This window comes from Poecilia reticulata, chromosome 13, assembly GCF_904066995.2.
Source record: "Poecilia reticulata chromosome 13, P_reticulata-male-v2, whole genome shotgun sequence".
Lineage (NCBI taxonomy): Eukaryota > Metazoa > Chordata > Actinopteri > Cyprinodontiformes > Poeciliidae > Poecilia > Poecilia reticulata.
The window spans coordinates 11,252,589-11,396,206 of record NC_088842.1 but is presented as its reverse complement, the minus strand read 5'-3'; the positions used below and the strand labels follow the sequence as shown (position 1 = coordinate 11,396,206).

General features: G+C 40.3%; 7 protein-coding genes, 1 long non-coding RNA gene and 1 other non-coding gene across 15 annotated transcripts in view; 7 read left to right on the top strand and 2 right to left on the bottom strand.

Moving 5' to 3' along the window:
- Positions 1–4,106, top strand: part of gemin7 (gem (nuclear organelle) associated protein 7) — a 5,522-nt gene extending 1,416 nt beyond the window's left edge. The window contains exon 2 of the mRNA XM_008425752.3: positions 184–4,106. Coding sequence (XP_008423974.1) covers positions 193–579 — 387 coding nt within the window. The 5' untranslated portion in view covers positions 184–192 and the 3' untranslated portion in view covers positions 580–4,106. The remainder of the gene's footprint in view (positions 1–183) is intronic.
- A 19,671-nt stretch (positions 4,107–23,777) lies between these two features.
- bmp16 (bone morphogenetic protein 16) lies at positions 23,778–40,244 on the top strand. 3 transcript variants are annotated; one of them, XM_081614718.1, is made up of 5 exons: positions 23,778–24,034; positions 24,738–24,821; positions 30,530–30,588; positions 34,269–34,639; positions 36,511–40,244. In XM_081614718.1, the coding sequence occupies exons 2-5, from the start codon at positions 24,789–24,791 to the stop codon at positions 37,578–37,580; spliced, it is 1,533 nt and encodes a 510-aa protein (XP_081470844.1). In that variant the 5' UTR covers positions 23,778–24,034; positions 24,738–24,788; the 3' UTR covers positions 37,581–40,244. The 3 variants fall into 3 exon arrangements, with proteins under 3 accessions (XP_081470844.1, XP_008423977.1, XP_081470843.1); XM_008425755.3 differs by lacking the exon at positions 30,530–30,588 and having other exon boundaries at positions 23,781–24,034; XM_081614717.1 differs by lacking the exon at positions 23,778–24,034 and having other exon boundaries at positions 24,045–24,821.
- A 6,932-nt stretch (positions 40,245–47,176) lies between these two features.
- Positions 47,177–57,865, bottom strand: LOC103474639 (uncharacterized). Its single transcript, XR_014090735.1, has 3 exons — positions 54,755–57,865; positions 53,951–54,021; positions 47,177–47,660 (listed from the first exon to the last, which is right to left on the bottom strand). It is a non-coding gene; the product is annotated as an uncharacterized LOC103474639 (long non-coding RNA).
- Positions 57,866–61,653: 3,788 nt separating this feature from the next.
- On the top strand, positions 61,654–62,391 carry LOC103474640 (histone H2A-like). Its single transcript, XM_008425756.2, has 2 exons — positions 61,654–61,766; positions 61,878–62,391. Exon 2 carries the CDS (start codon positions 61,885–61,887, stop codon positions 62,299–62,301), a length of 417 nt encoding a protein of 138 aa, XP_008423978.1. The 5' UTR covers positions 61,654–61,766; positions 61,878–61,884; the 3' UTR covers positions 62,302–62,391.
- A 2,134-nt stretch (positions 62,392–64,525) lies between these two features.
- ppp1r37 (protein phosphatase 1, regulatory subunit 37) lies at positions 64,526–103,967 on the top strand. The gene is made up of 13 exons (XM_008425757.3): positions 64,526–66,282; positions 81,994–82,091; positions 89,221–89,266; positions 91,146–91,246; positions 95,695–95,814; positions 96,520–96,670; positions 96,820–96,975; positions 97,609–97,721; positions 98,540–98,681; positions 98,779–98,945; positions 99,853–101,230; positions 101,313–101,393; positions 102,187–103,967. The coding sequence occupies exons 1-12, from the start codon at positions 65,529–65,531 to the stop codon at positions 101,387–101,389; spliced, it is 3,303 nt and encodes a 1,100-aa protein (XP_008423979.2). The 5' UTR covers positions 64,526–65,528; the 3' UTR covers positions 101,390–101,393; positions 102,187–103,967.
- Positions 103,968–108,138: 4,171 nt separating this feature from the next.
- On the top strand, positions 108,139–115,225 carry LOC103461039 (uncharacterized). Its single transcript, XM_081614374.1, has 6 exons — positions 108,139–108,480; positions 109,726–110,376; positions 112,167–112,412; positions 112,504–112,763; positions 113,507–113,694; positions 114,711–115,225. Exons 2-6 carry the CDS (start codon positions 109,734–109,736, stop codon positions 115,024–115,026), a joined length of 1,653 nt encoding a protein of 550 aa, XP_081470500.1. The 5' UTR covers positions 108,139–108,480; positions 109,726–109,733; the 3' UTR covers positions 115,027–115,225.
- Positions 115,226–121,215: 5,990 nt separating this feature from the next.
- Positions 121,216–131,850, top strand: mrpl28 (mitochondrial ribosomal protein L28). Of its 2 annotated transcripts, none has more exons than XM_081614785.1 (6): positions 121,216–122,387; positions 129,701–130,014; positions 130,086–130,238; positions 130,332–130,466; positions 130,580–130,666; positions 131,483–131,850. In XM_081614785.1, exons 1-6 carry the CDS (start codon positions 122,240–122,242, stop codon positions 131,576–131,578), a joined length of 933 nt encoding a protein of 310 aa, XP_081470911.1. In that variant the 5' UTR covers positions 121,216–122,239; the 3' UTR covers positions 131,579–131,850. The 2 variants fall into 2 exon arrangements, with proteins under 2 accessions (XP_081470911.1, XP_008423981.1); XM_008425759.2 differs by lacking the exon at positions 121,216–122,387 and adding an exon at positions 129,066–129,220.
- trnastop-uca (transfer RNA opal suppressor (anticodon UCA)) lies at positions 128,209–128,295 on the top strand. The gene has a single exon. It is a non-coding gene; the product is annotated as a tRNA-Sec (tRNA).
- A 5,043-nt stretch (positions 131,851–136,893) lies between the features above and the next one.
- Positions 136,894–143,618, bottom strand: part of relb (RELA proto-oncogene, NF-kB subunit b) — a 14,886-nt gene continuing 8,161 nt past the window's right edge. For all 4 annotated transcript variants that reach the window (XM_008425760.3, XM_081614554.1, XM_008425761.3 and 1 more), the window contains 7 exons: positions 143,176–143,342; positions 142,969–143,060; positions 142,744–142,875; positions 142,555–142,659; positions 141,455–141,670; positions 141,289–141,345; positions 136,894–137,944 (listed from right to left, as the gene is read on the bottom strand). In XM_008425760.3, coding sequence (XP_008423982.1) covers positions 137,562–137,944; positions 141,289–141,345; positions 141,455–141,670; positions 142,555–142,659; positions 142,744–142,875; positions 142,969–143,060; positions 143,176–143,342 — 1,152 coding nt within the window. In that variant the 3' untranslated portion in view covers positions 136,894–137,561. The remainder of the gene's footprint in view (positions 137,945–141,288; positions 141,346–141,454; positions 141,671–142,554; positions 142,660–142,743; positions 142,876–142,968; positions 143,061–143,175; positions 143,343–143,618) is intronic.

The window sequence follows — 143,618 nt, the reverse complement described above, 5'->3', positions numbered from 1 at the left end:
TGTTTGTGTGGCTTTGCCTACCACACTTTTCCCTTCCACTCAACTTTCCATCAATATATTTAGAAAAGCAAACGTGCCGTGAGCATTCTTGTGGAGGAAAAATCACCTTTAAGCAATAACCAAATGAGCAAAATGAAAAACATTCTTGCAGAATCGATTAAATAATTTTTTTTTTTTAAACAGAATCTCAACATGGCCACACCAGTTCCTGTGCTTCGCCTACCGAAAGGTCCGGACCCGAACAGCCGAGGGTTCGACCCAAACTCTCCTCGCTTTATCGCTCTGTGCCGCACGTCCATCCCCACGTCAGCCGCGGCGGAGTCGGACCCCCAGCAGCTGCAGGAGGAGCAGCATGCGCGCTCGGTGCTGAGAGAGAGCTTCCTGCGCTGTCTGCTCGCCATGTCCAACAAGAAGGTTCGGTTCCACATGCACGAGAAGGTGAATGTCGAGGCCACGTTTGGGGCGTCGGACATCGACGTGCTGAACTTTCAGGTGTCTGACCTGCACACTCCCATCGGGGTGCAGAAAGAGGCCCTCATCAGAAGTCAGGATGTCATTTCATTTACATTTGACGTATGACACTTTTCTATGTTTTGATCTAAGCAACGGTCTTCTCACTTCAGGATGATATTGTTGTACAGTATCTTTACAAAAGTGTAAGATTCATATTCAGATCTTGCATCCACAAACTGTTTAAGTGCCACCACAAGAGGGAGCCATTTGTTCGTCATGGACAAAGTGTTTGGCATTTTTTACACCTTTTGATCAGAAACCAAGCTGAACCTGATGCTGCCTGCTGGGAGTTTGATAGTATTGCAGTTTTATTCAGTTTGATTCTCAGTCCTTCAGTTGCCATCTGCTTCCTGACATGTTGCCTGATATTAACAGTATGCGCTGTTAATATCAGGCATACTGATATGTATTCCTGATATACGTATCAGGCATACATATGATATGTATGTATGAGCCTCCCATTTAAGAGGGAGGCTCCATTTAAGAGCCTCCCTCTTAAATGGAGCCTCCCTCCATTTAAGAGTTAGGTGACATGTATATCAACATGTCACTTAAATGGAGACATTTCCATCGTCTTCTGATGTGCAACAAGTGTTTTTTGTTGTTGTTTATATTTCTCATTCTTTCTACATTCATGTTTTTGTATTTACCCATTTTTGTATTTTGTTTAAAAATAGTTTTGTTCAAATATGATTTTGAATACTTTTCATTTTGACAAAAGGGAAATAAAAAAACTGCGTACAAACAAGACTTCAGCTAATATTTTTTTGAAACAGAAAGCTTATTGTTGGTTGTTTAATAAAAATGTGTTTCTCTGTCATACAAGCAACTTTAAACTTCTTAGACCACATTATGACATCTGTATGTGGTATCAACAACCTGTTATAGAAAATATAGAGATACTTTATTCACATTAGTTATTCTACACCGAGCTGACATGCAAACTGATATATTTTATTATTTACACTTAAATAAAAAGTACTCACTCTAACCTCAATAACAAACTTGAATGCAAAGCAGATCAACTATGTGAAAGCTTTAAGTACAGCCTGGTAGTTCCTGTTGGAGGTAAAGCAGCACAACTTCTAGTTAAATGATTATCAGCAGATACGGGCACATCTGTTGTGAAACCAGTAAAAGGTGGGAAGAGATGAGCAACGGCTTTTGAGAAGTAATTATAACACTATCAGTGTGGGAAAGATCATTAGGCAACTTCTGAACTATTTAAATTCTTTCCATTTACGGTGTTAATAATACAGTTTGTCAAAATATTTAAGCCGGTTGTCGATTTTCCCAGGAGTAGACGTGTCAGCAAAGCGAAACCGTGCAACGTCCCGAGAAATGACAAAACCTAGAGTTGAGCCTCAGGCTCCATTTGCCTCAGATTGTTTAATATTTAGTGGATAGCTCATTTTATCTCTTAAACATTTATAGTTTTCAAATGTTTGGCTGAAAGAAGCATAGAAATCCTGTAGAGATGTTATTTGAAAAGATCAGATCAAAGTGGATCAGGATCTGATGTTCAGCTCAATGATTGGCAAAAAACCAACAAGTGCAAGCAGTGGAGGGTTGATGATCAAAGTTTGTTTTTGCAGGTGCAGAACCTGAGTGTTTTAGAGACAACTTGTTGACCATGAAGTCCTCTCTGCGAAATTATCCTAGGCATGAATGAGGCCACACTTCTTAAGATTCGATCATGCCAAAGTGACAAAATAATGTTTTTTGGTGAGTCAAAGTGCATAATGTGTGATGCGGAAAATGACCTCTCCGAGTTATTGTTGCCAAACTTTCTCCTACAAGCAAATAAAACCTGATTTATTTGCTTGACATGCAGCTTTTGCATTTTGCTTGACGAAAAATGATGGCCGTTTCAGTTGAGTCACTTTGTGGTAATTTTGTGCTGGTATCAAAAGTGTTTGCGATTTTGGCAGCCATGTTCAACAGTCCAAGCATTAAAGCAGGGCATGCGGTAACCGAGGCGGTAAGGCACAGACCGGAGGCTTTTTGCAGAGTGGGACATTAATTCAAGTCAAGGATAAACAGCTCTTAAATGGATCAGATCGTTTTTGTTAAATGTCGCACAGGGACCACTTTGTGACAGCAGAGAAGATATCAATTATTTAAATCCCCGCTCATGAATTCATTTTAGAACAACTGGATTCATCATTGTTTCTCACCAGTCCCTTTTCAAGGGGGCAGCAGCAGAGGAGGTGGGGGGGGGCAGCTAAGAGGGGTGGCATCTACTGTTTAATCTTCTTAAAAGGTGTATTTTGCGAGTTCCCAATAAGTCATTTTATTTGAGTACCATTAGGCGGTCGTGTTGTGTCTGTGTCTCTTTTTGTACCTGAATTATCTGACCACTCAGTGGAGAGAGTCATCAGTAAAGCAGTGACTCATTCGCTCGAATACCCCACCCCCCCTCTCCCCGCACCATCATCATCATCATCATCTCGTTCTCCCTCTTACCCTCCCTAATCCCAAATATGACTTAAACCTATGATGACGTCATTGAGCCCATGTGATTCAATCAGGAAGCCCTCAAGGACAAACAATGTTAATTTTAAATACGGAGCAGGCGTGCAGCTTTGTGATCAGCTGCCCTGAACCCCTCCGGTTCTTACTCTGATCTCCACTTTGTCCTCAGAAACGTGAACATTTATACTCGGCACGTGCGGGACAGACTGTAGTGTCATTTGTATTCACCGAGTCGAGCTTCATTTTAATCTTTGAACAACTATTGATCAAAAAACCTTTCTTCTTAAGTAATCTAATGTTACTTTGAAACCCCCAGGTACTGGGGGGAGCTTTTAATTAACCCCAGCCCCTGGTAATTTTCAGAGCATGTTTTGTGTGTGACTCAAAACCACTTTACTCTGACCTATGAATCATTTCAGCATAAACCAAGTCCTAAATCCGCACTGACAAAAACAAACTGTTGGTGTGCAACCAATAAAACTGATGCAACAGTTTACATCCATTTAATGTGGGTAGAAAACATGCATGTTAGACTGCACTGAACAGGTTAAATCCAGATTAATAAGATGGTTTTACTGGTTTGGTTTGTCCTCCCACCACAAGAAAACTTTGTCAATAATGCGTTGTGTTGTTACTGAAATTGGAGCCCTGGATTTCTTGCTGTCTCTTGAACACATGACTTTCCGATGCCATTCGTTTGCTTATAGAGATTGTCTAAGTTTTCACACCCCTTCAGATGTCTTCATATTTTCCACAGACTCCACAAAAGGCTGGAAATTAGTGAGAGGGAGAGAGAGAAAAAACGCCATTTCATTATGAAAAAATGAGCAAAATTTAGAAAGCCTGAAGAATTATTAATCAAGTCTACTTAAGGGTTTTAGAATAAATTCAACCTCACTGGAAGCAAAGTGCTTCTAGATGCATCTCCAAACTTTTCTGATAAAATAGAAACATTCGTTTTACATTCTAGATCCACATATTTAGCTAAAACGTGAAGCATTGACGGAAAATTTGCCAATGGCTCTTAAGGTATATACATTTGTTCTCAAGCCCATTTGTGTCAGCAGTGCTTATAAATGTAAGCATAAAACTGTTAAACCACAATAAAACATTACATTTATCTATTTGATTGTGGATTATTTTTATAAAACTTTAATTGGAAAGTTTCTGTTTTATTTTGTACTTCGTGGTCTGACACGTGTCCCTGCACCACATTTATTTCAGACCAGTAATAGATCATTTACGTTGTTGTCTGATTTCTGTTTTCCTCCTGCCTCACACAACCAAAGACAAAGCAGGAGAAATAAGCAGCTCAGTAGGAACAAGTTTAGAGTTCCTACTAAAGCTGAAAGTTTTGCTCCCTCATTTGCAGACTTGCACATGGACACACTGTCTCAATTCAATGTTATCTTCTCTTACTGTTTGCCTTTCCTGACAGTCTGCTTCTCCCTGATTTCGGTGGAAAAACATTCCTGCCTCCTTCTATGCATGTGTGTTTATACTTGTGTGTGTGCATGTGTGTGTGTGTGTGTCTTCGCAGTGTTGTATCAGTGCGTCAGTCATGATGGTACATGGAATCTGCCCTGTAGAGAACCACCGGCCAACAGGAAGCACATTCCTCTGCTTCCTGTTTGTGACCCTCTCTCACTTCCTGGCAAGTGTCTGATAACTCACAAAAAAAAAACACTTAATCACCCATTTGCCCCGCACTGGTGCCAGCAGACAAAAATAATAAGCCAGTGACTTCATGAGTGGGTATTTTTAGCGTTTTTCATTACCGAAGAGAAAGGAGAAGTTAATTCACTCGATAACGTTTGTTGATTTATCGGAACGAGCATTATTTAAGGTCGCCGTGTAGAATCTGTCTTACACAAAGTGGAACAGATAAACAAATATCCTGGGACTTCTGGAGAACAAAAGGCCCTTCATAAATTTATGAACATGAGAATTCGCAGCGGGGAATCGACGCGGTCAGCAGATAAATCTGCAGATCCGCGTCTTGTTCCTGAAGGTTGGTTTAATGACAGTCTTTTAAAAACGACAATGTTTTACATTCATTCCTTATTTGCAGCTGATCCTTGCAGCTGTACGGCAACATCGGCGTTGTTGTCATAAATGAGATATACAGATGGATAAATGTCACATGGATTACAGTGCAGTTGTTTCTCTAACTTCTTTTCCAGTCACGGGTGAGTTGGTAAAGCATACAAAAATATTACTGAGGAGTAATACTTCTATTGCGTCTCCACATGATAGAATGATACCAGAAAAACTGTATTGTCTCCTCTACCATCACAAACGTAAATATGTGAACTCCTGGTGCTGTATGTGGAATTACATTTTCTGCAATAAACACTCCAGGTTGGTTTGACATAAAATAAAGAATTAAAACACCACATGCACTCTGGTCCAGAGTGCATGTGGAACTGTTTAAAAAAATTTAAATATAAAGGTCTTTGACATGAAACTGAAATGGGGTCATATTGTATCTCTTAATATGACATATTGTAAACTGGTATGGAGCACCAAAGCTGAGATAATTAAAAATAAAAGCTAGTCAAGTTAGAAATAGTTTCACAGACACAAAAGGAAGCTTCTAGTTCCACCTCCATCTCAGTCGCCAGACGTAAAACCTATGAAACCTTTGGGTTGTGCTGAGAGGTTTTGCAAAAAAGAATGATCAAAGATTCCTCTTCCTGCATGGTTTAAACTCAAGGCTTCTGAAAATCAGCCAAGATTTCTTGCTTCTTATAACTTAGACATTATGAGTGACCATCATTACATTACATAATTGTTGGGATGATCCATCGTCTTTGTCCTCAAAGGGGAATTAATGGAGTTGGAGTGATGAGGTAACACCTTCAGCTTTATCGCAGAACCTTCATTTGTTTCCAGTTCTGTCTGCTACTGAGTGAACCGACGTGAACCGGGCCGATCTTAAACATTAGCATGAGCATTAGCACTTCAAGGGCTGGAGAGGGGAGACTCCTGTAGATAAGAACAAAGTTGAACTTTATGTGTGGGTTGAAAACGTACACTTAAACCACCCCACCTTAAAACATTGCAGCAGTGGCGTGAGGCTGTGGGAGTGCTTAGAAGAAAGAAAATATATCAGAGACTGCAAAAAATAAAAATAAAAAATAGAGACTAAGGTGGAAGTTTGACAGAAACCCATGCAGCCAATGATACAACGGAAAGGTCTAGATCAAAGTTTGTTTGTGTTAGAACGGTCCTGTTAAAGTTCAGACCTAAATTAGTTTAAGGATCAGCGGCTGGATGTAAAAAATGCTGCGATGCTCTCCGGTCAGTCTGAATGAGCTTGACAAATGGGCAAAAGTATCAGTCTGTAGGAAGCTAAAGCGCACAGAAGTGTGTGGTTGTAATGTAAAACATAAAAAAACAAAGGTCAAGAGACGCTAATACTTTTTCAAGGCACTCAAGACGAGCTGAGTCATTTAATTGGACACTGATGTTATTTATTTAGGAAGACAATTTCTCTCCACTGCTGTTCAGCTACTCCAGCAATTCACTTCCATGCTGACGTCACATTTGCTGCCCTTAGAAACGTCTGCAGCTTGCGGTGTCTGTAATTGTGATTGCCGTTTCGATTTTCTGAGCTGTCTGATGTTGTTCAGCTGCGGCGAGCCGAGAGCAAACAGAGCAGCTCCGAGAAGAGCCTCGTTTGTCTGATTGTGCAATGTGTGCCCAGCTTATTAAAACAAATTAGAAAACACAAAGAAGTCCTTCTTGTTAGAGTCACCAAACCGATTTCCTCACTAGTTTGCTTTGTAACCGGGCATTTTACTAAGAAATAAATACCGTAACCAGTTAGCATTTAGCGCTAATAATCACCGCAGCTCTGCCTCACAGGGACGCATTTTAATTTCAAATGTATAAATTGTGACCAACCGAGGCGAAGCCCACATTTTGCCTGCTGGAGGGGAAAAAAAAAACAAAAACGTTCCAGTAAGAGAGTTTTACAGAAAATAAAATGATGGATGGAAACTCAGATTGTGAAATGTCAAAATTAAAGGCTTCAGTCTTTCAGACAGCTAGGATTCCCAACAATCCCTCAGTAATCCTTTTATTACGAATGTTCACATTAATCCTCTCGTTTGTCAGCTGCCGACGCTGACATAAACGGTCGAAACATAGCTGCAGAGCGTCGCTTCAAATTAAAACCCACATAGTTTTCCAAATTGTAACTGCAGAAAGCAATGAAATAAACAAACTCTAACTTTTTAACCTTGCAGGGCGTAAAGTAGGGAAGCATATCCGCTGGGTCTGCATTGGATGTGCATCTGCGACATAATAAATCTACAACCTTCAGGACACGTGGGTGAAAGTTTTCTTGGTGAGTGCATGCGTTTTCGTGCTGCGGTCATTCCTCCGGCATTGTTCTCGAGGTGTTGTCCAAGTAGTCAGACATGAGAAGGAATGGCTGAGTCACTCTTTGTCCCCGGATTTGTTTGAGTTGTCTCAGGAGAGGGGGGAATTTCTGGAGGAGCTCCAGTGATTGTGAAAGCCAGGCGTTGTGAGGGCAGGCGGCCTCACTTCCCACACTTAAGTGGTCAGGAGAGATAAAGAGGCCAGCAATGGATCATGCCAGCTGGACCCTGCTGAGGTCCCGACGCTGGAACATTAGTAAATGACATATTTAATTAATTTTATTGGAGTTTTGGGAATATAGTGTAGGCTGTTACTGAATTAAGGTTTCGTTGTTTAAAAGAACTTTATACAGACGCATCTCAGTTAATTACAATATCATCAACAAGGCTGTTTATGTCAGTGCAGGTCACCAGTCCATCACAGGACAAGACAGAGATGTGCAGGACAAACAACTATGCACACACGCAAACACACACCTGAGGACAATTTACAGAAACCCATTACTGTCACGTTTTGGTTTGTGCTAGGACAATGGAGTACCAAGAGAGACATACAGTCACTAATTGAGAAACCAATAACAAACATTACGTTTTATTGAGTGCCATCATGAAATTCATCATTACACATCACATATTGACCAACATGTTATACTGGCCAATATAACATGTTGGTCAATGTTATATTTCTGGATGTTTAGTCTAGATTTAAAGGAACTCAGTGTTTCGGCTCTTTTGCAGTTTTCTGGAGGTTTGTTCAAGATTTGTGTTGCATAGATGTTGAAAGCTGCTTCTCTATGTTTGGTTCTGGTTCTGGGGACGCAGAGCAGAACCAGAACCAGAACTAGAAGACCTGAGAGGTCAGGAGGGTTGATGCAACAACAGCAGAAAGTCTACAGGCGGTGATGTTGCTCCGTCTTCCTGAATTTAGTGAAACCCTGAACGATTTGAACCCACAACCTTTCTTGCTGCTAGGCAACAGTTCTAGAAAGTTAAATTCAAATATTACATAAACACATCACACACAAAGTAAAATATTTCTGTCATTATTGATGATTTTCCTGTGCCTCTCCAGTCTTTCCTGGATTTCCAAATAAAATGTAAAATTTACTTTTAGTCTGTCATGTGGGCTTTTGATCTGCTGAGCCATAGCATCGTCCCGTTTTTCTCTGGGCCAAACCACCATCCAGTCACTTTGATCCCCAGTTCATGAGAGATCACTTAATCAGTCAAGATTGGTTGATTGATTAACGTTATATAACATTAATATTATATAAAACAAACTGTTTATATAAGATAACAGGAGGCAATGAAAAACAGATACATACAAATAAGAAATTAAAATCCAAAGCAATCAAAGTTCATTAATACCCCTGAACTGCTGCACAGTTCCTGCAAAACTAAATTTTATTCCTGTTGTGTCGTGCACAGTTTTTCCCTCCATTCAACTTTCTGTTTTCGGTGGATGCAGCCAGCTTCTTCAGCCATTTCCGTCCTTCCGGCGGGTATTCATAACTTTCTGCTGGAAAACTGTCAATTCAGCAGTCTTTGCCATTACTATGTTTCTCATAACACAACATTTATGTCTTAAAAGCATTTAGCTCTTCTCTTATAGTCATCATTTCTGAGTGAAAGTGAAAATGTGGTTTTGTGAGTAAAGAGCCACGACAATCAGGAACAGAAACTGAAGGTTAAAATTTTTCACTGTGCATGTGACAGACTGACATCACGAGTTTCACTCTTCGAATTTAACTGATGTTAGATAACTTACTTTTAACAAAGACATTGGGCTTTATTGAGACGAGCTGCATGCAGAACAGCAGCTAGTTTTTATCTTCCTCAAATACAGAGTCGGTGATTTAATCCAGCCTCTCCAGACGGACATGAGAGCTGAGGACCTTATCAAGACGATGCCACCGGATCATATATGGGAAGCTGGACACTTGTGTGTCTCTCGTGTCTAGACAGGAAGACATACGAGGAGGCGGGGAAGGGAGGGGAAGTGCTAATTAGGGTGAGATTAAAGTTATCTCCGTTCATCTATAAGTCTGTGGACCTCATCAGGGTCCCCTCCCTTTCCCACTGGAGTAAACACAGGAAGATGCTACTAATTAGTGTCTGTGAGGCCGAGGGACGCCTGACGTCCACACTGGTGGGACAAATGCAACAGCTGCAAGCCATCAGCCAGAGCAAGAGGTGAGCGTCACCGCATTACAGTGGAGTTTATTCATGAGGTAGGTTGGTTAAAAATGAAATGTATAAAACACTTTGAGCATTTTGTGTTACTTCAGGCTGTTATTTGTCTCACATTAAAGTTTATTTGATGATCTGAAATCTTTAAGATAATTTCTTATCATTTCTTGCATATTTCTTCTGCAACAGGGAAATGTTTTTTGGGAGGGGTGTGGGGGGTTTGACAGTGCTGTAACTATGCAGCTTTTATCCACTTCCTGTTATCCAAAACGCTCCAAGAGGCTGATAGAGGAAGTGAAAACGCTGGCAGGCCATGAAAATGTTTGAACGGTGAGATGTTTGAGAGCTGGAGGTGAGATTCAGTTTGTCTCCAACATCTAAACGTCTAAATTTCCATGACATTAATAATTCTAAGCCGTAAGCATTTAAACATGTTATGAGCTCAACAGTTCTTCATTCTCATTTTCTTTTTTCATCATCTTTGAGCCACTTTGGTGTTCAGAAACTAAACCACTCTTTCTAATTATTTCACTTTAAAACCTACCGGCATCCATCGCAGCACCTCGCTGCAGCATGCTGCAATATTTGCCTCTCTTGTTTTCTCCTCCTCCTTCCCCTCCTCTCATTCTTTCATTCTTCCCTCCTAAAAGACATGATTTACTTGTGACAGAGACAAGGACATGGGCCTGTTAGCGAGCGCCTCTGACGTAGGCACTGGCGTCCCTTCTTCCTCATTATCCCCCCTTCATCCATCGTCTTCTCCCGCTCCTCCTCCTCATGCCTTACTCAAATTGGGGTCACCAACCTCCGTCGTGCGGGCCGGTGAATCATCAATGGGACTCTCTCGACGGAGGGAGGAGGGACGCTGCCTGTCCAGGACGCTTCCGTCCTCCTAAATTATCAGGGTAACCCGACTTTGTCTGCTCTCTACTGTCTCTTTTCTTCTAGACCAAAGAAAAGAGAGACAAACTAGAGAGGCGGAGGATGAACGAGAGGCACGACTCTAATGCCTGCGCGGTAATCTCGGAGTTCGCAACCGTTTTGTGCTTCATCAAATAGTCATTGCACTGTTTATGTTAAATCCATCATAATTAATTCACATACCAGATAAGCTAGACGTAATGCACTGGGTAACCCATCGCCTGAGTGGTGCCACTTTCAATTGTGTGTTGAAAAAATGATGCAGGAACGCAACAAAGACCAATAAAATTAACTGTCAAAAGTACCCTTGAACTGGCCGTTTCACTTTTCGAAATGTTGGAGCCAAAAATTTAAAATCTCCAAAATGTATCACACAATATGTCCAAAGTATGAATTTACTGACGAGGTATTGACACGCTGGGTCCAGTACTTTGTAGAACAACCTTTTACTGAAAGTACATGTCTGTCTTTTGGGGCGTGTCTCTACAAGCTATCCACATTCAGTTCAGTTCATTCAATTCAAAAATACTCTATTAATTGACTCCAAAGGGAAACTAAATGTTGTTGTAGCTCATCTAATTAAAGCGTTATTGTAGATGGTGAAGGCCTTGTGCAGCAGCACAAGGCCTTCACCATCTACAGATCTTCTTACCATCTTACAGAACGCCTAAAGAAGCCTCTGACTGAAGACTAATGCTAGTCTCATGGCGACGATCCTCAGGGTTGGCCGAGCTTTTCTTGATTTTACGTTGAATCCTTCTTTGCACGATAATCCCCCCGGTTGTTCCAGAGGTTTCCCCAAAACAGAGCACAAATTTGCACAAATCTTTTCCTCAGTTATTCTTAATGTAATCAACCAACACAACATAGACGTTAGCACAAAACACAAAACAAGCAGCCGTGTTGAATTTTCTCCTGTTGGTAAAATGAACACCAGCACTGAAAGAAGACTTCGTACTCTGGTCAAGAACCATGTTACTTTCTTCACAAGAGCTCAAGCGCAAAACTCCTGGGAAGTCCTAATCTTCCACTGCAACATTTTTATAGCTAATATCTGTCGAACTGTACGGTTCTGCCAAGATTATGTGTCAAGAACAGACCGCTAGAAAGGGGAACTGAGTTATGTCACTTTGTCCTTGCAGGCCTGGAAGAGAGAGCAATCTGTCCTCTTGGAGGATGTATAGACCTTTGCATTACAGACTCTACCTGAATGTTACAACTTAAGGTCATCTGGCAAATGCATGAACTCAAATAAATGACAGTGTGCAAAAGTCCAACAATTTGATAAAAGTATTGGTTCTGAGATCAGTATTTTATTGAATCGGTCACTAACATTAGGGAATTCATTCTAATCTGCATTAAAATTACACCTTGGAATAAAGAGCCGCACTGCTCAGTCCTGAACAGCAATAAAAAATTTATTTTGATGGTTGTCTAGTGTTTGGAGACTAGCTGGGGATCTTTGATGCACAATCTGTGGTTGCGTGTGTTTTGTTTAATATGAGCTGAATGATCTCCATAATTAGAATCTAGAGTTAGTGTTGAAATAAGATATATATATATCACTCAATAACACATTAAAAAACACTATTTTCACAGTTCTTTAAGGTGCAAAATTGCCCATATAACCCAGTTTATGTCAAGGAAGCCTAATTTTTTCATTGTTCCTCATAACACAAGCGATACACAAAACATGAGAAACAGGGATAATGGACTCACACTGCCACAGAGGCTCACAAAACCAAATACAAGTCATGTGTTTATGTTCTTCCATTAAACTCTGGTCTTGTTTTGCTTTGGACACACAAATACTTTGTGTTTATAACTGAGCTGAATGTAGCATACACCCCCCCCCCCCCCACCGGGGGGGTGTATGTGTGTGTGTGCGTGCGTGTGTGTGTGTATGCGTGCGTGCGTGTGTGTGCGTGTGTGTGTGCGTGTGTGAATGTGCGTGCGTGTGTGTGTGCTTTTAGGGAGGCAAAAGGTCAGTTTTGGTCTAAAAGCACGTCGACATGCTCGCAGCTTATTTGCTGATGCTATCTGTGAGAGGAATCTGAGTAAACAGCCAGGCCAGATAACAAGAAGAGCTCTTCTTCCTTCTTCTCACCCAGTACTCCTCCCTGATGACATTTAGACCTGAATCCTCATGAGTTGATACAATCTCACTGTAAAACTCAATTTAAACATGCCAGTCTTTAATTTCTCTGTTTGGTCCTGGTATGAAATTGCATTTTGTCTCACTCAATTTTCTTTTTGGGCAAAATTGTAGGAGATTCTGGCTGCTGTGAGAAAGAAAGAAAAAAAACGTTCTTCAGCTGGGGTGGGGAAGCTGGTTCTCTACAGGGCAGGTGAGATGGACAACATGAAAGTTGGTGCTCTGGTCAGACAACATGGACAGTGAAGTTTTTAGCTTCCTGCAAAGAAAACCTCAAAATACCAATCCCAATGCAGTGCAGCAACCCTAAACATGCAGACAAAGCTGCAATGGAAATGCATTGTGTCAGTGTCCCAGTCAAAGTTCTGAGCAGATCCCATTGAGATTTTGTGGTTAGACATTAAAAGTCAAGTAATTATTTTTGTCTTATCTGACTGAGTGGGAGCTTCTTTGCAACAAAAAAAAGGGAAATATAAATGCATGTTGTAAAATAAATGTATTCTTTACCTTCCACTTTATGATTATGCAATACTTCGCATCGGAATATTACATAAACTATTTTTAATGTAATCACATTTAAATAAGTGGTATGAATATCTGCAAAGTTGTTGTAAATAGTGAGTATATATTAACAATCCTTTTCACGCTGAAAAAAAGAGAATGGAGCTCCAACTAAAAGAAAAACGAATTAACTTGTTATATTCAATTAAATAGTCAAACTTGATTTATTTGCATTTATTTAACATGACAAATTAATACTTTGATTACCTGTAACAAATTAATTTTTTTTATAAGTTGGATCACCTGTTGTGTTTTTTAGTGCAGTAGGCTAGGCATGTGTGGAGAAGGAGTGCAATCACACACACACGCACACACACGCTCTGTCTCTGGGTCTTAGGAGAGTCAAACCTACATGTTCTTACACCTGGACTCCTCTGAATCAGTGAGAACAGCCCGGCTTTGACCCCCACACATCTGGAGCCGACACGCTCAAAGACGCCGAGGAGGAGCATAAATAACACCCTCACACACGTACAGTATGTCACTCACAAGAAATACACAAATGCAGACAGGCATGCACTTCCCGGAGAACAAATATACGGCTCGTCTCCACACATGTGTTTGAACGTAGACACACACACACAGAGGCAGAAAGCTAAAGGGATCCCAGATTGTGCAGCGCGTCCGTCTCACACGTACACACCGGCACACTGAGTCCAGATGCAGATGGTCGGTGTGGTCATCGCATTAATCCTGAGCTTTTACGTTTTTATGTACAAAAAAAAAGACACTTGTGTTTTATCGTGCTGTGTCTGGGAGAAATATGTGCAGGTGCTGCAGCTGCTGGGGGGCATGTTGACCTCCCAGACGAGGGTAAAGTGGTGGGACATCCCAAAGCGAGGCACGGATAAAACGCCGCCTGTGCACGGTTGTTCTTCTTCAACATGTTTCCGGGCGACGAGTTACAATTGAAACCTGAAAAGCTCGTCCATCATGGCTCGAGCTCCGCTTTGCTACGACGCTTCCCCAGAGCCCCGAATACCAGAGCGATGACACGGACGTCAGAGCAGGGCCCGGGACTGTCAGGGTTATCGTTTTACGTCGGTGAGAACAGCCTCCTGGTGCAGCAGGTCAGAGCAGGATGCACCAGGAACATGATTTCTTTATGCGTTAGGCTGTTTTCTGAAAAGTTGGATTCAGATTTTCGTATGTGATTATAGTTAAAAATCTTTTTTTTTGCCAATTTATCTTTTCTTGCTTATAAGAAGAATCACGTGTGAAAATTTGATTCATAAGTCATTCATTTCTTCATAGTTGAGCTGCTTCCAGCAGTTCTTATATGTGTGGCATTGAAAAGTAGCTTGTTTGATGAGCTCAGCACACGTCCACTAGGCGTTTGCTAATTGCTGCTGCTGCTAGTCTGGAGGGGCAGAGTAGAAGAGTCCTGAACGGTTGTCACGGGAGATTCAAAGATTCCTTAAAAATGCATGAAAGAATCAATTCAACACTCCAGGTTTGCTTTTGATCAGGGAACAACATTACAAGATTACAAAAAGCTCAAAAAAATCAGTTTTACATAACACTGCTCCTTTAAATACCCGCTTAATAGCCTTTTTTTCTAAAGTTGTCTTTAACCTAACAACCTCATCTTTAAATTTCTTTAACACGACGACCGTATGTGTCTGTGTATTCTTTATATCTTGACTTTTCCATCCATTAATTTCCTAATCAGTGTATCTTTCTGCAGCCCCCCTTCCCTCTCTGTATTTATCCAACTGTAAACAGTTTGCCTGCAGTGCAGCTGCTTGTCCCAAAGACTGCTGTGCCCCTAAGGGGAGAGGGGGGCCCAGGTGTTCCTGTTTGGGTTTGACGCCGTTTCTTATTTTTGGTCTGACTGAGAACTCTGCTGCTTGTGGACGTGGCGGGTCACTTGCGTGTTTATTTATTTCAAACTGGCCAATCAGCCGGGCAGGTTTGTGTCAACATGAAGGGCCAGCTTCCTGTTATTACTGACCACACGCACACATATACATGCGCATATACAAGTCAGCAATATGCTGTACATATACATACCGCAATCACACGACAGCATCCGCAGATTCTGAAGGACAGACAGACGGCATGAGGACTGTCTCCTCACGTCTAACTCAGATAAGACGTGTTTAAATGGTCTGTTTTATTTAATTTCATTCCGTTTTGAATTGACACAGTTAACCAAACTGGGTTATGATAGGGGAAAAAGTTATATGTGACAGGGGATCGTGAACCCTCCTGATATCGGGACATGATAAACATTGAGAAAACGATCAAACTATAATACTAATACTGGACACGCTCAGCCAGAATGACTTAGGAAAAGCTTGTCTTTCTTCTGATAAAACTAAAGGGAAATGGGCTCAAATCTAAACTGAGATTTTAATTATTTTGACTGAACAGACAAAGCTGAGCCCAGATATTATTTCTCAACATAAATAGCCAGTGGCGATAATAAAAGACTTCATTAAGTTCCTGTCGGGACTGTTTGTGACAGGTTAACACAAAGTAATCCATAAACATGAAATAGTTGGAAAAACAAACTCGGGGTGCCTGTGTGTTCGTCCATCTGGATGAAATCCAGTGCAACCAGTTGACTTCAGTCCCCGAGTTACTGAACCCAGTAAACATGTGCATCTTAATGACTTTATAAATCCAGCTGCTCAGAGGTTTGTTGGAGAAGATCAGTGAACAAACATGTCAGGTCAGGGAGGAAGATGTGGACGGCAGAGTCCGGTGTGTGTGTGTGTGCGTGTGCGTGTGTGTGTGCGTGCGTGCGTGCGCGCGCGTGTGTGTGTGCGTATTTGAGAGAGGGAGAGCGTGTGCTCCGCCTCCCCCTCAGAGTTGAATTACTGAATGAATTTGTGCAGCGGTTGTAGTAGCGTCTAGAGCGAGTAGGCGAGTGTTTGTCCTTGAGCGAGATAATGAATGAATACTAACTTATAGGATGCTGTCTCACACACACGCACGCACGCATACACACACACACACACACACACGCACGCACGCACGCACGCACACACACACGCACACACACACACACACGCGCACACACACACACACACGGGATCCATCTCTGTTTCTGTCTGTGTCCTTGTCTTTAAAAGTCTGTTGGAGAAGGAGTGACTACTGGAGCTCATTCTTTCATAATTTTTATTTTATTCTACAGTATACTTGCAATCACGACTGGCACAATCTGCTTTCTGTTTTCCAAAGCTATTAATGATCAATCCAAATTCTTCTGGTCGTCACAATACCTTTGATAAACTCTTTAATTTATGGCTCCATAAATTCCAGGTTTCCTAGAAAGACTCGTTGATTTAACCCTGATTAATGTTCAGCAGATTTAGGTTGTCAAGATCATTTCCTCCAAAATACAAGAATAGACTTGAAAGAGAAAAGTTGTTGAAGCAATGAAACATTCTTATTTCCTTAGAGAGCAATAAAACAAATTCAGTTCACTCCGAACGTTTTGCCGTTTATTTGTTGCAAGACCGAATAAATCAACTAACAAAAATCTACTCAAAAAGTGTCATTCTTGTTCCTGAATAAGAGACGCTGGCGACTTCGTTATAAAGTTTGAAAAAAAGGAACACGACAAAAATACTTCATAGTGCATTCAGACATTAGGTGGCACTGAGACAACACTGTTTACAATTAAAACGTAGACTTTGGCAGATAAAGGTTTAAAATTATGTTTTATTCAGCCAAGAAGTGTGTTTTCTGAAAGTAAATGTTAAAAGAAAAACACTGAAAAAGGAGCGTAAGTCTTCATGTATGTTTTTATTTTGAAAACAAAAATAACATGCAGACAAGCAGGTGTACCTTTCCTAATAATCAGTGAAAGCATTTTTATTTGTAATTGTTTCTCATAATGACCGACCAGGTTTTCCACGATTATGTTCAGATTTTTTCGTTGGGTACCCAAACACAGAGAGAGGACACCATCAGGACGAGGATGAGAAGTTTAAACGGTGAAATAAAACAAGAAACTTACAAACCTTGGAAGAAGAGAGGGAGCAACAGAAGAATCAAGCAGAGGCCAATCAGCCGGCGAACCTGAATGCTGTGGTGGTGAGATCAATGAAACCAGGGGAGAACAATCTACGAAACGAAATGCAGCAGAGAAAGACCAGAAAGTTTAAACGTGACTCGAATGTGAGGCTGAGGATCAAAATGCACAGAAAGCAGAAAACCAGACGGAAAGAAGAAACTCGACACAAAGGAATAAACTAATAAGGAAAGACCTGAACACCAATGAATAAAACACAAATAGCTTTTGACCTGACGTGCTACTAATGCTGGACTGTAGATTGTGAGTCGCTGTAACTGTGTGACATTGTCTAGTCGGTCTGGATGCTGATTACTTATTATTTCTTGTGACCTACTCTAACATGGAGCAGAACGACGTCTTTGGCCACAACTGCATTCAGCTGAGATTCTAATAAATGTTGCCTCTTGAAATATCTTCAGTTTATTTTGGTTTCTCAAATATAAACTTACCCTTGACAAGTTAATGAAAGGTCAGAGTCATTAAGTCGAGCATAAGATGTTTAGCACAACATAACACACAGTTGACTACAACAAAAAAAAAGCAACTGGGAAATTACTGGTACTGAATGAGAAACCATGTTTGCACGACAGCGTCTCTCTGTAGTTTGGAAATGCTTTTGAGTGTACATGTGTGTGTGTGTGTGTGCGTGTCTTCCGTCATGCGGGGAAGTGTGGGTCCTCTTCAGTGGAGAGGACTCGTTCATAGCAGCAGCTAATGAAATCTCATCTTCGTCTCCCTCTCTTTTTTTTTTGTTCTGCTCGTCTCGCTCTGACATCCATTTGTCCTTCCTCTACTCCCTTTACCCACAAATCATCCTGCCTCTTTTTCCACGGCGTCATTCCTTCTGTAAAACCCTCTCAACATTTACAAATGCGGAACAAACAAAAAAAATTTATTTATTCAAAACATGAACAAGGTGATCCAAAGACATTTTTTTCTTGCTGGAGACTTTCTTTCATACGTATCGCAGGTCTACCCTATAGATTCAAGACCTTATCAGACTTCATCCATTATGTCTGTGGATTCCCCAGGTTGCTCAGTCTTTCTTCCTCATGTGCGATGTGGACCTGTCCAGATTGCACCCTGCCTCTCGCCCGGTGACTTCTGGAGATTAGCTCTAGTCCCTGGGATGGACGAGTGGATGGCTGGGTGGAGTAAAAACCTTTTTACTAAGAGCTGTGCTTGTCCTCTTTTTGTTGAATCAGCAAAATGCCTTTGCATAGCGAGTTGTAGCGTTGATAAGTCAATGAACCAGCAGGATGTTCGGGTTTTGGGCCTCAGCAGCCAGTGTTCCTCTCTCTCTTCAGTTTATTGTGCTGAAAGTTTTAGCACGTATCCCTTTCAGAGGGAAACGGGCTAAAGCAGTGTTATCTTCCACTGTTATCATCCATAACAGTGGAAGATAACAGTGATCTTCCACTGTTAAGGAAGATCACGTTTTTAACGTACAACAGGTTACCTGGAAGGCGACTAACAAATTCCAGGGACTCGGATGGGCTGTATCTGTACTCATCACCGCGCTCAGAGGTCAAAGTTCAGCTGAACCGAACTCAGACAGCAAGTAAATTCACACTGTGAAAATATAGATTTGATATATTTAGATTTGAATATAGAACGATATAAATTTGTTATAAAAGTATTACTGATTGCACTTTAAAAATTAGGTAACTTTATGTTATTAAAGGTAAAGTTTAAACAGTAGTGATTTCTTGGTTAATGTTGTCATAATAAAGACATTTTGAATAATGTCAACTTTGTATTAAAAGTGTCATAATTTACCAAATTACGCTTTATGACAACAGTCATAAATATTCATGAAGGCTTACTCATGTTCATGACAGGCGTTATGTCATGTTTATGAAAGTGTCATGACAGTCTTATTCACCCCCCTTCAAATAAAGTGTTACCAGCTTTTGTTTATGAGTTATCAAATGTACTTTAACTTGTAGCAGAAAGTTTTAGTCTAAGAGTGTTGTGGTTGTTCAGTTTAATTGTAGAGTAAATGTGCAACATCGAGGGAAAACATTAAAAGATTCACTGAGGTTCTATTCTTTGACATTATAAAAGCTGTGACTTTAACAGGGCTTGTGTGCATGTCTAAAAGCATTTGCATTGTTTTTGTTTGTCACTTTAATTTTGGTAATGAACTTTTTTTTTTTACCAAAATTTCTGCAGCTTTATTAATCAATACACTTAACCGAATTGAAACAAACACATGTTAAGTTTGAAGCCATAAATATTTCCAACTAACAAAATGGACCCAATTGATTAAAAGAAAAAGTTCTGTGTTAAAGTTACCCAAAACAACAAGCGTAGACATGTAAACACGTTACATATAAAGTTACATTTTAGGAAAACTCCATATTTGTATAATGCAGACAACATCCTGATGTGGCAGCAGTTGAGCAATGAAAACGTTTCACCCATGACTCAAACCGTTCTGTGTGAAGGAAAATTTGATTTAGGGAAAAGGCAGCAGATGTCCAAGTGATTAAACTCCGCTGTTTCCATAAGTTGCTGCAAACAGCGTATTACCTTAGGCTGAAGTTTATCAGTGTCACCTCGGTGTTTTCATTCAGAACTGCCTGCAGGTAAAAAAGTTAGTTTCCATGGTTTACGGTAAAGGGATTTTTTTTTTCTTTTCTCACCAGGTCTCACGAGAAGTGATTGAAAACTTTAGGTTGATCGTTTGGAGAGATACAAAGGAAAACTACTAAAGCAGGTTTTAACATTTTTTCCTGAAGCATTTGTATCTTCCTAGCAGATTCAAAAACTTACGCATCAAAACTTTTACAAGAATCCAAAACAAAGCACAAGATTTATTTTTGATTTCTAGGGAGGAGAAGAAAAAGATAACAAAATGCTAAAATGACTCGTCCAGACTTTTTTTATTCTTGTTATGCTGCAGAGAACAACTTGACTTTTCTAGAGTTCTTAATGTCAGGGTGATCTAAACATGTACGACTTTATTTTTTTTTTTTAAATGTTGCTAAAATTTTCGAGGAAACCACTTTCCTGTTTCCAAAGTGCCAACATGCTTATCCCATCCTGCAGCTGCATCCAGAGCTCCAGTAAAGACATCCCAATGAAACAATGAAACATGTGTTGGAAGGAGTTGAGTTTTGTTGTTCTAAATCTAAGGATTACATAACATTATGTCATATTTTAAGAGTTAAAACTCTGGAATGTGGAGAAATATTCTAATTTTAAAGCTGAAAATATGGATTGTTGGGGATCTGATTGACGGGATATATGGAGCACGTATTTACCGAACATTACAGCCGTCACTGAAAATTGGTTGCAATTGGGTTTTTCTTTGGTTGCACATTCTGATGCACACCACGCTTTTTCAGATTTTTTATTTGCAAAAAAAGTTTGAGAACCATGTATGATTTTCCTTCCACTTCCCAATTACACACTAATTTGTTTAGACCCCAAATAAAACACACTGAAGCTTGGGTTTGAAACTGACAAAATATGGAAGAAAAAAAATAGCATTGTTACTTCTTTACAGGCACTCTGAGGACAAACCTTATCATTTGAGTGTTTAGAGTTGCTGCTTCTTGTACGGAGATGCCTTGTCACCTCTTTGTCCAGACACTCGCCGCTTCCTCCTCCAGCTGCTGAATGACGGATGAGTTATTATGTGTGACAATTTGTTGAGAGTGGATACGGAGAGAGGTGGTAGAACGGGGGATAAATCCAAATCCCTTCTCCTCCTCTCTTCTGGATGGGGCCGCATTAATTGTTTCCATGGAGGGAAAGAGGAGGTGGGAACGCCGGGATACAGGATGGATGGATGTTAGGGAGGCGGAGAGCTATTTCTTTAAAAGTTTGTCTCCACCTCCGTCGGAAGTAAATTGGAGAGACAGCTGAGAGCTTTTCCAGAAGATGGGAAAGCTGGAGGCTGAAATCACTGCCCACTTCTTCTTTTTTTTTCTTTAACGAAAAAGTGTAGATGTTTTTGATGTGGGGAGGCGGGCAATTTCTTTCTAGGTTAACAGTTTTCAGAGGGAAATTGGAAAAACAACTGTCAGTCAAGCAGTAAGAAACAATAAAATCAGCTGGAGGGACAGATATGGTAAAGATGGGAATGAGAGCAGATGTGATGCTGCTGTCAGCCACCTCTAGCTTTCAAAAAGACATTTTCCAGTGGCTTCCAAGGCATTTTGTGCAAAATTATTGTGAGCAGAAAGAGTTTGTCGGCAGTGAAGTTAGTTCTCTCACTTTAGAGAAGGAAGACTAACCACTCCTCCAAACAATGATCTTCAGAAAAGCAAATAGGTTCCAAATCGAGTCCTGCCAACAAATACGTAACACCGATCTAACTTTTTCAAATGCTGAACATTGTCTGAAATCATCATCTTCAGCTCAGCAGACCTTTAGAGCAGCTATGAGCTGTCAATGTTATTCTTGCTTTGGAAACATTGACTGATCTGAAACACACAGCATCCAAACTTTCCACACTAAATCAGCCATGGCTGGACATGTGGGCGTCATTGTGACACAGTTGTTAGCACCGTTTCCACAGAGCCACAGGGTTTAAACCGGGTCTTTTTATATGGATTAGTACAGATGTTCTCTCCAGGCGTGCATTGGTACTCACTGGGTACTCTGGCTTCCTCCCAAAGTCTAAAAATATACCTGTTATATTGTTGTTAGTTGAGGAGTGTGTGTATAATTTTTTATCCTGTCCATCTCTCTATGAATAGGCCATGATCACTAGAGGTGCACACACACACACACACACACACACACACACACACGCACGCATACACACACACACACACGCACAAGCTACCATCCAGCATGGATTAAAGGGGAAAGACGATGGATGAAGACCTGTGCATCCCTTCTCGACAAAACTTAGCCTTTGTTAACAATTTCATTAAACTACTGTGTTTGGTTTGTTGTCGAAAACATAAAAATAGAAAAAAAATTGCCTTTGAAATAAAAATATATAGGGTTTAACTTGAAACCTTGTCTTTTAGAATTAGACTTTTGATCATTACAGCAACAGAAAATATTCTGTTCTGTTTTAAATGGTCCATGTTGAACTCAGAACTGCACTAAGAGGAAGACCAAGACAATTCGTCAAATGAAGCAAATAGGAGATATGAATGCAACAATAAATATCTGTTTTCAAGTGAAGAATCAGATGTCAGACAATTAAATGATAAAGGAGAAACACTTAGCCACAGTAAAATATTTTTTTCTTTGGCAGTGATGATTGTATCAGATACTTAATTTGTGATTTCCCCTTCTCGCTGGTCCCCACTTTGGCTATGGACACAAACTAAAGGTCTTTACTTTTTGTCGATCATGTGCTTCTGTTCAAGTCATGGATTTCATCATAAACCTAAACACTGAAAAGACAATAGACTTGTCCTTTGTGTCAGGATTTCGTTTCTGTTTGAAGTGGAGCGGTTAAGGCATCCTGGTTTATGAGTGATGCCAGGATAGAACAGGAGACTGATAGTTGGAAAAGACGATTCATCTGCGGTAACGAGACTGCTGCTTCTTCTGCAATGAAACCATGGAGCCGAAGCAGCTCTTGACGTGCCGGTCTGTCTCCCTCATTGATGGGCGAAGGATTTGATTCAACGTGCAAGATTCTGGGTACAAGCAGCCGAAATCAGCTTCTTTCAAAGGATGTCCGAGGTCGGCTTCAGAGATAATGTCAGGAGCTCTGGCATCCGGGAAGAGTTTGGGCAAGACCCACCGTCCACTTCAAACAAAGGATCCCAAGATGACTCCTGCTCTTTGGGTTTTTCAGGGATTTCCCGTTGAGACGCCAGAGAAAACAACGAACTTGCCGGAGTATTTCTTGGTAGAAGGCTGCCTGGGTTTCCCTGTTGCCTCTGCCACCAGATCTCAGGGTGATCAATTCAATGGATGGGTTGCCTTTGAGACTCAATGTTCTGATTGTGTTTGGATGTAAATGTCTCAAGTCTCCAAAATTTCAGCAGCAAACTCAAGATTTGCCATTGCATTGACAAAATCTGGTTTAAACGGGTTAAAGTTCATTATGTCCTAAAGCACTTTGTTGAGAGAATGACAGGTACATTTCCCCTTCCAGTGTTGATGACTGAAGGTCAGCTCAGTAGGTCTGGGTCTTTAATTTTAGGTGTTGACAGCAGCTTACAATCTGCAGGTAATGTAATACATTTCTAAAGTAATGGCATTATTCACTGATTAGTCAAATTTTACAAAAACCTTCAAAAGCCCTGCGTCCGGGTCCGTCTCTCTGTGCCTGTGTCTCACTGCAGTGGGACAATTACTCCATCTGGGGATGAATGAGGTCTGTGGTTGAGTTTGCATGTGCGTGTGTGCGTGTGTGTGTGTGTGTGTGTGTGTTTGTACAAGAGTGGACTGGAAGAGGGAGTGGAGGGGACAAGAGAGGAGGAGCCGAGGGACGTGGGTGAGTGATTCTCCAGATGAGATCTAATATGAGAGACGATGCATCCTAAAGAGACGTTTTCTCATGGGTTTACCTCATGAATACAAATTTACCCCCGCCCGCCCGCCCGCTCCGTTCTGGAAGGACGGATGCACCTTGCTTCAACCCATCATGGAGAAGCCCAGCAGTCCTGCTCTCTTTTTTTTTTTTTTTTTTAAACTTTGATCCAATCACAAATCCCAGATACGGTGACTTCATGGCAGCTCTCATGAGTCATCCATTCATACCTCTGTTCTCTGACTGAGTCTCTTCGCTCTGATTGTCACGAGTATTTATAATGACGGAGGGACCGTCTGCGAGCATGCCGGCTGAAAAAGTCAAACGTTGCCAATGAAACGCAGCAGGTGAGTCTGTTGACGGAGGGGAACAATTGGTCTGCCTGTGCACACCGACCTCCAGGGCTATCTTGACCAGTTCAGGTGGATCAATGTGTTTCGTTTTAAAGCGGCTCCGTGCAATGAGGGGGGACAGGATTTATGTGAAAGAGACTGAGAAATGCCTCAGCATATTTTAAGATCTGACACTCAAGGAAAGTCAGTTAAACTAAGTTTGCCAGCTGTGTGTGTGTGTGAGTGTGGAGGTGTGTGTGTGTGTTGCTGGGAGAGATAGAAAGAGTGGGAGGAAAGGGGGAGGAGATACAAAAGGGAGGAACAGAGTGGAGAGGGAAGGAGTGAGACAGTGAGGAGGTTTAGAAACAAGAGGGAGTTATTGCCGGTGATACAAGTGAAGACACACACGGCTTGTTTTTCTCTCGCGGCCACCAGCTGCGATTTTTATCAGACAGGGCTGGAGGTGCAGGAGAATAAGAGGAGGGTGGCGTTCACCAGCAGAGGTCAGGCAGGCAGAGAGAAGGGAAGCCGGTGGATGGTTTTAAGAGTTTGCTTATCTGACAGTGACAACAGGATGAGAATCTGAGCGAGGAAAGAAAAACATGGAGCGAGCAGAGATACCTATAGAGACCCTGAACACTTAGCCTGGTTGGTCCTAAAGGGGCAGGCAGAGACAGAGACAGGGCAATTAGTTCACTTTGCCTTTTTCTGTCCAAAGGAGCGAAAGAACGAGGCAAGGGATCGTAACACTGGAGCTCAAGGATAAACCATGGACTCTGCATACATCCCACCACACCTGGACGTGAGTACTCCATCCTTACACACACACACACACGCGCACACACACGCACACACACGCACACACACGCACACACACACACACACACACACACACACTCACACACACGCACACACACATCTATCTGTCATGCAACAGGCCACAGGAACAGCGCTGCTGAACCCATTAGCCACTCTGGGGAAAAACACACACATGCAAACGTTCCCCTCAAACTGTTTCTTTTTTTAACTCAATCAAAACCTCATCCCGGTAAGCAACCTGTCTGAGAATAATGCGCCCACTATGAGTTCAAAGAGCATAACTCACCACCGCTTCAACATGCACAGCATGAATTGGCTCTCAGCGTTAACACTCGTCAGATTTAATGCAAAAAGCAGAGCTGTTTTTCTTTTTCCTTTTTCCTTTTTTCTTTCTTTCTATTTTTTTTTTAGTTCTGTGTTTCACATCCGTTTAGCTGTCAGACGCATAACGAGAGCGGTCTCTGAGCTTTCGGCAGCTGCGGGTTGGACATGTCAGTGTTTCCACTGATGCTGGTGAAAGTGTTGCGCGTCAGCATGGGGCCTCCTGCAAACCGCAGAGCGCCACTGTCGCTGGGACCTCCAAGCATCTCCGGCCGTGGAGATAAAGCCGCAGGAGGACGGAGCGCATTAACGTCGCTGTACGACCTGCAGATGAGAGCAAAGCGCTGTGTGTCTCGGTTACCTGACGGAGCAGGTGGAGCAGGGGTTCTCCTCTGATCCCCTAAGTGTCAGCTCTCCACGTCCATTCACGCACACTTTACGGCATCTGTCTGTTTTTACCGCATGTGTGTGTATTTTTCTGCATATCCCATAAGACCCTAACAGTCTGTTATGTTAGCCTTTCTTCTAAAAAAAAAAACACATCACTTCAGCTGTCAAAAATCATGCAGCTATTACATCCACATGTTAAAGTCGTTCAATAAGAACAAGAGCTGCATCTTTGTGAGGCTTTGACCCGATGATACCGACGTCAATTTTTCTTTAAGATCTGATAAAAAAAGGCAGAGAGCAGAATGTGTTTTCCCAGCCTACCTGCAGTGAGCGGTCATGTGGCGAAGTCATGATGTGTGTGACAAACGGTTCCAGAGTTTTCCTTCTGTATGAACAATTACAACCTTGCTTGTACCTACTTCAAGACAATTCAGTTGTCTTCAGTTAAAAAGGCCTTGAGGGTAAAGGTTAGTACCGCACTGCAACCTTGAGACGTGTCTCTGGTCCAACACACCTGAATCAAATGGCTGAATCACCTCAGGTGTGTTGAAGAAGGGACGCATCTAAACATTGCAGGACGCCAAACCTCCAGGATCGGACATGAAGATTCCTGATTTGGACCTTTTACAGTGAGATGTGCAACATTTCCACATCTGATATGCTCCATGGCAGGTGGAGCTTGAAAACTCAAAATGATAAAAAAAAAAAAATAGAGCAGCTTTCTCCAGGTTATTATCCCTTCCTGAAGGCTTGCTATCGCTCGCTCTCTCACAGCCTGAAGAAATGACTAACGTGACATTTTGTACAAAATACAGTGACTCTTCCGTACTTAGCAAGTTTTTAGACTTTGTTAGTGGAGACTTTTGTAGATTAGTGAAAGCAAACATTCAAACTCAGTTGTTTGAATGTTTGTTTGTTTGAATTGTTAGCGTTGGTCCCTCTCCATCATTTTTTTAAAATTTACATTATGTTTTTTTTTTTATATTTCCTTGAAATTAGAAAAAACTAAATATTAATAGTCATTGTGAGTTTGGTATGCAATAATTAACTAGCAGTGACCAAAACAGTTCAGTTCCTGTCAAAATGTCTTTCTGCTTTTATTACATTTTTCTAATGTACTGTAATAAGTTTACAGTAACCCTGTAATGGAATGACAGTAAAACTGTAATAAAATCACAGTAAAATTACAGGGAGGTTACTGTAAAGATTACAGCAATTTGCTGCCAGTAATTTACTGTAGATTTTACACTTATTTATTTACAGTGTGTCCAAACGCAGAGCAGTCCCTCCCAGCCGGGTCTAGACGTCCACCCAACCACCTCCACCCATTTCATGTTTAAACTGTGAAACAAGCAGTCACTGGGTGATGTGCTGATAGCCATGACAGGATATAAATATTGATCACCTTTTGTCTACAGTCATTTATTGCATTTATTTTGCCTCTTGTTGGTCTATTTAGGCTAATAATGTAGAGCCTACTCAAAAATATTTGAATTTAGACATTAACGCTGATCTGTTCCTTTGTGTGACTTGCAAAGAGATAAAGAAACAGACTTAAGGAACCTAAACTAATTAATATTTCTTAATGTAAATTGAATTTATTTTTAGCTCTTAGCAGTTTTAGGATCTTTTTAGAGTCATTGTCATTTCAACAGTGATTTCCTCCACCCTAATGCATTCAGATGGTCAATTATGTCTAATTTAGCGTCGTATATTTGCCTTAATAGCAGACAACGGGTGCATTTGAAGAAGTTAGCAACACTGAAGATGATAATGGAAAAGCTCTGTCCTTATCTATGATGCCTCCTGGTATAGAGTGAAAACACAATGAGCTCACATATAACTCTGACTGCAGTGAATACTTTTCCCACGCTATCCCAAGTGTTAGAGAGATGCTGCTATCTAGAATTCTTCCAGCAGAGGACAATTTCCTTTCTTAAAGCTTATTACATCTCTTTCTTTGCTCCTAATCCTGAAAATAGCAAGTCTGGAATTGTCTTCACTCAGAAACAGCATCCACAATGAAGAGTGTTGTTAAAAATCACCCAATTTCAGCAGCAGGTGAACATGCATTCATAGGAGGACCTCAGTTAAACATGTTAAGCTTTCTTTCTAACACGTCCCATAGCATTTTACTCTTGGAGAAAAGGGCTGATTTGGAGAGAAATCATGAACAAATGCGTGCATGTCACACATTTGGCTCACGAGTTAGAATAACTTAATATTTCCTTAACTATTTGCTCAGAGAGCAAAAACAAACCCTGTGGCTTGTTCGCAGCACGTATCAAGTTCAGAAATAATAGGTCGACTGCGTTGAAAAACTAGGGTCAAGAAGAGGAAAGCGGGATTAAATCAGAGAGTGAAAGAAGGAATTTGGGAAAAGAAACACGGGAAGAACAACAGGAAGGGAAAGTTAAGGAACCAGGCGTAACATGAAGACAGCAGCGGTGGATAAATCAGCCGGCTGCGGTGACACACAGGCCCCCTGGCCTAGCAACAGTCTGCTGCGCTCTTCCGTAAAAACACCATTCACTTAAAACTTTGGGGAGGAAAAAAAAAAAAAGAAAACCTTCATAGCGGGTAAAGGAAGGGGAGCAACTGATAGGGTAACGGGGAGGTGATGCAGAAAAGCGTGGAAACAGATATTTCAAACACAGGATGGCAACAGACAGGAGAAAGGTGGGTAAATATTGAACAGCAGAACATCTGGGGTTAAACGTAAAAAAAATAAAAATACAAAGCATATTTTACCAGCTCTGTAAGACAACATAAAGGACAAAGCTACAGGACAAAGTTCAAGGAATGCAAAGAGGAAGGAGGAAGGGGAAAAGGAGCAGAGTTTGAAATAAACAGATAAAAAGAGAGGCGGACGTCAGAGGTCAGAGGTTTTAATCAGCGAGTTCAGAGAGATACGGGGTCAGGGCAGCAACGACGCTGACCTGCTGCACGCCGGGGTCCCACTACTGTCTGCTTGATCAGGTCAGGCCACGTCTTATACATCCGCAAAAAAACAAGGTGGAAAAACACCAGTGCTGGACTCTTAAACCTGGAAACCTCCACCGTATCTATGACCCTTTAATTACAGAGTACGCCCTCCAAACATTTCATTATTTCAAGTTCAGGCCAGACTCAGGTTGGACAGGAAGAAAAGGATCACTTGTAAAATTCCCCCCAGTTAGGTCCGGATACATTTTACGAAGTTACAAACTATGAAACCACGGCACTCGCTGTTATTCATGGTTACAACGGCTTCATGCTATTAGGAAAACATGTAACTGCTGGATATTGGTTTTGATTGCGACTGACAGGGATACTCTTTCCTTTCTTTCTTCGCAAAGTTCCAACCACTCTTTATGTGCATCACTAAAAATATACATCAAAGGAAGCAGGAGGCAGGGAAAATTTGTCCAACACAGCAAACATATTATTTACAGGCAGAACTTACATGTATGGCACTTAAAAATAATAACTAATAATCTACCAAATCTTGCAACCAAAGCAGTCCTTTGAACACAGTGTTATTTTGATGTGTGATGCAATTTAATATCTTCTGCAGCTCTAAAAGTTATCATACTATTAGAACACATGTGTCAAACTCGAGACCCGTGGGCCAAATCTGGTCCGCCATACCTTTTTATGTGGCCCTCTAGATTCTAGACTAAACACTAAGTGTGCTTAAATGTTATGTTATCAATCAAAGCAATGCAGTTTTCATCTGTTTACTGCCGAGTTAAATCAGTCAGTCCCTCCAGTTTCTTCAGAATTATCGTGGAAATTCACACAAAATCAACAAATCCCCGCACTTTTCTGCTCTTATTGGGAGTTTATTGCCAATTTTTCTCAAAAAATTTCAAAAACTTTCTTACTTGTACTAATCAGCTCCCTCAGCCTTAATTGATGTCAGGTTATATAGTCCATACAAGCTATACAGCGAGTAATAAAAAGTCGCATCTACCGTTGTAAATAAGCGCAAATATTTCCAAATTAGTATCACAAACACTTTGATTTTTATTGGAAAACTCACAAAAAGATTCACAAAATCCTGGAGGGACTGAAAAGACGTTCGAAAAGACGTTCAATAATATTATTTGATTTTAACAACTCATTGATATTTTATCAGCTCGAGAACAAGTTTTATCAGTACGTTCTGGCACAACCGGCCCTTTAAGAGCATTCATGGTCTTGGCCCAAAACGAAAACAAGTTTTGAATTAGAAACTTCATCGGAGCAAAACACCAGGTTTTCAAAATAATCAAAGGTAATTTTAAACAACGATGTATCAACAACATTTATTTATCGTTACTTTAAATATATCTACTAAATTTTGTTGGAAGTTTTCAGGTTCCTATTGTAGACAATGATTTTACTTTTTGGGACTTTGTTCCTTATGTCGTCGTAAAAGTCAAACGAGCTCATACCAGGTTGAACCGGAACATCTGTCCCACATGTCGATCACTAGCTGTAGCTACCAAAATAACACTGATGGTGATTGTTTAATTTCCACAACATAACTGAACTAATTATCAGGAATCAGTTACGCTGTTACGACCAATTTGGCTTTCTTTCGCACGACATAAAAGACTTCTTGCAGCCAGCTGACTGGCAGTGTCACAGGTTAGGTGTTGTTCTACACAATCGAAACTTTTGTTGTCCTAAACGTTTCTTAATTCAAACTAATTTTAAGCCATGAAAACAGTGTGATGGAAAATTATAGCTGTCACACAACGACCAAGGAAGCCCTCCCCCCGTCTTTCTTTTTCTTTTTCGTTTCTCAGCCTCAGACACACCTTGCTGTGTGACAGCCAAACCTTTGAACCTCAGAGTCACTTGGGTGGTTTTTTATTTTTTTGTAGGTGAGGAAAGTACAGAAGAGAGAGGTGGTGTTGTTGTCCTTAATCTCCTTTACAAGCTTCCACAGTATAAGGGAGAGGCCGTCCAGCGGTGTCTAATCTATAATTGTCCTCTGCTACGCTGCCTCAGGTGCAACAGCTCAGGGTGGAGCTGCCAGAGTTTAATGGATACCCAGCAACAATCCCACGGTAGGAGGTGGTTCATTTTCCCATGCCTGCCCTTTGAACCGTGCACCGTTTGAACAACACGCATAAAAAATATACACGCCTTCACACCTGTGACCTCCTTCTTACCTCTGTTCTGACAATATGGCGAGATTAAGAGTCGTTACAGCGTCATTATATGTTTACTCACCCATAAACGCCGCCGTTATCTCGCTGCAGAGGCCCTAATCGATTCTCTGTCCCCTACAGAGATCAGATAAGGAGATAGAGGTGAGAAAACTGGAGATATGGGACTCCTCGTGCAGTGACAAATATTTCATCCGTCCTAAAAGCGATCGCACTGGCAGGAATCTGCCTTAGTGGGATTGACTGGTGAAATTTCCTCTCCAGTGTGTTCAGTAGCTCATGTCGCCTTTTAGCAAGTTTTACCCTTGTCGCTGACCTTTAGGTACCTTAACCTTACTGAGGTCAGCCGAGCTGCTGCCTCGCCGGCTTGTAGTTACCCTTCATTATTAACACCTGCACCACAAAGAGGCCGGGTGTTAACCAGGTCACGGTGGTAATTGTGTGACCCCGTTTTCGAGCCAAGCGGTTCCCGCGCCGACACAGAGAGCGTCACTCACCTGGAAGAGGCAGCCGCCTCCTGCGAGCCGTCAACAGATCCAGATTATCCAATGTTCAAATGTTCAGTTATTTGAACTGATTCGTTTGGTGAAGCGGACGGATGTTGCTGTGATTCAGTAAGAGAAAATAATGCCTACCTCTGAAGATTCAATTTGAGGAGAGCAAAGGTTCAAGAGGAGTTGATGTGCAAAAGCCTTCAAAGAAATCAATCTAGCAGTCAAATATTGAAATTAGCTTGAAGCGCTTTTCTTCAAGTCATTTTAAACTTTACGATTATGTCTCTGGCTGTGGATGTGGAGACGTTTTGGTAAGCAGCTATTTTCTTGGAGCTCATGAAAGACAGAACATGTTCGCCCTGCTTAAATAGCACATTCTCTTGTCTTTCCCATTTTAAATAGAAGCTAAAAGAAATTGTAGTAATACATAGAAATTCTTCAGTTTGACCAATAGTTTTCTCTTTACACAGGATTTTTTCCCCTCCATTTTTACCCTTAAATTAATTGTTGGAGTTTTCTTAAAGTGTTAAATCATTTGTTATTCACGTCTTTGTCAGCAGAGAAAAACCTTTTTACAATAACTTACTTAAAATGTGATTATTAAACACCAATAGCACAAATTTAAAAAACAGAGAAACCTCAAATATTTAAACCTCTTCACAAAAACCATTCAAATCGGTTTCCTTATTTTTCACATTGATCCTACACTGGCAAAAACAACTTCATTGAAACAACACTTTGTGGCCTTAGTAGGAAGAATTAAATTCATTTTCAGAATAAAAAAAAAATCATATATTTATAACAAGAGAACATGTGGATATAAATCAGTATTTTTTATTACTGGTTTCTAATGCTGTTTGCGTTGCCATTATGTGGCCTTGTGTGACTTCATGTTGTAAATCGTTTTCTGTTCTTTTTATTTGCTAAATAAATTGGAAACTACTCGTTTAATGAGTGCAGATGGATAAGGGCGATCCATCTGGAACTGTAAACGTGGCTTTATGTTTTTCTCATGAACGAACAAATCTAAAGAACTATCTATCAGAGCTGTGCGTTTTATTAAGATCTATTATTTGGCTCTTAGGAAATGTTCTTTTCACTCCCTTGCATGCAGTCAAAGTTATGGAAAGCTACCGAATGCTTTAATGCCTTTATTCTCTGGTGATTTGGAGACGTAGAGGGAAAAAAATGCAGGTCATGTGTCATCGTGTCAGGTCTTTACAACTCCATAACGTGCCACCAGAGTCAACTACCTCTGATTAATGCCAGAAATCTTGATGCTCAGCACTCTCAGCGCTCACATGAGGTGATTATGTTCCAGTTGGAGGCTGCCTAATTGCTCCTGTCGAGGTGTCCGCCGAGATAGATGGGCCTTGCGGGTATGGAGCTCCGCCATAAATTAGCGGAAGGAAAATAAAGCGTAGTAGGCAGGAATAACAAGTAAACAGTTTGGTATGGATTCGTGGACTGTAAATTTCTTCAACATATGCCACATGAAGGCTGAAGACTAATGAGAAACTAGTGTGTCCAGGAAGCAAAAGGACATGAGCATGATATACACAGAGCTGGAACACCTTGTAAGGGGCTATCGCTTCTGCAGATTTCTCGACCAGCTCTTTGCGTTGTCATTATGTTATACAATTTATTTGCTTGTTTTTTGGGGGTTTTTTTGCATTGAACAGAAATTGTCCGGAATCAAACAATAAAATACCTCGTAAACGTACTCCTGCTCAGCTTTTTCCCCCATTCTGTCAACGTGAAGCCACAAACTTCCCTGAGTTTAATTTGGATTGTATGTGAAAACATCTAGAACAACGTGCGCATTTTTACGTTCACCTGCTTGACTTTCAAGTCACCGTCCTTTTCTGGGTCATCTTATAAATCCAATTGTTCTGTGAAGGCTGCAGGAGAACATTAGAAAACATGAAGTATCATGACAAATCAAAGATATTAGTAACAACTGCAAATCTACCAAAATTCATCAAGCCAGGTGACCCAAGTGTACGATAAGGAATCAGAAACCAGCCGGAAATCAATGTCTAGTTTGTTGTTTATATTAAATAACAAAAAACATCATAAATGTTAAATAATCTAATTTTTGAGCAATTTCAGAATATTTACAATGAATTTAACTCACAATATAGCAAATAAATGTCATCTAGTCTAACTAACTAAAGCATGTTAATTATAAAAGTAAATCATACGATAAGAGAAGTTTAAGAGACACAAACAAACAATAGCATGGAGACAAAGGCGGACAAGCTCTTCCATGCGTCTGTTTATAGGTTAATATGCATGAAAAAGTAAAGCTAAGCTTAATGTTGCCTCCATGTGACATGGAGGGAAAAAATATGTTTTCAGCAGTTTGCTACATTGATCATTGAACAGAGAAGCAGGCGTCTGCCCCTTGGTGACCTTTGAGGGGCTGCAGAGATTCACACCTCAGGTTTTCACCAGCAGGATAGCGGCGTTCTGGTTGGAGTTGATGGGAAGCTGCACAGAGCCAAATATTGGAAAATCATGGAATAAAAGCTGTTAGAGGCTGAAAAAGGAACAACAACCCTAAACCTACAGCCAGAGAGATGAGGTCAAAACCTGTTCATGAGTTTGAACGGTCCAGTCAATGTCAGGACCCAAATGCAGCTAACAATCCCTGGAAAGACATGACAATTGATTGTTCATAGATATGCTTCCTCCCTTCTGACTGAGTCTGAGCTATTTCGCTAACACAGAAAAGCCAAATTTCAGTCTTGATACACAAACCTGGTGGAGACGTACACTGAAGGACTTTTAGTTGCAACTGCAAAGGAAAGCGATTCCACAAAGCGTCGACTCCGGGAAGCTGAATTCAAATGCATGCCACACTTTCAGATTTTAATTCATCAAATAATATCTGTAAAAAAAAATGTTTTGTTTTTTTTTCACTTCCAAACTATGCACTAGTTTGTGTTAGTGTATCAGATGAAATCCACATGAAACACATAAAGGTTTGTGGCTGTAATGCGACGAAATGTGCAAAACTTTAGGAGAAATAACAATTTTGCAAGGCAGGGTAAACGTAGTAACCGTTTCCTCCTGCTTCAGGTCCACCATGCTCCCTGCTAACCTCCTGCTCCTCATGGTCTTGCTGCTACCTCAAGCCTCGTCTGGCCGCCAGGGTGGAGAATCCAGCGAGACCGACAATGGCAGGGTGCCCCCGACCCCTCCGTCCCCGTCGCCCGCCGCGGCGCTGCCCGCTGATCCCGGTCTGGCTCAGACCATCCAGTCTCTCCTCCTGAGCCGGCTGGGCCTACAGTCTCAGCCGAACCCCAGGCCCGACGTGCCGGTTCCGCAGTACCTCCTCGACCTCTACCGCTTCCACCAGCAGCAGTACCACCTGCTGGAAGACCCGACGTTCAGCTTCCCCAGCCACCACATCCAGCAGGCCAACACTATTCGCAGCTTTCACCACAGTGGTAAGCTTACTGCTGGTTCTGACATGTCTGGATTTGTAAGTTTGAACAGTGACAGTAGGTAAACACAGGGGAACATGGCGCTTATATGAAAAATCGCATTTTCATAGCTGTAATCAAAACACTGATTACAGCTAAAGCAATTCCTTAAGTGTCTTAAAAGTGCAATTTCTCTTTTGATCATCAGTTGTGACTCTTCTTACTTGTTTTGTTACCTCAGTTTATTATACTTGTTCTTGCTCAGTGGATATTCTTAAAGTTGTACATATAAAACTTTGGAAAAAATTAAGAGGCCACTGCAGAGTTATCCATTCTCTAATTTTACTCCTTATAGGTAAATGTTTGAGTAAAATGAACATTGTATTTTTATTCTATGAACTACTGACAACACGTCTCTGAAATTCCAAGCAAAAGTTTAGTATTTATTTGCAGAAAGCGTGAAATGGTCAAAAAATAATGCTAGATACAGAGCTTTCAGACCTCAAATAATGCAAAGAAAACAAATTCACATTCATTTAGAAACAACAAAACTAAAGTTTTAACTCAGGAAGAGTTCAGAGATCAATATTTGGTGGAATAGCCACTTGAGGTTCAGTGCAGTGGTCTCTTCATTTATCCAGAGTTGTACTTTTTAACCAAACAGTACTTGGCTAAAAAGTACTGTTAAAAATTGTACGCGCTTGGTGAAGGTGCGCGTACAATTGAGATTTACAATTACAATTGAGATGCTGTAGCGTGACCCTCGCCTGACCTTCCATGATTGAAACTATCTAGTTTGGCCAAGTTAAAATCCTTCTGCAGAGAAAGAGAGAGTGAGGCTAAATATCTCCAGAGTGGTTCAAAAGATCCATTACCCGTTATCATAAATGCTTGATGGCAGATGTTGCCTGAAACAACCCAGTTATTGAGTTTAGGGAGAAATTGCTTTTTCAAATAATGTCAAGCTGGTTTGAATAACATCTTCCATGCATAAATTAAATCATTTGAAAAGACCATGATGCATTTTCTCAGGTTATCTTTGTCAGAGAAATTAAGTGTGGCCAAAAAGAGCAAAAACACAAGAAATCTGCAAGGGTGAAATATATTTTCCACGCTTTCGTCCTGGTTTGTGTAATATTTGGGCTTTTCGTGTTGCTCCCCTCGTTATGCCTGAGTTGCCCCGTCAGAGATGATGGAGCAAACATTAGTTGGGACCCTCTTGGCTTCTCCAGTCCACCTTTCATGTTGCCATTAATTTCAACACAAGCCCTGAAATTATGGCCTGTGACTGAGGAGCTCATTCTGTTATTGTCTCTACTTAGCGGCGTTTGTTGTGCTATCATCTGCTTGGAAAGCCTGTAATTCTAGGGCCCGTTAGACCAAACCTGAGAAAGTCGGATCTGAACACACCTGGAATCATTTCTAATTCTTAGGGTCAAAGAGAGAACCCCAAACCTCCAGAAAATTGCAATTATTTCAATCTAAAGTGCTAATCGTTGTAGATTTTCAACCAGAAAATCCAAAGCTGACAATAATCAATACAATCGGCAATAAAAGCCATAAAAGAAACAAGGGTTAGTCTAATACTACATGCTAATGTCATTCACACACGCACAAACAGCTGTTAAATACAGAAAATATCATCTAGAAATCAATTTTACTCATCATTATCTGGCGCCTCTATGTGTTGCATGATCACTTCTTGCGCCACCTTAGTTAAATTTAAGAACCACAGGCACTAAGACCTTGTGCTAACTTTCTTTTACAGTTTTGAAGTCAGTGTTGACGACACTAAAGCTGCGTAGACTTTTACAAAAACAATTGTTAGTATTCTTTAGTTGAAGTCTGATCACACTAAGTTTGTTTTCTTCCCTGCTCTTTTTTTTTCCCCTCAGAGCCCTTTGGAGACAACACCACAGTAAGAGATCAGACAAGAGTGCACATTTCCTTCAACATCTCCTCCATACCTCAAGATGAAACGGTTCTCTCTGCTGAGCTTCGCCTGCTCCGCAGCCAGACGGCGTCCCTGGGCCCGGGACCTCACAGGTTAAATCTGTACCTTTCTAAACACCATGGGGATCCTGAGCCCACTTTGCTTGAGACGAGACTACTCACCAGTGGCCTCCATGGCAATAAATCCGGTAGCTTCTGGGAGGCATTTAGCCTAAATGCGGAGCTCCTCCGTAAAACCCAGGGTGGGACTGGCAGTTTGGGCTTCCTCCTGGAGGTCAGACCTGAAAACAGCACTGCCCCACCTGACCAGGGCAACTCCTCTGCTGCAGGTGACAGTCAGACAGAGCAGCGTCAGGAGAGACACCTGAGGGTGTCCAGGTCTGTGGGACAGGACGATCACAGCTGGGCCCAGGAGAGACCTCTCTTGGTGACTTACAGCCATGACGGCCACGGAGAGCCTTTAGTCAAACACGGCAGGAGAACTTCTGGTAACAGCAAGTGGATTAAGGCCAGAAAAGGGTCAAACATGAAGACCAAGAGAAGCGGCAAAGGCCACAATAGAGACCAAGGCTGGGGGAAGACCCGAAAAACGGGTTACTCCATGAAGAGCTGGGGGGACGACAAGGGAGAAGTAAGCTGGAGCGACCGTGGAAGAGTGAAACGAAACGGCAGCCCCGCTAAGCTGAAGCGGCTTTCCCGTGGCAGGTGCCGGCGTCATCCTCTGCACGTAGATTTCAGAGATGTGGGCTGGCACAAGTGGATCATCGCGCCGAGCGGCTACGACGCCTTCTTCTGCCTGGGAGAGTGCCGTTACCCTCTGGCCGACCACATGAACGCCTCCAGTCACGCCGTGGTCCAAACCATGGTGAACTCTGTGAACGGAGCAGTGCCCCGGGCCTGCTGCGTCCCAACCTCCCTCAGCCCCATCGCCTTGCTTTACCTGGACAATCACGACAGAGTCGTGTTAAAGAATTACCAGGACATGGTGGTGGAAAGCTGCGGCTGCTGGTAGAGGAGCCGGCGGGCTCAGACGCAGCGACTCTGACAAGGAAACAAAGAGGAGACCGAAAGAACAGAAGGACGGGAGGAAGAGGCCAGAAAGCTGCAAACAGACAGAGACTGAAAAAAAAACAACAACAAAAACACAGCATACAGAAATATGAGCAGAGAGGAGGGTGATGATGGGATAAAGCAGCTAAGTTATCATTATCAGGAGCAAACAGTGTTGACTGGAAGAGAGAGTTAAAAGTAGAAGAATATTTGAAAGGAATAATGTGCTACATATTGATGACAGAAATAAACTGCCAGGAGTGATGCTCTATTTTCCATTTTGCAATTTTGCAGCCGTTTACATCATTCACTGCCAGTCTACTAGCTCCACTGTGAGAAGCCAATGCTTAAACACCGAATGCTTTGACAACAAAAGGTCTGTGTTAATGACAGCAACCTGTAGGAAAGCACAGGTGAAGGAAGGCAGCCGACCTCCTGAGTAGAAACAGGAGTCGCTGACGGACAGAGATGGAGACTCAAACTGTACACCGAGCTGCAGAAACAGACTTCAGACTTGACACAAACTCTCGCTGTAAAGACTTTAGACCCAGCTCAGACTTGAGGTCTGGTACTTTTTTTTTTTTTGTGCAATCAGAGGTGAAAGTACCCTAGGAAATGTTGTGAGTCTTTCCACATTACCAGAGTGTACACTAATGACTGAACAGTATGTGCCAGTAGAAGGAGCTAACGGTAGCTTTCACGTTCGTTGAGACGTTCGTTTCGTCCTACTAAAGGATGCGGTTGATTTATTAACCATCATGACTCATAGACTGTGGACTGTTAATGGTTCATAACAATCTATTCATGCTAGCTGCAGATTTGTGACAATGGCAGATGAACACACCGCTAAATAAGTAAAACTTATTGTCTCACAAGGTAGTACCTTGTGAGACACAAAAATCACTTCGATTCCTTCAAAACAAAAGCATTTCCTTCATCCATTCATCCATTTTCTTGACATCCTTGTCCCTTAAGTGGGGTCGGGAGGGTTGCTGGTGCCTATCTCCGACTAACGTTCCGGGCGAGAGGCGGGGTTCACCCTGGACAGGTCGCCAGTCTGTCGCAGCAAAAGCATTTCTTGTTATATTTTATTACATTTAACATCTTACTTTTCATTTATTCACCACATGACGTCTCATTTAACATTTTTGATTAGACAATGAAATTGGAACATTTATTGTTAGCTCTAAACAAAGTTTTTAAACGTAGATGTAGCACTTGGCTTCCAATAATCTGGCTCATTTTTAACCTCAAAGAAAGAAGAAAAACCATAACCCAGACTAATCTCTCACAGAGTAAAGAATTAGGCTATTTGATCTGTGGGATTAACAGGTGCTACATATAGCTATGCAAAGAGACGACTTCACAATAAAAGTCGTCTTCTTTTATTGTGAAGGGCAGCACTTTAATGTCACGAACAAGTTTGACATTAAAGTGTTGCCCTATTTCAGCAAGTTTTTGAAATATAAGTCCACATTTAGATTTTTGTTCAGGTATTTTGTGATTAATTTTCAAAGTAATTCACAGTTTTTGGGGGGTTTTTTTACAAGTTAAATCAAAAGTACTAAGGAGTGAGTCATGATTTTACCCACAGAACCTTGCTGTTTCAGGAAGTCTAGACCGCATGAGTCTGCCGTGAAAGATGTAAAACCTGACATGGACTTGAGGCCAAAGACTTGTCAACATCTCTGTCCTCAGGACACATTTAAGCTCCTGTGCATTTCAAGCTATCCTATGTACTTCTGCTTGACTCGACCTGAATAATCAACTGTATTTGAAATAGATATGACGACGGCACCAGCATGTCATTAAAGCCTTTGTGCTACAGTGTCTTATCGGCAGTGTCTGAATGAGAAGAAGGGTCCGTTTGTTTCCACGAAAGCTGACACCAAGAATGACTGTACCATACAAGCAACCACTACGTCACAAGCTATTTAAAACAATCATGCTGAGGAATTACTATGCTATTATTTGAATGTATTACTATCATTATTATTTAAACAGAAAAAGAAAGAAAGAAAGAATTTTGTAAAAGGTTTTTTGCAAAAATTCATGTAATGGTTGTGTCGTGATTTTTACATAAATAAGTGAACTTTAAGTTAAAAGACACATTATGTATTTAAAGAAAGCAGCAGTATGGTGTATTTAATCTAGAAAATATTTAAAATACCTGCACTCATCAGAGCAAACATGAAAGCCTGCCAGCCACACAAAGTACTTAATGGTAGCTTTACGTCCCGACAAATGTTTAGTATATTGAAATTAACAGTATTTGACGCTTCACCTGCCTCTCGGTGTGCAGCACATGATAGCAGACATATGTGGTATTACCTCTAGAAACTGAACTAACACATCAGTGGGAAGCTCTGTGTGTTCTAGCAGCTGAAGTGTGTAACACAGGTGTCTTTGCTATAGTTGTGTTTGCATGTGTGCGATGTGACGGATAGTAAAAACTCGGCCTTTAGTGCCTTTTAAAACAGGGGCTTTCGACGTGTTCTCTGCTGAGCTTTGTGTGTTTTACAGTGATGCATTTTCCTCTATGAACGGAAACATTTCAGCAAGAGCTTGTAAAATGTTTGCCAATATACCTCTAATAAACAGACCAAGCAGAACAACTGGCAAGTGACTTTTCTTTTGTGTCGACCATTTGTCCTTTCTTTACAGCTTTTTTTGTTGTTGTCATTGTTGGCCAGAGGAAAAGTCTTGGTATCACGTTCGGATGGATAAAAGAGAATGTAAATATATAGTAAAATATTCAAAGTCTAAAATGTAGCTTCACATTCTTATCCTGTAACAGCTGCGGGTTTTGGAGAGAAGTTTAAATTTCCTCCTGCTAAAGCCATTCTATGGTGTTACACAACATCATTACTTAATACCAAATCTGAAAGTAGAGATAGTCAATGAACAATAATAAACGTGAACCTATGTACTGAAGTTATATCTGTGGTGAACAGAAGAAAAATCAGGAGAAAAGTTTTCCACAAGCCAGTAGCTTGGAGAGCAAACAAGGCATTCAAAGGGGTTTTCCAGGCACATAGTGCTATTTTATAGTGTAATCAAGTGACTAAGTTTTCTCTAGTTGTTATGAAAATGATGTATATTTCAAACATGACTTAACAAAAAAAAAAAAAGATTTGACTTTGTAATTGTATGTTGCAAACATCAAGTGCAAGATCAGCTGCTGTGTTGGAGTTAAAATGTTTTAGAACGACATGGTTTAATGTTAACAAAAAGAAAAGAGAAAAAAAAAGCTCATGCTGAGCACTGACTGCTTTTCCTGTGGGCAGATTGTTAATTTACAGTGAGCTTCATCGAGCTCCCACCTGTGAATCTGCCAAATTCAGCTACTTATACATGAAATCTTTGTTCATCTAATTCCTGAGGTGACCAGTGAACATTTACTACAGAAATATCTGGTTGCAAGCAAAGCATCCAGAGTAAAATTAGAAAAATAAATTTCTCTGCAGCAACAAAGACCATCAGTGTCAGTCCCAGAACTGATGAGGCTGAATCATAATTGGACTGAATCCCTTTGTTGAACTTAATGGCATCAAAATTATTTTTTAATAGGAATGAATAACATGTTGCAATTCTCCTTAAATTATTGTTTAAGCAGGACTAAAGATTAGCAGCCAAAGAAGATGGCATGGGTAAAACAAATATGTTACTTCGTAGATAAACACATCCTAAATTATGCATTTATACCTGACATATTCGGCCCACTTCAAAACAAACCGCAGTTTGTTCCTCCATTGTTGCAGACATTTTGTGCTGGTGTGAACACACTCTGGTGCGAACCAAACAAGTGGACCACTTGTTTGTGGTCCTTTGGTGGACCTTTCATAGGTTCATAGGTTTCTACTTTAACCTATGAACTATTAACATCTGATATCTGTGACACGGTCTCAGTTTTGTATTTTAGTTCACTAGTTCTTCTTCTTCAGTTGTGATCTGTTCTTTCCTTTCATAACTGTCTGTGGTTATCTTAATGAGGACACATTTACACCTGCAGTTTGCTGCCGATATCTGCTTAGGCATGAAAATGAGTGTAATAAAAACACATAGGCAGGTCCATACCGAGGGCTGTAAAAGGACCCAGATGTTTTTACAACTCTGCAGAATGCTGGAAATTTCACATACAGTCTTCAACAACATGCTGTTGCGCTTTAATTGTCCAGAGCGTACAACTGGAACTATCTAAACTTCCTTCCTGCATATTTCTGCCTCTTTCACACTGCGACTGTGTGTTTCTTGTATTTGATACATTGCATGGACAATTTTCCAAACACATGCTACACTTTGGGACTTCTTATTGAGTCCCAAAAGAAGAAGTGCTGTTTTTGAGTTATGGATTAGGTTTAGGACTGAGGTGTAAGTAGAGTTTAGGATGCGTTTAGTGTTAGGTATGAACTGGTTTAGTGTTAGGTATGAACTGGTTTAGTGTTAGGTATGAACTGGTTTAGTGTTAGGTATGAACTGGTACTGATTAAGTAAGGTAAGGGTCAGAGTTAGGTTTTAGAAATGAATGAAAAATGAAAGCAAGCCAATGCAAAGTCCTTACGAAGATAAAAAGACGTAGTCTGTGTGAGAGGGGGGGAGAAAAAATAGGAGGACAGAAAGCTTCAGATAAGTCATACAATATCCTCACAGATAGTATATGTCCGCTCAGCTGCAAAACACTCTTAGCAGATGAGGTTTTGGTTTAGCACCACAACATTTCTCTTCATGCACTGTAACACATCATTGTTCACTTAGTGGTTAAATATATCTTCTGACAATTTTAGTCCGTGGTCCCAGCTCAGTTTTTCTTTTCTTTTCTCAGCCCATCCCTTTTCAGCCGAGCCTGACTCGTCTCATCTTTACCCGCTTTTCAATTTACTTCTCATTAAATCTTTTATCTCGCTGAATTTCATGTTCCTGAAACGGTTTTAGTTGTCTGTCATTTCTTTTTTCTTTTTTTCAGCTTATCACACTGAGTCCTTTGTGTCAAACAACTAATTTTTCCTCATGAAGAAAGTTAGAAAAGTGTATTTCAAAAACCCTAAATTTATCATGAGATTAAAATACAACTGTGTGACAACTTTGTGACATCCACAGTGCGTTCTCCGCTACGTGTGATACGGTGTGAGATTTCCCCGACTGTATAAAGCATCGTTATTATGGTAGCAGCACATTTAAGTTCTGTGAGCCGCATGGAGAGGCTGGCTGCAGCGGTGACAGGTAATCAATGAGGTGTGCACCAAGGACACCTCATTGATATATATATATATATATATATATATATATATATATATATATATATATATATATATATATATATATATATATATATATATATATATATATATATATATAGAATGTTCAGGCTGCTGCAGTTCAAATACAAAGAGAATTTGTGATGTGGAATTGTATTTAGAAATGAAGTTTAAGAAGGAAAAGAAAGAAAAAATGCCAGCAGTGACTCAATGCAATATAGTTTTGATGTAGTTGGAGCAAAACTGATTAAAATGAACAACTTCAGCCTTCTGGGCTTTGGCATTAATAATAGACAGCAAAACTTTAGACTTCTTTGTGTGGTTGGTTTTTTGTATGTTTGCTTTTTTAATTCTCTCTGTATAATGGAGCTGGGATAAATATACATTAGTGATACTCTGTCTTTGCAGAAAACCCCTCACCTGCATTCTGATGCTGCTGGCAAATACAAGTATGACAGTTTCACCAACACAGTAAAGCTAATAATTGCTGCCGCTGTATGTAAAGTATAGGAGTAATTGAGGTCAAGGTGTGTCTTGAAATGTAGTTCAGTGAGATTGCATAATTTTGATTATCATCAGAATGTGTGTTCAGGATTTTTGATGAAATCTGCTCATCTTCAGTAACTAGTTTTTACTTTGGGTCACATTAAGGTCATGAATGTTCTCACACGGCCTGGTGTGTCAGAATGAACTGATAAAACTACTTAAAGAAAACTGTTAGAATGTTACAAGTTTCTCTACATTTGATTAAAATTAAATATTGAACGTAACACTGCACAAATAAATGCTGATTTGACTTGTAATATAATATTTGTTCTCTTAAAGTTCTATTTCTGAGTCCCTTCAGAGTCTGGAGGAAATAGTTGTGGCGTACCGGATTTGGCCCTTGGGCCTTCAGTTTGGCACGTGTCTTAAGTCATGCAACTCTTTGCTAAGATCAGCTAAACTAGGTTCCTTAAATAACTATCCTTCCCTTTATGATGGAAAAATGTCCAGAAAGAATAATGAGCAAACAGAGAGGCTGTGAAGAAAGCCTGTGCTGCAGTTGGACTTTGGAAAGGCAGATATTTTTAGTACTTTCTGCCAGTGACTATCAAACATGTGCTGTGTCATTCAGGTCTGCGAGCTGCTTCCTCGTTCACAGAAACGACAGAGTTGATGGAGTTTCGCTGCCAGCCTTTCCCACCCACGTGGTCAGACGAGAAGGGAAGCTCTGGCGGAGCCAGCCGGGTGGTTTTCTCTGTCTCCAGTCGACTGATGATCTGCTTCCAAAGCGGATCGACACAAAAGTTGTTAAAGCTGCTGGGAAATGATGCCAGTGGTGGAAACTGAAGCGCTTGGGGTTAGCTTGATCAGCTCTGACGGATGAGTGATAAGGAGGTGAAAAACTCCAAATACTAAAGAAAATATAACAGTTTTGTTTTTGTTTTTAGTTAGATGCATGTATGCTGGAAACTTTCACTTTTTAACCAGTTCATATTCAAAACATCTATGCGTGGAAGTGAAGTGCGGTTATTAGTTATTCGAGGCATCAGCTCAAGCGACGCTGGAACAAAGCAGGATGGAGAACATGAATAAAGCAGAGTGAAGTGTGAGGAGTCTCTACTATCATAAACTCTCTGTAGCTGCAACTGAGAAAGGAAGGTAGATCAGAACAAAGTGTTTCATCTGTATTTTCCAACCAGAGTCCAATATGGCTCTAAGTTAAACTTAGTTTGTCCCTTTAGTTTGCATTTTTATGAATGCGATAATAAAGTGCACCAATAGACTATTAAATTAAATTAAAAATCTGTGTCGGTCAGACAGAATGAGTGAGATGCACCAGTCTCCTCCCGTACCTCCACAACAAAATAGTGATAGAAGTGAAATGTTTCATGGATGTGTAACATTTCAGTACGAATATTTTCAGTCCATGTATTGAAGGTTTAGAAAACAAAAAAAAAGAAGGTCCTTAACTTTCCAAAATTTCATTACATGATACTTCAGAAAAATGCGTTTTACGCGTCGACGTCTGCGATTTTGGCAGAGATTTAAGATTTGTTTTATGCTACAGAAAAAAAAGAAAAGGTAAAGATGTGCCTAAAGCACCAGCAGCAGAAGATCCATAGCATCATATACACAACCAAGGTCATGACTGCTAATGGGTGTGAACCTTTCCTGTTTGGACATCAGAAAGAGTTTTCAATCATACTAACCCCCAAAGTACACTAAACTGCAGTTTGATACATATAGTGTGTCACACGATAAACTGATGGTGTCCCAAATCTCTGCAGCAGATGTGAATGGATCTACCAGTTGTGTGCTGAAACTGGGTTGGTGGTTCGCGGTGGAAACATATAAAACAGATAGCAAAGGTTTTGGGTTTCAAAGACTGACTGAATCAGCGCAAAAAAAATTTTTTTTAAAAATCGATCCTGCGGGTCACGGAGTCGAGCAAGTGCTGCACGGGGAAGATCGGCCCGGAAACAGGCAACTCCAGAGCCAGAACGCTGACCCCTGAGGTGAGTCAGGGAGGGACGCTGAGTTTCTTTGAGTGCATGTGTGTTTAATGTAGCACGGCAGTGGTTGCGTAAGGACCAGCTGGCTTCCTCAATTCAGCTCCGCCAGATATTTCTGACAATCTGTGCACCAGATACCGTCTTAATCAAACCTGATTCTAGTTTAAACACTCTTCTAAACAAACACATCAACTTTTTCCCCCCCTGACCTTCCTGTTGTGCGTTCAGTCCCTGCTTTTCTCTCTGAGCGCCTCTTTCCCTTCTGATGCGGCTTCAGGATGAAAAACAATGTTTGCACAGGTGTTTTACAATCAAAACCGATTCGAGCTGTTAAAGTCGCCGTAATTCCTTCGCTTCCTTTCTGGTTTTGTTGCGTTCAGCATAATAGACTCTGATTTACTTCGGCTAAGGTGTAGGCTTAGAGGAAATATATTGCTGAACCTGAGATGAGGGATGTGTTCCCAGGTTTAACTGCTGAACAGGGAGGCAGATATTTAGAGTCATGGGTCTTCCAAGATCCCAAGTGCGTTTCACTCTAAATGTTCCCCTGAAACGAGGAACATAAAATTTTATTTCATATTTATCACTAAGAGGTGCACGCCATTTAATGACCTAATCGTGACATGTGGCCTGCCGCTTCAAGATCAACAAAAATACGAGATTTAGACCAACTGAGTGTTGCAATTAATCGTATTTACTCTTTGATTTCAGTAGCTTAGAAAAATGACCTCTCGTTGTTTCTGCAGTCCTGCGTCTCAGGTCAGCAGCAAGCATTCACTGTAAGGTTGAAACGTCTGCATCTCTATTAGTGATGCTCACCTGTTGAAGCAAAGTCAGCAGAATATCACCAAAACAGCAGCTGCACATGTGTCTGTGGTTAAACAGAAAAGATAAATTTAAAAAAAGAAAGAGAGAGAGAGAGAGAGCCGTGCAAAAACTAGAAACGGAGATGACCATAGGAGAGAGAAAAGCTGGTTGACAGCTGTTTACTTTCAAAAATATCTCTTTTCTGCAGATGTTTCCAAGCACACCGACGATGAAAAGAGACGCAGGACAGTGCAGGAAGTCCAAAGAGAGAGTCAGAACCATATATTTTTTTTTTTATGTTTTGATTTTGAGTTTGTGGAGTAAACTCAGTGGAGTTTACTTGTGCAGTGAAAGGCCTGCGTGTTTGAAAACTGGAAGGACTGACAGCAGGCGAGCGTCTGGACCAGAGGCCATGTTACGTCTCTACGTTGTGTTTGTGATGCACCAAACAGGCCAACAACCAGCTTAAACAATTTACAGAGCACAGGATGTCTCTGGAAGACAGCGAATAACTTCAATGGTGGTCAGCTGGATCTTAAAGGTAATTATGATGGTGATGATAATGTATCAGATCTCTCCTGATTGTTTTGAGTGTTGATGTCGTCGGTTTGCAGATGTGAATTTGCGTCCAGCTCCACCTCTACCACAAACGTTCAGCATAAAATTTGCACGCTCTAATTTCTTAAAAGCATAACAATCTTAGTGTCTTCTCTGAAAATGTCTTTTTAAGGTTTGCCGCATTTACTCAATGGGACATTCGGTTTGTATAGAAAATCGTCTCAAAAAACATTTAGTTTGTCAAAAACACTGACTTCATAAACAGGGGCGGATCTAGAAAAATATTTATGGGGTGGCAAGGACTTTTTCAGGGGTGACAGCATATATATATATATATATATATATATATATATATATATATATATATATATATATATATATATATATATATATATTTTTTTTTTTTTTTTTTTGCATTAAAAACAATACGAAATATTATTTTTAACTTGCATTGTTTCAAAATGAGCTTCATGTAGCACCAAGGCTTAAATACAATTTCTTAATGTAGTATAGTTAATTATTTTTACGTCTTTCATTCTCCTGCTAATTGATATGCATTACTGATATGCATATCAATTGACATGCATTGTGTCCAGAAAACCATTTTATCCCAATACAGGACAAGGAGTAATCTGTCACATATTAGTAGCGCCATCATTTGTTATTGGATATACGACTTAAAATAAAGATTAGAAAATTCGTACTTCTAGTCTTTGGCTACATTTCCAGTTTTGTGGATCAGGAAAGCTTCGTCTCATTTTCCACATCAGATACGCTGGCAGGAAAAACTTTAACTTTCAGGATTGTGCTTTCTGTTTAATTCTGTGGCGAGAGATCAACTTCGGCTTGTCGACTGAATCTGAAGGAAGCTTTAGCGTTTTTGAAAAGACCTTCGTCCTCTCAGGGGGAACGAAGGCAGGAAACCTGGGAAGAAGATGAAAAGTGGAGGAAATTACATAAAGCAGCTCTCAGTGCCTCTGAAATGCTTCAGATAGTCAAATAAACAAAAAATAATAATAATGAACTTGTTTATTAAGGTTTAAAAAATGTTATCCACAAACAACCCGGTCCAGTCTGGAACCATTAGCAGCAATCAATCAATTGTTCTCTGTGAGTTTTTGGACTGTGACTGTTTCCTGACTGCTAAATGTCGGTGACCCTTTAGATGAAGGCAGGATGATGAGTTGTTTTTTGCGACCTTTGACCCTGTGTTTATTGTGCAGGTTTTGCATTAATCAGGCCTGGGTGCGACCGCTGAAACATCGCCATATTCCCAGACGACAGTCTGCATGCACAACAGTGTCATTTTTGGCAAATGTTACGAGAAGCCATAAAACGTCAAAATAAAACACAGGACGATTACAGACTTCAACAAATTATCAACAGTGACAATATGTTTTTTTAAAAAAAAGGTAATCCAATCTTCTTCAGCTCCCCTCTGTCCCCTTCTATCGGCGTCGCCACGTGAGATTGCTTTTCATTGTCGCTCTTTCTTAGGTCCAGAATTCTTCATTGCAATTCCACATGTGTCTGAATCTGAAAACAGGGCTGATAACAGGCGTATGAATAAATAGGCCCTGTCACTGAGCAGCGGCGGTACATGATGCTCCTGAGATGCATTAACATAAACTGGAGTCTTTCCAGCCTCCCTCAAGCAAAACTGAGGAGGAAAGGGAAGGCTGAGGAGAGGGAAAGGCCTGGCATAAAGATTAGATTAGCACTTTAAAACATCTGTGAACTCGTCTGGTTCAAGCTACTTCTTCCCCCTCCAGATCATAGCCAGGTTTTACAGTTATTCCTCCACCTCTCTTTTCATCCCCTGGCCTTATGCATTATTTTTCATTTCTCTGGGTTTTCTCGGTCGTCAGGCTGTTCTTTTTATGTCTTATACAGAGAAATGGTATTTAGAATGTTGCCATGACAATGTGGGAGCTCCAATCATTAAAAGTTGTAACTCGGTTTTGGTATTTCTTTCAGTAGCATTTTTCTGCATTCGTGTTCTGCTCCATGTTTATAAGGTTCTCAGAAACCCAAGAGCATGACGCTGCCACCACCATGCTTCACAGTGTGGTGTTAAAATGCGTTAGCTTCTAGTTTAGTGTCCAGAAAACTAAATTCTGTGTTATTAAGACCAAACAAGCTGACTTAGTTTCATGAATGTTTCTACTTTTCCAGAGTTGAAGTCTCTGTCAGATCTTTGGGCAAAGTCCGCACAAGTTTTCATATGAGTTTTCTTCGATATTGGCTTTCACTTTGACATAAAAGAATATTTAGATTTTGCAAAAAAACACAACTAAATTGAAGATGACTTTGTATATAAAAGCAGCATTAAAGGAAAACGACGTAAGTATATAGTGCGTCCTCTGAGCTTCATTCTTTGATGGGGTGTAAAAAGAAGATGTTGCGTTTTTTTTTTTTTAAACTTCACATTTTTGAGAATCACCATTGCAATAAATGAATGTTTCCTCAGTAAAATGGCTCTGGACTGCGCCCAACAAAATAACCTGAACTGTTGTTTTAAGATCCTCTTGGAAACAGAGTCCTGGTTATTATGCAGACAGGCAGGATAATCTTAGTGATTAAGATGGAGAATATGCTCAGGAGGAGGTGGATGTCGTGGGGAAAAAAGAGGCGCTGCAGGGTCACTTTTAAAAATATCATAAAAAGCTTTACAAACATATCCACACTTTTTTGTTGTTGTCACATTACAGATACAAACTTTAGTGTGTTTTTCTGGAATTTTGTGTAATATGAGTCTGACAAATTAGGGCAAATTTGTAGGAGGAAGGAAAAAGATATGCAGATATGCTTTTACCACATGTCTGCATCAGCCTTGCAAATCTGGAGACTGAAAATTTTCCCACTAGTCTTTACAAAGTAGTTCCAGCTCAGTCAGACTGGGTGGAGAGCGTCTGTGAGCCACGCACAGATTCTAGCATGGGGATACTTTTGATGTTAGCTCTTTGAATAGCTTCCCTTAACCAGCTAAACAAAAGCAGCCCCACAGCATGATGCTGCCTCCACTGATCCAAGGTTAGAGAAGTGTTAGTTTTTCACAACACATTGAATATTACAATAAGCCAAAAAGTTACACCACCATACATGTTTGCTGTTTCCTTATAGTTGTGTTTGGGGGGGGGGGGGGGTTGTTTTGTTTTGTTTTTTTAGATAAAATCTGGTTTAATTATTGTTAATATCATATTCAGCTCATCTTTCCATGACATGGTACTGCATGCTTTTTGTTGAGTTTCATAGATTTAATTTCTTGTGCTTTGTTTTCTGTGCATTTTGGTTTATTCTTTCATGTCAATTTCGGTCTTGTCCCCTTTAGATCCGTTTGCGTGTAGTCCAAGTCTTTGTCTTTTGTCCTCATTGAACCTGCTCAGTTCTCTCCCACAGCTGTTTCAAAATGATTTTCACGTCACACATCTCATCTCCTCTGCATTTAAGCTCCCTGCTTTCCACGGTCTTCATTATGATGCTTGTTCATTATCCTTCTGTAACAAAACTCTGATGCTTTCTTTGAACAGCTGGATTTAACCTAATATTAAATTACACACAGTTGGATTTTCTTTAGAACTGAGATAATTTCTCTGGGAAATCAGTAGCACTGAATCTGAAAGTGTTTCAGAGTAAAGGGGGTTGAATAGAAATACTTTTCAGATTTTTACTTATAAGGATTTCTCATTTGGTCTGTGACATTGCAAAATACTGAGTTTTGTGCAATTCAAACACAGACATCACACTGACACAAACACAAAAATGCAGCAGAGACTTTAAATATTATCCTTAATTCATACCATTCTGAAAAATGTTGATACCTTTTAATTCAAAATGCTGTAACAGGGACACATATTGAAGGCGTCGTACACTGTACGTCACAAAACTTGACGTTTCACAAAACGTAATTCATTTTTTAAGGTTTGGTCCTTGTTGCTTTATGCAAAGAAAACATTCAAGACAGTCATGTTTTAAACGGCTGTGTCCACTCCCACAACGAAAACATCCACAGCACAAACTCAAGGCCCGCGGGCCAAATCCAGTCCGCCAGAGGTTTTTACGTGGCCTTCTAGAAACAGGACCATTAATATAACAGTTGTGTGTTTAAGTGTTATTTTATCAGTAAAATCACAGCAGCTTTATCTATTTTCTGCCAAATTATATCAAGGTAAAAGTAATTACTCATCTAAATGCAAAGGTGGCTATTTATTCGTATTTTGTTGGTTTGTTAATGGGTTATATCAATACGTGTGACCCTGCAAAGACATTCTTGACCTTACTGCGTAATTTGAAACCGCTGAGCTATAACAAGGATGAGTCATGCAGATGAGGTTTGTCACAAAGCTCAGCTTGAGCATAGTCAAAGTTTAAATAACCCTAACAAACGCCTTCCTCTCACTAAAATAAACATCTAACTTTCTTTTCTCAACCAAACTCTCCTCAAATGGGCGGTTTCTTCCGTTTTACGACCCAGTGATTTCTGTTGCACCTTTTGACTGTTGTTCTGATGATCAGTCCCTCCAACAAAGTCTGTTCTCATTACATTGTGCACCCTGTGGGAAGGAAACATCGACCGCGGCTGGTGGAAGAATGTTTCCTCCACTCCACTGTTACAGTGAGTCGGCATCCAGCAGCGTCAGCTGTAACTCCAAAGGGAGGAAGGGCGGGAACAGCATCGAGACAAAGCGATAGATAGACTGATATATAGATACACCCTCTAATCTTCACTGGTGGGCTGCTGGGGAAGCAGTTATTTTCTCTGTTGACAAATGAGGAGATGAGCTGAAGCCCTTGAGGGACCAGAGGAATGCCAGCCCAGAGCCACAAGTTTGAACTTCATTTATTTCTGAACAACTGCTAAAAGTTTCACCCACACAAATGTCTGTTTAGTGGTTCTTTAGTGGATGAGAAAGGTGCACGCTAAACGTTTTGCTTGTTTTTGTAAAATGTGTTTGATGTCCCGTTACGTATTGCTTTTGTTCTTGCCTTGCAACTTTTAGATCATCGCAATGTTTAATCAAGAAAATAATGAACCAGTCATCAAATTATTTCTTTTTTCTGGATGGAAAAGAATCACCAGTGTGAGAAGTTACTTCATCTGCTGTTGAATCGTGAATTAACACTGATCAACATCTGGGTCCATCTCATGAGCCAGTCTGACAACATGAAATAGGGTAAAATAAATAAAAAATTAAAAAAGCAACACATTGTGCTTTTATCTAAACGAGCTGAAGAACGCGTCAGAAACAAAGTGGCCTTTCAGTCTGTAAGGGGTTACAAAATCATTTGTAATTCTAGTGAACCACAATGAGCTCCTTTATCCACAAATGGAAGAAACACATAATGGTGGTGAACCTTCAGTGGTCAGCCTAACAAATTTTCTCCAAGAGGAAGTCAGACAAGAGATCGGCATCAAAACAACATTCAGAGCCCTGCAGGCCTTAGCTAGGGTCAGTGTTCATGACTCAATCATAAGAAAGAAACTGGGCAAATATCCACCAGAGAAGCCAAAACCGCTAATGATGAAAAAGGATACAACGACCCACCTCACGTTTCCCTAAAAACATCCTGGTAAGAGTTTTGGGGAAATGTTTAGTGAGCTAACTTTTAGGAAGACGTTCATCAGGCTCCAGACCAACACGGCATTTCAGAAAAACATTATAGGTGAAACATGGTGGTGGTGGTGTGATGGTCTGGTGCTGCTCTGCTATTTCAGGGCCAGAATGACTTGCATTAAGTGGTGGAAACTCAAATTTAACTTTTTACCTGAAAACCCTGAAGAGGAGTGTCGGGTCGACATAGATTGTGACCCTAAATCCAAGGTGCCCTTAGATTTTTGCATTTTCTAAAGTGAGAAAAACTCCCTGCCAGTTGTCTGAGAGGCTTGTTGTTTCCATCACTTATTATGGAAAAATGTAATTGCTCCCTAAAACTAAGAACAGATTGGTTCTTAAAGTTACACAAAAGAAACCATCACTTAACAAAGGGTCATCCGCGCCTGAAAATTTGAGAGATGATCTAAAATTTACCGCTACATTTACCTGCTCACTTTAATTATGAAAAAGGACGTGGGGAAACATAGCCTAAGATAATGTAAAATATCACCTAATGGGTTAAATAGATATTTTTATTACTTTCCCAGGTGTACTTCCTCTGTCTGCTATTAATATCTCCCTCTTCCTCTGGTGCTACTATAATACAAACTTCCTTCTGATTTAAAATCCAGCGTTTAGAGACAAAATCCCCCCCGCACCCCTGCCCTGTCAAACCGAGATCAGTGGCTAACTGGAAGCCATGCCTTCTTTAAATAAAAACAAGCTGCCACGTGGTCATAAAAATTCCCAAAAACCAGATCTGATTCAACATCAGGTGTGTGTGAACTCACATGAGTGTGTGGGGATACTGTGCACCTCACATTTGGCAGATTGCAACACCAGCTAGCGAGGAAGGAAGCGGAAAGAAGCCAGCCAAGAGGCCATGGAGCGTTTCCATCCGAACGCTTACGGGACATCAGTAGAGTCTGTTGTAGTAGTGAGCGCTCTAGCAGGTGTCAGCGTTATATGTGTTTTGAAGATGGCTGGCAGCGAAGCTCAGTGAGAATCACTTCAGTATTTTTTTGACTTATCATGAAGCAGTATTATGTTTTAGTTGGAGGGGGAGACGGAGAGCAGGAGATGTCCTGATTGTGGTTTGGTAACAGGATGGAAACACTAAAAACATGTCTTATAAACATCCCTCACAGTCCATTTGAATTCATTTATTTAGGAAGCTGTTCAGGAACTCGGGTCTGGGAGGGTTGACTCCATTAAATCACCAACAATGGCAACAAGAACAGGAGGAAGGGTGAGTGCATCCATCATGTCAACATGGACAACAGAAGAGTAGGCAAGAATGCGAAGAAAGTCAGAAATTATATTTTTTTAAAAACCCAATATGAACATTTTTATTTTTTATGGCATTTTTATATTTATTTTAAAGCCGCAAGATGTAGTTTTTTATGAAAAACATGATTTCTACAAAACTGTCACAGTGTTGCGACACCATGAAACAGATCATCTGTGGGAAAAATGTGCGCTCCTTTGCCTTCTCCCGCTGGCAGAAATGTACCGCTTTCCATCATAAACAACCAATCAGAGCCTGGAGGAGGGTCTTAGTGCTGTCAATCATGTTTGTGTACATGCTGCAGCTGCACAAATGACGGAAAAACAACTTACTGTCGCAGGAAGGCTGTTTATCTGCCATCATCGGTGGTCATGCGAACTTGCCTGAGCATTCATGATTGTAGCTGGGAAAAACACAACAACAATAATCACTCCTTTTAATTAACTGGTCGATTCTCAACCAGCTATTTGTTTGTTTGTTTAAAAGTGATTAAACAGAAAATAATTAAGGAATGTATGAAGTGGATTGAAGATGAGAACCACAGATTTTTGCACCAAACTCAAATTTCCCGTAACTAATATGCATTTCAAAAGAAAAAGAGGATTTTCTTGTGGAAATCATATTTTCTTATTTCAAAATTTAAAAGAAAAAACGCATAAAATCTTGGTTTTTGTGTCAAACTGCCAAGAGTTTTAGCAGGGTGAATCTAGTCAGAGTTGTGACTATTATTTGCTAAACATTCCCAACTTTTTACCAAAGAGAAATTTTAGCACTTTCTATTGTGAGGAAGATACTGACTGTCAACACAACCTCCGCAGAACCCCAAATGTATTTCATGAACAGCAAATCAAGTATGCAAATCAGTCATGATCAACAGAATTTGACTTTTTTGACAGAAAAAACCCCACAAAACAATCTTTTAACAAGTGAACAACAAAGTGAAACAAAGTGAAAACTTATTTCTACAAAAAATGACAATGAAATAAAAATCTAACATAAATCAAATGATTGGAAATGATGAGTAATTTTTTTACAGGCTCTCTACTAGTAGTGACAGAAAGGAAATTGAGTTTTTTTTAGTCGTACACATTCCACTTTACTTTGATGCTCCTAAATAAAATTTAGTGACTAATTACCTTAAGATGTCATATTTAATTAAACACAGGTCTCAGTTCAGTCAAGGCCTCAGAGGTTCATCAGAAAAGCATTAATCAAAGAGGTCAGAGGTAACTGCTGCAGATATACAAGGCAGGAAAAACGACCTTTGTTGAAACAAAGCAAGAAATCCAGTTTGCAGTTAGGCACAAGAAATGTTACTGACACAACAAAACACTTTGTGCGATGAAAACTAAAACTGACAGCTATAATAAATTCACTCCAAAATCCCAAAGTACTTCACAACAAGAGCATACAAACTAAAACTTGGATTAAAAAAAAGACAACTTAAAGAGATAATCAATTACTAAGTCCTTATGAAAATGCATGCTGGAATAAAAATATCTACTGCACATCGCCTCAAACCCCCACCAAACTCTCCACTCCTCCATGGTGACACACGGTAGTGGCAGCATCATACGCTCAGCAATAACAGAGAATCTTTTCAGGGTTGATCAGTGGAGACAAATGCAATGCAATCCTGTAAGAAAACCTGTTGCATATTGGAAAAAACCTAAGAATGTGTTGGAGACATGACATTACAGCATGACAAGAGCCCTAAACATGCAACAAGAACTGCAATGGAGTGGTTTGGATTTGTTAGAAGTGGTCCAGTCAAAGTCCATGTCTAAATTCAACTGGGATTTTCATTGTAACTGACTGAGTTTATGGTATTTTGAAAACAAGAACAAGCAAAAATCTCCAGATGGGCAAAGCTGATAGAGACACATCACAGAAAGACTTCCCCTTGTAAATAAAGTGATTCTAGTCGTCCTGCAGAACTTTGTGCTCATCTATTTCAAGCAAAACTTTCTCACATGACTAAAAGTTGTGCAAGGTTCTGTGTAAAAATGTTGTCCTTTGAGTATTAGTAACTTTCTGACTAAAAACCTGACAATAGTTGGTATCAAAAGAAAAAATAAGACTAAACTAAAGAGGCATTATGGGTTAAAGTAAATTGCCTGGTAAAGAAGATTATACTGTCATTTTTGTATATAACTTGAGAAGCTGTTGTTGGATGGGAGGTGACCTTGACGGCAGCCTTGATCTCTCTCCGACCATCTTCTTCCTCCACCAGGTGGGAATGTGACCAGCTGGAGGAACGGGAGGGAACCAGCGGCCAGAAATGCCACTTCCTACATGCTGGTTCTCAGGGAAGTGGGAGGACTGGAAACAGGAAACTCCACTAAACACTTCACAGACAGACGGAAATGAATATTTAAAGAAATGAAGTGTGTAAATGCCTCTTGCTGTGTGTGCGTGTGCATGCGTTGGGTGATGAGGTACCAAGGGTGCATGGAGGAGAAAATCTAGACAGGAAGAGAATTACATGGAAAAAAAAAAAAAAACGTGACATCCCGCCAAAACAAGTTATGGCTGAAAAAGGAAAAATGTGGGAGAAAGGAAAGAGAGAAAAACAGATGGAGGGATTAAAAGAGGGGAGGAATGGGAGTAAAGCACAGGTGGGATGGACAGATGGGTGTTTGGGTGGATGATGGAAAATCTTTTGCCCTCCATCCTTCCTCCTTCCTCGGATGACGTGGCAGAAGATCTGAGGAGGCTGTGTTTCTCCTTAGGAAAATGTCTGATCCTGGTCAAAACCAGGTCAAGTCCTGCTCTAATTGTGCATCTCTCATATTCCATGTTGCGATTTGCTTTAAATGTTTTTAATTATTAAACTGGTGTGGATACACGGCAGCCATTAAAGAGTTCTTCAGTCCTGAGACTGATAAAAACATAATGTAAACGCTGGATAAACAGGGACGAGACACAAATCAATATTTCTCAATAGTTAGTTTCTACTGGAGGGTGTAGAAATAACAACACTAGGACCACTAACAGGCGACGTGAATAATACCGATTCTCTCTGTTTTGTGTCACATCAGTAACAATCAGTAATGTATCACGTTTGACCAGTTTTAATGTAATGAAGTCAGCCAATCCAATCGTAGTTCAAAGTTGCTCACTGTCTGAATGCTGACATTTTGTTTCCCATCAATCATCGTGAGTAAAGATTTAGGACGTTAAAGTTAAGTCAGGTTTGGGTGCAGGAGCGGGGCCGCGCCTCCACCAAACCTCTAGTCACCCAGAAGTCTACTCATACCCCCGTCCTTCACAGCCCGTCACCTTCTCTCAACCCCACCTTCCTTGACCTTTCAACCGTTCTCACCTCATCTCTCTTTCTCTTCTTCGTCCCATTAACCTCTTTCTACCCCCGTTTCCTCGCCTTGTTCAGCTTCCACACGGGGGTGGAGGGGGTCCTAGGTGGGCTTGGGAAATCCATTTCCTGAGTCTCCCCCCAGCAAGTCTCCCCAGATGACCCATCATCCTCACACCTAATCCATCCATCCCCACAAATCCTGTCTTCGCTGAAGCTTTAAGCTCATGTCTTTGTGGCGTGCTCCTTGCTGGTGAGTTGCTTTATTTGTGGATGAGTCTTTCTCTGCTCGTTGTCTCTAAATAATGCTGGAAATTTTAAGGGTTTACTGGAGAAGCCAGATTATAAAAGTCTGAAGTTGGTCCAAGAATTAATTTGAAACATGCAAGTTATATTTGCTCCCTGACATGACCGTTACCTGGCAACTAATTTTTAAAAATCTGGAAAATCAGACATTTTCAAACTGAAATTGTGTAGGAATGCTGTTTGGATTTCAAATTTGTATTTTTATTTTTTTTTTACATTGATAAACAATTAGAAAGACTAAGTTAGGTTGGAGGTTACTTTACCTCTTATTATATTTATTTAAGATGTCATTTATTCACCCAGGACAGACCCTGTGTACTAAAATACAACACACACAAGAATCTTATATTCTGCCATCTTTGTTTGCTCGACTCTAATAAACCTCTGAGGCCTAATCAGATAAAAGGGTTCTGGACACAAATCCGTGCCAGACCTTTCAGATATTTATTATCCTTTGAATAAATATCTGAATGTACTTGCTGCTTGACAATATGCACTTCTTTGTGTTGACTTATCTTGTAAAATCCAAATAAATTACAGTGAAGTTTGTTGGTGTGACCAAATAAAATGTGAAAAACTCAAAGTGAATGAAAACTTTTGCAAGTCACTGCATGGCGTGATCGCTTTTAGCTGTGACTCGGTTGTTTTTCTTGAATTTGGTGGGGAAAAAAGCTTGTTAGTAATCCTTGAAATTTAGTGTTTCTTGTAAAAAAAAAAAAAAGAAAAAAAACTCCCAAGAACACATTGCACCAGGGGAAATCCCAGCATTTAAAATGCAGTCACGCAAATTCACAAATAACTTTCCTGCTGTTGCAGAATCTTTACAAATCTTCCTCCTGCTCTCAACATCTGGTGCCACAATTTCAGCCGATATTAGTAAGTAGAAAAACATAAATGAATCCACTCAAGGTTTAATTCACAGTCCACTTACTGTGGATTCCCTATCATAACTTTTATATTAAATTCAAGCTGTCAAAAGGACCAGATACGTTCTTCCCTCTAATACTTAGTGTGTTAATGGTATCGGTGTAAAGTAAGACTTTATGAACAAAAGAGTGTTAAAAGGCGGCTGAGTCATTCATTGTTGAAAGAGGTTAATAGCCACAGTGAATTTCCATCATGATGTTGTCACTTTCTGTGCAATATCACCCAAGAAAATCGGTCATAACTCAAAGATCTGCAAAGGCTGTAATATGGAGTAGCCTGGACTCACTGAAGCAACTGTTGACCCTGGATGGAGCTAAACTGAGTTTGTGGAACAGCTTGTTACATCGTAGATGACCCTAGAAAGCACATCCACAGATGAGAAATACTCTGCTGTGTTGACCAAGTCTAAATGTCTAAAACTTGAAGTCTGCAATCAGTTTTAATGAAGCAGTCGTGAAGTGGTTCTTGTTTTAGCTCGACTGTTTCCTTAGCGAAGGGATTTAGTTAGAAGCCGTGGCGTCTGGTTTTGCCTTCAGTATCTGACTTTAATGATAATTTTTGGCTCAATTCGTGTCCTCCTCTGTTCTTGCTTTCATCTTCAGTCTGCTCTCAGCAGCAGAACGTAGGCCTCAGTGTTAGTAGCTACTGTTGCTAATAAATACAGAAGGCCTTCAGGCTTTATCCAGACACAAACCCTCAGGAGAACTGTGTGAAAACAAATGGTTTCCCTCAACGATGGCGACTGCCACGATGAAAAACTGCAGCTTGCAGTCTAATTCACAGGTCTGGTCCCTCAGCTGAGTGCAAATAAATTCTGTCAGGAAACAGCTCAATGTGTGTGCTGGCAATATCCGTTTCATAGTTGAAAGTCAGGCCGATGTGCGCTGGTAGCTAGCAGCTCGTGAGTCCCGTCCCGTCCTCCCCGTGTGAAGAGGATGTTGAGAGGTTAAACAGAATCACATTCAGTCTGTCCAAGGACGACCTGCTGGGAAGGTCTTTGCTTAATTTGTCTTCCTGCTGCTTTGTGATTGGCTCCTTGCCATACTTTAAAGCGAACGCAAACACTGAGGATGTCTCAGGCTCTCTCCTCTCCGCCTCTCTATTGCAGGCCACTGGGCGCAGAAGACAAATGAAGCATCGGCTTCGATAAGAGCCGCTGTTGTTGCGCGATTGGGAAAATAACTTGATTTACTTTTTTACCTTGCTCTACTTCACATTTTCAAATGACATTTCAACGTGTCTTGTGGGACAAATTAACACAATGTAGTGCAGAACTGTGAAGTGGAGAGAGAATGATGAATAGTTTTGCCAAATTTCCCCACGGCTGAAAAACCCGATGATGCTACTCCCAGCTTGGTCAGGCTGGAAGGACAGCATCTATGAACATTGTTTTTATGTCATGAAGTGGTTTAAGTTTTAGACTTTATAACACATAAATGTGCTTCGATCTAGACCTTCCCATTGCTGATCTGGCTGTATGTTTAGGATTATTGCTCAACTGGGATGTCAAACCCAACCCCAGACTCACGTCTATTGCAACTTCCTTTCCCATTAAGGGTGATGTGTTTCATTAGTTTTCTGCCTCCTGTAACCTTTTTAATTTTGGGGTTTAGTCCATAGAGTTCAGATTCGATCTTATCTGATACATGGTTTGTGATTTTTTTAAACTTTCCTTTAACAATGGTTTTCTTCTTTGGACTCTTGGGGAAAATGTCTGATTTTGTGAGTGTGCAGCATAGTTTCCATAAAATGTATCAAAATCAAGAATAAAAGCTGTCGTGCTTATATTCTGCCACCTGAGCTGTATGCCTGTGCAGCTCCTCCAGAGTTGCAGTGGGTTGTGGAGCAACTGGGCAACATTTCCTGTGATGATCTTCTCAGTTAAAGTAAATAAACTGTTCTATAAATATTAGCTCGACAAAAACAAGCTGCGGGCTACTCGTTTGATTTTTTCGGATACCTTTGCTGAGTTCTATTCACTTTTTTAATTAAGTCAAACCGATATGAACCTCAACTAAAACAAACATTGTCTGAGGAAGCTTCAAATTGAAGTATATGATTATATATGAGGATTTTAAAACAGCAACTAGAACAACCCTAAACAAATGGATTCCAATGAGGTCTTTTGATAGATTATGAACACTTTTTGAAAATAACAGCCTTTAAGCAGGTAATAAACATACTTTTTATTAAGCTCATGTTTCTGTTGTGAAATGTTTTGATGCAATGTTCTAACCTTAAATGTCGTGGTTTTGTTGGCTGCAAGCTGAAAATCATCGTTATTAACATAAATAAAAGACTTAAAACATCAGTCTGTGCTTAACTAATCTATATGATGGGCTTCACTTTGCGAATTGTGTTACTGGAATAAATGAACTTTTCCATAACGTCAAATTTATTGAATTAGCCTGTGAACTCCACTGCGCAGGAGATGACTCATCTTTGCAGCAAACAGCTGATCAGTAAGTACATCACATACTCAGACACAGCAGACCCAAAGTCCAGGCTCATGACATCAATGAGTGTAAATTTATAAGTGATCAATCTTTAAGCAGGACAGACGTAACAGAATAAAATATTAAGGAGAGTGGACTCGGGTAAAGATATGCGGCTCAATGCTGCCATCTACTGTTGGTTCTCTTATTTGCATCAATCTGTGATCTACCTGATTGCACATGTAAAGTCAACAGATCCAAGCAGTTTATTCTGCAACGGACTGTTTTGTGATGTTTGTTTAAGTCGACAATGATAGAAGTTTGAAGATACAATTGGCAAATTAACAGTTCATTAACTTAGCGATTTACTAATTGCGGTAAGTTGCAGTTGTTACATGGGGTTGTGGTGGTCATTCTGGAACAACAGCAAACCAAAACTGACCCAACAAGCGTTCACAGGGGTCAAAGTCAGGACTACGAGGTCGTCCTTTCACCCTCTCCATTCCCAAATTCTGGAGCTGGCCTCTGATAAGGGTCAATGACATCTTGCAGGGTGGAACCTGGCCTTAAATGAGCTGGACACTGGCTGCAAAATTGCAGGATTACGTCATTCTGGACTGAAACTTTCTCTTATAACAAGAATCTTTAGTTTTCCAGTGATGGAGATACCGTCCCACGCCATCAAACTGCCTCAAAAGTATTTTGGCTCCGGTAGAGAGGATTTTGCGAGATTTTCTCGGGTACAGCTCACATACTTAACTGTGCTGCCCTTTCCACCAATAAATTTTCCTTAAACTTTCCCCCCCGATTAGTTTTTATCGTGCCAACAACAAAAACTAATCAGCCTGACACAGTTTTCCTTAATTTATGTCCTGAGTTAAGATGCATTTAAGATAAAACTAAAAAACAATTAAAGTGCAAAAACTAAATAACATAAATGTGAAACATCTCAGCGTCTGATTTGCATCAGCTGAGTTACATACAGTTTCTGTTCACACTGTTGTTGCAGCTTTTATGAATTCAGGTTCTGTCAGTTTGAATTGATTCTTTTAAATCGCCGTCTTTAGGTTTGCTCAGGTGTCAACAATCAACTCATTAACTTGGTTGAGATAAAAGACACTTTCTGGGTTCAGTCTGTAGTTGAGCTCTCCTGTGGAAGTGATCCTGGTGAGTGAGTTGGGTATGAATGCATGGCTTAATGGGATCTTAGTTGTTGAAGAAACCGTTCTAGGTGTGTTTTGATTTCTGAGTCCTTGTTGTGCGTTTCTTTGAATCCAGCCTAACGATGTCCGGCCGAGGAAAGAAAGCTGTGCCCAAACTGAAATCTGCGGTGTCCCGCTCCTCCAGGTCAGGACTCACTTTCCCAGTGGGACGCGTTCATAGGCTGCTCAGAAACAGCAACTACGCAAAGAGGGTTGGCGTCGGCTCTGCCGTGTACCTCTCGGCCGTCCTGGAGTACCTCTGCGCTGAAATCCTGGAGCTGGCTGGAAATGCCAGCCGTGACAACAATAAGCGGCGCATCGCGCCACGCCACATCTTGCTGGCTGTGAAGAACGACGAGGAGCTCAAAATTCTGCTGGCAGGGGTCACCATCACAGAAGGCGGGGTGGTGCCAAACATTCAGGCGGTCCTCCTACCAAAGAAGACCTCAGGTCCAAGGGAAGACGCAACCACCAAAGATGTCCAATCTCAAGAATTTTAACTGTGGCAGACTGGAAGTTTTTATTGTAATCAAATTTGTAATGTTTTTATTTTATATTTGAACTTCATTAAAGCTAAACTTCAGTTTGAAGAGCTCTGTCCAAAATATTAACCCTGTACTAGTTTACATATGTTCTCCAATATAATCCAGACAGTGGCGCAACTACACATTATTCAGGTGGATGCAAAAACATAGATCGGCGCCCCCCCCCCCGCCCCCCCGACCGAGGGACGGGACGTCAGGGTGAAGGAGCGACGCTCACTCACCCCCCCCCCCCGAGGCGACGATACGCTACATTTACCTCGTTATGTGCGCGAGGTAAAGGAGCGCATTAGTGTACGGGAAAACATCATCGGCGCGCCGCCCCCTCCAGACGGGGTTTTGGCGCCCCCTCTGGTGCTGCGCCCCTATGCGTTGCATACCCTGCATACTCACTTTTTGCGCCACTGAATCCAGACCACAGTGGGATGCATGGTGTTCAGAAACTTGAAGGATTGTTAATGTGTTGTGGCCTGTAGGACTCTAGGCATGATCGGTTCTAGTCCACACGCCCTCCACCCATGGGAGGCGGCGTGGCTCTTGAACGGTGCTACAGCTAACTTTGTGAAAAGCTGACTAGGGCACAGACTGCTCATGAGGTCTGGAAGTTGCTGCATTAAGCGCCACAGAAAACAGATTGCTCCATGGTTAAATTTGGGTGGAAGGCTATTGTACATTTGGCACTCGGTGTCCCAGAGTAAGGAGCAGTGGGGCTGCTTGTGGTCTGTTGTGACCTTTCCACAGTCTGCTTTAAACTGCCATGACTCTTGCTGGTGTCTGTGCATTTCATCTCCGTCTGAGCACTCTTTGTAATTTTTAGCACTTTGTGCTCTCTGAGCTTTATGGGAATACTCATTTCATTTTCCAGCAGGACTATGGACCTGCACCTCCCCCTGACAAAATTACCAAAACCTTTGCCCATATCCTCATATAGTGGCCTAAAAGGGTATGCAGGGGAGTCCTAGCTTCAGAGTGATTTAGTTGGTGATGAAAGCAACGCTGAGCGAGGCGCTGAAAGAAATTTTACAGTGAGGTGTGTGAGACGCTGTCTTCTAGGGACCATTAGATGCACCAAAAAGAAAAAAAAAACACACCTCTGGTAAGCAACTCATAGAAATGAAGCACAGTCTAGACTGGAGTAAGAGAAGTGTCATAAAATGATGCTACATTTAATTGCCACACTGCATCAACATGTCTTATTTACATACCCATCATTGTTTTTGTCAAAGCTTCTCACTATTCTGGACTTTTTACTCATCTGTTTCTGAGGTCACCAAGTTTTTTGCAGCTTAGTTGAATTTCATGGGTACCAACTAAATATGAAAGGCTACCAGTTTTGAGTTTAACTTTTGAATTGAATTATTGGAATAAATAAAAATAAAAATTGGCTGCATCAGTACATCCCTCATCTGGGTAACGAAGTTTATATTCCTTGGAAGATTTATAGTCATATTGTCGTCTTTCATTCTGAAGGAGAAAAACAAAACCTTGCAGGTCATTAAACTTAACAGGTGTTTTGCAACAGTGATCTTGTACGGCAAGTCATTGTGACATATAATCAGCCCAGGCAGCTCTCCTTTTTTTTCCTTATATCAATGTTTCTTTTTTTAATGTAGTACTAACATTTTACATTCATTCTTTAAATGAGTTTCTTTTTAAAAGTTTATTTCGTACATTTTTGTCTTTTATTTTCCTGTGAAGAACGTTGAATTTACCACGTGCTTGTGTGAAGTTATACAAATAAACTTTTTGTCAGAGGTGGGTATTCACCAGTTCAGTAATATTTTTTGAAAAATATACGTACTTTTGGAAGTGATCTTTTTACTTTTACTTGAGAATTAATGTTATACAATGTTTACTTTCGCAAAATAACATGAAGGACATGTTTTTTAAAAGTGTATTTCTTACATTTTTGTAAGAAATACAAATATGTAAGAATGCTAGAATGTAAGAATGCACTCTTACATTCTTACAAAAAGGTAAGAATTCTATCTTTCTCCTAGAAAGCATTCTCCTAGAAGAAGCATGGCGTCTATATACTTTGATATCAACTGTGCATTTGACTTTTATTGTACTAAAAGTTGAAACGTTTTTAACTTCGAAGAGCATTCACTATTATGTGATACAATTGCATGCCATACTAGTGCGTTAGCTAAACGTACCTTGTGTACGTGCGGCTACGTGCTGACGTATGACGAGTGCACAACAAACAGTTGTTGGACTTCAACAGGCTAGCGAAGGAGAACGTTGGACAAAAAAAAAAAAAACAGGCTCAGCTGACTCCTCCCGAAGCCGGAGACACAGCCGAGAGCTAAATGGTGGGAATATCGCAGCCATAGTCTTCCAACCGTAAGCACCGGTAGTCCCGGCGCGTTTCCCGAGCACTGAGCTTAGCCACCGAGGCATGTTCATTGCTCGGAGTGTGACGCCTGTTTTTTCCGCCGCTGCTACCGCCGCCGCTGGCTGAGGACTGTGATGCGAGCAGAGAGAGTTGCGCCACGACAGAGGGTGAGACCAAGATCTGCGGAGGGAATATATTTCATCTTCTTGTCACGGAAGAATGAACTTGGAGAAACTGTCGGGTCGGTGTAAAGAAGCAGGCATGCTACCCTACTCGGGCCTGGACGTCATTGTTGGACAACAACTTTAGCAAGCTAGCAACGCGTTAGCTCTCTTTAATTCACGTTGATGACTTGGCTCCGTAAGCTCCCCGAGCGACCTGTTCGTTTTAGTAGATTGGCCTGGCCCTGTTTGTTCCTGCTAGTAATATGCTGACGACCAGGGAGACAGCATATTAAACGAAGCAATAAAATAGGACTGCCAGAAATTTAGCGCTTACCTGTGCGTTCATAGTTAGGCTTTATAGTTTGGTTTATGAACAAGTGCAGACAACAGTAGCGTTTTGCACGGAAACAAACGATTTCTTGTTAAATGACATTTCAACAAAATTGCACTTTATTTAGTTGGCTTCTGACAACATTTGACGGTTGTTTGTTGAACTATATTATTTCCACATCAAAAACAAAATACAAGCATAGATAGATGGATGTTTCTCGCGCACTTGAATGACCAAAACGGGGACTCATCAGCTTTAAAGTCGAGAGAAAGAAGCTTGTCTGTTCCAGGTGGTCACTGTCTTACCTGCTGACCATACGGTGCCGCCACAGTTTGCAAGCTGAAATGTAAACATGAATTTCGAAGAGCAGCGTCTAGATTTGTGTAATGTCAAGACAAAGGCCAACGTGGACGATGACCATAACACTACCAACAACACAGAAGCGGTCACCCCTCGTATTTCTGAACTGATGACAGACAGTGACTTCGAGAAGCAAACCAGTGTTCCCACAGAGGCCTCTGAAACCTACCTTATGCCTCAGCTCACTGACAATCTCCAGACAGCTGAGGAGGACAACCAAGACACACTGGAAATTGATGAAGTCAATGGAAATAAAAAGAGCTGTGCCCAGGACACCCCTGCTGTAGATAATCCCACTGACTTGATCTCGTCTAACGATGAGCAGCACAAGATTGTTATAGAGGAGGTAGAGGAGGTGAACATGAAGGAGGACAGGGACAGCAACTCTGCACAAGCTGCTGTGGAGGCAGGGGACGATGGCATGGACATGGACATCGGGGTGGATCTGAGCCTGGACGAGAGCGGCGTGCTGGAGGCCGAGTCTGCGAACGCCACGTCCATCTCGGACAACGCTTTGGACTCCAAGTCCAGTCCTCAGGACGTCCCAGCCGGCAGGACAGCGGAAGGCCAGGCAAATGCAATCCAGACGTGCAGCACCGAGGCGTCTGCCGCTGATCAAGCGGGACTGTATCCCTTGGTGGAGGAGGGGGAAGAGAAACACAAGCAGAGTGGAAAAAGGGTGACATTTCCTTCAGACGACGACATCGTTTCTGGAGCGGTGGAGCCAAAGGATCCCTGGAGACATGGTAGTACTTGTCATTTTCTGCATGTCTGTATGTGTAAATGAACTTTTCTATTTGCTGTGCTGTAATTAAGGCCGTTTGAGACGTGTCTGTTCACCAGGGACGTAACGACAGACGCACCACTCGGTCTTTTCCTGACTCATGCCCTTTTTTTTGTTGTTCTTGGAGGTTCCTTTTTTCTTTTGGAGGCTTTTAAAAGAACATTTTCTCGATTTCAATTTCTAGCTGATTAATTTATGCATTTGTAGCATTTTTATTATTATTTAGCTGCAGTGTATTTAGCCATTATCTCTCTTAGGCATTTTATATCAACATATGCCAAGGATTTTAAGTTGGGAAAGTTAGGAAAAATAAAATAAAAAATTGTCAGTTTAAGATGGCACCAATGTAGATGTTTTTGTTATCCAGTCGAATAGTGCACAGGGTGAATCTGCGCTTTTCCTTTGTCTCTTTGCTGCACACTGCCAATCAGCAGGCTGAGAGAACATTGCTACACTTTGTCCTTCACAAAAAGAAAACAACGTTGGTTGTTTGGGAATGTTTCCAGTTGTAGAAAAACATTCATACTTCTATTGTGAAAACTAAAGAAGCGCTCTATATAGAATAGCAAAGTTTCAGAGGTACAGTTTTAAAACTAAGAGTAGCTTAGCTTATTATCTAAGCTACATTGCAGCAAACTACAATAATGAGTAGGTTTTGTTTTAACAGGAATTAAAATCACAGTTTTTTTTTTTTATTAAAAAAAAAAAAAATTGGTAATATTACAGATTTCCACTTAAGCATTTCATGGCTGCACTCTGGGAATCTCGGCTATAAAGATCCTGTTCAAAACGGATCCGCCCAGAGTATGGAACCACAATCATCCACATATCAACAAAGAATTTGTTTTGTTAGTTTAAGGTCAGATTAGAAAGCTGTTGGGGTGATTGTGGTGGTATACAAAGATTTATTCATGACCATCATTAGGACTGAAATGATTGATCAAATGAGTCATGATCAATCAATTAATGAAGTAAGTGTTTAACTCGTTCTTAACTGGAGTATACAGACTCTAAAAAAAGGTCATTTGCTGAAAACAACACAGTCGTAATTAAGCCAAAACTGGACAAAAATATATAAAATTTGCCTTCAGGTTGAAAAACCTTTTTTGACTGTAAACCTATTCCACCCAAAACTCCTAAAGTTATACTTTTAGCTTCACCTGGTTCAAGTTCTTTAAGAAAATCTCCTATTAATCTCCTTGTGTTATCCAATTATTAATCCAAATAAAAATAATCATCAGACTAGTAGAAGGCATTTTTTTAATCTGCACATGCATCCTTTACTACAAATGATCAAACTACACGAGGGCTTTCTATGCATTTTAGGCAATAATGTTTTTCCTATATAAAAAAAATGTCAGTATTTGCATCTTTTAATTGGCTGGATTAAAAAATCTAGAATGTGCAAGCTTTTTTTAACCGATTAATAATCAGAAAAATTACTTAAATAATCTCTAGTTGTAGTTCTAATCAATATTATTGTCGCCCTACCATCACGCAGCACTAGCTTAAAACGCTCTTTCGCATATTTCACGTTGTCCGTTAAAATTTTGACGGCTCGATGAATGTAGTCATTCATCCCAAAGAGGTGTGTTAGTGTGTTAGTCTTGAGGAGAATTCCTCCTTTGTGTGTTTCGTCAGAGCTGCCGCTGCTTTGTCAATCCGCTGTTTAATCCTCAGGTAGCACCCGAGCCCCCACCCCTACTTTAAACAACTTCTAATAGATAAAGAACATAATAGGTTTTCTGGCTTTGCTGCACTCAGAATAGCCAAAGCATAACTCCATATCCAAGTATGGCGGCGCGGCGCAGTGAGCGAATCCCTCCACTCCTTGAGGTGTGCCATTTTACCACAGCAGGTTCCTGTTTGTTCAGCGAATGCACACTTTGGAAAACTCTGAGGATGTGGCAGTGCCTTTACTTAGACACATAGGGAACCCAGTGTGTGGCGTTACAATGAAGGAAATCTTCCTAAAAGGTTTTTGGAGGGAATAGCTTGTGTGTGTGTGTGTGTGTGTGTGTGTGTGTGTGTGTGTGTGTGTGTGTGTGTGTGTGTGTGTGTGTGTGTGTGTGTGTGTGTGTGTGTGTAGGACTTAATTATTTTCTATCAGAGAGAGAGTTTTTTCCGGTCAATTTGTACATTTTGTCTTTATCTTAAGCTGCTACACGCTTTTTACTTGTTTTTGTTTATATTTCGGACGCTGGGTCCGTACACAAGCAGCAGGACAGGCTTTGCTTTAACAGTAGCTTTACAGTGGCCAAGCTGGAAATTTGTGTGCGTGACTCACACGTTCCTTCATCTGGTGTCAACAAAGGACACCATTTACTAAACAGCCTTCACAGGCCTAATGTGAAAACTGTTGTTTGCTCACGGTAATGTGACTGGTGTTGGCATAGTTACACACTTGGCCGGTTTAAGACGATCGTGTATGGTGTCGAGCGCACCGCTGACCTCACTGTGCGTTTGTGACCTCCATCATCTAGACAACGCAATCAGTATTCAGTTTGAAATGATCAAACGGATAAGTTCTTATCATCGAATCACACGTAGCTGCTTCCGACTGTGGATTCGGCCGCAGTAAAGAACTTTAGCATGTTGAATGCATGCAAATAACCCTGCTGCTTTTGAACAGTTCAGTCCAAATCACATGGCCATCTTCGTTTTAAATTACAATGCCAGTTTCCTGAGTGTGTTGAAGCACAGTTTGTCCCTTAACAAGTTTTTCTGGCCTTGTGCAAAACAAGACAAGCCATTAAATATCTCACACGCTGAACCGCAGCGCTGGATATTTTATCAAACACCTTTATCTTGTAACTGGTTTAAGTTCCAAAGTTCTTCGTGGCCGAATGTCAATATGAAGGCAGAGAGTCAGCTGACGGCTGTGAAATCGGTCATGCAGTGCCTCGCTTGCACTTTTTACTGAATGGGAAATCTATAAAGTTTAGGAAATATCATGTAAATACAATAAAAGTTGTACTAAGTTCAAGGGGAAATCGATTTAAATAGTAAAAGTTGACAGGATTTGATTCAGGGTTAGTTTGATTATTAAGTTGTTAAATGCATGTTAAGCATGGGGCGTTTCTACCTTCTTAAATATGCAAATTTTCTGCCTTTTTTTTGCCGTGAAGTGAACTGAACAGAACGTTTCTGTAGAGGAATTTGTCGACCAGGATTATTTTCTTTTACCCGGTACCAGTTCGAGTCATTTAAGAACTCCATTTAAATATAGAAAGTGCTGCAATAAATTTCCCCTCTACATCCCTGTATTACTGTGACTATTTCCTGTTTTACTTACTTGCCCATTACCTGTCCAAAACTACAATCCTAATCGTTTTTTCACAGGACCATTTGTCTGTGGACATTTATCTTGACACCTGCAGCGAAGGTTTTAATAAGCGACGTTACTTGCTCATGCTGCTGATGTTTTTCTGTTTGTCAGTCTGCTGAAGCGTTTGGCTAATGTTAGCACACGTCTCCTTTCTGCTTTGATGCGACTTGGACAATAACTCGACTCATATCATATTTCACTGCTGTTACAGGGAGAGTTGTTCCGCCTGATGGTTTCTTTACTTTGTTAGTTTTGTCGTAAAATTGAAAGCCTAGTGTTTCAGCTGCTCTCTCTGCGCCTCAACAATTGTCAGAGGACGGTGAGCAAAGTAGGTCGAATGACAGACAGGAAGATGAGCCTCCCTCGTTCACTCCAAACACTTAGATTGTTAGATAAAAACAAGACTTGTTTGGTCAATAAGATGTGATTGTCTTACAATGAAGGTTTAAAAATTTGTGCACGTGGGAAAAACTCTGTCACATTTAAAAAAATTGTAAAAATAAAAAAAAGCAGAATCAACAGGATTTGTGCTGACATAACACCTGATACCTGGTTTTTTCTACTGTCTAAGTTTGAGGTTAGTAAGGGAGTCTTGATATCCGTTTGAAAATGGATGAATTGGTCCATCAGATCTGGACTTCCCTACTTTACTGAGTTCTTGCCTTTATGTGTCTGAGAAAACCTCGCACACTTTGTCATAATTTGCAGCCATCCCACAAAGTTTATGTAGTTAACTCAGAAAATATTAGACTTATTAGCAACCAGTTACTGCTAACAGCTGGAAAATCACTTTAATATTGTCTTTGTATGTTTACAAGGAATGGAGAGGACAGTAGCTCAGATTAAAGGAATAAATTCTCTATTTCTAATTCATCATTACAATCTAATAGGGATGCACCAAAAGGAAAATTAAGGCAGCTATCAATTTCCAAAATTATTATTCCTGTTATGGCTAAGTGCCAATATTTTTATAATCAATACACTGAAAAAAACCAACCACACTTCTGGCACAATGTCTGTGCTTCAGGAAACAAACCCCCCATCCTGTCTGCATCACTGTCACATGTCCAAACACTTTACAGTGGGTTTCCCACAGCCTGAATCATGCACACAAACTACAACATGTACGTAAACAACGGCTGGTAATATCAGCCTGGTTTTACTTATCGTACCAATATGTTACAAACATGACTAAGTAATTTTATCAAATGAAATGATTTCTTCTTTTGTTAAGGCTCTTTTAAATGCTACCTATCTATGCTAGTTTTTGATATGGTTTAACTGGTTTCTCCTTTATATTCATCTTTAGCTAATGTGATGCATTTTGATCGGGTTGTCACCAACAGACTGACTTTTTCAGAGTTTTACCAATCTTTATTTCTCTGGCTTTACATTCTACATCTGGAGGATGTCCTGCTTTTATCATAGATGAGTTCAGAAGAACTTCAGAAGAATTGCACTAAAATAGCTTCTACAGTCATCTACTCCAGTTAAATATTTAAAGAAGTTTTTTTTTTAATGATATTTTTTAATGATCCCAAATATTTTTTTAATGGTTTAAGTCCCATGATGCAGGCCTGTATCATTAGGTTTATTTAAACTCCCTGAAAGCTTCTGTGGTGTCAGTAGGCTTTAGCACGGTGGCACAGTAGACCAGTTTCAGATGCAGCTTCGTTGGCTCCCTTCACTATAAGATCCTTGTCAAACATATCGGTGAAAAACAGACTTCAGTTTCATCCACGCAGCAAGTTTCTGCTGCAAATTCTGGTTAAAGAATTAGATTGGTATGAAGAAGCTGATGAAAAGCAGATATCTGGCTTTATCTGAGCCATAAAAGGAGTTTCTGAATGGACTAAACTTCATCTGGGTTGCCATTTAAAATAAACACTTGGTTTAGCATCTCAGGGGAGCAGAAGGAAGCAGCTGGGGTGTTGAATTTCCATGCCCTCTTGGTACTCTTGCTTCCTGCTTTGTTGTCAGGGTTTGTGTTATCAACAAGCTTAACATGTGGGTGTAAGAGGCATAAAGACTAACAAACAGCGCCACAGGTAGCATTTGTTCCCATTCGCTCCCTAAAAAGGTGAAATATGTGCAGTTATTTTCTTCTGAGTTGCTTTATATTCTAGAAGTTTCTTTTTGTTGTTTTTTTTTTGTTGTTTTTTTTTTCCAGTCTTCTTCAGTGGAGATCTGAGGGTTGTTTGTTCCCCAGGCCAGGGCAAATACTGCATCATATCCTGAGATTCCTGGAATTCCCTTCTCTGTATAGTTCCCCGTCCTTTTCCACTTCTCTTCCCAGGTTTTTTAACAGCTTTAGTTTGCAGTGCTAGTTCAAACCATAAAGGCCTTAGCCGCAATGTTTACTTGTGAAAATGCAAAATCATTTCTTTTTTATAGCACAAAGTTTATTGTGTTTGATCTCGATTAAGTCTCGTTATTTGCAATCGAAGCAAAGCTTTAACATTGATGGCTGATTATTTTACAAGCAGCAAAGCTCTCGGGCCGACATCCTGCCATGTAGGAGCAAAAATCCAACTTTTTACTCAGGAAATGTTATGTCCCTTAAATGTGATTTGGTATAAGGTAGCTTGAAGCAACACAGCGTCCCTCCAACTGTAGCTGCACATTGCTAAATAATCTTTAGAAACATCCTGGAGGTCGACTGGATAATCCTTGACAACATAAATGCACGAAGAAAGTGAGAACCATTAATGTAAATTGCTTTTGCTGCTTAAAATAAATAATTCCTAACTCAACTTCTGCAACATATTTCAACAAACTGTTGATAAATTACCTGCAAGCTTGAAACAAAGTGTTTCTCTCGCAAATTAATGTCTGCTAATGTTTGAGGAACAAAAGCTGATATCAGCTGAGCTGGTCCTCTTATTTGCACCTTACGTCTGTTAGGCTTATTTAACTAACCAAACAGCACGCGCATCTCTGTTTGTCTTCTAAATTAAAGAAGTGAGCATGTGTCTGTTTGCTTTCTGCTGAATCCTGCCCTTTGACTCCAGGTTCTTCACTGGGAAGTTAAAAATGCAGTTTGACACAGAAGGAGGCCGCTTGTTGTTTGTTACTGCTGTCACGTCTGAACGTTTTGTCCTTGTCAAACAGGAATACCTTGCTCGTCTCTTCCCTCATTCCAGCTCCTGTCGAAAGCTGGAAACGACTGCAAACTGAACAAAAACACTTTACCACTGGAAAATTATGTCAAGCAAACTGTTGGAAATGGCTGAAAAGAGTTGTTTAATCTAGTAACAAAAACTCTTGTGAGACGTAAAGGGTTTTTTTTATGCTAATATTGCACATGCATGTTTTAACCCTTAATACCCACCTGTAATGGCTGTGTCTAGATTTGTCCTGAAACAATGAATCATGATGATTCGACTATTAAAATAATAATCAATCAATTAAGTCATGCATTAATAATTGATAATAATTATACAGACTCAAAAGGGCATTATGCTGAAAAAAAAACGTAAGTAAACCAAAACTGTACAAATATGTTTTACCCACGACTCTTAAAGTTGGCATAGTTTTAACTCCACCCAGTTCAAATTCACTAAATGTTATTTCCCCTTAGGCAATAAAATGTTTATTTTCTTATTTAAAAAAGGAATTGCATTTTAATATATTTCTAATGCATAAAAAAGGTTTCAATGATTAAATGAAGAAACTGTAGTATGTACCAATTTTTTTTATCAGATTGTCAGAATAATTGATAGAATATTCAATTATAAATATATATTTGTTAGTTGCAGCCCTATTCTAGATATTATATGCAAGAAGCCAAATCCAGTGCAGTCCATGTTGAACATGAGTTTTTGTCAGTCCATATATCAATCCTTTATTTCTTTACTATAAACTGAAATTACAATCCAGGGTTTGTATTTAATTACTCTGATTACTTCTCAGTTTTAATCATTCACCAGTATCACTCCTGGACACAAACCATCACTGCATCCTTTTGTTTATTTATTTTATGACTCTCAGTCTGACTCTCATTTTGCATGCTGGTACAAATTCTCAGCTCAGTCTTTTTTGCCACACTTCTGACAAACCAGTCAGCTGGCTGCTACGTGTTAATGGCGCTGCTGCCACAACACACGCCACAACAAAAAGGTGCGAAATGACAGCAAACAGGGCTGGAGCACAGGATGGCAAGGCTTTTTATTCCCGCATAGTTTTGATAAAAACATGTCGTACCAGGCTGTACTTTTTAGTAGAGTGAAAAATGAAATGACAACCTTTGAGTTCTTTTCTTTCACTAGGGAACATCTAATTTACTTAAAATGCACAATGGCACAATTACTGATTCCCCTGTGGATACTTTATGCAGCCTCCCTTTGCCAATAGACCAGCTCTGATTCACCTCTCATAACATTTCACAAAGTTGGAGCATACGAACATGGGTATTTGACTATTTCTGTTTTCATAATCTCTAGGTTGTCCAAAATCCTGGTTCCTCTTATGTTTTGGATCATTATCTTTCTGAAGACAGTAATTACCCTGCTGACATGTCACCGTTCCAACCTGAGCTCTGTATCTGATCTTCCTTGGTGGTGCAGAATTCTTTGAATTGTTGAAAAATCTTTTAACACAGTTTCCTGTCATCATGGTTTTATAAATGCAGTAATCAACTCGAGGCGATCCCCTTAACATAGCCTCACTAGAAACAGGTGGTTGTACTAGCTGGTTAGCAAATCACTGTTTGTTTTTACCCCAACAATATTCTCTACTGACACCTCAACTGTTTATCCTCATAGACTGCAAGTGTTACCTGCGGGAGCGTGGCTGAGTTCACCACATTTTACGTCACTACTTGAGTTTATGAACAAGTCGGGTCATGCAGGAGTTGGGGCTGCAGCATACAGTGGTGTGAAGAAGTGTCAATGTTTCACAACATCAGACCAATTAAAATATTAGTCCTAGTACTAAATGCAGCTTTTAAATGACAGTGTTTGTTGTTGAAGTTGCAGTATGTAGCTTTTATTAAAAATATTTTTGACATATTTGTTAAAACTGTCACTATATTGTGACTGCGTAATATGAGACAGATAATCTGTGAATAGATTAATCTCTTCCGCCTCCTTGTGCTGCTTTTGCCGTATGAAGAAATGCAGCCAACTCACAGTCAAAGGCAATCAATCAGAGCCAGGAGGGGGGTCTTAGCGCTGTCAAACAACATCATGAACAAGGTGCTAAGTGTGCTAATGGCGGCAAAACAACTCACCGTTACAGAAAAATCGTCTATGCTAACCATGCTAACTGCCCATAGCATTTATGATGGCCTCTGCTGAAGTGGATAAGCTGCATCAAAGCAGAGAACTGGGGGGTTTTTGGCACGCACACACGCCTGATTGACAGCGTTCAGTTCCTACTCCTGACTTAGATTGGTTGGTTAAAGTTAGCACTGGGTGACCTTTTTTTTGTTTCCACAAATGATCTGTCTCATAATATCCAGTCACAACGGTGTAAGTTCCAACAAATATGTAAAATAAAAAAAACTTTGTTAATGTTACATACCTTAGCTTTAATGGCTCTGTGAGATAAAGTGATTGCCTCTGAAACCTAACTGGTTGGGCCACCTTTAGCATCAATAACTCCAGGCTAACATTTGTGATAACTAAAACACTTTTTAAATGTTACTCTAAATGCGCACAAACATTTTTGCAGTGAAATACTGGGAGCTATTTGTTTTAGTCCCCGTAATCAGTAGGAAATATCTGAATATGTGCAGTCAGAGCCTATTAAAGAAAAATCATTCGGATCAGTCTCTGACCAATTAATCTGTGCATGACAAATGCCGTCAACCTTTATCAGTGAAGCAAAAAAATCATCCGTAACAGATTTAAAAATAGTCCACTGTGTGAGTCAAAGTCAAGTCGATGAATTTTATCAATCTCCCTCGGGAGAAATCTGTTTGTCAAAGGGCAACTCGAACGTAGTATTTACTGAATCTTTCCACAGGATGACCATTGTCTTTATGTACAGGTGGTGTCTGAAAATAAGTAGACTTTTACCTTTGCTTGTTTGCTCTGTGTTGCTCAAGTGAAAGAACAAATTGTTTTCCTGTCTGTTAAGCAAAGGGAACGAATGAGTGATGAAGGTAGAAAAAGGAGGTCGAGATGAGGAGACTAACAAACGTGCTGAAACTGGGTCAAAATGCAAGCTAAACATTTAGGAAAACCAAGGTGTGATTTGTCTTTAAGAAACACTGGTTTTACATTGAGTTTTCCAAGATGTCAGAGGTCTGAAGGATGGCAGTGCCTTCATTTGACAGCTTCCTTGAGGGAAAGCAGAATGTTAACTCTGCTTTGTTATGTGAAAAGGTACGAATTTCATGCTTACACAGGCCCCCGAGGTTTGGCTTAAACATCAAGCGCCTTTGAAGAACTTCATAATGGAGTAATTAGGCCCCTTAGGTGTTCCAACACTTCTTTAGATGTTTTTTTTTTTTTCATAAATGCCTCTGTTCAGTATCCTGGGGAGGGAGATGTTTCTTTGCATTATTTTGTACTTTGCACACATTGACATTTCTTTGTGTAACATTTGATCACATATCAAACACTCCTCCCTTTTTTCATTGGAAGTGTAACAAAATGCTTCTTTAGGGTAGATATTAAGACCTTTTCCATTAAAAGGCGTTTAATTAACGAAGTTAGGCTTAAACTTGTACGTCTTCTTTTGATCTTCAACTTTAAAAGATATGTATAGATGTAGAATAAATGCATTCATTGTCGTCTTTTCAGCTAGTATATGCTTTTTTGTGTGTGATCATTTCAAAGAGGTAAGCATTCCCTATGAATTGCCCCGGCAGCACAGCCTTCACTTCCACACTGCAGGTCAGTCTATGCTGACACTTGTGGGATGCGATAAAGACTTTGATTGAGGCTGTCTTACAGAGTTGTCGGGCTTTGAAGGAGATGTTTAGCATTTTTATCTGACAGGCTCTTAGGTTTGCTGTTTGATTTCTTGTACCTGCTTGACAAGAGTTGAACATCTTGATTTAAGACATAAAGTGTAAAAAATAAAGTAAAAATATTGATACTTTTAATCTAGTGAATATCCTAACAAACCAGGACAAAAGGTTCTACCACTGGCCTTAGCAAGTTTTCTTGCACAGTATCTTCATGGATAAGCTTTAGCCGTTCTGGGAAAACAAGCAGATGATTACTGTACTCGGTCACAGTTTTCTGAGGGCAAAATATGCATATCAATAACTAATACTATAACAGTGTGTTAACATACAGTAACTACCTCCTCTGAAATGAGCATGATCTCACTTGAGGAGTTATGCAAGCGAGTTGAGGTGTGGAAGGTGAAAGGATGGGCTTTCTAGGTCACATTGTTGGTTCAGCGCTCTCCCTCCTGAACATGTGCTTGTACTTGTTGCAGCTCTGCCTGTTATTCAGGTTGAGTAATTGATTTAAAATTTACGACTGTTAAACCTCCCGTGTCGCTGGCTGTTTTTTCCTCGCCCTGGGACATCAGCCCAGCTGGTTCTGGTTTCATACAGGTGCGGTAACTGAAGTAGCTTACTTTTACGACGCTGTTCTGACGAGAAGGTATTACAGTCAAGTGCAAGAATCAAAACACACAAACACACTGCATCAGAGCGTTTATTGACGGCGTTGTTTATACGTGTTCATTCTCAGAATCTGAGGGAGCAGATTATTTTTAGGAAACAGGTGAGCCACGATGCCTTCAGTTCAAATTTAAGCATGAGTGGATTGATAAAAAGCTGGCTTTGTTTTCATGCTTAGGTTTTTTTGTGCCCCAATTTGTCTCTGAAGAGTGAAAGAAAGAAGTGTTAGAAAGTGCTTCTACCCCCATATGCACAGAATTGCAAGAAATATTTCAGATTTATTGGGTTTTTCTTTATTTTCGCAGCAAAGCACTTTAGACGAAACTAGTTGTTGCATAAGGAATGACCATTATAATCAGAAAATCAGAAAGGAGACTGTGAGCTTCAAAGTAGTGTGGCCCAAAATATCCCTATGGGGATTTAATCCTCATTTAAATTAAGTCATCATTTAATAATTACAAAAATTCCAAATAATATTGGGTCATTTTTATCATTTTTTTTCTGTACTCCTCAGTAGGAATGTATGATATAAACCTAAAGTTTTATCAAAATATTTTGTGATATTCCTTGAAATTACTCTTAAGCATCACAAGAAATTGTAACTTTTTTTTTTTGCTTATTACTTTAAGCTTTTTAACAGTGCTGCTGAACAACATATGATAACATTTAATATGTTGTATCTTAAAACTAGAGTTCTTTTTGCCTCCCATTGAACCAAAAAGGGGAATCTATTTCAAACAACTAGTCTTTGCAGCCATCATTAAAAATAGTTATCACTTCGTAATTCACTTTTATCACATTACATTTTTCTCTCCCCACTATATATCATCATCCCTATTTCCCACCGTGGTTTATAATAATTACACATTTAAAAACATCTTTTCTTTTGGTGTGTCCTGATTTACTCGGCACTATAAGCCCTACTTTTCAGGACTTGCTCAAATTAAGCACCATTACCCACAATCCCACATTAAATTTCACTCTAAAGAGTTTAGTGGAATTACTCTCAGACGTTGACCTTTGTGTGAAGCAAATAGTCGGTGTGTTGCCATCTAGAGGCTGTGTCCCCTTCAGCTACCTCTGAAGCAGAGGTTTGGCCATCTGTAGTCGTCTATAAAAGGAGTACATCGTTATTTTGTGTCTCTAGGTCGTCTGGATTTAATCTCACTGATTTCCTTACTACGTCTACTCATGTGTATGTGTTTGCTGGCAGTAATTCTCCACTTCAGGGTACGAAGACAGAAACATTTGTGTAAGTTTTGCCTGTTCGTTTTCCGTCGCAGTCAAAATTCCTCGATTTTTATTTTCAACAAACATTGTGGGAGCTCAAAATGTTTGTGGGTACGTTTGTGCCAAACTGGCCAGCCCTCGTCAGAAAAGCAGCGGTTCTAGCCGTTAGCCCTGCACAGCCCAGTTCACCTCCGAGAACCGGAGTCTGCAGAATACAAGGTTCTGTTGCACAGACCGCGGTTCAGGCAGCTGCTGCTGTAGCGCTGTGGAGAGCTGCCAGCAGCGATCGCAAACACAAACAAGATGCAAAGATGTGGTTTGTCTGAGGTTTTCTGGGTTAGAGCAGAGTCGTCTCTTCTTCGGTGTCCTCCGAACCGGAAATATCAATGTGGCGAAACATCTGGCCTGGAATCTTTTACAGACACAGATTTTATGAGTTTTGGTGTACAGTTCGTCTGCTTGGTTGAACTTTTTGTTTTGGATGGACAGAATATATAAATTTTTGCCTTAGTTTGGTTTATTTAGCACATGCTTAATGAAAAGTAGAAACTATATAAAGTTTGGGTACAGATCATAAAGGTCATGGGGTCGTCCTTTTATACTCAATTTGTAGCCAAAACCATGATTTTAAAAGGGTTAAATAAATGCTAGTTAACTATTCTGTGACCTTCTTCTCTTACAATCATTTAAACAAGACCAATACTGTGTAACCTTCTTGGTCTGTGAATGTGTTTCCTGTTTAGATCAGGAGTCTGCTTCCTGTACCATTCGTGCTTTCAGTCTCGTTTTTGTTTCGTTTTCTGATGTGGAGTTTATTTCCTGACTCATTGTTGTGTTACCTTTTAATCTCTCTGCCTCTGCGTGTCACCGGCTCTCGATCTGTGTTTCTAAAGACATAACCTGGCTCGGTACTTCGGCTTTCCTTCCCTCTCTGCGTGCCTCATCACCACTCCCCTCCATGCATGTAGCAGCAGCTCTGAGCAGAGTGCAATAAAACAAAAGCAGAGCCAGCAGAATGCAGACAGCAGTTGTAGCTCAGGCTTTACTGATTCTGCACTCTTTCAACTCTTATCACTGACTTCAGTTGGCGGTGATGTTTGCTTTTTCTTTGTTTTAAATTTGGAGGAATGGTGATACGCCACGCTCCTTGCACTCTTTTAACATGGCAGCGATGAATCATTTTTAGATTAAAGGATCTCTGCTCTTTGTTTCTATCCTTCTCTAATTAATAAGCTGCGTGAACGTTACAGTCTAGTGAGCATCACACACTCTCCACCTCCGAACCCCACCTCGTCTCAGGAAATGTTTACTCACACACTTGCTCCACAGCGACGCTGCACAATAACACTTTTCCAAGGACACTTTGTTCGCTGGAACGCATGAACTGTACAGAACAAATTTAATAGACTGCTTTCTCGCGCCCCAGAGCTCGCTCTGTATGTATTTCAGAGGTAAAATACTAACGCAGATTGGCATTAATCTGGTATGTCCTGCCAAATGCCCATTTGAGTGAAACATAACTGCCACAATTAAGCACATATCTAAACTGTTAATGTGGCATTAAGTGATTAAACCCATGTTATACCTCTGTACTGCACAAAAAGACAAACATTTAGAGTCTCGTGTCTCCTAGTGAAGCATTTTGTTGAAGATTACAGTGACTTGCAAAAGTTTTCCTTCTGAAATCCTCATGTTAAAACTACATTCATCAAGTTGTGATTTTAGGTGACAGACGAATAAAGAAGCATTCATGGCAAGTTTTCTTTTTTTATAGCAAAAATCTGAAATCTGTAAATCTCTTCTTCAGTGGGAAGAGTTGATGTGAACATGGCTGGAGCTAAATACTAAGAATCTCTGAAAGAAAAACCTGGAAGAGGATTAAAATAGTGGGCAATGATCCTAAAACTGCAACCAGCACTACGGTGGAATGGATTAAATCAAGGTATATTTATGTGTTAGAAAGATCCAGTAAAATTTTTTTGTCCTAAATCTGATTGTTCAAATCTTTTGCTATCTAAAACCAAGACTAAATCTAAAGATAGATTTAGACCATTGCTATTATCATAATGGTGTTGCAAACGCATCAAGAAAAGTAACAATTTTCTGAGTTGAAGACTTGGCCAGGAGATTCACTCAAAGTTGAAATAAAAAAAAATAAAAAGATGCCAAAGTTGTGGACTTGATTAAAAAGATGTGGTTCAGACAAGACCAAGATTTGAAAATTTCTTCCCAAAACCAATCTGGAGTACCGCAGCAATACTGGATATAACTGACTGATCCTTTTCTTTTTTAGATCACCACCAAATCAGAAGCTTTCTCATTTGCGTGCCAACTAATTATGATTTTCCTAGAACACAGAAAACCAGAGTACAAATGGAGCGGGTCTTGTGTTTCGCCGATTTCACGCACTGCAGCATTTTTCTCCAGAATTTGCTTTTAACCAAAGCGCTGGGTGATGAACTTAACGAGAGCCACTGCAGGAGAGCAAGGATACCAGTGATGAATGCCGCCGAACAGTGAAGGAGACAAGTTTCTCACCTCTGTGAAATCAGATTGCTGACTGCAGCAAAAGTCAGATGCACACACACACGCAGGCAGAGTGCTGTGTGTGTGTGTGTGTGTGTGTGTGTGTGTGTGTGTGTGTGCGTGTGCGTGTGTGTGTGTGTGTGTGTGGAGAGAGCTCATGGAAACAAAGACCATAATTATTCTTCTGTTTTTGGTCAATTGGTCTCATGTTTTTAAATTTATGTGTACGGATTCGGGCTTTCATGTCTGTCTATCGTGGGCTTTTATTCCTTTTTTCTTGTCTTTTTTTTCTCCCCTCCTCTGCATGAGTGCCTCGCTTCATCCATCAGCAGAACCTCTCAGCCAGAACAGTAGCTTTGAATGTTGCCCAGTCATCTGACTGGAGTTAGCCTCTGCAACAGTCTGGGATGGCAACTGCACTTCATCCACACAAAAACCAAGAACAATACCTCCTTTTTGTAGCTTTAAGTAGGGGGCACCCTGAGGTGGGGGGTGGGAGGAAGGGGAGGGTCGTGTTTTCTGATCCTCTGTGTCAGAGCGGAGTGCTCCCTCAGGCTCAGACACAAACAGGTCGCAGTAAAACAAAGTATTTTCTTTGTGTCTCAGTCCCACACTTTATTTTAGGGAAGCTTTGGTCGAACAGGAGTTGATGATGATGAGTAGCATCAGGGTGTGCTTGGTGCTGTTCAGAGGCTACATAAATGTTTCCTAGATCTTTATCACTTAATTTTTTAAAAAGTGAATAAAATACAGTCATGGTAACATTTATGTGTATTTGAAGCACAGCTTGATAACTAAAAGGCGTTAGGTGTCCTAACAGTGTCTCCACAGCCGTGTTTCTGTTTCAGTACGTTGGTCTGAGTTCAGTGTTGCTGTGACTTTCACAACTGTTAAACATTTTAAATACTCAAATGTGTGCAGAGAATCCAGCCATCTTCATTCACTTTTCTGCCTTCTTGTTTAACTTTTTTAAAATATTTTTTACCTTCTTGTGTGTTTTTCAGCTCAGAATGTGACGGTGGAGGAGATCCTCTCTTCCTACAAGCAGGCATGTCAAAAACTCAACTGTAAACCTATCCCCAAAGTGCTCAAACAAATACAGGTAAGAAGCAACAAATGGATATTTAGTAAAGGGTTTGCTGGGTTTTTTTATGTACAAATGTTTACTAAATAAATTCTAAATGGGGCGAAAAAAAAATTGAAATGGTCTAGTTCGACTAACTTATCTTGTCGCTTGTTCCTCACCTAGGAACTGGTACCGTATTTTTTTATTATTTTGTGAGCTGTTCACCTTTGTTTTGTCCAGTCCTTTACGCTGCAGACGGAGCTGCGATAAAATGAGCTTTTCCTTGGAAACGTAATGAGCTCAAACATCTAATCTGTAGGTTGTTTTGCATGTGATCACGTCAAGCTGGGTCCGCTTTGTGCAATTGTCGCAGGAAAAAATCATTCATGGTGAGCGAATCAAAAGAAACTCTTCAGTCAACCAAGAGCAGATCTAGACCCAAGACAACCGATAACAAATATGAGGCGGCAGCAGAAAATGTTGGCTGGCTTTTTTTAAAAATCCGTAATAAACACTAAAAGATCCCCACCATTACAGATCACATCATGGAAGTCGATCCACTAACGCCTCAGAACTTGTGAGCTTTCAGATCATTAGCTGGGATTGCGGAAACATGAGAAGCCATACATGTGTGACTGAACTCTGTCTCAGAAACTTCATACAGACCGTCCAAATGCATGCAGCTCTTTTAATCCAAGCTAAGTTGTAACCATGTTGTTACCGTCATCAGATTCTGCTCAGTAGCATATTCCTCAGGATAGATGGATGCTGCATCACCATCCAGACAGGTTCTGCTCTTTACTCGCCTACATTACAGGTTTAACATCTCTGCAGGATCCTATGAAAGGTGTTCTGTTTTTGGAGACAAACCCACACAACCTGGAGTAGACATGGAAAATCAGTTTTATTCATGAAATCCATCAACAATAAGAACTCTAAGCACATCAGCCCTTATACCAAAGAATGACTTCATAAGATGCTCCATAAGATGTGTGTGTATTCCTCATTGAATTTTGTTGTTGTTTTAGTAGTTCTCATAAAATTACAACTTTATCCTGTTAGTATTATAAATGTATTCTCCTAATTAAAATAGTTAAGCTTTAGCCTGGCCCTAATATTCTGTCGTAGCATTGACCTGAATTCAAAGTCTAAATACTTACAAGCTGTAAAACATGTTTGTCTAACAAGATGGTGGCCGTAGGTGTGCTGACATCACTCTGAACTATGAAAACCCAAGATGTGCATGGGAGAGAAAAAATCCCAATATTTCCAAAAATTAAATATCCGCAAAGCATAAAATGTGATTAATTGATCAAATCTATTTATCACCCAGCTCTACTGATAGCATTGTACAGTTTTTAAAGTCGGACGCTGTAAATCAGCCTTCACAGTCCCACATGGGGACTGCCATCCCAGTGCTCACGTTTCTGTAGCATGATGTCAGTTTTTACACAGGTAGCAGGATACTCTTTTTTTTTTTTTTTTAACTTATGTTTGATGAATGCAGTTTTACTAGTCTGTGAAGAAAACAGCACTTTATAAAACACCAATAAATAAACTGACAGAACTGAGGGTTTTAAAAACAGGAATAAAACAAAAGGCCAGATGTTTGTTTTATAGTTTCTTGGTGGCAGACTTCAGTCTCGTCATGTCAGACCTTCAGCTTTTCATCTTCCTCGAAGGAAGCCTAAAGTATCGGTATTGTTCTGCAGATATTCTGCCTTTGTGTGTGAACTGACGCACTAACTTCACTTCTATTACTGTAGTTGGAGTTTCCTCATTTGGGAGTTGTTTCCTCTGAACGTCAGATGTGTTTTTGTAACAGCGCTAGAGGAAATGGGGAATATATAGCCAGCCTGAGGGGGAAAAAAAACTGTTGTCTTTCAGCAATTTATATCACGCTGGAAATTTGACAAATAGTCCTGAAGTGTGTAAATGTACTCCTGCAATGCACCCATGTGATTTTATTTAATTTAATTTTTTTTACAACAACAGCTTAGCGCATTAATGTGAATATCCACACGAGGCTGAGATCCCAGACTCTCAGCTGACCGGTCTCCACGCAGCGCAGAACATATTTTCATCTGGACCTCTTTCTTGTTTGACACCATCATTCAAAAAGCCTGTCGCGACAAATGTGCAAAGCCCGTAAAGCGGGGACAGTAAACGGTTTACAGTGCATGCTCTGCAGTGGCACAACAATCAGGAGGAATTAATAATGCATCCCTGCTCCCAAGCTCAGCACTCACATCTCCTGTGGGGGTGGTAAACACCGCATCCCCAGAGTCTGACAGGAGGTAAATTGATTTAGTAAAAACACAAAGGGAACTGCGGGAAACCCGCTAGTTTGGAAATGTGCCACGTCTGGGTTTTCAGGGTTTGAAAATGTCCACCTTAATTATTAGAGAAAGTAACTTCAAAGTCCAAATCCTCTTAACTTATTAAAATGTTGTCATCAACAGCAGCTGCATCTTGACTTTCAGTCACATCCAGTGTCCGATGTTGACTGTCGCGGTTTCATTTTTATGGTCTACCAGCAGAGCTCCTGTCCAGTAAAGAGACCATCCATTTCTGCTGAGTCATCCTTACGGTAACTGGTCACATAAGCATGACTGGCCAGTGAGAGGCGTTTGGCAAGAGCTGCTCAGATATTTACTGTTTTCTTTTTCACTCTAAATGCTTTCTTTATTAAGTACTGCTGGATTGCTCATGTGGCGACCTGCCAGTCGTCTTGCAGGTGATTTTCCATATTGCCATTGGCGCGTGCGTGCGTGCGTGCGCGTGCGTGCGTGTGTGTGTGCGAGACTATTTAGTAGCTGCATGTTGAATGCCTGCTGCACAGTTCCTCCCACTGGGTTCCTAAAACTTGGACACTTGGTAGCTTTGTGTCACATTTCTCTTGATTGCATTTTCCATCTGCAGCAAGAGTGTTTTTCCGTTATTTTTTAAATGCTTGTTTGTGTAGACATATGTTCTCCCTGAATGCTGTTGCTGTAAAGAAAAAAAAACTGGCAAATGTTTGTAAATGAGATGTAAAATTATAGGCTGCTTTCAGCTTTTTAATGTACAGATAAACATGCAGGCACCCTCTTTACATGGAATTACTGCTTTAAGTTCTTTATCATTTACAAGCTGCATATCAGAGCTATATCTTAGAGGACATGTGTTATTTATTTTGCAGAACATCCACTGTGTATGTTTAAAGCCAAAGGGGGTAGTAAATACGCTCATATGTTAAGATGAGCATTGCATCATGCAGTTTAATATGGCTTTTTGGACAAATTAAGTTTTATTATTTTAAACTGGCTGCTGTTAATTTTCATGTATGAAGAGTCACATTTGTGATCGACTAAAATACATTTTAGGCTACTTAGAAATCTGCTGTGTAGACATTGTTACTTTTTGCTTGCTAGTTAAATCTCCATTTGCTATCTTTTATAAAAATATAGTGCTTTTTCCTTTACGTATTTATTAAAACTTTAAGTATGTCGAGACATATAATCAACGAAAATTTGAGCTATTCTCCTTCCTCCTTGTGGTCCTGCTGCCATCTGCAGAATTACACCTCTCCTGGTCAGAAATGACCAATCAGAGCCAGGAGGAGGGTCTTAGTGCCGTCAATCATGCTCACACCCACTGCTGTGAATGCGTAAGCTAATTAGTATGGCTACAGACAACGACAGATAAACAGTTTTTCTGTAATGGTGAGTTGTTTCCCTGCCATTTGCACAGCTGCGGCAAACCAGCAATTTTGAGCTTTTACACACAATCTTGCTGTTTCCACCCAGCAGCGCGTACACCAGAATGATTGACACTAGTAAGACCTTCCTCCTGACTGACTGATTGTTTCTGACATTTTTGGAGATGGCAGAGGAGCTTGATTTTTTTTTTTTTTTTTTTTTTTTTTTTTTTTTTTTTTCTGACAAATTATGAACTTTGTGTTATAATGTCATAACATAGTGACAGTTTTGTTTAAATATGTTTATGTAACTGTAACATAGTGACAGTTGTAGTAAATATAAAAAAATATTTGTATAAAAGCTATATACTGTAGCTTTAATATGCTATCCAGTTTAATATGTATACCAGGTTTCAACATAAGGGTTAGAAAAGTGTTTCTCATGTTTAAATTAGTAAACAAAAAGAGAATTGTCAAAATATTTACATTTAAAAAAAAATTCTCAATCTAATTCTGTAAAAGTTGTATATATTCTTCTCTTTGCCCGTCTATCCATCCACGCACCTTTCCCTCCTTCACCTTCTTTGTTTAAATCATGACCCCCTTTGGAAATATCTATTCAAAGTCACTGTGAAATTTGTAACGTTAAAAATAAGTTGAAACTCTGCACATAGCAACAATGAGAAATGAAAATAGTCAGAAATTAAAACGCTCGGTCTTTGAAAGTCCACCCACAGCACAAACACTCATGAAGTGATCCATGATGTGTCATGCTTTATTTTGGGTTCTGGCAGAGCTTAGAGAGAGGAACTTGCTCTGATCTGGTCAGCGTTCCCGACATGTGCCCATTTTCATCGTAGGTAAGCACAGACCTAATGAAAAATCCCCTAAGAGATCCGTCTCCTTCCCTCAACGGAGTCTAGTTTGATTTCACAAAATGTCACCATAGACCGTTAATGCCCGTGTCTGTTTCTCCCTTGAATACACAAACTCTGTTATCTCAAGCACTTCATGTCGCTCTGTTAGTGCAACGATGGCTCAGCTTCTTGCATGTGGTATTTGTACCATAACATCATGTTTTTGAAACCAGCCGAGTCATGCAAGAGGCCATGAACTCTGTCATCGTTACATTCAGCCACAGCAGTGAGGCAGTAGGGCAGGGGTTGCGGAGTTCACCCTGAATGGACGGGGCAATCATCTAGAGACTGGGATTTGCTGGTGCATAGTTTTGAGGGCAGCATGCTGTGTGTTTTCCTGTTTGTGTGGGCTGGTTAGATGTTTTACCAGGGCAGGAGGTTAAATACCAGCCTTCAATCTGTGGTGCCATTACAGTCAGTCAGTGGTCAAGGTGAACATACACGAGGAGCTCTGGATGTGAAAGTTTGAAGAATTAACTTTTGCAGTCAAGAGGCTGGTTTCACGTGGGAACCAGCAGGTGCAGCACACCGCCTCTAAAACCCTCATTACATTTATGTTTCACAGGATCTGAGCCGAGCAGCAGGAATAATTTTAATTTTATTTCAGTTCACTGTGATAATGAAGTGTTTGCATGTCCAATTAGAAAGAATTATATACATTAAATTCATGTCTGTGTGCTGGACGACATGGCCGAAAAACATACCACAATATAGACGCTTCATATTGGTCGATGTCGGTTAATTATTGATTTTTTTTAAATACACTGCTCAAAAAAATAAAGGGAACACTTTAACATTGAAGTGAACACTGAAGTGTTCCCTTTATTTTTTTGAGCAGTATATATATATATATATATATATATATATATATATATATATATATTTGAAATTCTGCCAAACTGGTGGCGTGACCTTTCCTGTTTTATCCACAGTTTTCACTTCACTCTGTTGTTTATTTTTATTTTTAAGCACTTATGAGACACAATGGCAAAACCTGAAACTGCTGCCATGCAAGTTACTTAGCAGATTGTTTGCCAGGCAACCAAAGAGTGAGCGAGTTAGTTGAGGCAAATCACCAAGCTTAGCTTGATCAGCTAAAATCTTTTTCCCTGTCTACATCCCCCAGAATCCTGTACAGTTCTGGATCGGGATATATAATGGCATTGGCGCTTTACATATTTAAAAAAGTTTGTTTAAAAAAATTTAATTTACCATACATCGTTGAAATGGTGTTTATATTACAGATCTTAGCATATTGTTTATTAAGATTGGAGAATGTTTATCTCCACAGTGGTTAAGGACAAAATGGTTTGTCTTAGGGCTACACAATGTGTTGCGACTATACAGTCATAGCATTATCACTGTGTGCAGTATTCATTATGTGAAGGAGACTATTTGGAGCCCAATAATTGTTGGCTAATGTATTCCAAGTGTAACGAACAAACATTTGCATGCAAATGTCATATGTTGCCCGTTGGACAGTCTCACGGCAGCAGATGCTCACATTGGACACAAGTGGATCTGTCCAAAAGGTCACCGAGTGATGGAAACACAGATGAGAAAGAAAGGAAAGAATAAATTAGGCTGCCCTAGTTTGTTTCCATAAATAATAAAGATTGGGTACCAAATGGCAAAGCTGAATTGATCCAGTGTGGCTCTGCTTTGATTTCGTCAGTGTTCGTTTTATTGCCGACACCCTTTGGTGTAAAGAAGGTAGTTATTGTTTATTTTAGGTTGGGCGAAGATGTTTCACCTCAAATGGAGAATAAAATACATTTTTGAAGAAACAAATGGCACTCTAATCAAGGCATAAAGCAGCATTTTCTTTAAAAGGTGTTAGGTTTTGCTTTCATGGTGACTGTACATTTTAGTCAAAATGTCCCTCAATGCTGCATCAAAACCTGAAATTGAGAGACACTTCTCCTTTTTTTACTCTACAACCCATTTTTATAGGTTTTCATAGCATTACTTTGTGGGTTGAAGTTTAGTTTCGCTTTCACATTGTTGTTGTTGCTGTTCCTGTTTAAAAGACTCCTCAAGCTGTGTCTAAACTGTGCAAAGCTGTAGCTGAGGGAAGCTGAGGAATGCCTCCTAGTCTCCATATATAAGTCGTGTTCTTCTGACAGGAAGCTTTTCATCTTAAAGTCTCCAAAAGATCGTTAACTTCCTCTACTTTTCTTCTTTTTTTTTTTTGCGGTAAAGCAGCAGATAGAGACACTTTAAGGCGTATGATTTATAAGAACACAGTAGAGAATAGAGAAAAGGAAATTATCTGTCCTGAGTATCCCACCTGTACTGACCAATGACGTCGCTCCGCCAGTGACACACTGTTCCTTTTAAACTTGCTATCACTGGGACTTAGTCAGCAGCTTCAGCCACCTTGAAACCAATGTTTGTACCGAAGGTTTATCTCGGTTTGCACAAGATCTGTGATGCAAACCACTCGCACAGATTTTATTGAATTTCCTCTAATGTGACGTGAAAGTTTCATCATGTGTAAAGCAAAGTCTGCTGCAGACCGATGGACAAAACAAACTCGTTCTGACCACGTTTCTTTCTGTTTCTGTAGGAACTGAAAGACCTGACTCAGCGAAACGAATGCTTGGATCTGAAGGGTAAGCACAAAAATAACACGGCAGTCGCAGGCAGTGCTGTACATTCAACATGTGTGTTTTTGTCTGCCTTTAATAGGTTAGTTTAAACAAGCTCAGATGAACAACACGCAGCATTTTACACCTCATTTATTTGGCCAAAACGAAGAAGCGTTGTTAAAAAAGCAAAGTATTTTATTAATCCATATAGGGCTGAAATGATTAATCAAATTAATTGTGATTAATCGTTTACTGAAATAATTGTCAACTCTAATTTACTCATAGATTAATTGTTCGCTGGAGTATGCAGACTAAAAATGGCCATTTGCTGAAAGAACAACACAGTCAGAGCCTTAATTAAGCCAAAATTGTAAAAAAAAATAAACATTTTGCATTTAAGGTGAAAAACCTTCTTTGTCTGTTCTACCCAGTACTCCTTCAGTGCCTTTTTCCCAAAAGGTAGTTGAATTATTTCCTTATTTGCATCTTTTGATGCACTTCCATCATTGTGCCTTAGTAGTTAAATAAAAAATATGCAGATTGTGCTATTTCTTTATCGTCAGAATAATCAATTGCTAAAATAATCATTAGGTGCAGCCCTAATCCAGAGGAAATTTCTCTCATTGTCTTTATATTCAGTAAATAGAAATTTGCTGGCTTTTGTCAAGTCACACCAGGGGCCTTTAAATCAGGATGAGGTTCTCACTTTGCATGACTCCAGATTTTATTGTTCCAAAAATCCTGTGCTTGGTTGTTTTTTTATTATTATTATTATGATTCTAGTTCCAGATACAACTTTTCCAATTTAAGGCGCTTCGCTCTGGTCTTTTTCATGTTTTCTCATCATGAACTTCTACCTTTTCCCCTCTGAGACGTGCAGAGTCTGAGATCTGACTTTTGCATTCTTGTGCAATTTCTTTGAACACAGCACAGTTTGAACTTGAGGTGAACCTGCTGGAACAGCCACTGTGGGGATAACTGGAAACTGTGCTGAATGTTTTCTACCCCTGAGTTATGATGTGCTCCATATTATTTGGAAATGACTGTTTTGACCTTTCAGAAGAAATGTGCAGAAACCAGAGACACTCCATTAAGAATGCTGTGGCTGATTTATGGTCACCTTTTAAAAAAACAACAACAAAAAAAACTTTGGCCTGCTGATTTCAAATATCGCTTTAACAACTACATTAAAAGAAAATGAAGAAGCAGAATTTAAATTGTGATTCTATATCTTCCTGCTGTGAGTGTTCATTATTTATTTTAAGGGTAGAGATGATACAACACCAGGGCAATTGTTGCTATCAAAAGTGTTCAGCTAAGATTTTAAAAGTTTCATTCTCAACAGCAGACGGCAGATTCCTGTCTGCATCAAAACAGAAAATCTCCATGCCGATTTTCTGGTATCAACTAAAGGTCTCGCTCCCTCAACTCCAGATGCACCTCAAAACGTTGTAGAAAATACTGCGTTGATATAAGTGACTTGTGTATGTCTGCTCTTCCTCCAACTTTATGTTCAACAGCTGAAAATCTCTTCATCATTCAGTAACTTCTTCCACTCCAGAGTGTTTTTGTCAGTTTATCTTTATAGGACGTAGTGTGGTGTGTTTACTGATTGAAAAAAAATTTAAAAATCAGGATTTAGATTCCCTCCCCCGACCGGTTCATTGTTTTTCAGAGTCAATCTCTAGCAGAAATGAGTCGTTCTCTTACATTCAAATCTTCATTATCTTCTCACACATGAACAGTTCAGTCCACCAAAGTAGTGAACCCTCTACTTTTGTATATCTGTGGACTTGACGACTCCCGACTTGTCCCTACTGACTCCGGATTGTTTTACTGTATTTTTGACCTCGTTTCTTCTCCTGCTTCACATAAATACTCAAATGTGTGTTTGTGTGCTCAGGTGAGAAGCTGGACTACAAATCGTGCGAGTCTCTGGAGGAGATTCTGAAGAGAGTCCAGTTTAAAGTGATAGACCTGGAGCAGACCAACCTGGATGAAGATGTAAGATAACGTGAAATGATCTCTCCATCTGTGTTTTTGTTTCCTCTTTCCAAATCCAGTCTGTGATAGTCATCTCCAGGATTCAGAGGGTTCGTCATGGATTTGTCTGATTATCCCAGATGTTGATTTGTGTAAAAAAAAAAAATAAACTACTGGAAATGTTGGGGTTGAGCACAAGTTCTGCTGTACGGAGAACTGGGATCCAGGTTCTGACCATCGAAACTCTCATTCCAAAGCCACAGGATGTTGTTGTATAATACAGACAAGAGACAGACACACAACCCGAATGCATAAAGTTGATGTAATTGATTTATTTCCCACTCAGTTTCTAACAATAAGCTGGCTTCTTAAGGACAAACCTACTTTTTTATTTAACTATTATGTTTTTTAACTAGGCATCCCTTTGAGAGACAACCTCTCTTTTGATGTCTTTAGGTCTTCATTAAACATTTCTGACATTATTCAAACAAAAACCCAAGTTGCTTTTATGATTTTTTTATTAGTTGTAGTGGAAAATGTGACTCTAAAAGTGCTCAATTATAAATCTTTTAACCTCAGTAAATCAAGCTCAGGCTTGAACTCAAACAAGAAATCAGAGTTTTGTCCATAAATGCTTAACATTTCTGTTGTCATTAGTTAAATCATAACTTACTTTGCTCTTGTCTTTAAAGCACCATCTTGTTTCACTACCAAAAGTGTATTATAAGAGCACATACTAACGCTAATTTAACCACCATCTCCATTCTTACTTTCATTTTCAGTCACAAACCTTCAGATATCCACAGATAAACTAAGTCTGAAGCTAAATCAGGGACTAAAGATGTCTGTCTTTTATTTATTTATTTTACATGATGTGGCCTAATTGAACCTCTGATACTGAACTGAGATGATTTTCTCTTGGTTGGACAAATAGTCATTTTACTGTTGGAACCCATTTCACACTGAAACTAAACAAAATAGACGTCATGACTTCCTGGATCCAATGAATTCAGCCTGATTTGATGTTGGAAGATGATTTTGAAAGAAATAGTTTGCTGGACTTTCTTTAAAATATGATTTTGGAGAAACTATTTGCTTTTCCGCTGCTTAACTCAGTGCTTCTCAATTATTTTCTGTTACGCCCCCCCTAGCAAGAAGAAAACTATTTGCGCCCCCCACTGCCCACAGTGACTATCCGTCTCTGCATAACATTTTATCCTTAACATTAAAGAAAAGAAAAAAAGAAATACATATGGTCAAACTTACTAAGAATAACTTTATTAAATCGTGTTTTAAGTGTGCAACAGAAAAGATTTTAAGTGCATCAATACCTGAAATTAAAAATAAATAAATCCTTGTTTAAACTGTAAACATGTTTGACCAATTAATTGCACCATTGCAAAATTAAATCAAATCAATAAATAATATTTAATAATTATAACTAATAAACTACAAAAACTAAAAAAATAACAAATTTATATTCAGTTCAGCAACATTAACTCAGGAGCACAATATATAAAACAATTGAACCTACAAAACAAAAATGAATTAAACAATTTGTGCTCATTTTTTCTTTCTTTTTTTGATCAAAATGAGGAGGAAGTCGGGTTTAATGGCTACAATGAGCACGTTTTGCTCATAGTAGTCCAGAATTTAAATTGTGGCTCTGTCTCTGACATATTTACAAAAAAGTTTATCTACCAGCTGTTCTTGAAGATCGTTAGCAATGTCATCTATACGTCTGGCGACAGCGTCATTGGACAGAGGGATAGTTTTTAGTTTTGCTGCACTGGCGTCGTCCAGCTTGACAGAGACCATGTCTAATGCTGCAGGCAGTATCAGCTCCTCTGCTATGGTGTGGGGCTTTTTGCACTGCGCAATTTGGTACACCACCTTATATGATGCTAACAGCGCTCGATGGTTTACTGAAGTAGCCTTCACAAAGCGGGATGACTTTTGGCAATATTCAGCACGTTTTCGCTGAAAAAACTCTAGTGGCTTATCGGCGTGATTGGAGTGTAATGTATTTAAGTGACGTGCTAATTTATTTGGCTTCATGCTGTCGGCTGCGAGCATTTTTAGACACAGCAAACACACCGGTCTTTCCTCTTCTCCAACTGTAGTGACAGTGAAGCTAAGCGCTAAATACACTTCGTCGTATTTCCTCGTCTTAGCTTTCGGGTGACTTTGTTTTGTCTCATTATCTTTGTCTCTCTTAGCTTTTCTTTTCATCCCTGTTAACTTTTTCATGTTGGGGGTTGTTATGTTGAATAACGGAGGCTATAGACAGAACGCAGTCAGAGCTTTCTGTTGACTCAACACTGCTAACCAAGGCAAACCTGTTGTCTTGTAAGTCGTAAAATGTTGCACTGTCGCAAACGTGACAGAAGTAACAATGACAGCGCCACTGTCGCCTACTGTAGTGGATGTGCAATTACACTTTATACTAGTACGGCCCAAAAAACAAAAGCCTGTTCCCCAGGGTCACACGCGCCCCCCCAGGTATCGCACCGCGCCCCCCAAAGGGGGCGCGCCCCACTATTTGAGAACCACTGGCTTAACTGAATCACTTAATTTTTATCTTTTTTTTTTGTCTCCGAGAGGGTCCCAAAGGTTACAGATACTTTCTCAGTTTTATCCTAAATATTGGTTGTTTACCATACAAATTGTGGCATTTTTTTATAATCTGTCCCCTTGAAGGGAAAAACCATCAGGCCTTAATATTTGGATGAATCACGCTGCTTATATACATGTGTGTTCGAGAAAATGCGACCTTCACAGTATTCAAACAAATGCAGGTTGACATTTAGAGGTTTTTCTTTTTTTACTGATTTGGAGCAGTTTTCTGGAAAAATGAATGAATTAGCTCAGTGAGTCATTAACTGAGTCACTGCAGACTAGTGTCTCGCTTTGGGCTCTGATGAAACAGAACTTTGAAAGGACGAATTATGGAAGAGGCTCGGCTGGTTCGTCTGATTTTTCTAAAGGAACGGGGATAAATCGTGCATCGAGTTGTTGAGAGGACGGACTCATTTTCTGAAGTGGGTGGGAGAGAAATGCAGAAGATGGTTTACACTTGGCAGAGAGTCGCATCTGCGTCGCGGCCTCATGTCGGAACGGTTTTGGGAGGATGAAAGCGGAGAAACGGTTCGGTGGAGAAGTGTTTTGAGAAACATGTGGAGAAGCAGGCATGAAGAGTGCGATCACAGGGTGGCTTTTATTAGGCTGAATGTGACTCATCTTCCCCCGCCCTATAGATAAACACGCGTGTGTACACTCGGCAACGTCTCCCAGTACACACACGCATGAGAAGGCGAAAGGTCAGAGGACGTTATGCGTTATCTAGCTCGTCTGGTTTTCCTTTTCTTCTACATTTCCGTCCTCAGAGGAAAATAAAAATCACACTCATGTTTTGCCCCAAACTTTGCTGTTATTCCATTTGTAGGCAAGGAAAACTCAAGTAACTAAACATCTTTTTCTCTTTACATATGATGATTATACTTAAACTTAGCCTTGTGGTTGAGGGACGAGTTACTGTGATGGCAATCAGCTAATTTACCAATCAACATACCAGAAGATCAGAGTTTATTTTACCAATTATCTTGAAGACTAACAGCTTTATACTTTTTTTTTTTTTTGCACTTTTTTGAGTTTAATTAAATCAGATAAATGTTAGGGACTCCTGATGTGATGCATAAATATTGATAATTCCTGAATTTATTTTTTTAAATTCTAACTTTTTTTTACATTTGTTTTAAAATCTAAATTTGCAGATCAGACTTTTAAGAAAAACAGAAGGAAAACCCTCACCAGTGAATTGTTAAAATATTTTATCTTGAACGTGTTTAATAAGAAAATAATCTTTTAAGATAAAATCATTGTCGCTGACTTGTTCAGATTTTAATATTTATTTTAATTTTATTACATGTATTTCTTTTATATTCTGTGCTCGCGTAGCTTTATTTACAGTAAGGAGGAGAACTAATTAATTTCATATTAGTCTTGTATAATAACAGGAAGCTGCAACATGGTATAAAATAACGTTACGTTTACGACAAAGACTTCATCTAGGTTTTAGCTTTTAGCTTTTAATTGAACTTTTTTTTCTACAAATGGTTGTATTTTGAATGTGTGAAAACTAGCTTTTATATTCAGAGAACACATTTAAATTCATCTTTGTGTTAATTGTGTTGAATTCAGGTGAGTTTTTTTGTTTCTTGTTTTCAGAAATAAATTTAGAAAATACCATAACCTGAGGAACTCTTAAAAAAGAAAATCCCAAACACTTCAAAAGGCATCATGCAAATGCCTCTATTTTCTCACCTGTCCTGAAGAACTGCTCAGAAATCCTCTGTTATTTCTTAAGATGTACTGACATAATAAACAACTTGGAACTTGTGTATTTATTTATTTATTTTCTCCTTTGTGACGTTTTTAAAAGTCCATCCTCGTGTTGTTGTCGTCCTCAGGGTGCGTCGGCTCTCTTTGACATGATCGAGTACTACGAATCAGCCACGCATCTCAACATCTCCTTCAACAAGCATATCGGCACACGGGGATGGCAGGCCGCCGCTCACATGATGAGAAAGGTCAGAGATCGATTGTTTTGTTTTTTTCTGACTCGGAGATTCAAATCCTCCCAACTTAAAATGAATTATTTCCCAGTTTTAACCATGTGCTGTCACAAATGGAAAATACAGAATCAGATTTACAGTACGTGATGTCTCGGAGGTTTTACGAAAACAAAACTAATTTGGTGTTTAGATCAATGTTTGAAAAAAAGCTGCTCAAAAAGTTGCTCAAATCACAGCTTTTTTCAGGTGAGCAGCTCATTTGTCATCTGATCAGCTCTGTTTGCCTAAATGCAGTCATTTGATCTCAAAGTGGTTCAGTGGTAGAGCAGAAACGCCCTGCGGGACACTGGTGCCACAAAAACTTAAAAAAATAAAAAAATGGATGGATTATTAATAGGGACCTTCTCTCATTTCATCAGGACTCTTAAATCTTCATCAACTAATGTTTTGGCAAATTGCTGCGCATGAATGAATGACTGAATGAATGAGATTAAACCTCGACTTGAACAGAAAACAATTCAAATCATTTATGTAAAAAAAACTGACAGTATGTTGATTCGATTCACACAAATGACTAAGATTATAAATGTAATGTCATCTGCTCAGAAGCTGCAACTGCAGAGGTATGAATGTAGATTAGTTTATATCAGCTGCTTTATGAAAGGAGCCTGATTTGTTGGCGTGTTTGAAGCTGAGCCTCTGTCGTCGTTTCCTCCGCAGACGAGCTCCCTGCAGTATCTGGAGGCCCGTAACACTCCTCTGCTGGACCACTCGGCTCCATTCGTAGCCCGGGCGCTCAGGATCAGCGGCAGCTTGGCAGTCCTCCACCTGGAGAACGCCGGTCTCTCTGGCAGGCCGCTCATGTTACTAGGTGAGACATGCAAAGGACAGGCAGCCTCTTTCTGTCCTCTCGGCTGGTTTTTTTTGCTTTGTTTTTTTTCTCAGAATGAAGTGAAATCTGATCTCTCTGTTTATCCCTCCGGCGACTCGCTGTGCTTCAACCGCCCTCTCCTCTGTCAGCCACGGCGCTGAAGATGAACATGAACCTTCGAGAGCTGTACCTGGCAGACAACAAGCTCAACGGCCTGCAGGACTCGGCTCAGCTCGGAAACCTGCTCAAGTTCAACTACAACATCCAGATTCTGGACCTGCGCAATAACCACATCCTAGACTCGGGTACGCAACTCTGAGAAAAGATGAAATACCTTGTGATGTCTTTTGCTGCGAGGTGATGCCACATGAATAAAGTGAAATGAATTAAATTGGAAGAAAACTTTTTAGAGGCTGAACAGATTTGAGCCTTAAGCAGCGGTTCACCTTGCAGCAGGAAGACGACCTTAAACGTGCAGCCAGAGCTCCAATGACATGGTTTGCATCAGCCATATTTATACACTAAAATGCTCCAGACATATAATTACTGTTGAAAATATTTGGCAGCTGATGTTCACAGAGGCTCCCCATCAGCTGAGCTGTTCTGCAAAAAGACTGAACAGAAAACAAACGTAGCTTTGTAATGGCCAGAAAAGCTTAAATAAATGTACACTCCGCTTTTTAGTTATTTCTAAAAGGTTTAAAAACTATTTATTTTGCCTTCCGCTTCAGTATTAACAGTTCAGTATTTATCACTTAAAATCAAACTTTACCACATTGACGTTTTTGGTTGCAACTTGACAAAATGTGAACATGGCTAAAGAGCAAGAACTGTTTTTGCAAGGCACTGTACTTGACATTCAGATGATACACACATTTCATTATTATTATTATTATTATTATTACTGTTCTTATGTTGGTGTGTGTTTGTCGTCTCAGGTCTGGCCTACCTGTGTGAAGGACTAAAGGAGCAAAGGAAAGGTCTCGTCACTTTGGTGCTATGGAACAACCAGCTAACACACAATGGCATGGGCTACCTCGCTGCTGCACTGGTACACCACACACGTGCACACACACACACACTGTCTCCATATAATATGTGAACGCTTTATCCCAAAATATAGTTTTCTTTCTTACTTAACTCATTTTTTTAGCGTCTAACCACATTTCTCTAAGAATAATGAAGAGTAAAAAGTGGGACTTTAGTTAGAATAAACAGACTAAATATTATTAAATGGGTCCATATTCAGCTGTGCATTGAGAAAAACTGTGCAGTGTTGTAAAATTATTAAGCCTCCACTACACATAGAGTTTAAAGGTAAGATATACAAACTAGCAGCCGTCTTCTTTTTTTTTTTTAAAGGACAGAAAAAAATCTATTCCACAGAGATTCGCAATTCCTTATCCTGGCTATTCCGAATCCATTCACTATGATCAAAAATCTCATTCATTTTTATGTAAAATTATATTTTGAAATCATTCTTTGATATGCTTTTATATAAGAAAAATCTAAGCTGGTCTAACCTAAGTCTGTTTTTGTTCAAATATAATCTGGTGGCATTTGATGCAGTATGGAGTCTTATTGAATTTATTTTAAACAAATGTTATCTTTGTTTCTACTGTCTTTTCTTCTTGTCAGTCACATAATTTAAACATTATCTACAGAAAATTGGTTTCTGAATCAAAAAACCTTTCAGAATCAAAATTGGGATCAAATCGCTGGACACTGAAAGATTTGCATCTCGTCTTTTTAATGCCTCTTCAGTGTCGGAGAATATGAATCAACCACCGCATTAAAAATGACAGAAACGTGACAAGTCTTATTTTGCTTCGTGCGGTTGAGGATGAATGTGTGTTTTTCGTCTCTCAGCCATGCACCCAGAGTCTGGAGACTCTGAACCTCGGCCACAATTCGGTGGGTAACGAAGGAGTCCACAAGCTGAAGGACGGACTGATCGCCAACCGCTCTGTGCTCCGGCTGGGACTGGCTTCCACCAAGCTGTCCTGTGAAGGTGGGAGCTAAAGCAGTCTGCGTGCGTGCGTGTGTGTGTACGTCTTCTGCAGTGTTTGGGGTCTTAACTATCTGGCTGCGTTAACGTTGCCATGCAGGAGCCGTCGCTGTGGCCGAGTTCATCGCAGAGAGCCCCAGGCTGCTGCGTCTGGACCTGCGGGAGAATGAGATCAAGACCGGAGGCCTGATGGCGCTGTCGCTTGCGCTGAAGGTCAACAACTCGCTGCTGCGCCTCGACCTCGACCGAGAACCCAAGAAAGAAAGTGTAAGCGTCAACTGCATTTAAAAATAAAGAAAAGGAAAGGTTGTTTTTTTTTTATTCCCTCAGTTTGACCCCGTGGTTTTAACAGGAAGGTGAAGGGAGAGACTCATCTAGACGCAGGAGAATATCTGACAGGACATTTTGGTCAATGTCACTGCTTTGTTTTGGCATGAACTACAGTTAGTGTTACATTAAAAGATGAAGTCACTGTGAAGCACAACTCAAACGAGACACTGGAAATCAGAAGTGCTGCAGCCTTCCTCCTGTCTGCTGTTGGTCTCAAGGTCCAGTTCATCAAAGGTCTTATATCCTTCATCATCGTCAGATTTATCACTGTCCTCTTCAGAAACTGTAACCATAACAACAGCTGCAGCCTCTCCCGCCACCACAGTAATAAACGCTGAATGCATCACGTTTTAATTCTCAGCGACGTTTCAGTGTTTGCAGTAATTCAATTCAATTTACGTCGAATCATGTTGTCTCAAGACCCTTTTTTTTTTAAGTCATTTAAATGTAATTACACATACATTCCAGTCGATCTTAGTCGTGAAACAAGTTTGGTTTATTATTCAAGTTGAAAAGTTTTTTAATAAAACCCAGCAGATTACATCGAGTCATTGCGGCATCCACTCTTCCTGGCTGAGCATGTAGTGGCATCTTGTCGTTTGCATACTGAACATGCATGTAGCGACAGTAGAGAGGAAAAACGTTCCAAATTGCAATGGATGTCATCGTCACAATATTTCTCTTTCTAATGTAATGTATTTCTAATGTACAATTTGTTAAATGCCGCCTTACTCAACACACCACACTATCAAGCCTCAGCTTTTTAAGAATGGCTTAAACTCCTGACCAAAGAAGGGAAATGCTGCCTGACTAACTTCCTCCGGTCTCTGCTCTTGTGTTTCAGGTGAAGAGCTTCATCGAGACGCAGCGCGCCCTGCTGACCGAAATCCAGAATGGCTGTAAGAGAAACTTCATCCTTGCGAAGGAAAAGGAGGAAACCGAGGAGAAGATGAAGCGGTCTGCCTCCATGGCTGAAATAGCCACAGAGGACGGAACGAGGGAGGAAGAGGAAGAAGAACCGGCTTCAGCTGAGAGAAAGGAAGGCGAGGAGGAATGCGAACCGACTGAGAACGCGTCACAAACGGACAACGTGTCAGAAACGAGCCCCGATACGACCGCTCCTCCTGGGAATCTGGACTCCGACTCGGACACCGAGGACGAGGGGGAGGTGGTGACCAACTCTTCTCCCATTATGTCGAACCAGGCTGCTCCAGTCAGTCAGCCCCCCCTTAGTGCCTCACGTACCCCCTTACCCCCCTCTGCCTCGCCTACAAGAGCACCAGCTTTGATTTCGGGAATAACGGTCACAGAGTCCACGGTCCCGGTGCCTCCGGGAACGCCTCCCTCGCCCGGCCGCTGCATCTCCGTGTCGAGTCCCGGAAGGGGCCACAAGATATTTATGGTGACTCGGGTGGAGAGCCCACCGGAGCAACTGCAGAAAGCCGCAGCTCCTGCAGCCCTCTGCCCGCCGAAAGACTTGACGACACTAACACCCGCACAAACACAACTGACACCGGGGGGCGCCAACGAGAGCCCGCCTGCTCCGTCTACGGATGACAAAACGACAGAGGAGACCTCCGGCGAGAGACCAGGAGCTGCTCAGAGTCCCAAACTAGACCCACTGTCGTCGGAGGACGCGAAAGCCAGAACTTTAGATCCAGCAGGATTGATGGATCCAAGTCTGCCAATACCAGCATTGCCTTCAAACTCCTCTCCTCTGCCGGATGTGGCTTTGAAGCCAACGATCTCCCCGGCCGGCCCCGTTCAGGAGCCCGCCGCCGCAGAGGGAAGCAATAAAGCAGAGGTACTTGAGGAAAAGCTACAAGATGGCGGGCAGGGACCCTCCACAAATGAACTGGCTCAGCCGACACCTGCGCAGGAAGAGCCAAACGTTGACCAGACAGCAGGACCGGAAGAGTCCCCTCCCCCAAACCCAATGGACGACGAGCCAAGCCGAGAGGAAGCGAGTCCATACCCGGTCCAGACCGGCCATCAGGCTCCGTCGTCCTCCAATCCGCCTGAAGACGCCGCTGACGTGAATCCAGGCTCACAAGTTAAAGACCAGGAGTCGACTGACGAGAACTCGGCCGATGAATGTTTTGTGGAGGCGCTGGACGGAGAGGTGGTCGCTTCGGCTCTGCCCAACGGCCTGAAGACGGAGTTCTCCCTCCACCTGCTGGACGGCGAAACCCCGAAGCCCGGCAGCTGTGTGATGGAGCACGGTGAGTCGCTCCTCCTCCTCAGAGGACTCGCCCTCCACGTTGTTTTATTTGTTATAAACATCTGTTCTTCATCGCCTTGCAGTCAGTTCTAGCTGTGCACTGGAGCTGGAGGAGCTGCTGCTGGAGGCCAGCATGGACAACGGGAGAGACGCACCGTAAACTGGTGAATATCTGCATCTTACGACACGCTGGCTAAACATCGTCTTCACGCTTCCAAGTGCTGATGAATCTGCTGCTGACTATACCATATTCATGTCATACAAATATGGATATTTTAAAGGGTGAAGCTAAAAGATAAATGAGCTTAGAGAGAGAAATAGAGAAGTTTCAGACTTTCTAAGCATTGTTGAGTACGACTGCCTTATCGTTATCCAACTACATTTTTTATCATAATAGGAATTTTGATTTATCGTTGTCATGATAAATTCCAGTTAATGATGTTTGGAAAAAAAAAAAAGTTGTCCATAATGTTGGAATTGTTAGTTTTACTATTTTATCCACTATTTGTTCAATAAAAGCATCAGTAAATTTGAAAACATGATTAAATTGACTTGCTGTGTGCAGTTTAGTGATACAAATCACACTTCCTGACTGACTGCTGTCCTAAAAAAGCGTTTAATAAATGCATACGTTTTCCAAAAGCAGTATTTGTGTTTGCTCTGTCATGCAGGCACAGCCATACATTTACCTAAGGTAGAAGTAATAAATAGATCTTACCATTTTTATTATCATCACAGTTGTACCACTAAATGCAGCACTACAAATAGAAGTCCATATTCCCCAACCCTGTTGGTGTCGGATAATGAAGTGTTTATGCTCAATGAAGCCATTCCCATTAATTTCGCGTTACAACCACAAACGTCAGTTTTTCCATCAAAACATGGAAGTGGTTTAGTTGAATCACGCTCTCTGCTGCTTTCAGGACTGATTTGTCTCCACTTCTGGTTTCCCTGCAGGGACTGCCAGGACAGATGGAAGCAACACTAAGACGATTCGTCAAGCTCTGCAACACGACCGGCTGCCCCACAATATCTTTGTCGTTTCTTCACGTTATCCAACAACAAACAAACAAACAAACAACAACGCTTCCTGCAAAGGGACGGATGACGCAGTGTTAAAGTCAAAAGCTCCTAACATGAAAAATACAAAGAGGACAGTATCACCCGGAGCGCAACCTGTGACATAGGAAGTCTTTCTACATCCATAGTTACATCACCCCACGTAAAAGCTGGGGGGAGGCGTAGGGATCCCCCCGCCGTTATCACTACATTTTCCCGTTCTGTGACGTTTCCGTGAGCCTCGATGAGTCGCAGACTGATCAGGGACGGAATAGCGGAGGGTAAAACACTAACCAAAGACCATTCTGACAGCCCTTACTCGCTCTCCGTAGATTGTCGTCGGGCAAATTGATTCACAGTTTTTCACGACTCAGATGTAAGGGCAACGACGAGAAACACAGTGGCCCCCTCCTGAGCAGACCTGCTGGCTTTAAAACACTCGAGGTTGAGAGTAAGTTGCTGTTAAAGGCTTTTGTATCCAAGAAACCTGAGGATGTTTATCCATCTGTGTAAATGTAAACATTGTGTGTGTCTCCTGGTCTCCTCTCTCTCTCTCTCCCTGTCTCTCTCTCTCTCCCTCTCTCTTGCTCCCCACCAGAATAAAACTCTAAGGGACCTCTGCCAAAGTGACTTTTTTTCCCCTGTGTTTTCTCGTCTTCTGCTCCGTTTGGCCCCTCAGGAATCCGCGTCCTCTTACTTGCTGTCCAGATCCGACACGGAGAACATTGAAACACGTTTTGCACGATTGAAACCTCTATTTTGTGTTTGGCATAAGAAATTTAATCCCAAATTACAGAATTGCACAAATCATAACTCAGAATTTGTCAATTTTCAGAGAAGTCTGATTAGATATGTGTTTTTGTTTTTATTCCCCTGAGTTTATTCAGCTCCAAACTCCTCGCACCTTCTTCTGTTTCCCTCAGTTTTTCACCTTTTACTCATAACTCTCACCCATTCAGCTGCTTTGAGAAATGACTTATTTTTGTATTTTTTGACATCTTTTTGGTTTAAAATGTTTCCATCTCTCCATCTGCTTGTTTTACCCAAGGGGTTGCTTTTAAAGCCGACGCCCTTTTCGATGTATATTTCATATGCAAACTAGAGAAAATATTTAGATTAAAGGACGTTTTCCGGGACGGGATCATCTATTATAGGAGTAAATGGTGGATTTAATTGGTTGACTACTGGGGTGCAGAAAGCTGTAAACATGTCGAGGTTCTTGTTCTGCAGCAGCCCTGCAAAGCGAATCATTGGCCACAAGGGGGCGCTGATGGCTGTTTTATCTTTCATTCGGACTTGAAGAAGAATTATGAGCTCAACAGCTAAATATTTTTAGATCAAGACAAAAGACTTGAACATTAAAACATCCATTTAATATTTATGTGAAGAGGTCCAGCTCTCTTTGCCTTCACATTTTTGCTTTTTGTTCCCCAGAAGCAGAAACAGGCAGGTTGTGTTTTCTTTTCTCCTCCGTGGAAACGGCGATCGACCCCACAGCGATTCTCCACCCAAATGGTAGTTTTTTCCCGCACCCCGCCGCCCACACTGTTTGTAATGCTTTAATTTTTAGAAATTTTTAATAATGATTTGTTAACTTAATTGAAATGTGCTGGTAATCACAAAGATATGTATGGCGAAATTTGTTTCTCTCAAATAAATGCATGTAATGATTAATGAAACGACTCCGTGGTGAATTGGTCAGTTTGAGGTTCTGGGATTCGTCCCGTGAGAAAGCGAGATGCAAACAGGTTAAAGCAGGAAGTAATGAAGTTCTTCCGAGTCGGTTCTGTTTTTGTAGATCTTCCTTGGTCTCTACCTAAAGGTGCTGTCGTCAACTATTCTATTATTTGCGAGTGTGACCAGGATGGGAATCTCTAGCCGTCACACTGGAAGAAGGCTGGTTCTCTGTACCAGAGATGAACGTGTTTTGGTACCAAATGTGCGCATCGACCCAAAAAAAAAAAGGCCTTGTGAAAATGTTGATTGGAGCTGATAGGTTTTATTATCCACATTGAGAGGAAAATACTAAAAAAAAAAAAAAAAAAAAAAAACATCTTGGAAAAAACAAATTGGAGTTTTCAGGTGCACTCTGGGATAAACACTTGAGGTGGTGTGATGAAGCTAATATCCAAGGGTTTGGCAATAGCTACCAGTATTGTATTTGGGAAAAAGTGAGAAGCTTGGATCCTACAACACACCATGCCGATTGGTATACTTTACAAGAGCGGTTACATCAGGAAGGAAGGTCATTATGAGGAAATAAAACATTGTAACATGGCCTTGAAGCTGAAACTTGAGTTGAAATGGGCCTTCGTAGAAAATTTATGGGCAAAGCTAAAAATGATCTGTGTTTACCTACAAATCTGATTCAGTTACAGCGGTTCTGTAAAGAGGCATGGGTCAAAATCCCAGCAAACATCCATCGTGTTAATCTCCTGTTCCACCTCAAAGGTGCATTATTGGATTAAGATCTGGTGACTGGAAACCATTGGAGGACTTTTTGTGCAGTGGTGCTTCATCTTGTTGGAAGTAGCCATCAGAAGACTGGTATTCTGTAGGTATGTGGTGATCGTTCAGGTCACAACAAACGTTGTCTAAAGCCTCTTTATTAAAGAGATCCTATACAAAGATACAACATGTGATCAGCTCAATCCAGTCCTATAGACAAATGTGTTTCTCGCTGTAAGGCGCTGCAGTAAAGTTCAGTTTACCACACCAGCTGGTAAAACGTTTCTGTCTTAGGAGCTTTGTTGAGTCACTGACTCTTCAGCAGTCCATCCTCCTCAACACACCTGGAGCTAAAGCCCTGACTCCCAATTAGTACTTTCTCTTCTGCAATTGCTCATTTTCCAGTGTGATCCGGGATCATCTCATCAGTCCCATGAGAGGAAAGCAAGTCGAAAATATCCCTCGGACTGAACGTCACATGGATGCGCCTCTTTGTGCACACCAAACAGATTCACAGACGCTGACTCGCAAAAAAAACAGATCTTTAGCCCTCGAGAGAACCCGTTCGGCCCCTCATCACGAGGGAAACGCAGAGGCAATCTGAGGGTCAGGGTGTGGAGTGCCGGGTGGGAACACGGCTCAGGATTCCTCCGGGAATGCCAGAGCACACTAATCCATACAATCCAGTTCTGATCCGATAGAAGGAGGGTTGTGAGAAAAATGAACAGATTTACAATATCATTAGAGAAAGCTTACATTAGAGTTGACTTAAGTATTGCCAAGAAGCTGGTTTATTTTAGTATTTAGTGAGATTTTTTTTTTTTAAACTACTGCTGACTATGGTTTTATTTCAGGACTGACTAGTTCATTGAACGAACTAATCATTCAACAAATGATTAGTTCATTGAATGAATGAACTAATCATTCAACAAATGATTAGTTCATTGAATGAATGAATTGATCATTCAATGATTAGTTCATTGGCAAAAGTCTGCTGAAAATAAGAAAACATAAAAATGAAGTACTTATTCAAAAATAACTGCAAAATGGTTACATGTAGCTAACTGAACAGCTATGTAATGTCTTCATCTAAAATGAAAATAAAAATAGCAGCCACAGATTTTGAGGTTTATTTCTCCAACACTTTGTTTGCTGCAGTGTTTTAGTTCTGCTGCCCTTTAAAAACCTGCTTACCTTAAACTCGGGAATCAGTATATAAATCACCTTCTTCAAACTGGAGATCATTTGTTTCCCTTCTTGATCTGATTATTTGGGGAAAGCAGAACGGTGGTGTTGAAGTGGGAAAACAAAGGTTGATTGGTTTTGTCTGGTATTTATTTATTAATCAGTTGTGTTTGTCTTGTGGTTTTTTTGTGACTGAGTGTGGTTTCAAAACTGCTTGAGGTCAAATATTTCCTCATGTTCAGCTGCTGGTCGTCCAGAGTCAGACGACCAGGAAATTCCTAAAGCTTCTCCTTGGTCCACATTGGTGCGAAACTGAGCTGGAGGAGGAATAAATGAAAAGTTAATCAGTTTTATGTCAGATGTTTAATTTCCTCCATGTAAATTGATGGGACACTGCTGCATCCCCCACTGTATGCCAAAATTTTCACATAAAGAATGGAGGTTTCACTAATCAAAAACCCTTATAGCATTTTTTTTACACACATTTTTTCTGAGGATGTAACACACCCGCAGGTCAAATAGCCCTGGGTGGAGAGCCATATCACTCATTTGAAAAACTGCCACTGTTTCTAATGTCTAAAGTTGAGTGAAAATTAAGCTGTGAACTGTGAAAGTTTTCAATTTACCTGCCGATACTGTGACCTGAACATAAAACTTTTTAGACTGTTCTTGTAGTCTTTGACACAACAAATCCAGTAAAAGAACATTGTTTAGAACCAAGGGCTGGGAAAACATTTAAACTAAAAGCTTTGACTTCAAGATGACCCCATTTTAATTTCTCAAATTAGCAACTGGAGCTAGAATTAGCATAGAAAAGGGTTTTAGTCAAAGCTCCGTCCTTCAACAACAAGCTGTTCCAGTTCTTCAGAGACACAGTTTGGTTGAAATGTCATCACAAATATTATCGTGCAACATGCATGTTGCTGTTTATTTAATACAAAAAAAAAATTGAGGCTAATGCGACACATGCTAGGCTGAATATGAAGTTATGCTAGCATGTATCTGCCATTTGAATGACGGTTTTATGAACAAGACTTTGTTGATTCTTCTTCTTTGTATTTTAACGGCAGCTTGCACCCATTATTGTTGAACTACTGCCATCTGTTGGATCCTAATACTTATTCCTCAAACTCTCCTAATGAGCCCTGTATTTTTTAAGAAACAAAATAGCTTCTCTTTTCCTTACTATTTAACTGAGCAACCACATTCTCAAATTTCAATTTCCTAGTAGAACCTGTTTCCGTTTTCAGTAATCTTCTTTGATTCACATATATCCTACAGCTAATAAAAGCATGTTCCATCGTTTCTACATCAAGTACATAAACCAGTAAGATGTTTCCCCATCTTTAAAAGAGTGCCATATGAATTTAAATCGGAGCAGTGACAGATTTCACCACCTACACGGTGACCAAAGCAGAACAAATATCAGCAAAAACATTGTCCCCCTCCTCTGCCACCCCCCGAGCTAAAGGTCTAACCTCAACTGTGCTTCCTGAAATGACGAAATCTAGCCAAGCTGTTGTGTCTGCAGTTTGGTTACGGTGACGATCAAATGCTTCCTTGCCTGGGCTTTCTTTGGGCTTGGCCATGCCTCAGGAATGTGCTGGCATGCTGGTGGGATAGTAGGGATTTATCTGTAGTGTCAGCCCGTATCTGTCCTGTTGCTCCACAACCCAGTGGACTGAAACAAACGGGACCAACGACCAATCGAGGAAGGAACAGGTTCATCGTGTTCAGAAAAACTGGGAGCGGTGCAGAAGTGTTAATTTGCACAAATGTGTTTTAATTATAAAACTATTTATCAGAGATTCTTAACGTTTTTGTTTTCTTGTCAAACAAGGATAACCAGAGTGAATACAAAATGTGTGAGTTCAGGTGTTTTAGCCCATTTTCTCTACTGAATTGTTTTAATCAGCCACACTGAAGCCTCCCAATCAGATTTAGGCCCATGCTTTGACTAGGGCACTTTTGGTCTACTTCATGTTGTCAGACAGTTTCTTTTTAAATGATTTTTCCTGATTGCAGTTGTTTGGCAGCTGACTGTCAAGCCTGAAGGAAACTTGTAAACCTGTAAAACTGACCACCTGTTGCCAAATAAATATATTTAATTACAGCTAATTCATGTTTTAACAAGAAATAAATTAAACAATCATTTTTAAAAAACCTTTGTGTTTTCTCAGGTCATCTTTAACTTATCTTAATCTTTCTCCCAGGCCTCCATGATGCGGTTCTTGATGTGATCTGGTCCTAGTTTCTAACCTTGACAGCTCAATGCGGATTTTGAGTGCAAACAGTTTTGCGTGAAATGTGGGCTTGACTTGACTTGGTGGGTTTGCATTGTGTCCCTCCAAAATGCTGAGGAGGGGAACGCAAACAGGGACGACTGAGAGAGTAACAGCGCCCACCCTCCTCTCCTGCTCACATGACTGTGATTAGAGCCGAGGAGGAGGAGGAGGAGGAGGAGGAAGAGGACGGTGCACCGAAGAGGGAGCAACATCCATGCGCTACACAGATTCTATCCAGGAGTTAAGCTTGTCTTCCCTCGTCTGCTTCTTTGGGGTAAATACATTTTAAATTTGTTACTTTGTGTACGTTTCATGGAGAGAAAAAAAGTTCTGCATAGAACTCTGGTTAGTTAGTTAGTTACCTAAAATCAGGAGTATATATATTTTAATTCCCTCATTTGAAAGAATGTTTCATTTTATTTTATTTTCTTGCCAAATGCTCAAAATGTTTGGTTTTTTTTCCATAAATGCGAAGTCCTGTGGGAGACTGATCTCAATGTTCTTCCCTTCTACTTTGAAACAACGTGCATCTACTGCCTAAATAAATACATGTCAGTATGACTAGCTAAATAATCCAGGCATGTGAAACGTACCGTCAGGGAGGGAGTGCACGACTAAAACGGAGACATTCAAATTAGTTTTCACTCAACTAAAACATTTATTTCTAATGAAAATACCCCAAATAAAACTTTTAAGCATTTCCAAAAGCATTTGCTGAATTTTCATTACAGCAATCAAAGTCATCTTATATTTGCTGGCCAGGTTTTTGCTCGTTTTCAATGTTTGTTTTTTTGACAGTTCGTCTTAGTTGATAGATTCTCTGTCAGATTTAAGTCAGGACTCTTGCTGGCCCACTCCAGTTAATGTGAACATTAATACTGTAATACTACTTCCTGTCAGCAGAAACATGTGCCAGGGGTATAAATATTTTTGGGCTTCACTGTAAGAACTTAATTGAAATCTTATTCATCATCCAGAGGGTTTAATGTGATCAGTCCTCCCTTTTATAGGTAAAGGTTTCAACTCTTTTGGGAGAGTTTTGGTTTAGGAGAGTGTCCAAGCGCATCTGTGAGGTCAGACACTGATGTTGGACAGGAAGGTCTGGTTCTCAGTCTCTGCTCTAATAAACTGAAAAGTTTTTTTTGTTTTTTTTTTATTGTCTTGCATTTATTCCCTCATCAACTCTTGAGCAGCTTCCTTGTCCCTACTGAAGAAAAGTAATTCCACAGCATGATGCTTCCACCACCGTGGTCATTGTTGGGAGAGTTTTTAATCAGGATGATTTGCAGGGTTAGCTTTCTGCCAAGCACACAATTTAGTGTTTTTGTAAAAGTAAAATTATCAAACGTATGCAGCCATTTATAATTTTCCTTCCAACTTGCAATCATGAACTTACTTTATGTTGTTCTGTCCCAGTAAAAACACGCAGGTAGTTGTAGCAGGACGAAATGAGGCACAGTGTTGTGCTCTTTTAAACTTTACACCTATTTTTTATTTTTTTTCTTAATTTGTCTCCCAGTGTCAGGTATGAGGCTGCGGCAGTGGTGCATTATGGGGGTGACCGTGCTGCTGCTGCTGTGTGAGATCGCCGTCAGTCAGCTGTGTAAGTCTCTCATCACCATGGTGGACGGCTTCCATACATTTTTCATCCTTTTCCACATGGCTCTCCACCAGACTGAGGGCTTCGTCAAACCTTGCACCCGCTCCTCTGCGCTTGCCTCCTCCTCCTCCTCTTCTTCCTCGGGAGCTCTTCCTCCTCCTCCTCCTTCACATTCAGGTCCACCTGCCGAACTTCCACCCAGAGCTCAGTCCGCCGGAGAACAGCCCCGCCGAGACCCGGCTGCACCGACTGACTCACAAAAACATGTTTCCCCAGCAGCTCCGAGCTGCGGCCTGTCGTTCCCCGACAGCAGGAAGCGTGTTGTGGGTGTTTTCATTTCCCACCTCCTCCTGGTCTCTCTGTGCGTCGCCTACTTCTTGGAAATCATGGGGTTCATAGTGAAGCCCCACCCGGTTCACCACCCGCTGCTGCCTGTGGTGGTTGGAGCGGGGAGTCTGCTCCATAAGACGCTGCTGTTTGTCCTGGACTGGGATGAGCTGCTGGATAAGAAGGCGGGAAGCTGCAGGCGGCGGGCGGAGACACAACCTCGCCTTGAAATGAACTACAAAGGTGACGGCAGCACAGACACCACGAAACCTCTCCAACAATGAAAACAAAACGAATCCTTTTTTTTTTTTTTCCCCATCACACACAGAACATATTAAGAATACCAGTTCTTCTACATGGAATTTAGCAAACGAATCGTTTTATTTAGCATCGCAGACAAAAGTGTGTAATAATATACATATTATTGATCCCTCTGAATCGATATTTTTCCATACTTTGATTGCAACATCGAGTTTTTCCGCAAACACCAATTTTCATGTCTTGCCACAGAATCTAAAGTGGATCTAAGAAGAATATGATCTTGTCTAAATCACTCAGAATCACAGATGTGGCTGTAAACTGAAGGTTGTTGTTCTGAAGGTGAACATCCGTCACAGTGTTAAATGTTCTGCAGCCTCTAACCAGGTTTTACTTGTAGGATTGCCTTGTTTCTTTCCACCCCCCCCCCCAAAAAAAATAACACCACAGTTAAATACTAGCATCATCATGTTTCACCATTATTGTCCTGCTGCATTCATGATGAAGTTTTGTGTTAGGTTTCAGCCACACATAGGCCAAAACCTTTTAAAGAGGCGGCGTTACGTATTTTACAGGCACATTGTGCTAATGTATAGCACAGTCAAGTAACTGTTACCTCAGATTGCTATAAAAATGCTCAATGTATCAAACGTGACAAGAAAAGAAATTTGATTTTGTAATTTAACACCGTGAAGTTGGGCCTCTAACTACTCTTTCCGACGCTCTGCCTTCGACATGTCACCACGACGTTTCTGTATTCAGCGTTTAACGTTTTTACCAGCATTGCTCTGAGAAGCTCAGCGGATGTGCAGAGTGGGTGAGTACCAGGACGGAGCTACTCTAGGGGCAGGAGCTCGGCTGGAAGCTGCAGCTCCCAGGAGGAGCTTCGTCCTCGAAGGCGGAGCTAGGTTCCACCCAGGCATTTTGCTCAGCTGAATGGTTGCCATAAGGGATTAAAGGATTTTCTTAAACATGCATGAAAGAATCAAAGCAACACTGACTTGATGAGTTTTTGATGAGTGAATGACATTAGAACATGAAGTAATGCTCAAAAAAGTTGATTTTACATAATACTGCCCCGATGATTTTGCCGTTATCTGACCTAGAGCATCTTCTTCCTCCTGTCTGCTCTGTCCCCTACCTGACTGATGGCAAACCGCAAACCAGATTTCTACTAACCTTCGTTCAGCATCGACTTTGTTTTTGCAACTCTTTCATAAAGGCCGGAAAAGTTAACAACTTATCCCACCTGAGGTTTGTCTCTGCAGCTCCTCCAGAGTTACTATGGGCCTCTTGGCTGCTTCTCTGATTGATGCCCTTGTTGCCCGGCCTACCAACTGATGGTAGGTGTGTAGTTTTTCACCACACTCTGTTTTCAGATGAAGAGCTGAACAGTTCCCTGTATGTTGTTCAAAGCTTTTTCCTGTTATAAACTTCTGCACATGCAGGCTGACTATGTTTAGGTGGTTTCTTAAGTTTGTTGGTCGCACTGGTTTTAATTAACTAATAACTTCACTTCCTCGGTCTGTCTTTTGAAATCCCAATGTGGATACATTTTATCTTGTGGCTGGAACTGAACAAAGTGTGAAAAACACTGAAACATTATAAATACTTTTGCTAGAAATTATCAACCTCAGAATAGCGGTTTACGAGGCAAACATAAAAGAAACTTTATTATTCGATTTAAAAATCTTAAGAGAACGGTGTGTATGTTCAGCTGGAACACAGATAACACGCAGGGCCTTGTTTTCCATTCCTCTGCTCCACTCCCACAGTCTGCGCTGCCGAGGAGTCCCAAGGCCAAGACAAAGAGGAGCTCTCTGTCCCGTCCAAAGTTCAAACTGCAGCACACCGCTGTCTCCACAGCGGGGCACTTGTCCTCTGTAATCCAGGAACTCCCAACCTGCCTCACCACGACTGCAGAACGGAGCTTCAGCTGCAGGAACCCGCTGACGCAGAGAGCAGTGCTGCGCATTCAAAGAGAGGGAGTCTGAACTACCACATGTGCACGGGGCATCCTGGTAACAGAGTTCAGATAATTGACGTTTTCATCCAAAATGCTCGTGGACATTGTTTTATTTTTATAACTGTTTCTGTTTCCTCCGATCGCAGACAGTCAGAATACACATGAACCCTCTTCAGCGGACAAGCCATCGTCTGGACGGAGCTGCCGCTGGGCCCTCTGCCTCCTGTCCTTGGTCTTCGTCATCCAGGGACTCTTTACGTCCCTCCTGGCTCTGATCAACAGCCTCGTGACGCTGGTCGTTCCACGGCTCCTGCACGGCTCTGGAGCCTGCAGCGTCCTGGTCTATCTGGACCCGGGCCTCTCCATGCTGGCTGTCATCACTCTGATTGCAACGTCTGTGCCGCAGGTCACTCTGTCAGCTTTTATGTCCTTAAAGAGACGTTGTAGGTAGTAGATAGGGAAGACCTCCTGTAGCTGTCTGTATTGCAACAAATTTGAAGAAGCCACTGACTGAAGACGGCCTGTTTTTCTACAGCCGCGTTTCCATTACAGAGGAACACAAATCCTTGTCGAAAAAAACACAATTTTGCAATTGCGGTATTTCCATTAAATAAGAAATACATTAAAATCACACATTAATAAGCTTGTTCACAAAATAGCAACTAATGTAAACAGTTACATGAGATATATTCATAATTCAGCTGTAGCGCTAACGCTCGTCATCTATCAATCAGCCATCGGAAGAAACGTCTTATTCAGGCGTTGTTCCCGAATCGTTTGGACAGATCTAAGAGCAGACCCAGCCAACAAAACTTTCATGTGGGGCCAATATGGGTTGGAAATGGGCTGAAAAATGGGCCCCATATAGGATTGTCTCCATAATGGCCCCATTTTATAAACCTAAATAGGTTTTATGTTGGGAAAATCTGGTCACCATATGGGCTCCAACTGAGCAAAGAACCCATCCAGGCCCCATCTTCTTATGGTTACCCAGTAACATATCACTGGGTAAGCATAAGGTGCCCGGAATATTTATCATTTTTATTTGTTTTACTCTTTTTTTTTTTTTAACTCATCTTTCAGGGTGCCAACCAATGAGGTCTGCTCTACGTAGCTTGGTTTTTGTGTTTCTGCATTGCATCCCTGCAGGTGTACAGGTACGGCATGCTGCTCCTTCAGGCCTCGCCTCCACACATGCGCGTGTCTGACATCGGCCGGAGGCTTGCCGGCGTTCCCGGGGTGCAGGCTGTGCACGAGCTCCACGTCTGGCAGCTGACTGAGTCGCTCACAGTGGCCTCTGTCCACGTCCACTGCCACACCGGGTTTACGTCGAACAGGTGAAGTCAAATTCTGCCGTGACAATTGATTCTTGTGTTGGAAGCAATATGAACGGGCTGAAATGTATTTATTGATTAAATATGGTGGAGTTGGGCTTTAAAAAGTTTGAAGGCTGGTTCGAGACCATGAAGATCTCAGCCTAGTTGTCTTTTTGATTCATTTAACTGGGACGGGTACAGAGAAGCACTGGAAAATATAAGTTAGAATCACATTTGCAGAGATGTCTTCATTAGTTTTTAGGTTGCTTGGTTAACAGTCTATTTTTATTTGATAAAATATTACACTCAAGCAAGTTTGCTCTGGATTTAACTTTTCTGAATATGTCTCACAGACAGCGCTGGTGCAAACATTTCACTGATTGTTTTTTCGGTTCAGTATGTTCTTATATCAGAGTACCAACCCCGAAGCAAAACAGGAAACCATGAAAAGGGTTTCTGTTTGCTGTTATGTTGACCTTAGAGGAAAGTTGCGTTTTTGTTTTGTTTTTTTCTTTTTTTTGAACAACAGTCTTTTAAAAACTGTCCTCATCTCAAGATGCTCCATTCACCAACAGAATCATGAGTTAACCTGCAGTCATAAGGCAACAAACTTACTTCACTTATGTAGATTATGTTTGGGATTTAATCCCTACTTTGGTTAATTCAGCGTCGCTCTTTGCCTTCCAGTCTGTATCGTATTTTAAAGGAATAGTTTGGTTTTTCCAGTGAGATTCTCGTATTTTTACCTGCAGTTAGTACCAACCAGAGGTTAAAGTTCATTGCAAGTCAAAGAGGACAAAATGCCAAAGCGGACTTTAACCGTGTTAAAACAATCTGTAAATCATCCGAGTGGATTACCCCAGCATTTTCACCTTCGTCATGTTGGTATACCGGTGATTTACAATGGGAAGAGAGGCCATGCACCACCATTAAAACAAAAAAAACCCCTGAATTTATATAACGTATGATTCATAAGAATTCAACATAAATGTATTTATTGATGCCTTATGTATACTAATGTATTTTTATTTGTCCAGCTATGCTGATCTGATGTCAGGAGTCACCAAAGTGCTGCAGAACGAGGGTGTGAGCTGCAGCACTATTCAGCCAGAGTTCACTTCCTCGTCTTCCTCGATCAGAGGAGATGAAGCCGCCACCTTCGTCCACAGAGAGGACCCCTGCTCTCGTCCTCTCCCACCCTGCAGCCTTGCCTGTGGGAAAGCCTGTGCAGCCAGCATGTGCTGCTCCCTCCTGGAACGGACGGAGGAGCAGACCCGGAGCGTTCAGAGACCAGGAACTGGAGAGAGCAAGGAGGATCCTCAGACTCTGGTCATCGAGAACACGTTCCTCTGACTCTCTGTTTTTACCTGATAAGAAGGTGAAGGCGGAAAATAGCACAAGATGTTATTTTCTGTTAGTGTTTTTATGTAAACAGGTGTTATTCCAAAGATTTTCAATCCATTTTTGTTTCTTTATTTGATTATGGAAATGCTTTACTTTTTCAATTCCATATGGGTGATGTTAAATAAATTACAGTATTACATAAAATCAACTTTTTGGGTGTTACATTATGTTATTATGTTATTCCCCAAAAACATACTTGGAGTGTTACTTTGACTGTTTCATGCATGTTTGAGAAATCCTTTCAGCTGTGCTAAATGCCTGGGTGGACTTAGCCCCGCCTTTGTGACAAAGCCCCTCCTTGGAGGGGCAGCCTCAAGAAACAACCCTCTCCTGGGGGTCCCCCTTGGAGTTCCTTCAGACTAGCCAGCAGCAATTAGCAAACACCTGGTGGAGCTGAGCATCAGCTGAGCTCATTACACAAGCTGCTTCTCAGTGCAATGCTGGTAAAAACGCTGTTTAAGGGTTAATAGAGGAGCGGTGTTGTGACAACGGAAAACTGAAACGGAGTTTCAAAAAAAGCAGGAGTTTTTAAAGAGACGGAGACCCAATTTCAAGGCCTTAAGTTGCCAAGTAATTTTTCTTTTAAGTTATTTTCAGGGATAGGGTTAGGTCCAATCGAGCCTTTGCTTTCCAAACATGGAGCAGAATAAACAGATGGAACAAACAAGAGAAACACCCATAGATTGAGAATATTAAAATTAACATGGACTCGTTTTATAGAAAATGGTGCGGTTTTTCTCTTTTAATAAAAAGCACCTCAGTGGTGCAGCAACAATCAAGACACTGGCCACTCTAATGATATAAAACTCTCTAAACACCTAATATATGTGCATCAACAGATAAGCATAGCAACAGAGAGAGAACATACCTAGTATTGAAAGGTTTATTGAATTTTCTTGTCCTCCCAAGGCCACAGATTTCATTCCCTCAGGCTTCCTCAGCACCAGACACTTCCACACTTCCTCCAGGCAGATGGCCTCCGTCCCCCACAGCATCTGTATGTTGAAGCTTTCACCAGCAGGCTGCGTTCTCATCATCAGGAGTGTGGGATGCAAACCAATGACCGCAGGTCATCTCTGATCCCGCAGAATAGAGTTTGGCGAGAGTGGGGGAATTTGACCATAGTCTGAAAATTCCCCCAAATTGGTTGATTTGATGGCATTGCTTGGACATTAATTATTTACTTGAGTTGAAAATCAACTGCAGATTTTTTTTTCTTTTAAATCTTTTAAAATCGAGATAAATTTTCTGAACCTAATAGATGGGAGGAAAAAAAATCCAAAGCCATGGATGATGAAGAGTGGGGCTTCTGTGCGTCACTGCAGACCAGACTGCATGTCAGCTGTTTGAGCTTAACAGCTGATTTAACTTGTTCAAAAATAAAGTTATCAAACAGACAAAAATATAAAGCTATGTGGAAATTCTTTATATAATAATGTAAATAACTGGTAAAGATAAATGATGTAAGAAAATAGAAAATGCTAGCAGAAGAAACAAGTATTTCCAACCTATTTTTCATAAAACTAACTTACAGTAGGTATTGTATAATAGTGCTGTCATTCCAATAATGATATCATATTATACAATGCAATACAATAACATACAATATTTAGATTGTTGCACTTTTCAGTTCATGGGTAGTTCTATTATATAAGTAGGGTTGCCACCTTTCAGAAATAAAAATAAGGGACGCCCACCGCGGCACGTCGTCCTACTCTTATGGGGTGGGACGTCCGCTGCAGTGATAGACATTATTTTATGGCGCCGTTTTTTGTTTTTAAAACGTTATCCATAGAGCAATCGTTCATGCATAGAGGTCAGTTAGAGTATCCCAAAATTGTCCTCCAATCAGAGTAGCACACCTTAAACACGTTTAATTAAGCAAGTGTAAAAAGTATTTGGTAAACTGATCATAACACCTGATTTAATATTCAAAATGTATCCTCAGACAGCCAAAAGTATAAAAGTTATGTGAACATTCTGGTATTTTAGTCGAAATATATCAGCATTTCAAAATAAAGCATACAGAAAGCATTAACAAACCTTTCAAAGTAGGAAATATTGATGTCTATTTGTATGATTTGTTCCTTAAATGACCATTAGCATTATTTTGGCTGATATTATTAATAAGCAAATGGTTCCATTTTCCTTCTTTGTACAAAACTTATTATGTCATGGTAATAATAATTGTTTGTATTTGTATCAAAGGGTTCTGAGTGTGTATAGTGTCATGCTCACTGATATTATTATGAAGTTTTTATAATGTTTAATGCTTTAATGCTTGTTGTAAATGACCACTGATGATCATTGCTTATTAGGCTGTTTTATGGTTTTATCAGAATAAATGGAGAAGTGCAGCAAATGTTAGTTTTTTTTTCATTAAAGTATCAAACATCATAAAATATTTTACACTGAAAGAAATAAATGTACAATTTTTTGAAATTCTGTACGTCACTGATTTAGAGAACTGATTTATCAGCTTTGAGTGCTTTTTGAAATGGTAATTTTATATTTAGATATGCCCTGCTTGGTGATGAAATAAAACATAAAAGCTATCTACTCATTAACGTTGATTAAAGACAGCTTTTTGGATATTAATAGATTTTCTAATTGCTCCTAGTATCAATTGCTGCACATATCCTTTATCATGGTTATGAATGTTATGTTTTTTTCAAGCTGATGATCAGTTGTCAGTTTTTGGATTAATGGGTGGAAATAGTAAAAATAAATTCTACTTTGAGGTCAGACGTTTTTCATGTTTGTTTGTTTTTCTTTCGCCTTTTTTTTTCCTGATCAAAAATCCAAAAATATTTAACATTATTTCAGTTTGAACTCAGATTTCCACAACAGATTTGCTGAACCTTCTGACAGATAGCCAGCTAGCTGTGTTCACTCGGCTGCATGGTGGCATCTAGTGTGAACTCTGGTGTTTGTGTTTTGTGTTGCTCTACACCACCGTTGCAGCGACAGGTTGGCTAAATGATTACTAAGCTCTAACCACATGTGGATCTGCACAAGCCCTGTCCTACTTGCCAACCTCAGAAAGAAATCCAAATGTGAAAACAAGAAGATGTGTTAACAACCGCAGCACAGAAGTAACAACATCAGTCAGCTAAAGACACGACCAACACCAGCATTAGGATGGTTTTGTCCTGATGACTGATAATCCACACCAATGCATTAATGAATGGTTGGTTCTCATGTAGAAACACAACATTTGGTTATAACAGCCTGTTGTTACACAGAATCATTACACTCAGCATTTCATAAAAGCATTGTGAGTGATCAATGTTTATGTTCCTACGTTTCGTTTATGTTCCTGAAAATATATTTTCTCAAACTCACCCAGTGTTAGTCGTTCAGCTCAACCATTTTCAAAGCGCAGATACGACAGTCATACTCAATAATTAAAAATGTCTTTATGAGTCTTGTCAGATTAAAAGTACCCTTTGAAATTAATAACCTTTAAGTAGCTTCTTGGCATACTTTTCTGTTTTTTAAAAGTAACATTTTTCATTGGTCTGAGGCAATAATCAAATTTTAAATGTCATGTTTTCATGAACTGTTAAGAGGAAAATCATCACTAAACAGAAAACTCAGGTGCCACAAAGGACTGAACAGTTGCTGCCATGCTAATTTTATTGTGTTTTTTTATTATTATTATTTATCACAACATGATTAATAACACAGCTGCACATTGGTGCAGTTGGTAGAGCTGTTGCCTTGCAGCAAGAAGGTTTTGGGTTCGATTCCCGGCCCGGGGTCTTTCTGCATGTTCTCCCTGTGCATGATGGGTTCTCTCCGGGTACTCCGGCTTCCTCCCACAGTCCAAAAACATGACTGTCAGATTAATTGGTTTCTCTAAATTGTCCCTAAGTGTCCTGTCTGTCTCTGTGTTGCCCTGCGACAGACTGGTGACCTGTCCAGGGTGACCCCTGCCTCTTGCCCGGAACGTTAGCTGGAGATGAATCAAAGAAACAAACTAAGAACAAAACCTCCATTGCAAATGTTTTGGGTTTGAGTGTCACTTTATGCTGCAGTGGTAAAGAGTAAACAGAAGATCTCACAAAAGGGCGATTCATAAGCACACAGTAAAGAGGCTGAGATGGGGGGTGTTAGAGAATGAGAAAAGGTAAAAAAGAATAAATAAATAAGGTGAGATTAAACATAAAATTCTTTGGCTGATGATCTGCTTGGTGAATCATCCTTGTCACTGAGTTCAAATGTAAAATAATAATAATAATAATAATAATAATAATAATAATAATAATAATAATAATAATAATAATAATAATGTAATTATTAGATGTTGTCAAATGTTGTCCTTATGAACAGAGCAAGCAATTAAGGCAAGACATGATAAGTTTAAGAGGATCCTCCTCACTCAGTTCATAATAGATCAAGCCGATGGCTTAGAGCCAGTTTCTAAATGTGACGTGTGTCAAACTTCTGGAAAAATACTTACTCTCTCTATAAAACCTATCAAAAACACTTGTATTAATTTATTTGTTTATGGGTATTCTCATAGGTAAAATGTTTGATTTCTACACGTATGTATGAGTTGGAAAACAGGACAAATACAAAACCTAAATTTATGCACATTTATTGACTTACATTCACGAATTTAGATGTCTACGAAGGGATTTTTAATTGACAGTAGTCTTACATCATACATAACTCATTGTGTTTCCATAGCAACTTAAAGAAACAGGAATCTGACACATGGTTGTATGACATCATCATGCCATCAGTGTTCTCATTGATGATGTCATAAAGGTTCAAAAGATTATTATCATCATTTGGAATACAAGAATCCTCAGTTTGCTTTTCAACTTCATTGTCGGTAGAAAGCTTCAAGAGAGACGATTTCAAAGAGTGATTTTAGAAAGTATTTCCAGTGCAGTAAAAATGATTCTTACGATCGGTTGGGTCCTTGGCTATCTCGTGATGAAGGGAGTTGAAAAACTCCTGGGATATAGGACTAAGGATGAAGACATTCCAGACACGAGCCCTTCTGACGAACGTTTTAAATACTTTTGTTTTGAGGATGTCGCCGAAGAAAACTCAAACCACAGAGATGATTCGGCGCAAGACGAAGAACTTTTAGTGGAAAGCAAAGAGGACAATATATGGACAATATACTTTTGTTTTGAGGAGATTAGGCCGGAAGACATGGAAACTTCCTCTAAAGTTGAGGAAGTAACCATCAAGGAGGATTTGACGTCTGAGGGCACTGCTGATTTGGAAAGTGTTAATGAAATCAAAACAGAGCCTCACTTGGAAGCTTTCACTGGGGATACCGAAGTAAACACTGAAAACACTTTTGAAGACCTTAATGCTTTTGAAAGTGTTGATGTTCCCCATGAACACGCGGACCTGGTTGTTCAAGCAAGCTGTGACAGTGAGGAAAGTCTGATGGATTTTGAAATAATCTTTATTGATTCTTCAACGGAGGAAGAATCTTCAGTTGATGAAAACTCTAAGGATGGAATTCAAAATTCCACAGACAGTTTTGAGACCATGGACTCTACAAACAATGACGTTTCCTCTAAGGAAGGAGATGCTGGGACTGTTGAATCACATTTTGATAAAATCTCAGAGTATTCTTCATTAGAAGAAAGATTTTCTGATTAAGAAAGCTCAAACAATGACACTCAAAATGACCCTGACCATATTTACAGCATGAATGCTGAAGAACTGGATGCGTCCTCTAAGGTTGAGGACGGTCGTTCGGGAAGCGCAAATGCTGTAAATATGTGGGAACATTTTGGAGAAGTGTATGAGTTTTCTTGGTCAGAGGAATCTTCTTCTTCAGAAGAAAACTCTGAAGATGGAAATCAAAATTCCGCAGACCTTTTTGAGATCATGGACGCTACAAATGATGTTTATTTCAACAAAGGAGTTGCTGGGACTGCTGAGACACATTTTGATGAACTCTCAGAGTATTCTTCATCAGAAGAATGGTTTTCTGATGAAGAAAGCTCAGACAATGACTCTCAAAATGATCTTGACCATATTTACAGCATGAATGCTGAAGAATTGGATGCGCCCTCCAAGGATGAGGACGGTCGTTCGGGAAGCTCAAAAGCTGGAAATATGTGGGAACATTTTGATGAAGTCTCTCAGTTTTCTTCGTCAGAGGAATTTTCAGAAGAATAAGAAAACTCTGAAGTTGGAAATCAAAATGACACAGATGATTTCGTCCACGTGGGTGTTAATCTTGACCCAGCTATGTACTTCTGCAAATTTTCCAACTCATTTTTCAATTGTTGGATGAATGCCACCACGCAAAGCGTCACGAACTTGACCATTGTCAGAAGGTTTGTGGCTCAGTTTTCTGAGCAGATTGATGATCTTTTTGGAGAGACACCATTGTTTGCAAGGTTCTTCTTTGAAGCAATCCTCCACACGAAGTCTTTGCTGTTCAGAATGAACTCCTTGAAACTCTCCATATCAGGGATGTAAAACATCAGGACAAGCCAGAAGTCCTGATGTTTTACATGTTGCACTATCTGGCCCAGTACGGCATCACCACAGACAGTAAACTGTACACAGCTGACTGTTGTGAACGATGCCAGAAGTCTTCACAAATTATCCATGCCCTGGGTGCTGTCATTCCTCTTCCGAAGGAACAACAAGGTGATACAACATGTAGTCTTCTAGGAAAATATTGGAATAGGATTTCAGAAAATTGTGGCACCTGCAAGTCCAACAAAAAGATGGGTTGCTTCTTAAATGGTACTGATGTGATGACCCTGATACTGCCATGGTCACACAGTCCAGATGATATAAGACATCCTGTCATACCTGACCCATCCTTTGAAGTTCCTATAAAAACTGGAAGTCAGATAAAGCATCTGTCCTCAGTTATTTGCTGGAAACAGGCAACAACTTCTGACACCAGCAGCCTTTACACATATCTGATGTGTGGAGAGCTGGTGTTTAAGGCAGAGGATGAGCGAGTATCACTGGCAAATATCGACTGTGGAGCTGACATTTGCAGCAATGGGTACATCTTCATCTATGAAAAGGCCACAGAAGGACAGGACAAGTATAGTGTTGGGGTCAAAGTGACAACTGATCAACAAGATAGTGGGTGGAACACGGGCCGTGTTCCACCCACTATCTTGTCAAGGAGTTGTGGCCAGTCTGGACGCTTGCAATGGCGCAGACTGGACCACTGAAGAGCCAGAGGTGGGCGGCTGATTGGCCACATGGAACCATGAAGACGCAGAGATGGAGGGTGGGTGTGGTGGCAGGAGGACATGGAGTGACCGGCAGATGGATCATCAGCACCGGCAGACGCACAGGTAAGTGCACAGGAACTGAGCAGCTCATACTGTATATGTATATTTCTATTGATACATTGATATATATGAATGTATATATCTGTGCGTGCGTGCGTGCGTGTGTGTGTGTGCGTGTGTGTGTAATGATTCTTTAATAATAATAATAATAATAATAATAATAATAATAATAATAATAATAATAATAATAATCAGATTAACAATTCAAACACCAACCAAAGGGTTAAAAATGTAAATAAATAATTAATTAAAATTTATCGTAAACTTCTGAGAAATAAAACACACAAAATGGAACTTCTACAGGTATGACGGATTTATAAGAAATCTGCTGAGTAAGTAGTATGTGACGTAACATCGATGTGCACATGCCCATTACCATAAGGTATGCTGGATTTATGGGTATGTTAGAACCATAGACATCAGAACACCTGAAATATAACTACTGGAAAATCTCTAATTAAGAATGTTTCAAGTAACCACGACTATAAATGCAGCCAGATGAATGTTTGGTTAAAGCTTCACCTTATTTTAATATAAAAAATATGTTTTTAATTTTCTCGCCTGGAACGTTAGCTGGAGATAGGCACCCGACCCCACTAAGGGACAAGGGTGTAAAGAAAACGGACGGACGGATGATTTTAATTTCAATTAAAACTACTTAAGAATGGGATAAAACTGAATAAATCAATTAGCCAAGTTTATTTGTATAGCACATTGCAGCAGTTCAAAGAGCTTTACATCATAAAAAACACAAAAATAAAGTCATGAAAAAAACGTACACTAGACAACTTTGAAGCCAGTGACTAACATTGATCATCTTGTATTGATCAAGATGATCAATAGATGTCAAATATGTTGGTCAATATTCCTTTTATTATGGTTCAAAAGCAACTCTGAACAGGTGTGTCAAATGTAAAAACACATCAGGATCAAGTCTCGTATAAATGTTAACAAATTAGCTCAGTAACACCAATGTTCTCACAGAAATGAGGAGTTTTAAAACACACAGATGAAGTTAAACATTTTGTCATGAGACTTGATAAACGAGCGATGCTGCCCTCCTGTCTGCATGGCTCCACTGATGTCTCACTTATTATATTGAACATTACAATAATCCACCCAGAACCAGAACTTCAGGCTGCAGTTAGGGTTGGCCCCTTTCAGAAATAAAAATAAGGGATGCTCCCCACGGCACGTCGCCCTACTCTCATGGGGTGGGATGTCCGCTGCAGTGATAGTTTTTTGTTTTTAAAAAGTTATCCATAGAGCAATCGTTCATGCATAGAGATTGGTTAGAGTACCCCAAAATTGTACTCCAATCAGCAGTGGCGCAACTACACATTATTCAGGTGGATGCACAAACATAGATCGGCGCCCCCCCCGACCGAGGGACGGAACGTCAGGGTGAAGGAGCGACGCTCACTCAGCCCCCCCCCCCCCCCCCCCCCCGCCCCCCGAGGCGACGATACGTGAAGGGTAAAACTCGCTACATTTACCTCGTTATGTGCGCGAGGTGAAGGAGCGTAAGGCGCGCATTAGTGTACGGGAAAACATCATCGGCGCGCCGCCCCCTCCAGACGGGGTTTTCGCGCCCCCTCTGGTGCTGCGCCCCTATGCGTTGCATACCCTGCATACCCACTTTTTGCGCCACTGCCAATCAGAGTAGCACACCTTAAACACGTTTAATTAAGCAAGTGTAAAAAGTATTTGGTAAACTGATCATAACACCTGATTTAATATTCAAAATGTATCCTCAGACAGCCAAAAGTATAAAAATTATGTGAACATTCTGGTATTTTAGTCAGTGTTTTTTGAAACAAACAAACAAACAAAAAAACAGAGCAATATTTCATCATTTGATATATTAAATGAGCCAAAGAACCACATCTGTCTCCAGAGATCCAGGTTGAAGATCCCTGGCAGATGGAAAGTGTGATCCATCTGCCATGCAGCAGCTAAAAGTGCAGCACTAGAATATTTAATTAATTGTTAAAGTAAAATTGTGTAGGTTAAAAACATCCATCACTGAGTATTAACATAAGACATTTATTTAGTATAATTTGTTAGGTACCCTGTTGGATCCCATCTAGAACTGCCCCTGAGCTGCAGGTCTGTGTCTGGGGAATTAATAATACATTAAATGACCACTGAACACTGAATTCATAAAATATGTCAGCATTTCAAAATAAAGCATGCATTAACAAACCTTTTAAAGTAGGAAATATTGATGTCTATAAGCCCCTCTGTCCAGGCATGTGCAGAGGGGGGAACTGGGGGTGCTTGAGTACCTGCCCTTTTTGCTCCGTGCCCCCAAGTGCCCTATAGGTCAATTTTTTAAATTTTTTTGTATTATTATTTTCTAAGCCCTCTTCTGACACATAATAACATGTACTAAAATGATTATTATTATTTTTTGTACAACATAATAAGCCCTCCAGTCACCTTGTTACCTTTGACCTTTTGCCCGTGACGCGTGACGCAATTGCCTTTCGCGCAGTGAGATGAGGCGGCTAACTGGAGCTCAACGTAGCGAACGTTCCAGATTATAAAACCGTTTTTGGTGAATTATAAAAAAACGTTTTTGGTGAATAAAGTGGAGTAGACTTGCTACTTGTCAGATGACGGAAAACGTTGAACGTATTGTTTCTGCTTCAGTACGGAGTCGCGGTTTAAGCAGAGAGGTAATGAAATACAACAGACACTGACAGGCCTCTGCGTCTGCCTTTCTCTGAAGAACTACTGTCCTAGAATGCAGTTAGATGTGCCCTTTTTTGTTGTTGAGCACCTGCCCCTTTAGTGGTCTCTGCACGGCCCTGCCTCTGTCATTTGACAGGTTATAATTAACACCTTTGACTGGCGCACATGGAGTCATGACAGACTTTATACAAAGAGTTCATCACAGAGGAAACTAAAATCAATCAATAAAAAAATCCTTTCTGAATATCATCTCATGGACACTGAACTAAATGCGTCTTTCTCACCGGGAGCTGACAGCGTGTTGAAGAGTTATGGACACCTTGGTTAGGAAGCTCATTGCAAACCTTTAGTTGAAATGGCGCCTTTAACTCCAGTCTCCAGTACAGAACAGAGAAAACTAAAGAGAATGCAACGTAGAGCTATCCATTTACAGTCTAAACAGAGGAGCCGGCAGTTTACTTTGAGGAAATAAATTAAGGTGCAGAAGTTAATTAGATCCATGCGCAGTGCACTGCACAACCAATGCGGACGCGGCTCCGCCGCTGCGAAGAATTAGACGTAACTCGACCCGCAGTTTTAACAAATGGAGGTGAGGATGTTACCCTCCCGCACCCAAAAGGAGAGCGACGCTCAGAAGGAGCGCGGCAGACGTAACATCTGTCCGTTTTGGAGAAGCGAAACCATGCAAAAATAAATAAATAAATAAATAAATAAATAAATAAATAAATAAATAAATAAATAAATAAATCCTGGCAAAAACGCACGCCCGAAATGCCGACAGGGTTAAAAAAAAAAAAAAAAAAAAAGGAAAAATCTCGCAGAGTTGAATTGTTCGGTTTGGTTCAGACAGATCCAACTGTCGATAAACCAGCGCAGGTTTCTCTGCAGATGCGACCAGGAAGAATTTGAGAAGCTGAGCGTTCAGACCCCAGCGGGTGAAGTGATGTAATTTAAGTGGAGTCGCTTAATTTCATTTGTTATAAGTTATTGGAGCCACAGTCAGTGGTTTGTGTCACTACGGGGAAAAGGTGAAATGCATTTATCTGCTTTATGCGTGATGGGATCTGGATTCAATTAGGTGAATTTTAACTAAACCGCATAAAAATGCGGTTAAATAGTCGTTAGTATGTTTTGACAGGTAATTTGACAGGTAAAAGTAGTTCTGGTCAGACCAGAATTATTTGCCTGATGATGGTTCGGGCTTCTCATGAGTTTACATTTAATGAGTTTGCAGCACACAGAGAAAAACTAAAGAGAATGTGTGATCAAGTTGTGTTGATCTACTTATTGTAGTTTAAATGGAGTATCAGCTGACTGTTGAGGGAGGAAAGAAATTAAAGTGCAGATTCGTTAGACGAAAACAAGCGCAGTGGGCTGGGCAATAAATGCGCATAAATGCTCCAATTAATCACACATGAGATGACAAACGCCAAATATACAATATAGTTACACTGCTTAGTTAATGGTGTGTTAAAAACAAAACCAGTAAAAACTGAGTTAATATGTCAGATTCCCTCCTCACCCTCGTCTTCTGTCCAGACTGTGATCAAGCGCAGCTGACCACTTGGTGCGCAGACAGTTTCAACTTTACGCACAGAGAACATCGTGGAGCTCATTATTAATCATTATAAGAACAATATCTGTCAGAGAATCATCTCTGATCTGGACGCTTTAACGGACCAGAGGCTTTGGAGCGACCAGCGCAGCTGATCCGCTTCTGCGGGGTTTTTCTCCCGCAGAGGGAAGTCAGTGCGGGATCAGGAAACGATCAGAGTTCTGTTACCTGATTTCAAAAACGTTCTCGCAGAGAAATACTAAATGTTTCGTTTGATGACTACAAATTGGAAATAAAATTATTTTTTTCTTTGACGGGCAACGAAAAAACTCCAGCGCCACCTCTGATCCAAACTACGAACATTGTCGGCCCCTCTTTGTTTTATTTCTTTTTGCGGAGGATCAATAAATAACTTATTGGTGTTTTACCATCACCACCAGGTATGAAGTGCTTTAGCCTTTGAGTTGCACCACAGCGCAGCACAACTGAAACATCCAGGAGAAGAATTTCAGCTTGTTTTTATGAGTATAAAGGAGGCTGGTATCACGCCTGATAAAAATCGATTTATTTATGTCATCACATGGACGTATATAAAGTTTTATACATGTTCTTTTCATATATTTATTATTGTTTTTCTTCTTTACATATTAGGTTGGCTTAGAATGATTCCAAATAATGTACAGGAATGACCTGGTGCTGTTACATGTCAATCATCTGGGGGGGGGCAATCAGATGACGGGGCCGCACTGCCCCTCCGGCCCCCCTCTGGCCCGTCCCCTGACAATATCAGGTCAAGGACGTTTTAAAAAGACCCGGGTTGATAGCACCTTACCGCGGCTGCGTAGTGTCCGTTTCTAGGCAACCGTAACAACAGCGTCAGTCCGTAGCGTTCTGGGGTCCTTTAGCTTCCGCCACCAGTGTTTTATTTTGTTCATTATTGTTGCACTTAATGTTGATATGTGCAGATATCGACATTAAGTGCAATATGTGTGTGATAGGCGTGTCTATCGGACATTTATAGAAATACGGAACGAATCGCGTCCCGTATCGGTTCAACACGGGACGCAACATTTAACAGCCAAATACGGGACGATTCCATATTTTACGGGACTGGTAGCAACCCTATATGAGTAATTACAACCATGGCCAAAATTTTATTGTTTCTTCATGAAAAGCATAAATAAATTTACCAAACATGGGTTTCTATATTGATCCTTGCTAAAGATTTTACACAGTAGTCGTTGACAAAACAGAACCACGATGATACTGCTTCACTTGGATTCACTGAAAATCTTTCACCTGTGAAGAGAGTTCCGTCTCCACCCTCAGAATATAAACCAACCAATCAAATCGCGTCTGCTTTGCATAACACATAGCAGAGCTGAAAACATCCCTGTTTTTGGTTTATTAAGAGAGAATTCTGATCTAAGATAAGTAAGATGTGGTTGTGGTAGGTGTGAACTGTATTATAAAAGGTTTACATGAAAAATGAAATACATCAAAGTAACACCGTGAGTGAAAGTGATATTAATCTGAGTAGTTATAAAAGCGCTGTTCGGACAGGTTGAAAGTGCCCGGATGAGCCTCGGTGGTCCGGGGTGCGGGCTTCAAACCCGTAGCTGCTTAGCGGCAGAGTGGCTCAATTCCACCTTTCGGGCGGCCATTTAGGAGCAAAAGATATAAAAACCAGTTTATTGTGGAGAAACTTTCATTTCCGCAATGATGTTTTCTGGTATTTCAAAATAAAAACCCAATCGGAGACTTCCTCTTCCTTATAAATGCTGAATGATGTTTTCGTTGTGAAATATAACTTTTAGTGATTGATTTTTTTTGTTACATATTGACAGGATATTTCTCACATTACATTTTGGATTCACTTGTGTTTTTTGTTCCCAAGTTTAAATCTCTTTAAATTCATCTTTTAATTAATCTCTTCAGATTAAAGTTGAAGAAATATATTTTTGTGTACTATAATTTTCACAATTTGTACATATGAGGAAAACTTTAAGAGCCACTCACCTAGAGACACAATTTTAAATCAAAAACAACCCAAAAAGCTATTTAATTTTCAGATGACACTAGTTCAACTCCAGAGATTCCAGACATGGTAGCTGGTAAATAATCCTCATCAAGATTAGACAGAGCGGGATTATTAATTACAAATGGCTGCTCTAAGATTTAGACACTCTAATCTTTAAAAGAGGAAGAGAAAAAAATAGTTTTCTGACTGTGTCCAAACATAAAAATTTCCAAATTTGTCGCCAATATAGACTTTTTGAGGCAGTGAAGTATTTTAACCTTGACACCTAAGCATATGCATTGAATTGCTGAGACCTCAGCATTTCATTTTATTTTATTTTATTTTATTATCGGAAGAGAACGAGAGCCGCAGTGACATTGATTTGACAGGAGGGGGCAGCACTGTAATTGCACTCTTCTCACTTCTCCGGAGAAGAAGAACAAGAGGTAAAAGTCAACCAGTGTGATGGTTGCTGCACGATGTCCTTGCTGGCTTGAATTTTGGAATAAAACGAATTAAAAACGGACCTGTTTTAAGTGGAGCTGTCTGATTTCTAAGTTCCCGGTAAGGACCTTGAAATGATCTCAGTCGAAGATTTGGTAAAGCTTTATTTTTGTTGCGGAGTAACCTGTGTAGCTGTCTTAATCTGTATTAGCTTCCTGCTAACCTGCATCATTATGAAATGTCTGACCATGTCTATTATAGTCTTCGTTCAAATATGTTTTCTCATAACAGACACAGAGTAAAGCCATATTGAATATTGGGGGGGGGAGTTTCAGAGCTGTAGATGGAAATGAACGCTATTGTGTTTTTTACTATGGATTAGCTTTGGAAAAATGTTCCATTGTCAAACAATTTCTCATTTACTCAACACTTTTTCCATGAATATTAAGTAATTATTAACTTAAAACAAACCCCTGTGTTGTACTGAAAAGTTACTTGTTAGTTTTATCTTATTCCTCGTGTACTAAGATTAAAATACCTTGTGTTTTGCCACTAAATATAAACGTTAAGGCTGTGAATTTTCTTCCCCCTCTGTTTCAGATTTATTTCTCAAAGTAAACTCGTGCGTCATGCCTCTTCATAAGTACCCCCCCAAATTGTGGGAGGCTATGAAACTGAAGCAGGGCATCTACGCCCGTCTCCCAAAACACTATATGAAGTCCCTTGAACCAAAAGAGCCCACACCGGTTCACTGGAGGCCCCTGGGAGTCCAGCACAGAATAAGCCCCAAGACCGGGGTGAAGGAGCGGGTGCAGGACGTCCCCATCCCCGTCTACTACCCCCCACAGTCCCAGGATGGCCTTTGGGGCGGAGAGGGCTGGATAAGCGGCTTCAGATATGCCAACAATGACAAAGTAAGTCTACAGACGGACTCTCGGGTTGCGCCGTCTTATCCAAAGTTCACTGTAACCCGTCTGTCGCTCAGATGTCCAACCGCCTGAAGAAGGTCTGGAAGCCACAGGTGCTCAGGAGAGAACTGCACAGCGAGATCCTGGACCACAAGTTCACCATCAATGTGACGCCTCGCACTCTGGACCTCATCGACGCTGCCTTCGGCTTTGACTTTTATATCCTGAAAGTAAGCGTAGCGTGGGGGCGGGCCGTACCGTGAATTTATTTATTTTTCCATATTAATCCGTCTTCCTGACTTTTAATGGTCGCCGCTTTTCAGACACCCAAGGAGGACCTGAACTCTAGGCTGGGGATGAACCTGAAGAGGGCGATGCTGCTCCGCCTGGCTCGCAGAGACACGGAGCTTTACCCCGACGACCCGGTCAAGAGGGAGACCGTTTACAACAAATACAAGGTGCCTAACCACGGATTAACGCGACTTTTGAGAATTAATTTTGCTTTAATTCTCCTGGAGAGAAATTTTAAAAATGCCTATTTTATCTTTTTTCTTCTTTTTTTTGTGAGCAGCAGTTTGAGATCCCAGAGGAAGAGGCGGAGTGGGTGGGTCTGACCCTGGATGAGGCCTTGGAGAAACAGAGGATGCTGGAGCACAGGGTAACCAGTCCTGCTGTCATTATGTTACAGGAAGGACATTTTATTAAATGTTTGTTCAACTCTGAAGGTTTGAGATAGACGGGCTGCAAAAGGAAAGGATAGATTTTTTTTTTTTTTTTCTCGACATATTTTACGTCATAGTCATCATGGCACGGACTTTTATCCACATTCATACAATTAGTTGCTTTAAGCAAATACTGTCAGATTATTAATAAAAACAGATTCAAAGCAAAACTCCATAAAGGATCCTATTTTAAATAATGCAAAAAGAGGTAATTTTGGGGGAGTTTATGTTATAAAATACAGGCGGAGAGAAAAGTAAAGATGTTGCCCGTCCGGTCCAATGATTTGTTGCAATGAATACCATGTGTGGAAGACTCTGCAGCTTTAAAGAATAACTCTGTTTATGTCTTCTGATTGTGCCCCTCCTGCCTCACGCACCACCATGTTCCCTAAACTGCAGCATCTGTTTTTCTTCTACATGAACCTTTGAAGTAGATTATCGTGATTGAAATCATCTGAATTATCGTGACGTAGGAAAACTAGGGGAGGGAGGAGAGGCGGGGAATGTAGGCTAATCCAACAGATATTTGCTTTTAGTCAATGTTATCGATGTTTACAGCTGGAAAAGAGCAGAACCAATCCATTAAAAGATACATTTTATTGTTTAAATGAAGCTCTTTTGGGGGAGTTACAGAAATACTTGAATACACCTTTTATCCATCCCTTTTTAAACTCGACACATTCATGAACTCGATAAAGTGCAAACGTCTGCAGGTTGTTGACTTTGTTTCGTTCTGCCTCTCGTCGTTTCAGGAGCCGGAGCCTCAGTTTAAGGTCTTGGTGGAGAAGCTTGTGCAGGAGCTTGAGCTCAAGAAACTTTTAGAGCCGCATGTCACAGAGAAGAAGTGAATCATCTGAACCGGACAGAGACTGAACCCTGAAGCAGGCCGAGCCACCAGGACGCTAACGACGGCGTTGGGAGTCGAGACGCTACGGCAGTGAAAGCAAGCAGAGGAGGAATTCCCGAGGGAATAATGTCTATTTATTTCAGTCATGTTTCAAAAGACTGGCACAAAATACTTCAGGGATCGCAGAAAGAAACGCTGTAAATACTCCCAACCGGCAGAGGCGTACTACCACAGATGTATATCTAATTAAATAAAGTCACTTTTTTATTAGAACCTGTTTCAGCTCCTTGTAATTTCCCATAAATAGTTTCTCCGCTGCAGCATTTCACTAGATGTTCTGACGGATTCAAATGCCTAAAGAAATGAGATGATGGTTCAGTTACCTTCATCCAGAAGAGTTCATGCTTCTCATTGTATGTAAAGATTATGGAGAGCTGAGCTGAGATCTTTGAATAGACCCTACAGACACGTGGTAACAATTAGGAAACCAGAATCTAAGCCCTTAGATCTAAAAAAAAAAAAAGAAAATCCTTTCCAATACTTCATTTTTTTGTTCAACAAAACAAAATCAGATGTTTTATATGCGAGTTATTCACCAAACTTCACGTTGTATAGAAATTTAAATGTTTTCAGTGTTGAAGTCAAAGATGTAGAGGAGATTATGAAATCCAACCCAACACCATGCCGTATTATGATCCAAAAATAAAATCAGAGCCGTATTGCAAAAAAGCAAAGAAAGGGGCGTGTGATCAGCTAGCAGAGACAGAGATGAGAAACTGAGCAAAAACGTTCATCCCCATTATTTACAAAACCAAGGTAAAAACAATCTGTCATTTTTCTTTCACTTCCAAACTATGCACTATTTTTTAAATATTTTTGCTGGTCTGTCATAAAATCCCAATTAAACAATGTGGTTGTGATGGGGGGGAGTAAAGCAAAGCCATGTGAATGCTTTTTTTGTAAAGTAATGCAAATAGGGAAAAAAATGCTAATTTGTAAAAAGTTCACAAAACCAGATCACTTAGAGATGAATCAAGTAGTTAAATCTACTTAAGTGAAATCATCTGTCAATAAAATAAAACAAAGACCAAAATCCCTGCCTTGTTTCTGTGAGCTATAACTGTGTTTGCCCACTAGGTGGAGCCAATGTGTTGAAAAATAAAAGTCTCATTTAAGAAAATAGGCAAGATGAATCATTTGAACTATGGAATCCTTATATCGTTTTATGAAATTAAATAAATTAATTATCTACAACAATAAAACCAAATCAACACCTAGGCAAGTTTTAAGTTTCACAATCTGCAGGATTTTCTGACTCAAGGTTGTAGTTGTTGGCAACAGAACCGCTGGAGTAAAATGCACATCTGCCTGGGTGAACACTGAGGGCTTTCCAGGTCTGAGCAATGGAGATCAAAAAGGTGCTGATGTTTGCAAAAACCGCATCGAGGTTGTTGTTTTTCTCTCTCTCTCTCTCTCCCTCTAGTTTCGCTTTTGTCTCTGTATAGTGACAGTTGCTCTGTGGTTGCCCCCAGCCGGAACGCAGAGGTGAGCTAAGTTGACGCGGTGAGTCCCTCCTGGTCTGGGGACTCCCGTGGGTGTTGCAACCAGGCAACAGGCAGCACAATCGATAACTTGGCACCTGTAAACACGAAGCTTTATGTCCTTGTATAGGTTGAGGTTGTGGGTGGAATTACCCCCGTCACTGTGGAAAAAATGAAATAAGTAAACAAATTGTGAAAGTGTCGCACAATGAGCTTATTTGGCGCGTTCAATTCAGCTTTTTCCTCTTTTGGTCGGACATCTGGGCTCTTTGTGTTTTAATTGGCTGCTTTTAGTCACTACTTCTAACTAACAGTAAAAGTATACATTTTTAAGCTAACCCTGGTTTATTTTTATTTATTTTTTATTGAAATTTATATTAAGTATGTACTTATTAAACAGAAGTGATTCACTACACTGAACTATTTGATGACATCTGAGTCATACTAGTGAAAAGTGTTAAAGTGAAAATCACTGATGTCACCTGATTTGCTCTTTAAGTATCCATCCCAAACTTTAGGTATAATAGTTTCCATCCCACCTGACTCATCGCCCTGAGTTCATTATTTCCCAGAATATCCACAATCCAAGCAAAGGTAAATCAAACTGGAAACACAACTTGGTATTTAAGTTGGAAGCTCTAAAAGTTCTTTGATTCACTGAAAATTAGTTTTAAAAAAACAAAACTGTATATATCTTGACGTAAAACTTTAAACATTGTCGTAAAAGTAAAGTACACCCTCCAGGCCAAAGTACAATTGGTGATTATTAGCTACTAAAATAAATGTTCCTACTGGGGTTTCTTTTTATGTCAGAATCCCAAACCTTTTCCAGAATCACCAGGTGTTTTTACAATTAAAAATAAATTACTCTGAAATAAAAAAAAATTAAAAAAAAGGAGAGAGAATTTAAATCTCGGGCATACGAAACACGCAAAGGGTTTCACGTTGTTATTATTTATGAAACAAAATGAGTCCAAAATGGAAGAGTTGTGCGTGGGAAAACTAAGTGCATCCTCTCTTTGATAAGTAGCAACTCTTCACAAAGGGTTATTGTAAAGTATCTGGCATTATCTCACAGCTTTATAGGTTTATTGCTTTTGGTAGATTGGATTCATGCACTAGTTACTTTTGAGGATTCATCCCTTCACTGTCTCTCACAGCAACACAATCCATATTTCAGGTTTTATTAGCGAGTGTACCCCTCCCAAACCCACCAAGGGACAAGGGTGTAAAGAAAATGGATGGATGGATGGATGGATGGATGGATGGATGGATGGATGGACGGATGGATGGATGGATTAGCGAGTCTTGCACCTTCTGTTGGCAACAAATTATACTGAAATGCTCTGCTTCTATCCCACAGTTTTCATTCTCATTTATCTGTCATCTAATTAAGTTCCTGCAGTAGTTCTGGAAATGTTCTCTGCTGAATTTAATTTTCCAGAAGTGAGGATCAGAATCTGCTTAAATGACAGTTTATTTTAGCTATCCTTGCTAGCTTGTCATAAAAATTTCATCTGGCAACACATGATTATGTAACTTGTCAATAGATTTAGTTTTATTTTAGCACCAGTAGAGAGCATGTTCACCACCACTGTTACCATTAAGAAAGTTTGACAAGCATTAGCCTACACAGCTACTCCATTTAGCGCAGCAACGTAAACCCCAAGAGCTGTTAGCGTAGCGCGTAGCCTCAAAACTCCTGAGTTTCAGTGGGAATTTATTAAATCATTTTCATTCTGAACAAATAGAGGTGCTGGTTTTCTTCACAAACCTGTTTGTCAATTATTACTGCTGACAGTCTTTTGTGTCAAAAGCTAAAACTTCATAGCAGACAGTAATTCCTTGGAGGGGGATTTCTAAAGCGTTATCATTCTTTTGTCTAGCAAAGTACACTTCAGCTGTACTGTAAAATGGCCCATTCAAAAACCAATTTATCACAATTAAAAACCTTCTTCCTGCACTCGGGTAACAGGGGGCTTGGACATGTTCAGGCAGGTTTTACGGTGTCATTTCTCAGGAAACAGACTTTTTCATGCGCCTGGATCAAATTGAAAAGGTTTTGCAAACTGGCCTGGTGTGGAGTTTCCCTGTGGCTGTAAGACAAGTCAATTCAGTTTAAGCCAACAGTGACGAGAGTCTTCAGTCAACATCTGCTCTATGAATAGACGACATAACCGGATAGATGGACGACTGACACATTTAAATCATGTCTAGAAAAATAAATCAGACAATTTGTTGATCAAAGTTACTTTGTAATGGAGCGAATGACAACTTAAACTGCTTTACACATTTATGTCCCTTTCAGATTTCTTATGTTTTAGCAAGACTGAAATGGTGCAGATGAATCAACAAATCTAAAAATCAGACGAGTGTACCTGGTTAAAATGGAGTTTTCACTCAATTTATTAAATTTAAGGGGCAGTATTATGTAAAATTGACTTTTTTTTAGCATTACATGTAGTTATAGTGTTATTCCCTCATAAAAAACATACCTGGAGTGTTGCTTTGCTTCTTTCATGCATGTTTGAGAAATAATTTAATCTCCCGTGGCAACCGTTCAGCTGTGAAAACCTAACGCCGTCTCTGCGGTGCAGCTTCCAAGTTTCTGAGCTTCTGCCTCGCAGAGCGTCCCTCCCCCACGACTCGTCCTCTCTGCTCCTTCAGACTAGCCAGCAGCAATTAGCAAACACTTGGTGTAACTGTGCATCCACTGAGCTCATCATATGAGCGACTTCTCAGTGAAACACTGGTAAAAACGTTGTTAAAGGGTTCATGGAGTAGCTGGGAGGAGATGAGCTGGCAGAACGGGAGTCATGAGGAGTGATTGACTAACACTGCCAAGAACCACTGGGAAAATTTTACTGTTAAGGCTTGAAACAATCAATGGAAGCTGGTACCCATCCGATGACACAACTTCCTGACTGCAGCCACTAGTGAGCAATAAATTACTGAAGTTAACATGAAGTTACAAGACTGTCAACGTTTGTCGCTTTCAGAAACATGAAGTGGGCCTTTATTTTTTAGGGTAAGCAGTGCAGACTTCTGCTGCTGAATCACAAACACAAACCTTAAAAACCTTGGTATTATTCTGGCTTCCTTTATGTCTTACCAGGATAAGTTGTAGTTTCCTGGAGTCCACAAACCTTAGAAATGTCTCTATGACTCTTTCCAGACGTCAGCAGCTGTGTTTCTCAGCGGTCATTGAATTTATTTTGAGATCTTTTAGCCTGACTGACAGGTGCTTTTTAAAGTTAGTAAAATTCAAATCAATAATCTAAAAATGTGGGTAAGAAAAGCACAAAAAAGGCTCCTAACACTTTTTCACAAAGTTGGAAATGTGTAGATGGTTCAAAATTGCCCTCTGTAGGCAACGTTAAAATTTGATGAATTAAACTTCTGATTTTCCTGTTTCTTAAAGTTGAAGTTTCCCCAAGCTCCTGGGAACCTTAGAGGCCCACGTGAGTCAGCAACAGATGAATCAACTTAACTGGGAAAGCAGAAATAGCATTTTCTCAACCTTAGTGTATCAACTGGGCACGCCCACTTACCCTGGTGAACAAAACATTATTAGTCATGAGGTCTAGCTGACAAATGCCACATGTTTCTACCCTCTAAGAAAACGGTATTCCAGTTCTCCTTAAAAATATATATATATTAATAAATGGGAAGCGAGATAAAACTATAGTCATTCTGTTTCAGGTTAGGAAAAGTTTACATTTAAATGTTAAAATTTAAACACCTGTCCAATTCAAGGGACGTAACAACAGAGGAATTACACTTATATTTTATTTTTATTTCACATATTTACACGACAGCAAGGGGGCAGAGTAGGACATGTGACAGAAGGTGAATTCAGCGAAACTGTGGCACAAAGGGAACTGACATGAGCAGGGCTAAGAATAGAAGGAGGGATGGTTTCTATTACATGTAGGTAAATCATTAAACAAGTGCGGCCACATCTAAAGAGCACAGTGCCAGGAGCTGATAAGACTTGATGTGAAATCTCATGATCCAAGGTTTAGCAGGAAGGTTTTTAATACACAATTTACTAAGGAGAAAAATCTGGAATGGTTCACAGGTTTAAAAGAGAAGCTTTGAATTCCTTTATTTTGACTCGTAATTCTTAAAAGTAATGCGTGCAGAACTCACAGGAAAGGTTTGGGTATGCTGACATGCTCTGAGTTTTATTAGCCTTGTCCAGCAAGGCTTCAATATAAAGTTAAAATAAGTGGGCTTTTTTTAAACATATAAACAGAGCCGATGTGTTGGAACTAAAATCAGTTTAAAACTACATTACACAGCAGCAGCTGTAGAAAACGACGTTGTCTTGCTTCCTGGTGGTTTAGGAGAGTCTGATCTGACCTCATCTGGTCCGTACCGAAATGAATCCCAGTCTGAGATCCAGAAACGACTCGAGAAAAACAGTGTGCTGGCCCGACCTCATAGCTCTTCCTCTGTTTTCACCTGCATGACGCTGTCCTGCTGCTCCGACTGCGCCGACTGCGCCATCTGGCTGTCGGTGAAGAGCATATTAAACTGGATGTCGTTAAACTGGGAAAAGTCCGCCGGAAAGTGGTTGTAGTTTGCGTTTAAATTCATATTCAGGAAGGAGACAGCACTGGCGTCTGCGGCGGGGTCGCCTGTGAAGTTCTGTTCGTTCAGAAACTGAAGCAACTCGTACATGGTCTGCTCGTCGATGGCGCCCGGGTCTATCGTGTATGACTCAGGAGAAGACTGAAAGGCGAGGTGGCTGTCGTCCGATGACATCACGTTTTGCGTCTCCATGGGGAAGTTGAAGGTCTGTTTTGAAGAAGGTTCTGGCTCTGCAGAAAAACAAAAATACATGGGTTATACTATAGAGAAGAAAAATGCATTTAAAAAAAATAAATACAGTTATCTGACATGCAAGTTTCCATTCAGGGAATATGACACGACTGCATCTTTGGCTTAAATGCGGTGCAGCTGGTTGGACTTTTGCCTTCGAGCAAGAAGATCCTGGGTTTGAATCTGAGGTCTTTTTGCATAGAGTTTGAATTTTCTCCTTTGCATGCCTGGGTTTTCTCTGGGTACTCTGGCTTCCTCAATTTGGTTAAAGTTTTACTAGCATCACCATTGGGCCAGTATTTGAGTCAAAAATCCAAAAGCAAATTTCCTGTGTTTCTGATGGCCATATTTTGGCAACATTTTTATTTATTTTTATTGCATTTATACTCAGATTTTCTGAGTTTTCAGTTAGAAATATAGCAGCAAACATCCAATATGGCTACTATATCTTCCGAAACAAATTGAGAGTTTTGCCTCCTGCCAGAGGAATTACTGCACTTTTAAAAACCCACACTGTTTACAGAGTTGCTTTTGACAATAAGTAAAACATTGATTAAGATATCAGATGTGTATTGATGATTTTGATGATTCAAAATGTAATGTTTGTTACTGGTTACTGTATGATGATTTTATGACCTTTTACAAAATGTTTTTATGATGGAAAGCACTTTGAACTGCCTTGTTGCTGAAATGTGCCAAACAAATAAACTTGATTGATTTTAAACACAAAAACCTAAAAGCTACGTAAACAAATGTTTCTGATATCCAATTAGTTAACTTTGTTAGCTTTACTACATTACCTGAGACATTACTGATTGAACTTTCTTCAACAGCCTTTGTTAGCGTCTAGCGTAGCGTACAGATGGAGCTAGTTATGGAAGCCAGCGGAGAGTCTGTGGCTCTATTTTCTTTATTTTAGAGTATTTTCAGGGGGAAAACAAGATTTCTCTTCATTAGGGTAGCTTTTGGGTTAACATTTAAAGCACTAAAAGTTATTTGGCACTTACAATAACTCTTCATAAATCGGTAAACGGGATCTCAGTGCTTTAGCGAGAACCAACAACGAACTTCATCAAAGAACAGGAAGGATGAGTGAGTAATGAAAAGTTGTTTTATTTTACTCTTTTACACATTTAGCCCCTTTAACTGCCACGGAGCAAAACATATTTAAAAAATTTGACACAAAGTAGGAATATTTAAAATAAAGAAAATATGCAGACAAGCTGTTACAGTTAGCCTGCTAACTGAGCTAACAGCATTAGCTGCTAACAGAAGCTGGTAAAGACAGTTTAAAAATGTCACCATCAGTTGTTTCTGACATCATTTCACTAAAACAGCAAACGTAAGTTAAACTGAGTTGTTTGGTGTCATTTCTCTTAATGTTTTGTATACATAAATCATGAATCTACTTATAAATTAGCATTAGCCACAGAAGGGTTTGGTAGATTACACAGTTACAAAATCATTTTTGGTTGCTTTACAAAAAAAATTCCCAACAATTTACGCTGACAGCAGAAACTTATTTCCTTACATGTAAATAAATAGAAAAATAGGAAGACTTCTTAGCTGTGTAACCAACAGTTGCTGTGTGGTTTACCCAAATTAGTCAAGACTGTGAACTACAAACCCTAACCCTATCAGAAAGTAATGCCATCAAAAATGTAAATTAGGAAATAGGGGCCATATTGAAACTGGATTCATTTAGCAGAATATCTTCCAAGCAAATATGGAAAAGGTAATTCTTGAAGCTGTTCAATCTTTCCACTACCCAGTGTGACGCCATGCAAGTCTTTGAACGGTTTGCCTGACATGTCACATGACCTGCTCAGGGGCAGTTTCCTACTTCTTCTATCAGGTTTCTGTACATTACAGCCGCCTGATGAAGCAGATCATGCAAATGTCACATTTTCATATGATTCACTCGTCATATGAACCGCAGGAGGAGCAGAAAGTTAGGCTGGTTTTATTCAATTAAAAAAAAAAAAAAAAAAAAACATTTCAAATAGTAATGGATCAGCTGTGAGTGGTAATGTTATAATAAAAACAAACCATCTTAAAAATCTGGTTTTTATGATTCATACTTTCTCAAAGAGAGACATTATTATTGTCATCAGTGACAATGACTCGCTCATTGAGGTTTCTCAGCGAATCATAATAACGAACAAACAAAAAGGCTCTTTTGTGGTGCGTCTGTAAAATAATAAAGACATGTGGACCCGGCTCTTGTGTAATGCCATCTGGTTCACCGTTACAGCTGAACGCAGTGAATATGAATAAGTCGTTGACTGAGGTGAGTGTAAACATCCATCCTTGGTGTTTATTTGAGAACGGAAGGCAAACCTCGCGTCAACATTTGGCTTTTTCAGCTCTTAGCTTTTAGCTAGCGTGATAAAATATGATGGCTGGTTAAGTCATTGTTCATTGCTGCAAGGAAGTGTGCAGAAAAATGGCACCTACAGATGAGCGAATGTTTTTGCAAGGAGTCCACGGCGTCTCTAGAGGGGTTGAGAAAAAAAATCTAAACTTTAGAAAACTTAATTTAAAGTCTTCAAACTAGGTCATAGTACGTTTAGTTAGATTCTCAGTTGAGGGAATTTGTTCTGTTATGTAATTAAGTTAGCTAAATAATACAAACTATCAGGTCTAACCTAGTATTTTTTTGTCTTTTATTGTCTGAATTTTCAACAATGTTACTAAAAATGTTTGAAAAAGACTTTGGTTTGATTAGGGGTTCAGAGATAATTTAGGAAAAGTTCACCTGGTACAAACTGGAATGAGAATTGCAATAAATGACTAAATAAAACATGAATAAATAACTACTTATTAAATTTTGTATTTCGGTTAAGTACAGAATTTAATAAATTTAACCCAGATTATAATCCCCTTTTGTTTTTTTTGTTTTTTTTACCACCAGCATAATTTATATAAAAACGGCGGCTGTTTGAATATTATTACTGCTCTATAATTTTACAAACATAAAGCCGCTCTCTGTTTATCGTCTACATCTTCTGGTCATTTTCTAAAACGAGCCAGATAATCGCTGCCCTTCTTCCTCCCATGGCCGTTTTTGAGGATGTGGTTTCGTAGATTTGCTGAAGCCATAAAACTAACAAAAGGCACGGGGATTTCTTTTGTTTACAGTAAGCAGGTACCACGGCCAGTCGGTTATTTAAAAGAGAAAAAAAAAAAAAAAAGCAGAACAGCAAGAGATTGTGAATGGCTCAAACATTTACAATCACAGCTCAGAAGGTTTGCTGGGCTTTAACAGAAAGAGAAGCATTGTTGGTCTAATTCATGAGTCACATCTTAAAGATAAACACGAGCGTGAAAGCAGAAGTCTCACCTGTCACACTAATGTCCCGTTTAATCGTGGCTCTCTTTCGCTTCACTTCATACGGATCTGAAACACAAAGCGGCCGAGCTCGGATTAGCACAGCGCGGTTCTCCAACCCGCTCTACCTGTTCTCTGGTTAAGGTTTGACCGACACGAGGCGGCAGCCCCGACTCACCAGGATTGTGCGGCAAGTACATGAAGGAGACGGGTTCGCTCTCCATCTGGTCCGAGACGCGGCGCAGCACGACGTTGACCTCCACCTCCTCCGTGATGTCTTGGTCCTGGTAGGGCGGCGTCTTGAACACGATGGCTATCTGCCGGTGGACGTCTGTCTGAGCGAACTCGCCGTTCGCCTTCCACGAGCCTTGCCTGAAGAGGATCTCTATGTCATCTGGCGATTAGCGGAGAAACAACAGATTGATCCCAGCAGCAATATCAGACTTAATTCTGCACGTTTTTATGCTCTGAGATGAATAAGCAGAAACTTTACGGGTTCTTTTTCTGTCCAAAAAAATGGGAATAAAATAAGAAAAGCATCCTATTTTAAATAATAACTTATGATAATGTCACACTTGCAACGCAAGCAGCAACAAACTCAAACAATTAATCGGATTAATTGATTACTTGAATAATCTTCAACTAATTTAGTTACAAATTAATCATTAACTGGAGTAAACAAGCACAGAAAAGGCCAATTTGTTTAAAGAATAATATATTCAGAGCAGTAATTAAGTCAAAACTGTACAAAAATATGTAAACATGTTCAGCTCAGACCTCCATTTTAGCTTCACCTCGTTCAAATTCTGTAAAAATCTAAATTTCCTTTTAAGCACCTTTTGTTATCTAGTTATCAATTATTAAATAGCAAAAGATTTATTCATTTTTAGTAATGCAAAAATGAATCCATGAATCAATAAATGATGAAGCAGTCCTAAAGGAAAGCTGTGTTATTGCATTTTAGGCAATAAAATGTTTTTCTCACACAAAATTGATTTGAATGGAATTGAATTTTGTCATTGGCACCTTTTAATGTTTTTCTAATATTGTTTTTAAAAAAAGACCTAAATTGTTATATAAAAAAAACCCTCAGATAGTTGAGATTTTTTATCCAATTAATCGATTAATCGTCCGAGTAATCAACAGTATAACTGATTATAATAACAATTGTCAGCTGCAGGCCTGCAGATCATCTAATATAGTTGTTGTTGTATTATATCCACATTCCCCCCCCCCACAAATGAAAAGTTTCTGAGTGGAAATGAAAGCCTCTGTCACCTTTCTGCACTTTGTCACACAGCATGTAGACCTCCGTCTTGCCTCTGCAGGAGCCTTTGGTCAGGTTCAGCTGGCAGATCTTCAGCTCCGACGTGGTCGTGGCCTCTTTGGAAGAACACAGAGCGGAGCGTGAACGAGCGCAGCTCGTGTAGAGCGAGAGTCATCAGGAAGTGCTTGGCGGTCTCTTACTCTTGTCGTAGATCGGCTTGGAGATGACCGGGCAGAGCGAGTCCTTCCTGCCGTCGTCCCACTCGAGCTGGCACTCGAAACACAAACGCACCGCGTTCATGTCCATATCCTCGATCCCTTTAGTGTTACCGGCTGGAGGAGAGGAAAAACGCCGAATGCGACGTCTGATTAAAGATTCACGACAACATTTGTAATTGTGTTTGTGTGTGTGTGTGAGGAGCTTACTCTTAAAAGGGTCGATATTTTGGTTTCTCCTTTTCTGCAGCGACACGTCCAGCTCTCTCCTTCTCACACACTGGATGCCGAGATTAGCGAAGCTGCAAATTTTAAACAAAAACGATTTTAAAAGATAAAAATAAGAGGAATGAAAACCTAATGAGCATTTGGAATGACTAACAAGAAAAAACATTTAGTGTTTTTAAGGATGCTTGCCTGTGACGTCGGGTGGTATGAGGGTTAAAGCAGACCACGCAGATTCCTGAGCCAGCGACACAGTCTTTACCCACAAGGCAGTGCGGGTGAGGCCGGTGGGGATAGTCTTTGGTGACCAAAGAAACGGTCACTGTGACCTTCTTTATGTGGTCAATGGGACCCTGAATCTGAAAGAGACAGAAGGAACAGCAGTGTTTACAAGGAGGATCAAGAGCAGCGACGGACACATCTACTGGCGAAGTAAAATAAACTCATATTTTATCGCAAGCTAAAAAAAAAAAAAATCAGAAAAATCCAACTTTCTTTGATTAGAGTACAAACCCCACAATTGAGGTAAAATTAGAGGGTCATTTCAGAGCCTATACTTTGGTATTTTTACATTTTACGGTTGTCCAAAATCAGCAAGTTGAAAGTACCGACCACAAAAATGTATTTATATTTTT

Excerpts from the sequence above, each read along its gene's own strand:
- bmp16 (XM_008425755.3), top strand. Across the intron at positions 24,822-34,268 it reads ACATCCCACCACACCTGGAC|GTCCACCATGCTCCCTGCTA; the intron begins GTGAGTACTCCA and ends CTCCTGCTTCAG. Across the intron at positions 34,640-36,510 it reads TCGCAGCTTTCACCACAGTG|AGCCCTTTGGAGACAACACC; the intron begins GTAAGCTTACTG and ends TTTTCCCCTCAG.
- LOC103474640 (XM_008425756.2), top strand. The coding sequence starts at position 61,885 with ATGTCCGGCCGAGGAAAGAAAGCTGTGCCCAAACTGAAATCTGCGGTG.
- ppp1r37 (XM_008425757.3), top strand. The coding sequence starts at position 65,529 with ATGAATTTCGAAGAGCAGCGTCTAGATTTGTGTAATGTCAAGACAAAG. Across the intron at positions 66,283-81,993 it reads AAAGGATCCCTGGAGACATG|CTCAGAATGTGACGGTGGAG; the intron begins GTAGTACTTGTC and ends TGTGTTTTTCAG. Across the intron at positions 89,267-91,145 it reads CGAATGCTTGGATCTGAAGG|GTGAGAAGCTGGACTACAAA; the intron begins GTAAGCACAAAA and ends TTGTGTGCTCAG.
- LOC103461039 (XM_081614374.1), top strand. The coding sequence starts at position 109,734 with ATGAGGCTGCGGCAGTGGTGCATTATGGGGGTGACCGTGCTGCTGCTG. Across the intron at positions 112,413-112,503 it reads CATGTGCACGGGGCATCCTG|ACAGTCAGAATACACATGAA; the intron begins GTAACAGAGTTC and ends CTCCGATCGCAG. Across the intron at positions 112,764-113,506 it reads TTGCAACGTCTGTGCCGCAG|GTGTACAGGTACGGCATGCT; the intron begins GTCACTCTGTCA and ends GCATCCCTGCAG.
- mrpl28 (XM_081614785.1), top strand. The coding sequence starts at position 122,240 with ATGGCGCAGACTGGACCACTGAAGAGCCAGAGGTGGGCGGCTGATTGG. Across the intron at positions 130,015-130,085 it reads GATATGCCAACAATGACAAA|ATGTCCAACCGCCTGAAGAA; the intron begins GTAAGTCTACAG and ends TCTGTCGCTCAG. Across the intron at positions 130,467-130,579 it reads CCGTTTACAACAAATACAAG|CAGTTTGAGATCCCAGAGGA; the intron begins GTGCCTAACCAC and ends TTTTGTGAGCAG.